This window comes from Dromiciops gliroides, chromosome 4 (genome assembly GCF_019393635.1).
Source record: "Dromiciops gliroides isolate mDroGli1 chromosome 4, mDroGli1.pri, whole genome shotgun sequence".
In the NCBI taxonomy this organism is placed as follows: domain Eukaryota; kingdom Metazoa; phylum Chordata; class Mammalia; order Microbiotheria; family Microbiotheriidae; genus Dromiciops; species Dromiciops gliroides.
Window position 1 is genome coordinate 410,467,371 of NC_057864.1, and position 144,179 is coordinate 410,611,549.

General features: G+C 37.4%; 1 protein-coding gene across 4 annotated transcripts; it reads left to right on the forward strand.

The window, feature by feature from the left end:
* The first annotated feature begins 52,758 nt into the window (after positions 1-52,758).
* Positions 52,759-110,153, forward strand: CEP43 (centrosomal protein 43). Of its 4 annotated transcripts, XM_043963463.1 has the most exons (14): positions 52,761-52,962; positions 54,223-54,276; positions 56,377-56,431; positions 57,000-57,088; positions 64,127-64,264; positions 76,148-76,231; positions 78,752-78,811; positions 90,552-90,772; positions 92,397-92,480; positions 92,701-92,813; positions 94,885-94,953; positions 99,025-99,064; positions 100,392-100,491; positions 107,643-110,153. In XM_043963463.1, exons 1-14 carry the CDS (start codon positions 52,837-52,839, stop codon positions 107,715-107,717), a joined length of 1,308 nt encoding a protein of 435 aa, XP_043819398.1. In that variant the 5' UTR covers positions 52,761-52,836; the 3' UTR covers positions 107,718-110,153. The 4 variants fall into 4 exon arrangements, with proteins under 4 accessions (XP_043819399.1, XP_043819401.1, XP_043819398.1 ...); XM_043963464.1 differs by lacking the exon at positions 78,752-78,811 and having other exon boundaries at positions 52,759-52,962; positions 107,643-110,152; XM_043963465.1 differs by lacking the exon at positions 92,397-92,480 and having other exon boundaries at positions 52,762-52,962; positions 107,643-110,152.
* Positions 110,154-144,179: the final 34,026 nt, after the last annotated feature.

The following is a 144,179-nucleotide window of genomic DNA, read 5'->3' on the forward strand; positions in this document are numbered from 1 at the left end:
TTTCTTACCCTCTGTCTACATACAAAGCTGAGCCTAACTGAAAGATACATTTTTGAACTTGTATAAGGTGATATTTCAGTATGCAATTCAGTGGATTTCAAAGAGTGGGAAGATCACATGCAAAATATGTCGATATATCATCAATGTCCGTCCATCTGTGGGCACTGTCTCTACTTGTAAGCCTCTGTTCTTGGTCATGTCCTCTTCAGCATTTTATTCAAAATCTTGAAAGTATAGATGGCATGCCTACTAAATTTGCATATGCTAATAAGCTGGAAGGAAAAACAATGGATATGCTACTATTGAGATTTTGGAGGATCAAATCTAACAAGATAATATAGAATAGTAATAAATGTAAAATCCCACAGTTATTTTGAATAAAATATTGCAGTCAGGAAGACCTGGGTTCAAATCCTTGCTCCAACACTTATTAGCTACATGACTGTGGATAACTCAGCTTCTCTAGGCATTAGTTTCCTCATTTGTACAATGAGAGGGTTAGACTCAATGAGCTCCAAGTTCTTAACCTATAGTACTATGATCCTTGTGGATACCACTTCATTTGTGGGGATTTAGGTGTCATGGTTGAATGAAAACAACAGAAATCAATGGCAAAATGTTATTGCATTCTTTGGCTACATTGATAAAAGAATAATGTCCAGAACAAATTCTGAATTCCATTGGTCAAGCAGCATCTGGAGTATTGTGTTTAGTACTGAGTACCACATTTTAGGAGGGATGTATGTATAGCTTAAAGTATATATGTGTGTGTGTGTGTGTGTGTGTGTATATATATATATATATATATATACACACACACATATATACATATACATACATATATATATGTGTGTGTGTGAACTATAATTAGAATGAATAAAAATTAGAACTGTCCCAAGACAAAATAGGCTGCCTTCAGTGATAAGTTCTCTGTTGTTGGAAATATTCCAGCAGAGAATGGCATGACTTCTTATATGGAATGTTATAGTGGAAATGGATTAGAGGATTTTTCTAGTTCCTTTCAATTTTAGGATTCTGTGATTCTAGAAGATGAGATTATAGAATCACAGGCTTAGAGTGTGAGAAATAACTCATTTGAATCCCTAGTCTATTCCAATCAGTATTAATCAGTTGGATGTGATTCCATAGGGATAGTAATTATAAATTCTGCATATTAGGCCCCAGAGCTGTGAACTGCAGGTTGAAAGTTCACTTACGTAATCATAGGAAGCTAACTAGAGGTCCTCCATCTTTGTTTTTCCTTGTCATGGTAACCAAGCCCAGCATGGCAGAGGTGACTCAATTACATGAAAAGTCCTCCAACTTATTTTTGTGTCCCTGGACCATTGTCTCTTATCCAACATGAACAGGTGACCATTTCATGACCACTTAGTCAGCAGAGATGCCCCATGCTTTGCCCAACCCAAGAGCCCTTGATGACATATGATTTCTAGCTGATATGCCATTTTTGGCCCGTGAAGCAAGATCTATCTGCTAATGGGATTCTGTACTTTGTATTGGCACTTTAGCATGTTCCAGTATCAAATCTGGTATGAAGCTTTATAAAGATAAGGTCCTGGAAGAAGGGGGCATCTCAGATCATAAGGAAGATCTGACGTCCTCTTCTTTAGAGGGGACCATGGACCCTTTAATAAAGTGCTATTGGTTCAGAGCTCTGCCTCAGTCTTTTATTGTAGGTTGAACAATTTTAATCCCTGCATTAATAGCACCCCAGGGGCAGCTAGATGTCAAAGTGGATAAAGCACCTGCCCTGGATTCAGGAGTACCTGAGTTCAAATCCGGCCTCAGACACTTGACATTTACTAGCTGTGTGACCCTGGGCAAGTCACTTAACCCCAATTGCCTCACCAAAAAAAAAAGAGCACCCCAGATGGGACTGCAATGCATATATCTCAACCTCTTTATTGGGACCCTGGAAGGAACCCAGAAAGGAAGTGTACAATGGGTTGAATTTTTGCCGATGGTTCCCCCATAGACACTGGTCCTGGGAGGTTGGACTCTCCTTTATGTCTGTACCAAAATTCTCTAAGTCTCTCTAAGCTGAAGGTTGATGAGTCTACCTTGATTTACCCTAATTCATTTTCTTTAAGAAGGTTCTTCAATTAGGCTAAGAGGGACTGTTTAAATGTGTGACTAATCTGTCTAAATGTATAAACTCTGGAGCATTTAAATAAATTTCTAATTTTATAAAAATTATATGCCCGTAATTGTAACTTTTTATACATAGGCTACTGTTCCCCACCCCACCCCAACCCTTTTTTTCTCCATTTTCTTTACCTTCATTTTGTTAGAGATTGTGATATTTAAAATCTAATGTGTGATTGCCTTACGAGAGAAAATAGCTAAGATTTACTGGTAAATCCAGCAACAATTTAAGTTTTTAAGTATTTATTAAAGGTATTAGAAGTTAGTGAAGAGAGAGAGGATGAGAACAGATCTCTTATAGAATAGAAAACCCTAGCTTAGATCTATGCGGGATAGACAGAGAGAAAACCTCGCCTTTACCCAGCAGACCACCCTTTCAAAGAGAACATGTGAAGTTCTGCCACCACAAGCCGGTTCCCAAACAAAGAGGGCGATCTTCAGCAGCTTCTCCCAGAAGACCCCTGTGGAACAGGAAGCAGGGCAGTCCCCAAACACAGTTCCAAGCTAATTGGCTGGTAGCATTGATTGACATGACTTACAGGAGATTCTATGAATAGTGAAGACTTCTTGATGCCAAGCTACATGTTTGCTAGGGGGTGGGGGCCCTGGTTCTCACAATGTCTTTCTCAGCAGGGGGTGGCACCCTGGTTCTCACAAGATAAAGCAGTAGAATTGCTAGTTCCTCATTTTCAGTCAGCTAGCCACCTAGTTAATTTTAAAATTTCCTGTTGGCAGAGTTAAAATATCTTTTTTGCCTTAAAATTGTTTTAACAAGGAGGAATTAAATAATTTTTGTCATCAGTAGAGAAATTGCTCAAATGAAGGGGAACACATTGCAGTGGCTCACAGCAGGGTGAGGAACCCATCTAGAGGACCCTATGACCAGTTCTTGGGTAGGTAAGATTTGAAGGGGTGATTCCCCACTGGACTGCTCTGACATCACCTTGAGAGAACAATAATTTGGGCTAGACCCAAGAGTCTTAGGGGAGAGATTCCCTACCTTAACAGTAAGCTGTCAAGGAATGTGACCATCTTGGAAACAATCCCAACCTCTTTTGACCTGAGAAGAATTTTAGTTTTTACAGAGATGAGGAAAGGAGAAGGCTTCCTTTCAGTTATTAAAATTATTTTCACTTATATTCCTTAGGATTGTCAGTTATTGACAATCAGAGCTAAATTTTTAGGAAGTTTTAAGGGAAAGTAGGTATATTTTTTGCTGAATATTCCCTTATAGAAAACCTTTAGGCTTGTGTTGACCAGTCTTAGGGTCCTAGAAGTTAAACCTAGAAATTAAGAATTGGAAGTATTGGAGAATTTTCCAAAATGAATCCCTGAATATTACAGTGTTAGCTGTGAGAAAGACTTCCATAAGGGTGGAACTCAGATGATTAGGGAGTAGTCAGGGGAATCGTCTCCAGCTTCTTCAGTGAGGAACTCCTCAGATGTAATAAGCCAAAAGTCAGGTCCAATTCTCTCAGGAGAAGTTCCTCCAAGGATTGCCACTCCTGGTTGGGGATGCCCTCAGGAGAGATGGGGTCAGGCAAAAGAGAAGAAATGCATTGTATAGGATCCCTGTTGGGACAAGGGTGGACTCCCTGCCTGGGAATGGCTAAAGAAAGAGCTATTAAGCTGTGTAAAGGTTGGTTTGAGAATATAATGGTTTAGGGAATTGTTTTGGCCAAAGTATAGAAATTTTGATTACTTAGAAAGTTATGGAATTTTATTGAACAATTTCCCCAAATTAGCTTAGAACAAATGAATATCGATTGCTAAATGCTTCATTATTCTCAGCTCTTCCTTTGATTATACTTTAGCAAAAAAGGCCAGAGCATTGGAGCTTTAACCATCTCTTCTATTTATCAGGGGACTTGTTCTCAATACAAAGTGCACTTTAAATGGGTGAACCCAATTGGCAAATTAGACTAGAGCCATTTTGTATTGAATTACATTTGGGGGGGGAGGGGGTAAGATTTTAAAAGCATTAACATAACTAGACAACAGAAGAATTATCTTAGGCTGACAGCAGGACCCCAGCCACAGGATAGTTAAAAGTTCTATACTTAACAGACAGGTAAGATCTCTTAGAGAAAAACTTAGGAGAATTTCAGGACTGATTTAATGACACATATTATTATTTGTTCTGTGGGTTTGTTTTGTAAATTATAAAACTAAGTCTAGGAATAGTGGGTTCCTTACTTCAGCTAGAAAGGGACCTGAAACAATTAGGAAAATCTTTAAGGGAATTGGACATGTGTCTGTTTTGTCTGCTATGCTATTTGTGATTTGTGCTAACCCATAGCTAACAGTTTTACCAATGCCTTTTCTTTTCGTGTGACCAACCAAAAGAAACAGGCTGGTTTTTTTTAAAAAAAAAACTTTCAAAAAAAGGCTTTAAAGAGAACAAATCCCTTTTTTCCCTCAGTTTCTAGCACTGAATATGTTGGAGATTGATGAGATGAGAGACAGATTACAGAAATTCATTGAAAACTAAGATACAAAAAAAAAGGACTGGAAACCAAATTCATGAAAAAGGAATAATCAAATTGTTTTCATTTCTAAATTATTATCTGGATATCTTTATAAAGTATAATGATGAGTTTATGGGGTATTAGCAAGCTCTGTAGAGCTTAATTAAAACAAAACAAAAATAAAAAAACCAACCCAGATCAGTTATTCCTTAAAGGAACCCTTTTAAATGACTAGGAATAGATTTAGAGCTGTATTTTGAATTTTAAGAACTGTCTTATTAGTCAGAGATATGTTCAGGAGAGATTAAGGGAAATAGGAATTCAGGGAAGTATTAAAATAAGAAAAATTTAGGAAATAGTCTAGGAGAAAACTAGATTAAATTAGATTAAAAAAGAGATGAAAACTCTTGTGAGCTTAAATAATTCTACAACTCAATTGAAAAAGAAACACATTTACTAAACCTGAAGAAGTGTCACTTAGCTAATGTCTAAGTATGAAGTTTTGGGGTATTGATCTGTGAAATGGGTTTTAATTTTAGTATAGGATGAAGATATGCTTTAAAACTGTACTTTAAGTTGGGGTAAGTTTATTGCAGGAAATAATGTTTATTATTAGAAGGTAGAATAAGGAAAATTTAGAAAAGAATTCAGAAAAAAATGTGTATAATTGGAGTTCATTTACCCCTTCTGTTGTTTAGTCTTGATTGGAACTCCTGTTCAAGGGTGAATCTCAAAACACTCCCCCCAAAAAAGAAAACTTATTTTGAAATCAGAAAACAACTGAAGGCAAATAAAGTTTGATAATTCTACTATAGTTTAAACCAATTGTTTATGTAAATTAGAAACACAGTAAATTGTGTTGCATTCAATTGATTAGGGAAAATAAGTTCAATTTGTATAAATAAGGCTATTGTAAGTTAGGGAAAGAATTATTGAAGGTAGAATTAAACAAGAATATTTTTAAAAGATAGATATAGGAATAAATTAAGTGCATGCACATCTAATAGAGGCTGCCACCAGTTAAGGCATCCTTGGGGATCTCTTAGTCTTATAAGCCTGGTCACCAAGTCTCTGACTGGATCTTAGGAAGCCTCTCATAAAGGCTAAAGGGGATTAAACCATGTGACTCTTCAGGACAGGGACCCCTATTTCCCAAATTCTAAAAATATGATAGTTTACATAAAAAAGGGAAAAGGTGGAAAGGGCAATACTGCTGGCAGCCACCCCTGTGACTGGAGGAACAGGGCACTGTGATTCCGGTTGCAGAGAGTGGGGGCTAGTGGTGGAGCCTTGTAACCCTTTAATAGGACAGAAAGGTCCTTAATAGGTTTCATGTTATTAGGGTTGATTATAGCCACTCCAAGTTCATTTTGAGCAGCTTACAGTGATAGCAGCTTTGAAAGTAAGGGTGACCAGTCTGAAAACCATAAAAAGTCATAAATGATCACAAGTCATAAATGATTAAGGGTGCTCAGATTACAAAAGATCAAATTAAAATGAGTATATGGCTTGTAAAAGTATAAAATACTGAAGTTTTGCGAGGAGAAAGCAGAACTAGCAAATTATTTTGAGACAAACTTTTATAAGATAAAATAAGGAAATTTACAATATAAAACAAATTTTTATCAGTTGGAAGCTTGTAAGGTCATAAAACAAACCACAGCATTTTGGTGTGAGAATAGCAGAGAACCTGTTAGGGTACCAATGTCTGTGACATTCCTATGCTATAATTGGGCTTTGGCCTATCCCCTTGGGCATTGTCAAAATAGCTGAGTAAATGCTTTTCCAAATGTAAGATATAATTGGCTAAATAAATAAATTAAATTAAAAAAAAAAGATATAATGGGCTTTTTGTCAATGCTCAAAGGCCCCAACCAGAGGAGATTAATTTAGACTGATTGAATTAAGTGAGACTGACTGAGATGGATTGACTTTGCTGATTAGCCTACTTAAAGTTAATTAAATTAAAACCACACCTGCCTGACTTCTAAGAGGGAGTGTTCTCAGAGGTTGTGGACTACTACATCAACAGGAGACCACCCTGAACCAATCAGCTTGAAGGACCGCCCCTTCCAGGGGAGGAGGACAAGAAGTAGGAAGTGAGACTGGTTCCTGCCTCTTTCTCTTTTCAGTCCAGGACCTGGAGTTGGTGGCTAAAGAAGAGGAGTCCAGTCTGAACCCTAGGATAGATGGGCTTTGCTATCTCTCTGAACTCCATATGTTCTCTCTTTACTAACCCCTAATATACTTTAATAAATGCTTAATGCCTAAACTGTTGCTGAAGCTTCTAATTTATAAGTAAACCCTAGCTAGGTTTCCCCCCACATGGGGGGCAGAAAAAGGCAACCACATACATTAGATTTTAAAGATCATAGTTGGTAAGCCACAGAGCTGAGTGCTGAACCCCTCAATCTTCTGATCTTCATGTTGGGTAAGATATTTTCTTCTATTTCCACGTCTATCCCTTTAAATTTTCAAATGGATCTCCTCAACCTCTTAAGTACTTTAGTCTGGCTATTCTGTTCACACAAGCAAAGGTTGAGATCATGTTTACACTTGGTCCATTTGAATTTGAATATTCTATTCCTATTTTTATTTTTACTTATCTTTGTGTTATAATGAAGAAATTTTTGAATTACAAAAAGGGGACTAAAAATACCAAAACCTACCATATAATACAGGGGTCTTCTCTATAAAGGATACTCACAGCATGGGATTCTTATAAACTACCCATTTAGCCAGGCATGAAAAAAAGCAAAGCCTATCAAACTGTTTTAAGTGGCATAAAAAATATTTTAGCTTATTAGAGAACCAATGGTCAGAGAATGGATCTTTTGATTCCCTAACATCGAAATATTTGCCATTAATCCAACACTTTAATTCCCCCAAATATTTAACTTATTGGGATCTCTGGAATATAGCGAGCAAGGAACTGACCCAAGGGGATGCAAGAGAAGGGGAATCCAAGCCCAAACTTGAATTCAGCCTGTCTCTCAGGCTGAAACACCAAATGACCCAACTCCTATTCCCTCTCCCTCTATTTCCTCTACACCAACCAAAAAAAGAAAAAAGAAAAAAAGAGAAAATTCACCTTTAGAGAACCCAACTCCTATTTCCTCTATGCCAACCAAAAAAAAGAAAAAGAAGATTCCCCTGTAGAGGAGACAGAGAAGATCAAAATTCTTCCACTTCAAGAAATCCTCATCCATGATAGAAATGGTGCTGTAAAGCTCAGACAATACACACCTTTTGGGCCCGAAGATCTGAGTTCATGGAAATGAGATATTCCTAAATTTGATGAGGATTCCACAGCAGCTATCAGCCAGTTTAGGACAATTTCCAGAGGATATCAGCCCACTTGGAATGATGTTACTGATCTCATGGAAATGATATTATCCCCAGGGGAAAGAGCGGATGTAATAGCCACAGCAAACTCCTTAGAAATATCAGGAAAAGTTGCTATTCAATTGCCTTTAGAAGCCCCTAACTGGGACCCCAATATCCCTGAGCATTTTATTTTATTTTATTTTTTTGGTGCATAAAGAGATATCTTTTATTAAAGATGTAGAAAAATCATAAATCCCTAGCATGAAAGCTCCTTGATGTATTGTTGTTCAACCTTTGTTTTTTTTTTCTTTCAACAAATTTTTTTTTTATTTTCCATTTACATGTAAGGATAGTTTTCAACATTCATTTTCATAAGATTTAGAGTTCCAAATTTTTCTCCCTCCTTCCCTCCCCCCTCCACAAGATCGCAATCAGGTTATATATGTACAATCCACAAGTGTTCTTTTTATCAGTTTTTTCTATAGGGGTGCATAGTAAGCTTCCTCATTAGTTCCTTGGGATTGTCTTGGATCATTGCACTGCTGAGAGTAGTTGTCATTCACAATTACTCATTGAATAATACTGCTGTCACTACGAACAATGTCCTCTCAGCTCTGCTCACTTCACTATACATTGATGTTCATTAGTCTTTCAAGGTTTTTTGGGGATCATCCTGTTTGTCATTTCCTGTAGCACAAGTCCATTCCACTACAATCATATAACATAGCTTTTTCCATTATTCCTCAGTTGATGGACATTTCCCTTGATTCCCAATTTTTAGCCTCCACCAAGAGTTGCTATAAATTTTTTTTTGTACAATTTTCCCCTTTTCTCTTTTTCATGATTACTATTGTTAACTGTTTCCCTTCCATCCTATTCCCTTACCCATGATATTTATTCTATTATCCATCTTCTTTTATCCTATCACTCTTCAAAAGGGATTTGCTTCTGTCTGTGCCCTCCCCCACTCTGCCCTTCCTTCTTTTGCCCCTCTCTCTTTATCCCTTTCCCCTCCTACTTTCCTGCAGGATTGTAGAGATTACTCCACCCAATTGAGTGTGTACATTATTCTCTGCTTGAGCCAATTCTAATGAGATTGAGGTCTTTGAGCCAATTTTGATGAGTGTTAGGCTCATTTACTGCCCAGATTAAATAGATTACTCCACCCAGTTGGGTGTGTCTATTAGTCCCTTCTTGAGGCAGCTCTGATGAGTTTAAGATCTCTGAGCCTTTTCTGATGAGTATAAAATTCATTTACTGCCCTGCTCCTCTTCCATCTCTTCCCCCACTCCATAAGCCTTTTCCTGTTACTTTCATGTAGGATTTCACTTCTGCCCTTCCCCCTCCCCCACAGAATTCCCTTCATCCCTCAATTTAACCCTAAAGATGTTATCATCTAGCTAAGTGACACAGTGGACAAATCATCACCCCTGGACCCAGGGGGATCCCAGCCAAAACCTGGCTTCAGACACAAGGGAGTTGCCCACAGTACGACCCCAGGTATGTCCCCCAGTTCCAATTTTTTTTTTTTATGGTTCTCTAGGGTCTTGTATTTGAAAGTCAAATTTGCCATTCAGTTCAGTTCTTTTCATCACAAATATCTGAAAGTCTTCTTTTTCATTAAAGTCCCATTTTTTTCTGCTGAAAGATAATGCTGAGTTTTGCTGGGTAGGTGATTCTTGGTTGTAATCTCATTTCCTTTGCCCTTTGGAATACCATATTCCATGCCCCCTCCGGTCCTTTAATGTAGAAGCTGCTAGATCTTGTGCTATCCTGACTGGGGCTCCACAGTACTTGAATTCTTTCTTTTTGGCAGCTTGCAATATTTTCTCCTTGACCTGATAGCTCTGGAATTTGGCTATAATATTCCTAGGAGTTTTCCTTTTGGGATCTCTTTCTGGAGGTGATCGGTGGATTCTTTCAATTTCTATTTTAGCTTCTTCTTCTAGAATTTCAGGGCAATTTTCCCTGAGAATATCTTGGAAGATGGTGTCTAAGCTCTTTCCCTGATCATGGTTTTCAGGTAGACCAATAATTTTCAAATGATCTCTCCTGGACCTATTTTCCAGGTTGGCAGTTTTTCCCCGAAGATATTTCACATTGCCCTCTATTTTTTTTATTCATTTGGATTTGCTTTATTGTGTCTTGGTTTCTCATAAAGTCACTGGCTTCCATTTGTTCAATTCTAATTCTTGGGCAATTATTTTCATCAGAGAGCTTTTGTACCTCCTTTTCCATTTGGCCAATTTGACTTTTCAAGCTGTTGACATTTTCCTCATGTCTTTCCTGCATCACCCTCATTTCTCTTTCCATTTTTTCCTCTACCTCTCTAATTTTATCTTCAAAGTCCTTTTTGAGCACCTCTTTGGCCTGAGACGAATTCGTATTTTTCTTGGAAGCTTTAGATACAGGGGTCCTGATGCTGAAGTCTTCTTCTGAGGTTGCCCCTTGGTCTTCCTTGTTACTGAAGAAACTTTCTATGGTCCTCACCTTTCTCTGTCAGCTCATCTTGCCTTAAGTGGGACACTGTTTCCAGGCTGCAGTATCCCAAGCTTAAGAAGTCCCAGGTGGTATGATTTAAGGAGAATCAGGTTCTTCCCTCGACCGGCCTGTTTCCTGGTCCTAGATGACCCCAGACCAACTTGCCAATCAACTAGCTTTGTGTGTTGTGGTTGTTAGCTCCGATGAGCCTGTGCCCCTCCCCTATCTGGGCCACTTCTACTCGAGCCTACCAACCTGGTTCTCAGTAGGGGTGTAAAATCCAAGTTCTGCCTTAGCACCAGCATAGATCCCTGTGGTCTCTCCCCTGCCCAGGGCTCAGCCCACTCACCAGACCGTGAGCTTAGTTCCAGACGACACTGGTGCTTCAGCTGATTTAGAGGCTCTGGGGGTCTCCTTGTCTGAGGACTTCCTGAGACTGGATCTGTGTCAGGGTGACTGTGGGGTTGGGCCTGACTCCTGTATCAGCATAGCAGCTCCCTCCTTCTGACCTTCCAAGCTGTTCTTGGTTAGAAGATGATTTCAGCAAATTCTTCTGTGAGTTTTGCTGCTCCAGGCATTTTCCTATGACCTTATTTGGATGTTTTTTGGAGCGATCGTGTCATGAGTTCGGGAGCTCACTGCCTTTCCTCTGCCATCTTGGCTCTGCCCCGGAAGTCCCATCCCTGAACATTTTAATAAGTTGCAGGAAGCAAGGGAAACATTGTTAAAGGCAATGTAATCCTGTGCTAGCAAGACTGATGACTGGCAAAAATTTATAGATACAGTTCAGGAAGCTAATGAAAGACCTAACAGATTCTATGACAGACAGTGTAAGAGTGCCAAATAATATACTAGCTTAAACCCACTAGATCCTAGAAATGCATATTTTATTGTTAGCCATTTTGTGCACCAATCCTTACCAGACATATGGAAATATTTTGAAAGGCAGTGCCAAGGTTGGAATGCCCTGAGTACTGACAGAATTAAAGAAACAGCAACATATATTTATGAAGGAAATGAGAGGGAAGAAAGGAGTAAATAGGGCATTTTAGCTCCACAGGAAACCATGAGGCAGTGAGGCCAGGCAGTTGAGAATTGCTATCAACCCCCTAAATTTTGTCATGATTGCAATAAACGGACACACGATACAGTACTGTACGATTAGGCAAAGAGAAGTCAGACAGATGATGACTGGTGAATTTACAAACCCCTTCAGGGGGCAGAATCAAAATAATTATAGATCCTATCACAGAGGTACAGAGTAGCAGAGTCAAAACAATTATAGACTCTCTCAGAGAGGTACAGAGAGATAGAATCAAAACAGTAATAGATCATCTCAGAAAGATACAGAGGACTGATGGTGTAGGGGAGGGGAAAGGACAGTGTAATCTGAAGACTACCTTTCCAGACCCCTGAAATTTTTAGCCCTGTTGTGCCAGTCCATTCACCTCCCCAAAGTAATGAACCCCATGTAATCCTTAGGGCTGGGGATACTTATTATGATTGTCTGTTAGATACAGGATCCTCAAGATCAGTTGTAGTGAGCAAACCTGACCCTGAATATACATATATTGGATCTCTAAATGCAGTCGGAGTTTCAGGGAAAACTCTAACAGTTGCAAAATTAACCCCTCACATGGTATCTATGGGCCCATTAACAGTAGAACATTCATTTCTACTTATGCCCAACTCTCCTGCAAATCTGTTAGGTTGTGACCTCCTTTGTAAACTTAGAGAAACCATATCTTGTTCTCCAGATGGTGGCAACTCCCAGAAGTGCCAGAGGATACTGTCCACTTACTGCCAATTTTGATCTCAGACACTCAGAAAACAGTGTGGGGTACATTTTAAATTCCTTCGATATTCCTGAGTCCCTATGGGCTTCTTCCTCTTCTAATGTAGGTCTCCTTAAATCTGCTATGCCTGTTAGTATTAAGAACAAATGCAGCCCACCACCATCCATTCCACAATATCCCTTATCTAGAGAAGCCATTGAGGGAATTACTCCTATAATTGAGGCTTTGACAAACCAAGACATCATTGTCCCATGCCATCAATTCCCCATGTAATAATCCCATTTTGCCAGTTAAGAAGCCCAAAGCCTGGGCCAGATGGCAAACCTGTTTACTGTTTTGTACAAGATCTGCAAGCAATTAACTCCTGTTATACCCAGACATCCAATAGTGCTCAACCCTGCTACTATCATTTCTTCAATCCCATGTAAGGCAACATGCTTCACAGTGGTATAGCTCTTTTCTGCTTTCTTTTCAATACCAGTACGTCAAGATTCCCAATACCTGTTTGCCTTCACCTGGAAAAATACACAGTGGACTTGGACCAGACTCCCACAGGGGTTTGTTGACAATCCCACACTATTCTCTCAAATTTTTAACAGGATTTAGCCTCCATTACCTTTAAAGGTTCTATTTTACTCCAATATGTAGATGACTTACTCCTGGCTGCACCTAAGTCTGAGATTTGCCAGGAAGACAGCCGACACCTGTTTTAGAGTTGCACAAATGAGGTCATAAGGTCTCTAAGTCTAAAGTGCAATGGTGTCTACCTCAGGCAGAATATTTGGGTTTGGGTTTGGCCACTGGCATTCAATTCATATCTCCTAAGCATGTCCAGACTATTCAACAACTTTCTGCTCCCTCTACTAATAGCTAAGGGCTATTCTAGAACAGCTGGATACTGCAGAAAATGGATACCCTCTTTTGGTGAAATTACTAAGCCTCATATCTCTGATCAAAAATTCTGTCCCAGAACCTTTACAACTAGATTCCCAGCATCTTTCAGCCATAACAGAATTAAAATGGGCCTTGTTATCAGCACCTGCACTAGGACTCCCAGACTACATTAAGTCTTTTACTCTTTTTGTACATGAACAGAGAGGAGTAGCTTCTGAGCTCCTGACTCAAAAATTAGGAACTGTCCAGCACCCAATAGCTTAGTATTCTACTCAACTTGACTCTGTAGCTGCTGGAGTGCCACTTTGCCTTTGGGCCATGGCAGCCACTGCTCTTTTGGTAGAAAAAGCCTCTGATCTGGTCTGAGGTAACCCTCTAATTATACAGTGCCCTCATGAAGTTGAGGCTCTCTTACTGCATCATAAGACACAGGCTTTTTAAGATCAAAGGCTCACTAGATATGAAGTAATCCTGCTAGGAAATGAATCACTTTAAAGTGTTATACAGTCTTTAACCCAGCAACACTGCTCCCTGACCTACCATTCTCAGGGAAGCCTTTACATGACTGCACCTCCCTAGTCAACATAGCTGAGAAACCTTGTGATGATCTTTTTGACACACCTTTAGAGAACCCTGATTTTATTTTCTATACTGATGGATCCTCTTTTATAAGTGAGGGAACCCACTATACAGGTTCTGCTGTAGTTTCTGATCATGATACTATCTGGGTAGCTTCTCTGCCCTCCAATCTTAGTGCACAGGCTGCCAAACTTGTGGCTCTCACACAAACCTGTTCTCTACCCGGAGGAAAAAGTGCTACTGTTTACACTGATTCCAGATACGTATTTAGTATCTTCCATGCTGTAGGAATGCTATTGCTGCAGAGAAGATTTTTAACTTCTGCTAGTAAAGTTCATTGCCAATGGACACAAATTAAAAGAGGTCAACTTTGAGAGGAGAGAGAGATGATTTCTTCTTCAGAGTCATCCTGCTTATTGAAATCTGACACCCTAAAATGAGGAACTTGTTATGTTGACTTGTTTTTGAGTGTATTTGCATATTGCCCAAAAGCCCTTAAAGAAACTGGTATGAACTGTGAATGTTAAAACCACTAAAGAGGAATTTAGTAGAAGAAATAAAGAGTAGTGTTGCATAAGGGAAATAGAAAACTTAAGAATAAGTCAAAATGTAAAGAAAGTTGGAGACTACACTGACGCATTATAAATTCAGAGTTTGAAAGTAAAGAATTTTGTAATTTTGAAAAGGAGATTTCAGAGAGGGTCTTAATCACACTGAAATAAAAAAAAAGATTTAGGAATTTTTTTAAAGCAATATCCTTTGATAGTTGCTACATGTAATCCTCCCCCAATCAATATAAACCTACAAAATAAGTTTGACAAAATGCATATTAATTAATTGATTGAGACAGAAAGGATTATATCTTTGCTCTGGTTTAAATAGCCATGCTAAAGGATTAGTAATTGATTTGGCTCTTTGGGTAATGGGATGTTGGGAAGGTCACCATGAATTTTTGAACACGAGATAACTAAAAATAATGGAATCTTGGGCAAAATGAAATTTAGTTACTACCAGTAGTCATTATAAATCAGGATTGATTGGGTTGAAAATATTATAATGGTAGTAAATTAGGTAATTTAATCAGTCCTTATATGTACAAAGGGGATAATAAATATTTACACCTATCTCCCAGGCTTTTGGAGAGAAACACATAGTTGTAAAGTGCTTAATGCAGTATCTTGCTGGTATAAATAATGAGCATTATAATATTCAGACCTTGTAGGAATACAATTAAACAAAATTCTATCCCATTTAAACATACTTTTTCTAATAGGCATGGAATGTTTAACAAATTGAGAAATTATGGACTAAACATTTTAAAGTATTACTAAAAGAAAGCTAAACAAATTTCAAGACATAGAAAAAGCCTGGCACATTATGGGCACTACATAAACTGCTATGATATGAAAATGCAAAGGGTAATAAGATAAATGATGTTCTATGAAGTGATAAGCTTGAAAGGTATTTAACCAAATTATTATCACCTGATTGGTGATGTTTTTAAAGACAATAAGGCTAAGAGAAGCTATTAAAACAAATTTATTCCTCTTTTTGATTTGAATATTATTATAAATATAGCTGTTATATGATTATTTGAGTATATTTTCTTTTTTAATAATAATAATGATAATGATAAAAAAAAGATAACTAACTGTTGGGAGAAAAGCATGGTAAAATCCTCTTAGAAGATCATTGTCTGTAAGGTTACTTGGGATCAACCCTGGTTCCAGGGTATTGTGAAATTCTACAGCACTGTCCTTTGAGGAACTAAGGTCACTGCCACCCAAAATGGAGAACTGAAACTTTTGAATAGTAAGTGGGTGTCATTGGAGATCATTTGGAAACTCATGTAATTGTGTCTTGTAATGCTATTATTTTGAACCAACTATTGACCGTATATGAACTTGTGGCGAAAAAGTGGAAACAGCAATAGAAGACTAAACAGTCTTTTGGGTCTGGGTTCCTGAGAAAGATAAGCCACTCCTTCCCAGAACTTCTATCACCAGTTATACTTTTTTAGTTCATAAGGGGGGGGGGTGAGTGTGGCACATAAGGGATAATAGATTCAATTGAACAAGAGTGGATTATTCCAGACGCTAACCCAATGCCAATTTGCATGACAGCCACTTGTCCAACTTGTGTAGCTTTCAATCAACTTGCCTTTCTAGTCATATCCATTGGTAGCCATCTGGTAACTTGAACCCCTCTTTGAGCACTTACAGAAAAAGATTATTATTGTGCCTGAGTCAGTCCTTGACCAAAGTTGAACTATTCCCTAGTTCTAAAGCCACAGTTCCTTCTGATACCATAGTTTTCACCAAGGAAATTGTAGCCAGACATGACCCACTTGTCCACATGGACTCTGATGGGAATTTCATTGTATTCTAGACAAATCCTGATGTTTTCCCTATGGCTTTATCTGCAGGGAGAGGGGCAGGGGGGGGGGATGGTTGTGAATAGTTTAAAAATTCTAGATGGAATTTTGAGCTAATATATGAGAAAAATAACAATTATCTAGGGTTAGCTGTAATTAGTGAAACTTTGCTGTTTGAGGAAGAGTATCTTGGGACTTGAATTTATTGCTATTCTAAGTCTTGAATCCAAGCATAAGCATCTGATCCCACATAAGGCTGCTGGTTCATCATTCCAGGGAAATGCTATGTGCCCCTGCAGTCTGAGAGGACTGCCATAGGTAGATATGTGTCCCGGGGAAAGTTGAGAGAACGACCTTGCAAAGGTGAAGGCAGGATTCTCTTGACCTAGCCCCATCTTGGTAAATAAGACATTTTCCCATCTGGTTAGTTCTGAGGCTGGCTGTGACATCCTGTCATACAATTGGCTGCCTCTGTCTAAAACCTAAAATCAAACAGAACTAATGTTGCTATGTCCCTGCCTTTCTCTTCATATAGCAAATTGCACTAATAAGGGCAAGTGTAAAAGAAGATGAACCTTATTGGTGACATGAGGGACCATTTTGAATTGTCATTTGAATCACAAATAATAGAGACCTTGAAGCCTTACAACTGGTGGGTTTAGTTTATGAGACCAGCCTATAACATTCTTTCATCATGATAATATGATTAGTGGAAGATGTAACACAATTTTCAAAATTGGATTGAGAGTTTTACATGTAAAAATTATTTGTAACATCTATATAATAATATTAAGAGAAACAAAGATTCATTTTCCAATTCAGGCCCTCATGATGCAACAATTAAAATTCAAGTTTCAGGCGAATTGTGTATTCTTAACATAATGATTTTTCTTGTAGCTACATTTTATGTTGAGTTTGTGTTGAGACACACAACTAGAAGGAAGAAGCCACTTCAGAGCTGACTTAAGAACATGGCTTGTTCTAGAAATAGAAAATTGTAGACATTGGACTTTTTTCATATACATTAAGGATATGTGATTCTTAATAACTGAATCCATCTAAAGCTATGAAGTCATGATTATTGGAACTTGCTGTTAGACCTTATGGGACTCTAATTGATATTTTTCTGAGTGTGATTCCAGGTATGATCATCAAGGAATCCCATTAGATCAATGATCCATGATGCCAGTAATACTATGGGGTTGACATTCATGAATTAAGCCCGGCCTAATTGGCTATCTATATGACTACCCTGGAATTGACATGAAGTTAGGGAAGCATGTTTCCCTTACTATATGATGTCCCTCTTTTCTTTCTATGAGAAATGTCTATATTCATTGCAAGTTATCAGTAGAATTACAATATTAAATCCTTATTTCACTGGTTAATACTGGAGCAACACATCTGAGCTCTTATAATAAGATACAGGTATAAGATGTGAGAATGTCTTGAAAGACAAACATGTTTTATTATAAATAAATTCTTTGATCTACACTGTCTTGAAATCGACTTCTCAATGTATTTATATATCCCATCTCAGAACTTTTTGTTACAATTGAAATTATTGTAGCAACTTTTAAATGAATTCAGTTGTATATCAGGTGTTCTTTTAACAGTTCCCTAGCAAAAGTTCATCCTCCAAAGCAGAGGAGTTGGGGAGCAGGGAGAACAGCTAAAAGAAAATAGCTAGAGTAAAATTTTTTCAGTTGGTTCTAATAAATAGTTTTTGCAAGATGAGGTAATTACATATGCCAAATATATAGTTTGGGTTCAGAATTTTAAAATTTTTCAGTTGTTATTTGAAATTGCCAAACTAAAAATGTAGATTTTATGCTCTATCAGTGCTATTAAAGAGTGGACTGGCTCTCACTACATGACCTAGTTATTGTGTATCAAGATCAGATATTTTGACAGAGAAGGTTTCTGCAAGTAATCTGAACTGGAGAAGCAAATCTATTAGAAGATGCTCAGAAGTTTCATTCATTCCAGTATTCCTAAGAGGAGAGATCTCCAGAAGACCACAGGACAGTATCAGAAGATGTCTCAGAGATGGGAATTTTGAAAACTCCTTTACAGTGTCCTACTTCTGCTTTTGTACCACAGCTGACAGCAATGACTGACAAGTCCTTTGTTCATGGAACTCAACCCTATTCCTTACAATTGTCTAGATTTGTTTGTGTTGTCTGCAGGGATCTTGCCTCCTATCAACATAATGAGAGGCTTTTTGTCAAAATTGCTTGAATTGTTTTCATAAACTCAAAAGATTTCCAGAACTTTTATGTGGAACAAACAACGCTTGAATTGCTGCATGTGAGCAAATGCCCTATGTTCTCCTGATTTATATATCTTGTAGGGCATATTTTACTGGAAGATACCTGTCCCTTATGGGTCTTGGTCAGTGAGAGAGTCACCTTGGACATTTAGTGTATATTTAGTGTATATTATGAGTTATTGTTCAATCAAATGGAACATAATCAGTATGTTATAAGTTGTGCCCATTTCCTTCTTCCCTAATGTCACCTTTGAGTCTCAGTAAGGGGACCGCCTCCTTCTGATTTTGTCACCCATGGAGGACTGCCTTCCATGCATTTAGGTTGTAATGCTCCAAAGAAAGACAGGGGTATTTCTGTGGATTGGAGTGTATGTGTGTGTGAGAAAAATAACTCATTTGAACTCCTAATGTATTCCAATCAGTATTAATCAGTTGGATATGATTCCATAGGGGTAATAATTATAAGTTCTGTATAATAGGCCCCAGGGCCTCCCCCCTTGTTTTCCTTGTCATGGTGACCAAGCCTACCATGGCAGAGGTGACTCAATTGCATGAAAAGTCCTTCAACTTATTTTTGTGCCCCTAGACCATTCTCTCTTGTCCATCATGAATAGGTGACCATTTCATGACCACTTAGTGGAGATGCCCCATACTTTGCCCAATCCAAGGGCCCCCTGCTGACATACAATTTCTAGCTGATGTATCGTTTTTGGCCCATGAAGCAAGATCTATCAACTAATGGGATTCTGTACTTTGGAAAGCGTCTTTAGAATGTTCAAGTATCAAATCTGGTATGAAACCTTATAAACATAAGGACCTGGGAGAAGGGGCCATCTTAGGTCATGAGGAAGATCTGAGGTCCTCTTCATTAGAGGGGATCATGGACCCTTTAATAAAGTGCTATTGGTTCAGAGCTATGCCTCAGTATCTTTTATTGTAGGTTGGACAATTTTTAATAACCACAAGAGGTGTAAGGGACCTTAGAGGTCATCCTGTTCAATTCCTTCATTTTACAGTTAGAGAAATTGAGGCTCATAGATGTTAAATGACTTGCCCTAGGTATCATAGCTAAGCGTTGGAAATGAGATATGAAGCAACAGTTTTGCTTCAAGTCAGCACTATATCCACTCCACTTCACACTGCCCCTCAATTAACTAGCTAATTGAAGAAGCATATAAGTATTCATATAACATAGTACTGTATTCACTTGTTAAAATATTTGCAATTTAACAATTAAAATCTAATAAACAGCAAAAAATCCTTTATAAGGAACGGAATGGAAAATATAATGGAAAAATAAATATGTATGTATATATACATACACACATACATACATATATAATGGACTAGATTATATAATGAAAAAATGGAGAAAGTGGCATATTTCAAGTATGCTTATGTGTTTTCACGGATTTTAATCAGTGCTTTTTTGACTGGCATATACAAACCTTGCCACAGTCTAAAATGCTCCTATGAAAACTGCACCTCCAGAGATTGTTTTTATCTGAATTATGGCTTTGCCTGAAATGGGCCAGGAAGGGAGCTCAAAAGAACAGTCAAGTGTTTTCTTGCAATGTGATTGTTTTTCAGAAAGATGTCACATTTCATATTTGGAATCACAAGGAAGAATCTTTTTGAAACACAGAACAAAAATAAAACAAACAGCATGGAATTCCAAAGTGTTCAATAAAACACCAGATTCACTTTACTCCTTGGTGAGATCTCGTGTAATGTGGGACTTATAAATCAGCTCATTTGAGCTTCATACATAGAAGGCTTTGTGGGTTTTTTTTTTGTTTTGTTTTGTTTTTAGTGAGGCAATTGGGGTTAAGTGACTTGCCCAGGGTCACACAGCTAGTAAGTGTTAAGTGTCTGAGGCCGGATTTGAACTCAGGTACTCCTGACTCCAGGGCTGGTGCTCTATCCACTGCACCACCTAGCTGCCCCGAAGGCTTTGTTTTAAAGCCCGAAAGAACTTCTTATCAAATAAAATCTAGTGTGTATATCCCAGTTAGGATCAGCTTTGTGCACAGACAGAGAGTGAGAAGCCAACTATGTCATACGGTTTTAGAAGTGGCAGGAAAGACTTCATTATCTAAAAAGTTTTTTTCCCAAATAGTCTGTCTTGGTTTCTGAAATTTTATATTTAAAAAAGTCTTCAACCTAGTATTCCATTATTCTAATACTTCTGCCTACTTCTAGGAAGAAAGCTGACTTCTTCAAATTCTAAATTATTGTTTCCTTACTTTTTTTTTAGAGGGGGTTGAAAGCATTTGTGTTTTTGAAATAAAAAGCAAATTCACCAATGGTTAATATTACCAAAGGGGTGCATGGCCTTTTTTTCGGGCCAACAGTTTCACGCTATAGATGATAATTTACAGTTTCTAGTGCAGTTCTTTGTACATAGTGGGCACTTAATGAACAAACATTTATCAATCCCTTATTATGTGCCAAATACTGTTCCAGATTCTGACAATACAAAGACAGAACCTGCTCTATTTTTTCACTGAGGGCATGTTGACAATCACACATAGAAAACTAATAAATAACCCAAAATACTGAATAGCTCATTAACAGTCATTATTCTTTAATATTTCTTTTTTTTTTTGTTTTGTTTTGTTTTTGGTTTTTTTAGTGAGGCAATTGGGGTTAAGTGACTTGCCCAGGGTCACACAGCTAGTAAGTGTTATGTGTCTGAGGCCAGATTTGAACTCCGGTACTCCTGACTCCAGAGCCAGTGCTCTATCCACTGCGCCACCTAGCTGCCCCTTATTCTTTAATATTCCAATGGATCATATCTCATTGGAGTAAATACTGCTCCACCAATTTTCTAAACCACTCTATACATTCTTAAGCTGAGCCATTACTAATAGCAGCTAGCAGTTTTATTTGTTTGTTTGCAGGGCAATGGGGGTTAAGTGACTTGCCCAGGGTCACACAGCTAATAAGTGTCAAGTGTCTGAGGCTGGATTTGAACTCAGGTCCTCCTGATTCCAGGGCCAGTGCTTTTTCTACTCCACCACCTAGCTGCCCCTATAGCTAGCAGTTTCATAGCATTTTAAGGTTTGCAAAGCACTTTTGCAAAAATCTCATTTAATCCTCATAACTACCCCCATTTATCACTATTATCCCCATTTTACAGATGAAAAATATAAGACAGACCAATTAAATGACTTGTCCAAGGTCACACAGCTAATAAGTTATCTGAGGATCTTCCTAACTCCAGGTCCAGAGCTCTATCCATGATGCAACCTCTAAAGGTCCACTCAGTACAATGGAGGCCTTCTTCTAGTTCTTTTCATGTCAGGGATAACAGAGGAACCATTGGCCTCTGTCTTTTATCCCTCATTCTAATAGCAAAACAGATCACTTCATTTTCTAATCATAAATGTCCTTGATGGTATCTTGGATATCTCTTCTCAAGTCATTAGTGAGAATGTGCCACGGGGTTACAAAATTGCAAATATAGTTTTGCCAAGTGAAATGGTGAGTTTTGAGCCTACATTACAGAGAAAGGGAAGCTTCCTGGTATAGGAAGCAGGTGGTGCTGTCAAAGGAGGTGCTTGGCTGCCTGTGGGCTGATCAGGAAGGGGGAGTAGAAGAAAATGGCCTCTCCTTTGTTAGGGGCCTGTTATTTTTTCTGCTCTGCTCCTTCAGGGAAATGACTTTCCTTGTTCAAACCCAACCCACCAGAATAGCAGTCAGTGGTTTAAAAATGAAAATAAGTTATCCATGTTTTTTATTTATACTGACATTTCACTGGCTCCTCACCTATTTCTAAAAGTAGGTGAATTCCCAATTCATAAGATAGAATTCAACACTCTAGTACTGCTCTCTCACTTTGTCCTTAGCAGCTCAAAGTTCCCAAAGTAGGCCCTGCTGATCAAATGTTTAGTTTCTCTAGAACAAGGAATGGTTTCCCTCGTCCTCTCTATCTGTAAAGCTTAAATAAAATACCCACTGAAATGAGCATTGATCTACAGGGTTTTCTAGTGGGTAAATAAGAGATAAGTTTAAATCAACAGATAAAGAATAAGCACATTTGTCTACCCAACTCGTTGGGAAACAACGTTGCTAAGGGAAAGAAAGCGTACCCAGATGCATCCCATCCCCTGGGCCTTGTGGTATGAGTAATGTCTCCTAGAACTCTGCCATGGAGGCTCTTCCTATAGAGCCCTACCCTTTACAGGTAAGGTGAATTTTTCCTTAAAAAATATCAAAACCATCATTGAGTCTTAATTGGCCTAGGGAACTCAGGCTCTAACCACTGATAAGACTTTCTAGTGGCCCAAGCACAAAATACAGGGCATAAGGAGTCAGGAACTTCTCCCTTGGACTGACCAGAGCATTATTATGACTTATACAGAGAGGCAGGAAAACTACCCAATCAACACTGTCTCCTTGCTGAATATCCTTTCCATACTATGGGTAAGACTTTTTGTTAATTGCTAAATGGTCTGTTTCTCATTTCATTCTAATACTGAACCTGATCTACCATCCTACTATATAGTCCAGCTCTCATACCCAGAAGTTGTTGATCCCTGATGGGCTTGCTTCCACTATACTGGAATATCAGATGAATCTCTGTTAATTTCTCATGTCATATCTCTTGGCTGTAGTCTAATTCCTTATACCAATAACTCCATCCACCTATCTATTTATCTATGTTTCTATCATTTCTTTATTTGTTCAACTATCCATCCATAATTCATTCATTTGTTCATCTATCTTTATATTCATTTGTTTATTTGTCCATCCATCCATCCATTTATCTATCTATCTAGTAGGTAGACTCAAGGTCTGTTCCTTCTTCAAGTCTTTCTATCCAAAAGGCAGTCTACCCTGAGAAAAGAAAGATTACATTTTCTAAGGTCACCCTTTTTATTTGACATAGATCATAGAGGCATATTAAATTCTGACCAGACAAATGAGAAGAAGCATCAAGAAGCTGGCCTTGAAGCCAGGAAGAACAGCATTCGTCTACTGTCTCAGTCACACACTGGATGTGTGACCCTGGACAAATTGCTAAATGTCTCAGATGTCTAGGACTAAAAGTAGCCAAGAAGGTGCCAACCTATATTGGGAGCAAGAGTTTCCTCAACAGGGAGATTCCTTTAGCCCATAAAATCACAAGTCAATCTCTATTTCCTATGTTAGACAAAAGATGACAAAATTATTGTGTTTTATTTCAGACTCCCTGATATTATTTAGTTTTTAAATGACTTGTACCCAGATCTCCAGAAATCTCCCTAATGCCTTTTGGACTTCTTGAAATCTCAGTCAGGGAGGTAGGGCATTTGAATTATAGGTACAAGAAGCCAACAGAAGCTACTAGTACCAGCCTTATGAGAGCACCAATGTCTTTCCAAGGTTGATTGCCTGATGTCAGTGTATAAAAGTCAAGTATAATCAGTACTTCTGGACTGGTGTTTATTATAGGGTAGGTAATTATACCCTTCCAGGTTAACTGCCTTGTAATGGTGGAGGGGCTTGTGTGGCTCAATGAAACCATGAGCTATGCCATGCAGGGTTACCCAAGTGGAGAGTTCTGACAAAAGGTGATCTGCTGGAGAAGGAGGTGGTACACCAGTACCTTTACCATGAAACCTCCACAGACATGAGCTTGGACAAACTTCAGGAGATAGTGAAAGAAAGGAGAGTCTAGCTTGCTATGGTCCATAGAGTCACAAAGAGTCAGAAACCAGCGAACAACAGCAAGGTAATTCTAATGTATTTGAAAAAGGAGAGAAGGGGACAACCAAGTGGTACAGTAGATAGAACACTGACTCTGGAGTCAGAAGTTCAAATGTGGCTTTAGACACTTAACTAGTTGTGTGACCCTGAACAAGTCATTTAACTTCACCTCAAAAAAAAAGAAATAAGAAAAAGGAGAGAGGGAGGGAGGAAGACAGAGAGATTAAGAGAGAGATTCAGAGAGAGAAAGAGACAGAGACAGGGAGAGACACACACAGACAGGGAGAGACAGAGAGAGAGAGAGAGAGAGAAACACACCTCGTGGTAGTTATATATAGATGTCTAGAATTCTTGGGTGGTTTTCCTTTGTTTTTGCTTGTCTGTTGTGCAAATCTGTTCCTCAAAGCTATGCTGTGAGGTTTTTAAGGTTTGGGACACAGAAACCACTAAGGAAATGATGACTGTCCCAAGGTCAGCAGGAGCTAACCCCTTGAGCTCTCTCAAGTATGCCTCAGTTAGAGATAATTACAGTTTCATGACACTTCTGGTCCCTTATAATCCAAATGCTTCTTTTAAAAGGATTAGTACTCCTGGAGAAAGGAACCTTACTGGTTTTATGCAAACCACCTTACCATCCAAGGACTGTCAACAAAAGATGTTAGACTCTAAATCTAGAAGAAGAGGTGGCACTTTTCCTCTCATTAAGGGCAAACTACAAATTGGGACTGGGAATGATTGGTTAGACCTAATCTATGACTATAGAATGTAAAACTGGAAGGTACTTTAGAGAAAATCTAATTACCCCCTCTTGCTCAACTCCATTTTATAGAGAAATAGAAGCACAAAGAAGCTAAATGCCTCTCACTCAGTTGCCAGATAGGCAGCAAATAACAAAACCAAGACTCTGACATTGGCAAATTTTTCTGTCAGAATTTACACTTCAGAAATCTGTTACAAATCAGGGCTTGATTGATTGTTTTGTTGACTGTCTAGATTTAAGAAAGTGATGGAGAAAATGTTAATGATGCACATTAAACTAAATAGTGCGTTCTGGGTACATTTGCCCCATCTTTTCAGAGATCTGGTTGTTAAACATTTACCAGCCTATCCATGAGCCCAGACCTAGGTCTTCAGAATCCAAATCCAACGTTCTTTTTATTACATGCTGACTACCCTTGCCTTGACTTCCTGGAAGGCTAGGTAGATTAGATTTCACCCTACTCCCAGGGTTCTCTGGTACCTTTCAGGGGTTTGTCCCCTCAAATGTGGGAGAGATTCTTGGCACCCCAGTTCTATTGGCCACCAATGGATTAGTTTTTACACAGAAATATTTATTAAAGAAGATATGATCACAAATATACAAATTTATTCCTTAACACATGGGAGACACAATCCTCTCCCCCACTGCTTTTATACCAGCTCAGTCTCAGGGCAGGGGAAAGAGATTAGGTTCATAATTTAGCTCAGTTCTTGTAAAGCAAGATCTAAGTGGCAGCACCATCTGCACAAGCTTTCAATACTGCCTCCAAGGTCACCACAGTTTGAACTTTCTGTTACCCCAGGATTGCCTCCCACACCTGAAACTGAGGAAGATAACTAACACAGAACAGAACAGAAACAAATTCATTTGTTTGGAATCATTTCATACCCATTTCTTGAAGTGGAAGCAAAAGAAGGGGAGCAAGGGAAGGAAAGTCCTTTCTTTCTCATTGGTTCGGTTCATAATGCCTGTGCTGGGGGTGAACTCTGATCTTTACCCCCCATGTGATAGGATATGAGGAGAGTCTCCACGTTGGGCTATCTAGACACAATTCAAAGGCTCTGATTGAGATGGCTTTTGTTTCTCTGGCCAAGATTGCTAGAGGCAACTGGGTCTCATAAAGCAACTAGTATTGCTTAAGTGTTAGAGAGGAGCATGGTCAGCCACATCTGGCCAGTCCACTTTCCTAAGCTGCACACTATTTTAATTACCTAAGAGTTAGTCCTCCTTTTTCTCCTTCCCCCTCCCTCAGTGATCATGTAATAGGGAAGAGTTGAGAACCTACCTCCTCATTAAAGTCTACCAGTTGGAATTGCCTTGCTTTGCTAAGGTAGGTCTAAATGATGGGCTGTCGGGTCAATCAGGAGGACACACCTAGATTTAAATGGCCCTGTCCACCCTCATTCAGGTTTTTGGTCATTAAGAGGTCACTGATCCAACTTATTGATTACTGCTAGCCTAATTAATACATTGATCACGCCCAGGTCCCTGGGTTTTGCAGAGGTGCCAGCTTGGCCCATTTTCCTGTTTATGCATTTCTATTATTAAATTATTTAAATGATATCTTGTCCTGGAGAAAACTGCCTTTATTGCCATTGTGTTGGCTACAAAAGTACCCTCTTGGTATCTTGATTGGTATAGTACTAAATCAAAAAAATAATTTCAGTAGCCATTTATATTATATTCAAATGGACAGCACTCCACATTGGTCTACTTGTTCTTTCTTATACACAATTTTCCATTTCTGTCTTTATGCCTTTACATTGGCCGTTCCTCATGCCTGGATTGCTCTTCATCTTCAACCTCTATCTCTTACAGTCCCGGCTTTCTTAAAAATTTAGGTTGAATCCAGCCTTCTGTAGGAGGCCTTTCCTGATCCCCCCACTTGCTTATAGTGCCCTGTCTTCTAAGGTTACCCTCTATCTACTCTGAATGTATCTTTTATGTATCTATGTATATGTTGTGTCTAAGCTCCTTGAGGACAAGAACTGTTTTTGTTTTTTTCTCTGAATCCCTAAAACTTAAGGATTTAATATATTCTTTTTTTGTTTGTTTGTATTTGCAGGGCAATGGGAGTTAAGTGACTTGCCCAGGGTCACACAGCTAATAAGTGTCAAATGTCTGAGGCCAGATTTGAACTCAGGTCCTCCTGAATCCAGTGACAGTGCTTTATCCACTGCACCGCCTAGCTGACCCTGATTTAATATATTCTTGATATGATTTTATTTAAAATGTTTGGACCATTGTTCATTTATAGTATTGACTTATGTTGCTGTTTCTTTGCTTTATCCTTCCTTATTTTAGGTATTAGGAATCTATTTGGCAGTAAAAGAAACTTGGTAAAGTATTTTCTTTTTCAGTTTTTTGAAGGTAATTTGTTTAATAGAGGTACTAATTGGTATTTTAAAGCTGGATAGAATTCTTCTGTAAGTCTATTTGGGCCTGTTTCCCACCCACCCCCTTCTGTTTGGTAGTTCTTTTCTAGCTAGTTTAATTTCCTATTCTGTATTTGTATTATTTAAAGTCTCCATTTGGTATTCTGTTAATTTGGGCATTTGATATTTTTGTATTTAATTCTCTATTTTGAATTCTGTTTTGGCATTTAACTTTTTGCAGTAGAATCTGATAATTATTTTTATTTCTTTCATGTTGGTTGTGATTTTACCTTGTTCACTTTTATTTTGTTAATTTGAATTTTCTCCCTCTCCTTTTTAAATAGGTCAGATGATTTTAGTTTTGTCTGTCATTCAAAGAACCAGTTTCATCTCTATAGTCTTTTTTGTCTTCCAGTTTATCTTGTTTCTCCACTAATTTTTAGGATTTCTTCTTTTGTGCTCATTTAGTGTTTGTTATTGTATGTCAGTGGCCTTACAATTCATTTGATTTTCTTTTTCCTTTTGAATGTTCTGCCATTTAGAGCATATATGTTTAATACTTACATTGACTCATTGCTCAATCCCTTCAAGTGTAATGTCATTTTTTATCTCTATTGATATTGTAAATCTGACAGCATTGTTGAAATTTTGGGGTTTTGGCATTCATTTGATGCATGATAAATTGTTTCCAAGCCTCTCTTTTTGATCTTGTTTTTGGATAAAATGAGATTAACACGTGAAAAGTGCTTTGTAAACTTTAAAGTGTTGCATGAATGCTAGTTATTATTCCTATTAATATTATGAGACATTTTTCATAAACATCAGATAGTAGGATGTTTTCTCATCCATTCTGCCACTCTCATTTTGTTGGATTGTTTATTCCAGTCACACTTAAATATACTAGTTAAGTTTGTGTCTTCCTTTATTTGCTCTTTGAGTTTGTTTTTGGTGGGGAGGTTGTTGTTTTTTTTAAACCCCCGTCCTCTTTTAAGTCAATCCTTTTGTCCCTGGAATTAGTTTTGTATCAAGTACTTTGATGCAATTCTGTTTCTCAAAGGTCTCTTCCCCACCCCGCCATCCCCAGTCCTATTTACCTATTTTACCTTAATTATTTTTCTTGTTTCTATTTCTTTCTTTCCTTCCTTTGCTCTGCTTCTTTAACTTCTCAGTTATTTTATAATCCAGACTCCTTTCCAACTTCTTATATTTGTTCATTTTCTTTTTCCTCTTCCTTTTTTGAAGATTGATTTTTGCTTTCTTCTCTTTATTACCTTCCTTCTTTTCTACTCTGAAAGTATATTTTGTTATTTATGGCCTATATCCCATTTATTTCCTTCTCTAATTTCTGCCTTACTAGGTTTGAGTTTCCTCTTCTCACCAATTTCTATGTGATTGCCTTTATAGATCTTACCTCTTTCATTTATTATTCTCAGCATTTATTATTATAATTTATTCTATTCTCTATTTTATCTATTTATCCCTTTAATTTTCTGCTCTGCTTGAGTCTTAGAATTCTTAATTCATAAGGGAAACATGCTTAGAAAATTTCATTGCTGCAAATTGTACACTCCAATTCTACCCCCTACCATCCCTATGACTTTTTCTTTCCCAAAGGTTGTGCCATTTCATCTCTTATATGCTAGCAGCCCCTAAGAATTGATACTTCTTTCTCCTGGGTCAGGTTTGTTGGTCTGTGAAGGTCTTCTCCCAATAGACCAGCTGGACCCAGGTTCAACCCATCAAAAAGTCTCCTCTCAATTCCTCTTCCTCCATGGAGTGCTCTTCAGGGAGAAAATCCTACTTTTTAGTCCTCTGGACTACTATTTTCCTGTATCCTTCTTCCACCCTGCATCATTGCCATTCACCTATGGACTTGTTAGGGGTGCACAGTCCTTTTACCCTCTGTTCCTCTTCTCCCCTCTCTCCATCTATGCATCCTCCTACTTTGTAATTCCCTACCACAAAATGCAGGTTCACTAATAGAAGGAATCAGGTGCTTCATCAATGGCAATTCTCCTGCTCCTCCATTTTCTCCTCCATTTTCACCTCCTTCACTTGTATCTTTTACTCCTTAATGATTCTGTTTAAACGTCACAGGTCAGAGTGTTTGTATGTCTGTCTGATAACTTCTACTTATGAGGGCAATTGATTTGCTTACTTTTTTTCTATGATAATTGTACTTATTTACCTTTTTGTTTCTGTCATTTGGTGTGTTTGTAAGTTGAATATTCTGCTGAAGTACTTTTTCAGCTCAGGAGCTAATTCCTACATGAGCGTCAGCCTTTCCTCATCCTTCCCATGAACTCATATTCTAACTGGAGAGACATTACATATGGAAACTTTCAGTTGCAAGTGAGAGAAATGATTATGAATAACAAATTATTTGGGGAGATCCAAAGTTTCCCCTTTTGCTAGCTAGAGTCCTCATTTCAAAGTTCAGTCTCTTGAAGGACATTAATGATGATGAGATTGAATTAACTCTCCTCAATCTTGGTCAGACCATGGGGCAGCTAGGTGGTACAGTGGATAGAGCACAAGCCCCAGATTCAGGAGGACCTGAGTTCAAATCCGGCCTCAGGCACTTAACACTTATTAGCTGTGTGACCCTGGGCAAATCACTTAACCCCAATTGCCTCACAAAAAAAACAAACCAAAACAAACAACAAAAATATCTTGGTCAGACCCTACCCAACCTTGCTGCTTCTATTCTTTTTTTTTTTAGTGAGGCAATGTAGGAGTTTACAGCTAGTAAGTGTTAAGTGTCTGAGGCTGGATTTGAACTCAGGATTGCTGCTTCTATTCTTGGGCTTACCTGCCTGTTGGCAATAATTGTCAGCAGTCAAGTGATTTGGATTTTTTTTTTGCTTGGGGCAATGAGGGTTAAGTGACTTGTCCAGGGTCACCCAGCTGTCAAGTGTCTGAGGTCAGATTTGAACTCAGATCCTCCTGACTCCAGGGCCAGTGCTCTATCCACTGCACCACCTAGCTGCCCCCCTCAACATTTGTTTTTATAGGATTTTAGGTTCTAGATTTTTCTCCCACCCTCCCTTCCCTCCACCCCCCCCAAATGGAAAGCAATCTGATTATAGGTTATATATGTACAGTCACATTAAACATATTTCTGAATTAGTCATATTGTGAAAGAAGCAGCAAAACACAAGAAAAAACCTCATAAAAGAGAAAAAAACTGGCCAAGGAATAGAAACAGTATGATTCAATCTGCATTCATAATTCACAGTTCTTTTTTCTGGATGTTGAGAACATTTTCTATCATAATGAGTTCTTTGAAATTGTTTTGGATCATTGCACTGCTGAGAAGAGCCAAGTATATCACAGTTGATCATCATACAATGTTGCTGTTTCTGTGTTCTGGTTCTGCTCATCTCACTCAGCATCAGTTCATATAAATGCTTCCAGGTTTCTCTGAAATCCTCATGCTCATCCTCAAGTTGCTTACATTGGAATGAGGAAAGACAACACACAAAAGGGAGCTGAAAGCAGGGATGGGGAATACCTGCACCAGGGGCTTGGGGTCAAAATCTGGAAAAGGAGAAGCAGAGCCCAGAGGGGAATGAAGGTTGGCTGGCCTGGGACCCTCCCCAGAGTGGAGGCCCGAGGAGGAACTTCCCATTGGGGAAGGAGGATTGGTCCAGGATGAGATGGGGCAGATGGATATTCCAGAGTGAAGAGGACCTAGACACTGAGGGAAATTCCATGTGAGAGAGCAGCTGAGGCAAGGTGCAGAAGACCAGAAAGTTAGAAGGAAAGCTGCCAGGGCTTTAGATTGGATATAAGGAAAAATGCCTTGATAATAATGGTCACCAGATACTAAAGCTAAGAAAAGTTGTACCACTGACATTCATAGATTGCCAAGAAGAGAATAAGCAACTATATTAATGGGAAGTAATGCAGTCTGCCTAGACTAGGCCCTGTCCCCTAAGAAGGAGGTGGGGAGGATACAGACAGGCACATCCAGGATGAATGAAATATCAACACTACCAGAAGCCATCAGGAAAGACAAGAGTTGAACCCCCTAAGCCAATCAAGTCTTGGGGGGGGGGTCATTTCTTTGCCTTCTGGGTAAAGTAGGGAAAATGTACATGGGTAGGGGGGATGGGAGGGAAGGAGGGGTTTTTCAGGAGAGGAGGAAGGAACGCGTAAGTAAATTCAGTATATTACAGTTGTCACTTTGGGCCAAAGTTCTCATGTATATTTTTACCTGTTCACTAAGCAGGGTAGGAAATTTTTTTTTAAACACGGGATGATTTATGGCAATTTTGTGTAATTTAAACGACTGCTTCCCACACTTGTAATTAGGGATCTGAAGCTTGCATAAGGCCACTATTTCAAAGAGAATTGCTTCATAGATTTTGTAGGATGATACAGTCAGTGGTACTGGGATGCTGATTCTGTCAAAAGCTACTGCTGTCTTTTAATCACAGTGCTTCTCATCAGGACTGGCAGAATTCCCGCACTAAATTATAGTATAACAGTAGCTTCTTGAAATTATATAAAAAATAATGTAAGGAAAATAAGAAGGGCCGGTCTTATTGGGTACATACTGCCCTCTAAATGACTGATTTCTTTGAAGCAGGTTAGTGTATCATATAGTAGGATTATTTTACTGAAGCATGTGGGGTATATATTTTCGAGGTTTTTTTTCAGGGCAATGAAGGATAAGTGACTTGCCCAGGATCACACAACTAGTAAGTGTCAAGTGTCTGAAGCCAGATTTGAACTCAGGTCCTCCTGAATCCAGGGTTGGTGCTTTATCCACTGTGCCACTTAGCTGCCCCAGGAGTATATATTTTCAAAAAAATAAAGCTTTTGTCCTTCCAGAATTTATGGTCATTGTTTCCTTTAGCAGCCAAAATCTTTTTCCTTTTAGATTCAGTATTGCTGAACTTTCCCACGACAGTAATATTCAGGTAGTTGGAACCCAACTGGCGATTGCATTAAATAATGTGCAGATAAAATGCTTTTGTGGAAAGAGTGCTGAATTTGGAATCAAGGTGACCTGTCTCTGCATCCTGGTTCTGTTACTTACTAACTGTCTGATCTTGGGATGTTGATTTAGTCTTCATGGATCTTTTTCCTGTAAAATGAGTGGAAGTCATGGATAGAGTCCTGGACATGGAACAAAACGTGCTAATGGGAGAGTTTATACCCAAAATAAATAGTAAGAAAGAACTCTGATGAATTCAAGACAACTGGCTAGATGAACTAGATCTCTGTATGTTGAAAGAACTGGCAGGTATGAAAGCACAAGTCAGTGATATCTGAAAGATCATGGAAAATGGAGAAGTATTGAAGCCCTGGAGAAGGGCAAGTGTTATCCTGATTTTCTTTTTTGTTTCTTTTGATATTTTTAAAATTATTTTTTCTACCTAACAAGCATTTCTTTTCTCTTCTCCCCCTTTTTTTTGAGGGATTGGGGGAGCCCTAAAACAAATGTGCATAGTTAAACAAAGCAAACTCCTACATTGGTCATGTTGGGAAATGTGCACCTCATTCTGCATACCTGGTCCATCACTTCTCTGGGAGGAGACAGTTGCCATGCTCCCTCGGTCTTCTGGAACCATGGTTGGTCATTTGTACAATAGAGATACTCATTTTTTACAAAGTTGTAGTAGTTGTACTTGTTCTCCTGCTTGTGTTCACTTCAGTGCACATCTCAACAATGCATACCTTCTGACTCTAGTTTTCAAATAAGGAAAAAAAAGAGAGAGTCTGAAAATCATCTGCCACTGAACTTGACTTTGATGTCTAGGAAACAGATCATTAGAGAGGGATTAAGTTAACATCTCTAAAGGGAAGTAGTGAGCACAAAGGGCTAGCATGGCTTCATCAAGAACAGATCGTGGGCAAGATCTCAAACTAAGTGATAAGGCAGTAATGATGAAAACCATTTGGTGCTGATGAGCAAATAGAAAGTTAGGTAACTATGGCCCATGATGAAATATGCTACCCACTTCCTGATGGAGAAGGTGATGGACTCAGGATGCAGAATGAGATATATACATTTTTTTGTACGTGGCCAATGTGAGGATTTGTTTTGCTTGATTATACATACTGGCTGCAAGGGGTTTTTCTCTCTTTTGCCACACACACCCCCGGCCCCCCCCCCCCGTGTCTGTGGGTGAGGTTGGGGAGTGGGAGGGAGAAATAATAATGCTTGTTAATTAAAAACTTGTTCTTTTTGCTGGTATTTGAATCTCCAGTGCTTAGCACACAATACCTTCCACCCCCAAAACGTGGAGTAGCAAGGAGGAAGGGAGACTTTCAGTAGACAAGGCTGCCTCCAAAAACAGTATTTTCTGGAGCTATAGCAGCTGTTACCCTGAAGGCACAAGGCAGGAAGGCGGAGTAGCACTCTGCCTTACTGTCAATAAAACATTCCAGAGCTGCAGCAGCTCCAGAGGGTCCTTAATGGACTTTACAATCTTTACTTCATGATTGGCCTCCTGGGCTTAGAGGAGCATGTAGTAAGATCAAAGAAGAGGCCTGAGATGTGCTTCAGCCAGTAAGTTAAAGAGCCATGATGACCATGATGCACCATGATAACCAAAGCTGTGTTGTCACCATTAGGATTCAACCTGTAATTACAGAGCCCACCAGTACAATGTACATTAGGGAAGTTACATAATTCTGAAGACCACTGAATAACTTTTAAAATCCTGATTACTTTTGAAATTTCATAAAATCAAATAGGGTTTGGATTTAAAAAATCATTATTTTGATTTATTAAATCATTGAACAATCATTTAGGACCTATGCCTTTAATCTTTTAATTCTTAAATTAACAGGAATTCATTTTTCCCTTTCCCATTTCATCCCATCACCAGGGGGAAAAAAATGAGAATCCAAACTCTAGTAACAAATATGTATAATTAAGTGAAACAATTTCCTAATTGGCAATGTCTAAAATATCCATCTTATTTTGTATATTTAGTTCATTTTTTTGGTCAAGGGATGAGTATCTTGCTTTGGTCCTCGGGAATTGTTGGTCATCATACTGATTAGAGTTCTTATTGTCTTTCAGAGTTGTTTGTCTCTAAAATACTGTTGTTATATAAATTGTTCCCCTGGTTCTTCTTTGAAACCATATCTTTTGCCATTTCTTATAGCACAATAGTATTCTATTATATTCATCTATCATAATTTGTTCAGTCATTCCCCAACTGATAGGCACTCCCAGACTTTTCAGTTATTTGTCTTCACAAAAAGAGTTGCTATAAATGTGTTTGTACATATGTATCTCTCCTTTTTGAGTCATGGTATTGATCGACTATAGAATTTAGTGGCTTGGGACACAGTTCCAAATTGCTTTGTAGAATGCCTCTACTAATTTGTAGTTCCATCAAGTCACTAATGTGACTACTTTCTTAAAGCCCCTCTAACATCGATCATTTTCGCTTTTTTTGGTCATCTTTGTTAATTTGATGGGTGAGTACAACCCCAGAGTTGATTTAATTTGCATTTTCCTCATCAGTGTGATTCACAAAGTTTTCCAAAAATAATTTGTTTTCATATAACTGTCCCTAGCTTGGGTTTCTTCCTTTTAAAGGGGAAATGAGGAGAATAAACATTTATATAGCACCTAATATGTGCCCCATACTGTGCTAGATGCTTTACAAATATGATCGAATTTCATCCTCACAACAACCCGATGAGTATGTGGTATTATCTTCATTTTACAGATGAAGAAAATGAAGCAAACAGATTAAGTGACTTGCTCTGGGTCACACAGCTTAGTACTCTAAACCACTATGCCACTTAGCTGCCTCTTCATGCCCTGTTCATATCATTTGATCATATATTAAAATGGGGAATGGCTCGTAGTTTGCAATCAATTCGTTATCAGAGAAACTTGGAATAAAGATTTTATCCCAGTTAACTATGTGATGCTCTGCATCTCAAAATATCTGGACTAAAGTTTGAGGAAAAAAAGTAAGGTTTGCTGTTTTGGTAATTTGGTGTTACTACCAAAAAAGGGCGACTGAGGTTCTTTCTCAGAAAGAAGAGAGGTAGTCTGAAGACAGACAAAAAGCTGAGATTGGTAAATCCTCAGGACACTAGGACCTAAAAATGTTCCAGTGGTAGGCAATATCTGCCTCATTGTCTCTGGTCTACTGTTGCCGCTCCCCACAAATACAGAGTGGTGTATCCATTACAGGGAATGCACTCAGCAGCAGGCTACAATCTTTGCATGTCTGAGACTCTAGATGTGATCTCTGGCATCTCTATTCATCTTGTGGGACGAAGCCTGGTTTAAATCAAACCTGCTGGATTTCAAGTCTGAGGACCTGGCTTTGAATTTTGCCTCTACCACTTACTTTTCTTTACCTTTAGGAGACTTCCTTAGCCTGGGTCTCATTTTCCTCATCCATAAAACAAAGGACCCCTAAAATCCCTTCCAGCTCTAAATCAATTACCCTATGAATAACTCCTGACCCATATGCCTACTTTCCTATTTCTAGAACATCTTTACAAGAATGTTCTATACTCATCAAGGGCATCTTTGAAGAATACGTGAGATGGGAACACATTCTAAAGCAGACATTTTGACCATCACACAATTGACCAAAATGTAAAAGAAGAAAGGAAAAAAAAAAAACAGGGCAAGAAACAGGTCTTTGCAAGCACAGTGAACACTATGAACCATACGTCCAGCGCTGAAGCATGGAGTATGTGAAAGGGAACAGTATGAGGTAAGGCAGAAAGATATGGCGGTGTAGGGTTTTGAGCAAAGGAATGATATCACTTGATACATGAATGAAGACTAGTCTAAGAGAAGCATGAAGGATAAATTTGGGGAGGGGAAAAAGGCAGGAAGAGTTGTTAGGAAGCTACTCTAAATTAATATGAGCTTGTGCTACATTAAAAGAGGCAGAACCTTCAGGAATAAAGACACACTAGTCTTGTACAGACCAAACAGAGAAGTATTAGATTCAATTCAAACATAACAAATTAAGAAGGACATTGATAAGCTGGAAATTGTCCAGAGAAAGTTAAGCAGGATAATAAAGGACTTTGAGTTCATGTCGTATGAGGGCTGGTTAAAGGAACTGGACATATTTATTCCAGAGTAGAGATACTCTTGGGATACACAAATAACTGGCTTCAACTGTCTGAAGGGCTGTTATGTGGAAGGGGTAATTATATTGGTTCTGTTCGACCCCAGAGGGAGCCATAAATGGAAGTTGAAGAGGCACATTTTGGCTTGATTTAACGAAAAACATCCTACAAATGGAACAATCCAAAAGTAGAACGGTCTGCCTTGGAAGATAATAGGTTTCTCCTCATTGGAGATCTTTCAGGCAGAGGCTGCATTACCACTTGTGTATGCTACAATGGAGGATTCCTTTTAGGTAGATGTTATACCAAATTCTGTGATCTTGTAGTAATAGTACACGTTGCCCGTGGCAGTGAGAATAAAGGATAGGATGGATGTGAGATATTTTGTAGGTAAAATTGACAAAATTTGGTATTTGAATGGATGAGAGAAAAGGGAGGAGTATTCAAGGAAAACTCCAAGGTTTCAGTTATGGTAGACTGAATGAATGGTGATGCCACTGATTTTTTTCTTTGTATCCTTCACACAACACATGGTACATAGTAGGTGCTTAATAAATGCTTGTTGATTTGACAAATACGGAAAAGATTATAACTTCAGTTTTGGAAATGTCGACTTTGAGGTGCTGGTGGGACATACAGGTGGAGATCCCTGGTAAGATATCTGGAGATGTGGCTCTTAAGTTCAGAAGAGAGGTGGACTGAAGATCGTCTGCACAGAATGACTGACATTGCTGAGGGAGAGCGTATATATATATATATAGAGAGAGAGAGAGAGAGAGACAGATGAGGATGGAGGATGAGAACAAGGACGACTGCAGTGAGATAAACAATGAACCATCTGAGATGTAAAAGGAAAACTTGGGGAGAGAGTATGGTATCTTTGAAGCCAAAGGAGGAGGTTATGAACAGTAGCAGATGCTATAGACAGGTCATGGGGGAATGAAGGCTTAAAAACACCCGTGCCATTTAATTTAGAAATTAAGCGTGACCTCTGAGGGAGCAGTTTCAGTAGTTCTGGTACAGAAGGCAGACTGTAAGAAGCTGAGGAAAGTGGGTGGTTAGGAAATGGAAACATTCGGTGCATCATTTACAGTTTTATTTTGTGAATTTTTGTGTTTCATGTCTTCAAAACAATTGCTGTTGTGTTTTTCATTGGTTTTTAGAATACACATGGTTTGGTTTGTTAATTCTCATTTAGATTTCTGATGGGAAAGTAACATAACACCTTTAAATCCCCAAAGCATTTAATAGGGATCAGACAAGGTGAAAACCAAGCATACATAATATATAGATGTAAATGTGATATAGATGTAAACATATATGATTATATATTTGCTATATATCACAATATATTTATGATGTTTTATATGGAAATATATTATAAAGATATGATATAGATGTATACCTAAGTATATATGTGGAGATATATCTATATCTATATCTAAGCTTACAATAAAATAAGAAGTGTATAGACCATGTGGTATTGGAAAAAATACTTCTCAACTAGCACTGTAAGGTAACTACTCTTCTGTCTGGGATGATGGTGTCTCTCTCTCAAAAAGTCCTTAAATGGAAATACTTTTTTGTATAGCCATCCTGGGCTCCTTCATACCTGTCCCAGGAGGTGCCATCAGCTTTCCTTCAGCTAGGCTTCCAAGTCCAGGTATCACATATGCCAGATCACCGGTACAAAGCTCAATTTTATAGTTTTCTTTTTTTAAGAGACAATGGCAAGCTCCAATTGGTCTTTTTAAATTCTAAAGTACACTCATTGGCTGACATATTCCAACCTTGTAGAATAACTTTATTTGGACAATTGGTCTGTCGAGTCAGTGAAATCTCAGATGCTAGACCCCTCCCAGTTAGCTGGGAGCAACTAAGGCAAATGCCTTGGTGGAATTTTTCCATTGGTCAAAAACAATATTGGAAAGTTCTAAGTGCTGTAACCATAGAATGTACATGGCAGACCTGTTTACTCGACCTGTTCAGTATAACGCACTACTGATTCCTTTCCCCTGTTAGATCTCATGATCTCAAAGCCTTTTTAGGACTGAAACAAAAAGGTTAGAAGCCACCAGGCAAGGTGAGGGGGGGTGGGGGGGCAGGTGAACTGGAAGAAAATGCTGAGGAGCAGCTGGCCCAGGATGAAAAATTCAACTAGTAACCACAATACATAACTTGCATTTACATAAACAAGATTGAACTGTGCAACACTAACACAGCAAAGGGCCGCTCCCCCTTCTTCTGTAAGGGGTTTTTAAAAAGATCACCCAGGTTCGTTAAGCCCCTACAGGCCACCAATCTGTAAGGGCCAAATTTAATATGGGAAGAGTTAATTGGGAGGCTGGCTGCAATACTGGGACTCAGAAAACAACTGGGGACCTCTAGGTCCCGAGCCTCCTTTTCCACACTGTCCCCTCCCCAATTGTTTCTCCTAGCCGGATAAGAAACCAGATTAAAAAGCCTCTTTTCTAAAAAACAAACAAAAAAATAGGGTTTATTGATGGGAAAAAATAAGGACAAAGAAAATCAGGAAATACGACCTGTAAACTCCGACCACTGGACTCAGCTGCTCCATGTTTAACTCTATTCCCTGTGCGCATTCTTGTTTAACTATCTCCTGCTGCGAACTCTTCTCTCTCTTTCCCTCTTCTCATATCCTCTCCTTCCCTTTCTTTTCGTCTCCTTTCCCTCCTCTTCTCTACCCCTAACAATAAAAAACCAAACCAAACCAAACCAAACCAAAAAAACCCCTTCTCTCACAGGAAACCCGGGCCGACCACCCACACACCCCAAGCTAATTCGTTGGCACCCCTAGGGGTGGCGCCCAAGGCTGGCTGGGGCACGGGGTTTCCTTGTGTACCCCCGCTGGGCGGAGAGAGCCGGGGTGTGCCCGTGGTGGAGGGAGCCGTGAGGGGTGCGTCTGAGGCTTTCTAATTTTACCCAAAGATGGGGTCCCCAAATCGCAATCAATTCTTACACATCTCTGCTGGGAGCAGCTGGCCAATCACCGACCCTTCCTGTCTTTTCTTCTTTTGGGGGGAGGGACGGGGCAATGACGGTTAAGTGACTTTCCCAGGGTCACACAGCTAGTGTCAAGTGTCTGAGACCGAATTTGAACTCAGGTCCTCCTGAATCCAGGGCTGGTGCTCTATCCACTGCGCCACCTAGCTGCCCCCCCTTCCTGTCTTTTCTTCCAGGGCAGCCAGTTCTAGTCTGTTCTGTGCAGCCTGGCATAGCCCAGCCATCTGGGAGGAATATGGGGAACAAGAATTCAGGTGAGGTGAAGGATCAGCAAAGCCCCTTTGAACCCTTAGGTTCAGTGGTCGATACACCTGACAGTGAGCAAGAGGATCTCCAGGAGTGGGAGAGAAGGAGCATGTCGGGTTGACTCATTTCAACTGAGAGAGAAGTAGAAAATGGAAACAGTGGAACAGGGCAAGGGAAAGGAAGGTTGTCATAAAACTTGAAGAGCTTCTTTGTAGGGTGGGACAACAGGACTAGTTAAAAGGAGAGGAGTCCACAGCCAGCAATCAATCAGCCTCAGCCATGAAATAGCTGCAAAAGATCTGTGTGATACTATGAGCACCAGGTGCTCAGTACCAGCATCCTGATGCTTGATGGCTAGCACCATCTCCTGGGGAGAAGGAGCAACTGTCAGAGAGTTAAGTGTGACTGAAGTACAACCGGATGGCGGCTACAGGGGGAAGATACTTTATGAAAAGGGAAAACAGCTACCAGGAGGTGAGGCCACCACTGTGACTGGGAGGCAAGGCCACCAACGCAGTGAACAGGGAGTTAACTGTGCCCTGGCTTAGGGGACAGACTTTGAGTAAGAAAGCTCTGGGTTATAATCCAATTTCATGCACTTACTAGATAGATGCATGACCATAAGCAAGTCATTGAAACTCTCTGATCTTCAGTTTCCTTATCCACAAAATGGGTATAATAATATCTACTTTACTTTAGTATGTGAGCTTCTTGAGGGCAAGGACTATTTTTGCCTTATCATCTCCAGTGTCTGGCACTTAGTAAGGGCTCAATAAATACTCCGATGGTTGATTATAAAAATCAAGTAAGATAACAGAAATTAAGTACTTTGTAAACCTCAATACACAACATAAATGTGAGCTAATATGAACTTAATTGTTTAGAATAGGTATTCATTTTCTCAGAAACAATGCAACTCAGGCAAGCAAACTGGATCTCAGATACAAAGACAATCAAGGAGCTGGAAGGGAGCTCAGGGATCCAGATGGTCAATCCATCCTGAGCAAAGGTCTCTTCTACAACATCCTAAACAAGTGGTCATTCAACCTCTGATTAAAGATTTCCTAACAGGGGAAATCAATCGCTTCCCAATCCACTGACTCCTTGAACTTTGGACAGTTCTAATTGTTGTCTCTTTTCAAAACCCCAGCACATAGTAGGTGCTTAATAACTATTTGTTGACTGTTGTTGTTGTTCAGTCATATCTGACTCTTCATGACCCTATTTGGTTTTTTTTTTTATAAAAATACTGGAGTCCTTTGCCATTTCCTTCACCAACTGATTGATTCCATAAGATCAAAGTTTGGCTCTCTGCATCTTCCATCCAAGTGCTCTTAGTTCTGTCCACTGAGGCAAAGTAGAATAATAAAAATCCATCTTCTGGGCATCAGTCCTTCAAATATCCGAAGACAGCTATCACAACTCCTCCCTTAGCTCTCCCTGTCCCCAAGCCTCTTCTCCAGGACAAGCATCTCCAGGTACTTCAATACATTCCCTCATGCTATCTTCTGTAGACCTCTCAATATCCTGGTAGCCTTTTTGTTAAACATTCCAAATTGTCTATACCTTTCTTAAGATCAGTATGGAAGAGGGAAGCTAGGTGGTACAGTAGATAAAGCACTGGCCCTGGATTCAGGACGACCTGAATTCAAATCTGGTCTCAGACCCTTGACACTTACTAGCTGTGTGACCCTGGGAAAGTCACTTGATCCTCATTGCCCTGCCCCCCCCCAAGATGCGGTATGGAAATGAATGCAGTAATCCAGAAATCATCCATAAAAATAAGGCAAAGAATGGAGTCACTGCATTTCTCTTCAGGTACATTATGCTTCTCAATGAAGATCAGTATTAGGAGATTTCTGCCTGCCATGTGCTACTATTGACTCTGAGCTTGCAGGCCACAAAATCCCTAGATCTTTTTCTGCAGAAAATCTTGTCTTGTCATTTATCCCTAATTCTATGCTTGTGAGGTTGAGTTTATGATCCTATGTTTAGAACTTGGCAATTGACTTTATTAAAGTTCATTATATGTGACTTGGCTCATTATTCTAGCATGTCAATATCTTTCTGGATACAGACAGTGTCATTCAGCAAGTTAATTACCCATCTAAACTTTGTGACAACTGAAAACTTGACAAGCGTGTTAACTATGCCTTCATCCGAGTAACTGATTAATAGAATATATAGCCCAAAGTCCAGGGACAGATCTCTGGGGTACTCTAGCGGGACCTCTCTCTAGGATGACAATGATTCATTAATGAGTAGGCTCATGGGCTCAATTATTTAACTATTTCCATAGTACCCATAACAATACTATCACCTAATCTTTCTCCATCTGGGTCACAATAAGCATACAACAGACTGTCATTGGCTTTGCTGAATTTTAAGTAAACACTGTCTGCAATTTTCCCTTGATCTAAATTGATTTAGTTACCCTGTCAAGAATAAAATGGAAATGAGGTTATCGTCAGTAGTTCTCAATAGTATGTTTTGGTCTGTATTCAGACTCCATCAGTGCTTTCTCTGCGGGTGGATAACATTTTTCATCATGAATCCTTGGGGCTGTCCTGGATTGCTGAATTGCTGAGAATAGCTAAGTCTTAAGTGACTTGCCCGGGGTCACATAGTTAACAAGTGTCTGAGTTAGGATTCAAATGAAATCTTCCTGTTTTTGTATAGCACGTACTACATTATCTACCTAAATGAAAAAACAATGCCAAGTACAAATAAAGACTTTCAGAGAGAGGCACCTGGCAGCTAGAGGGTTTGCTACTGAGTCTTCTCCAGTGGGATGGAGATTTCTTGAAGTGGGAAGAACAGAGACAATACCAGTTTAAAAAAAAAAACAAATAAAAACCCATTTAACTGTTGATACAATTTTTAAAAAGCTTATCAATGCACAAAACAATACAAAAATGAAAGCACCAAATATTGGGAGGAAAAGGTCATTTTCACTGATGAAACTCACCTTTTTCATTCAAGGTTATATCAAAGCTATTGTCAGAAGTCCAGCTGAGTCTGTAAGATCTGGGCATCTTCATTAGACCAAAAAATATCCACCACCAAAAAATCTTTGGAGGATGTTTGAGTTCTAGTGGGTCTGAAAGTTGAAGGAATGATGAACACACACAAATACATGACACATATGCTGAAATACTGAGAATTGTTTCAGTATGACAGAAATTCCCAAAAGGAGATAGAATACTGCAACATGGCCTTGCTTTACGCTATGTGTCATCATTTAGAAATGTATCCAAAAGAGAGAGATAAATATGTTTCAATGTCCTGGGAACTCATCTGATTTCAGTCCTACTGAAAACCTCAACTGTGAGCTCAATGCCAAATTATGCAAAACAAGTGTTTAAAGCAAAAGGAATATGTAATTTATAGTATACCTTTTTGAAGATTTATGCACTTATTTTACTTTGTCCCAAATAATTCTCACACAACTATATATCCATCTTATGGGGAAAGCTATGTTGATGCTAAATCGTACATCATTGGTCACAAAGATCTGAAATAAGATATATATGGTGTCCCAAGTATCAGTAGTTTTAAGCTATCCATAGCTTAATAAGCTATCCATATCCATAGCTATGGATATCTTAAAACTGCATTAAAACATTTGGGACACTATGTATCTATATGTATCTCATTTTAGTCCTTTTGTGGACAAAGATGGATTAGCATCTCAGGCTATCTAAGGTACTTCACTACTGGATCTGGAGTAGGGGCAAGGAGTCTAGGTAAAGAATCAGACTAGTCTCTTGCACAGAAAAGGGAGATAGGATGAAGATAAAAACAGGACTGTGAACACTGCTACAGCAAGTGAGCATTTGCCCTCCTAGTCTCTTTCTTTATTCTCTGTGCTCTTGGGTCTATGTATCTGGTCCCAAACTCGTTCCAGGGCAGGTTCTTAACTTGGCATCTATGAACTTTCTTTTTAATATGGATAACTCAATTTCAATATAATTTGTCATCCTACATATTTTATGCATTTAAAAAAATTATTCTGAGGAGTCTAGTAGTCAGTAAACAGCTGAAGGGCTCCACAACACAGAAATGGTTAAGAAGCCATGTTTTGGAGTGAGATGAGGGTGGGGGAAAGGGAGGGAATGAGGAAAGGAGGGAATTTTGAAGAGCAGCTGTTCTAAGTGGCTTTTCTTGGTTAAAAAAAGGCCATACATTAATCTGTACTATTATGGGAAGCATAATACTTCTAAACTATGCACATGAGTTACTGTGTGAACAATAACTAAAAATACCAGCAGTTTTTACTTTCTAGGTTTCCTAGTCTGCTGTTGTAGCTGTTGGGTTGCTATGTTTCTGTAACTTAGAAATGAGCCTAGCAACAAGGAGAATAAGTGTAGTAGCAAAGGGCTGGCAGTGTAATGGGAAGTACTTGAATGTTGGAGTAAGAGGCCCCAAGATTGTTCTGGCTCTGCTCCATGTGCCCCGAGTGGCTTTGAGCAAGCCCTTAGTTCCTCTGGGGCAGGGGTGGGAGAGGTGGGGGGAAAGGGGAAGGATTTGACGATTTCAAAAGCCAAAAATAGTTTTAAGTCGTCTTATTCTATAATCAAAGGAGAAGAAAAGAAGTTATTATATCTATCTCTAGATTTTGGAATTTTTATCTTAAAGGCATAAATTGAGTGTTGATCTAAATTCTCAGGCAATTTGATAGTTTGTCACTTCTTTATCTTTTGAAGCAAAAGGAAAAGCTGATGCAGGTCTGTTTCAGTGAATACTGCTCTCTGTTAGTGTCTGTACCAACCTGTCTACAACTACCTTTTCTCTTGTTTTAAGCCCTCAACTTCCTTCATTCTTCTTTTTTTCCTTTTTTTTTTTCTGGCAGGGAAATTAAGTGACTTGCCTGGGGTCACACAGCTAGTAAGTGTCAAGTGTCTGAGGCCGGATTTGGACTCAGGTCCTCTGGACTCCAGGGCGGGAGCTCTATCCACTGCGCTACCTAGCTGCCCTCATCTTTCTTCACTCTTGACCACTGGTAGCTTGGACCGTATACTTCTCTGCCCTAACTCTCCTTCCCTCAAACTGCTGCTGAGTTAAGGAGAGCAGGGGAGCTTGGTAGATTCCTCTTCAAAGAAATATGAGGGACTGAAGGATTCTTTCATATATTCCAAATGATGGGGGATGGGGCAAAGCCCCAAAGATTCCTATTCAAAAAAAATGTGAGGGACTGAAGGATTGTTTATTAATTGCAGATGATAAGGGGATGAAGCAAAGGTGAGGATATAGATATATAGACACATACACACATATATACATCTATATATAAATAACAATGAAAGGTTTACCTTTTATTCAATATAATAAACAAATTCTGAGCTCCCAAGTAAAGGATTTCTTACCCTTTGTTACTAACAAAATACATCTCAATGAAATAAAAATTCAACAAAAGCTTAACAAGGGCCAACTATGTACAAGGAACTGTGCTGGGTAATGGAAACAAAAAGATGAAAGTGACACAATCCTTGCCCTCAAAGAGCTTACATTCAATTGGATGGATATGATATTTGCAGTTTAAGTACGATACAAAGTGGTAAATGAAAGAGGTAAAGGTGAGATCCAGACAAAGTGGTCTAGGGATACCACAGGGAGAAAAACACCTAGCTTTGGGGATCCAGGGAGATTACAGGGAGAAGGTAGCACCTGAGCCAAATCTTTTTTTGGGGGGGGGCGGGGCAATGAGGGTTAAGTGACTTGCCCAGGGTCACACAGCTAGTAAGTGTCAAGTGTCTGAGGCCTGATTTGAACTCAGGTCCTCCTGAATCCAGTGCCAGTACTTTATCCACTGTGCCACCCAGCTGCCCTCTGAGCTGAATCTTGGAGGAGGAGAAGAGATCCCAGGGGTAGAAATGAGGACAGAGGCCACTCCAGGTACCCTAGGGGGATGGCTTGTGAGAATGCACGAAATAGGAGCTGGAATGTTGAGTTCAAAGAACGAGTGGTTCAGTTTGGTGGGTGTACAGTGAGTACTGAATGAGGAATAAAGGGAAATGCAGGTGGAATGGAAGGTCAGAGACAAACTGTGGAAGATCTTGTAGGAAGCCAGTACTGTTGAGTGACAGGGTGAGATCTGTGCTGTCAGAAGATTGAAAAGGGGAATTTTGGAAGGTCAGAAGACTAAACAGGAGGTTATTCAAACAATTCAGATAAGAAGGAAGAAGAGAAACAAGCATTTCTTAAATACTTGCTCTGTGCCAAGCAGTGAGGCTTTACAAATATAATCTTCTTTCATCCTGACAACAACCCTGTGAGGTGGAAGCTATTATTACTCCCATTTTACATTACATTTTACATTGGAGGAAACTGAGTCAGGCAGGGGTTAAGTGACATAGCTAGTAAATATGTGAGGCTGTCTTTGAACTCAGGACTTCCTGACTCCAGGTCCAGAGCCCTATCCACTGTGTCACAAGTATCTGTTTGGTATTTAAAGAACTAAGGAGAATCTGAATTTTTGTTGTGGCATACAAGAAGAGAGAAGGACATGAGAGATAGTGTAGCAAGAGACCTCAAAGGGCTTGGCACTTGATGGGATACATGCGGACTAGGAAAGGGGAAGAATCTAAGAAGACTAAGCTAAATTCTTGGGGTCCTCCTCTTACTCTTCCCCTCTTCAAGGAGCACAGCAGCCCAATTTGCATAATTGGGCTCAGCTGTCTGAGACAGAAAAAGCAAATTTTTAAAAAGTGCTTTTCTATCACCACCACCATTATCTTCCCTCACCATTCCCATGTTGGGTGAGCTCCTTTTAAGGACAGGCATGGAAAAGTATTGCATGTGGATCAATTCTAATCTGCAGTGTTGGCACACAGATCCAAGGAGGTATTCAAGTTTGGTAGAGTATGTTCCATTATATTCAAATAACATAATTTGATCTGCCATTCCCAAATTGTTGGATACATGAACTGTTTCCAGGGTGGTTATTTTTGGGGGGGGGGGGAGGAAGGGAGAGTGTTATTATGAATTATGCTGTTATACCTATTTTTGTAAAGTTTATTACCCTTTGTTCCTGGGATCACAAATTTAAAGCTGGAAGGGACCCAAACCACCTCATTTTACAAAAGTGGAAAAATGTAAAACAATTTTGCAATTTTAAATTGCTGACATATTTGACTTATGACAAAATAAGGCTTGTTTGCCATTTTGTTAAAATGGGTTGGAAATGAAAAGACCTCCAAATGTACCAATAAATAGTCATCTGGTATTGTGTATTTTACTGACACCATCCATGTATTAATTTTCTTTGATCTTTTGTTTCCGCATCACTTTTACTTCAAAATACATCCTTCCTTATCTCCTACCTAAAGAGCCATCTCTTATACAACAAAGAACAAGAAGAAAATGAAATGTTCAGCAAAACAAACCAACATATTAACCTTCAAGCCTGAAAGTTTGTATCACATTCTATGTCCACAGCTCTACACCTATGGAAAGGAAGGAGAGGAGCACTTTCTCATCTCTTTTTCAGGACCAAGCTCAGTCATTATAAGAAAACATTCAGTTCTGTTTTATTTTGGTTTGTTTTTTTTTGTTCTTCCCATTAACATTGTTGTACTCATCATGTCCATTACCTTCCTGATCCTGTTTGTTTCACTTTGAACAAGTTCATAGATGTCTTTCCATTCATCATTTCTTACATTAATATTCAATTACATATATATGCCAAAATTTGTTTAGCAATTCCCAAATTGAGAGGCATTTATTTTGTTTCCATTTCTTTGTCACTTTAAAAGTGTTGCTATGGATATTTTGGCATACATGAGGGCCTTTCTTGCTGTATTTTATCTTCTTGGGGCATATGCCTAGCAATGACAATTCTAGTTTAAAGAGTATGGGCATTTTAAATCACTTTCTTAGTATAATTCCAAATTCTTTTTCAGAGTGGTTACACCAGTTTGCAACTGCTACAATGCATTTGTGTACCTGGCTTTTTAAAATGCCTTCAAAATCAACTCTTTCCCCTTTTTTTCCTTCCTTTTTGCCAATTAGAAGGACGTGAGGTAAAACTATAGTCATTTCCATGTGCATTTCTCTAGTTGGTAGTGCTTTATAGGAATCTCTCATGTGGTTGCCAACAGTTTGCAATTCTTTTTTTAAATAACCGTTGATGGGGGCAGCTAGGTGGTGTAGTGTGGATAAAGCACCAACCCTGGATTCAGGAGGACCTGAGTTCAAATCTGGCCTCAGACACTTGACACTTACTAGCCGTGTGACCCTAGGCAAGTCACTTAACCCTCCCTCATTGCCTTGAAAAAAAAAAGGAAAAACAAAAGCATAGAATTAGAGCATGTTAAAATGTTTCCCTGGAAGATGGCATGCTTTCTAAAACCTGTTCATGGCTCTTGGTCTTAATGTATGTGGTAGTCTCCTATATGTCTGAGGTATTTTATTGTTATCAGAGTTACCTGACAGAAAGATTCCCCCAATGACAATTCCCACTATCCTAGTTTTAATGCATAATTTGTATAATTTGAAGAAAACTCAGAAGTAGTGAGCTTTATGTGGGATTTAAATCCATGCTCATGCTTCTAGGTATTATCAGAGAACCATAGAATACAAAGTATAGAAGGGACTGGAAAAAGAATTTAGTCCAACCCCTTCATTTTACAGATGAAATTCAGTTCAAACATTTATTAAATGCCTAATATGTGCAAAGTAATATAAAAATAATCCCGGCTCTTAAGAAATTTACATTCTTCTGGGGAAGGAGACTAGGAAGGTAGAGTACCACATTTAAACAGTTAGTAAATACAAATCAATTTCAAAAGTCAGCAGGCATTAACAACTGCTAGACCAACAAAGGTCCTAATAGCAATGGTGTCCATGAGAGCTAGAGATTCTAAAAGACAGAGAGGAAGGGTTGCATTCCAGGCAGAGGGCACGGCCTGGCTTGTTGTTAGCAGATGGAATAGAAAATGTGTGAGAGAGACTATATGAAATATGACTAGAGAGGTGGCTGGGAACCTGCCCTTCCTAGTCTTAGAGTCCAGCTCTAACAGTTTAGGAGTCTTGGGCTGGGAGTGAGAATCCTGGGGAGACTAAGTTGAGGCTGGAGGGTTTCTAGGATTTGTTGTTTTTTTTGGGGGGGGGGGGTTGGCGCAGACAATCAGGGTTAAGTCACTTGCCCAGGGTCACACAGCTAGTATCTGAGGCTGGATTTGAATTCAGGTCATCTTGACTCCAAGGCTGGTGCTTTATCCACTGTACTACCCAGCTGCCCCTAGATTCTTAATGACAATGGGAATTCACATTTATAGTCTCACAACCATGACTATCAAGCATTACTCTTACCATTACTGGCATGCAGAAAGGTTGATCGACTTGATCAATGTCATACAGCTCCCAAATAGTAGAGCTGGGATGATTACTGATCTTTTAAGTACATAGCCAAGTATTGCACCTCTGTACTTTGAAATGATGTTCAGTGTGGTCTGGTTTAGTCCAGGAGCTCCAAACACTGCTTTGAATCTGCCAGAGTAAAGGATCAGGAGCTAGAATTGAGAATTCAATTGAATAGACACTGACCTTCTCTTCTCCCTTACCCTTAGACTGCCATATAAATCATTCCAGGTGCTAAACCCAATGGGTACCAGTTAGAATGTGTCAGATTATCAAGCAACAAATCAGCAGGCATTTATTAAGTACTTACTACATGCCTGACACTGTAGTATGCACTGGGAATACAAAGAAAAAGCAATGGGGGGAGCAGCTAGGTGGATTCAGGAGGACCTGAGTTCAAATTCGGCCTTAGATACTTGACACTTACTAGCTGTGTGACCCTGAGCTAGTCACTTAACCCCAAATGCCTTCAAAACAAAACAAAACAAAAGCAATGGGAGAGAAAGATGTATAGGAAGTGGCACAACCAAGATGAATAATAATAATAACTAAGATTTATATGATGCTTACAAGGTGCCAGATGCTTTACAATTAACTATCTCATTTGTTTCTTAAAATGACCCTGGGAGGTAGGCCCTATTTATTATTCCCATTTTACTGATGAGGAAACTGAGGCAAACAGAAGTTAAGTAACTTGCCTGAGTCACAGAGCTAGTAAATGTCTAACACTGAATTTGGACTCAGGTCTTCCTAAATATAGACAGGTAGAAGGTAGCCTTAATGGGGAAGGCACTAGCACCTGGGAGAGAAGGGGGAGAGGCAGGCTGGCTGCAGGAAAGACTTTCTGGAGGAGGTGGCATTAAAGAAAGCTTAGGGGTTCTCACAGGTTGAGGTTAGAAGAGAGGTTGTTCTACATATGGGGGACAGCCAGTACAAAGGAATGGAGATTGGAGATGGGGCTTTATGTGTAAGAAATGACAAACAGGACAGTATGTTTGGACCATAGAATGAAGTCATGTGTTGAAACCAAAACAAAGCAAAATGAAACCTAGAAAGACAGAAAGAGGCCAGGTTAGGAGCCATTGCAGTTTAATGAGGGGGAGAGGTAACAAGGTAAGCTCAATGCTTTAGGAAAATCACTCTAGCAACTGTTTGGATAGATCAGTTTGGGGAAAGACTTGAGGCCAGGGTCCAATTAGAAAGCTATTTATTCCCATACTCCCCACCCTCCTTCATCTAAGAACTGCAGAAAACCACACTTTCACTATACTTCACAAGGCACCAGTGAGGAAAGCTTTGTAACAATGTTTAGGTGCTATTGGAAACTTGGGTTCATAAGATCATTATAACTAAAATCACTACTCTCTCAGTAGTCTGTAGACAAAGCTCTGTGTCCATAACCCATCAGTTCTATTATGGTTAGACAGGGGCAAAACTCTCCCCACTGCAGGCCTGAGTTTCCTTATCTGTTTGTTGAATGGGGGTAGGATGGGGCAGGGCTGGACAAGATGATATATCTAAGCTAACCAAAGCTCTAACATGCAACATTCCAATATTTTGGAAGGCTTTATAATAATGTAATTTGTAATAAGCAGTACTATTACAAATTATGTATTACATTATAAAACAATAATTTATAACAATATAATAAACCTAAAACCATAGCTTTGGAGTCCTGGCTCTCCCACATATGATGAGACTGGCTTGAGTGGCTCAATTATACTCTCTGTTTTATTTTCTTCATTTGTTAAGAGGGGTGAGGGTTAGAGTAGGTTAGAGATTGTCAAATTGGGGTACAGGCCCTTTCAGGAGGTCCATGATGTCAAAACTATTTTAATAATGATACTACGATTTAAAAAAATTTCTACTATGATACTTACAGAGATTTTGTTGCTGTTCAGTGTTGTCTGACTCTGTGACCCCATTTGGGGTTTTCTTGGCAGAGATAATGAGATGGTTTGCCATTTTTCTTCAGTTCATTTTTACAGATGAGAAAACTGAGGCAAACTGGGTTAAGTGACTTGCCCTGGGTCACACAGCTGGTATGTGTCTGAGGCCAGATTTAAACTCACAAAGGGGAGTCTTCCATTGCCACATTTAGCTTCTCCCCATCAGTAAGAGATAATCCAGGTAAACAAAAATTCTTTATGATTTATAGAATTATAATTTATACAACTACACATTACACATATCATTTTATTGTTTTTGTAATATATGGTATATACGAATATTTTTTTTTGTCCAGGCAATGGGGGTTAAGTGACTTGCCCAGGGTCACACAGTGACCCTGTGTCAAGTGTCTGAGGCTGGATTTGAACTCAGGTCCTCCTGAATCCAGGGCCAGTGCTTTATCCACTATGCCACCTAGCTGCCCCTAGTGCATACTATATTTACACAATGTAACTTTACATATCTACATACACATATGATTGTACACACTATATATAATTCTATGATATGATTGTATATTAAAATGCATTAAAGAAATCATAGAAATACATATAGAAATCATGCATAATTTATATATAATTTTGCAATGATGAATGATTTTATATAATTTTGTTATCTATAAATCATGCATATTTTACATAAAATTTTGTTATCTAATTTGATATCTATATCCAACAGATAATATAATATCTATATTCATAATGTATATCTATATTCAAATAGATAATAAATAGATGCTTTATGCAATGTAGCATGTTATATACAATATAGTACATAATAATATAGCACATTAAAGAACAGAAGTAATGTATATATTTATGTAAGTTATCTATGGTATAATTTGTAAATCTAATCACATGTATTTTATATATAATACACATCTTTGTTGTACTTAATTTATACATAATTAAAATTATATAATTATAATGAATACAATTAATAGTTTTTAATAGTGCAAAGGGGTCCTGAAACCAAAAAGTTTGAAACTTCCTCTAAGATTCTTTATAGTTCTAAATTCTACTATGGCTAAAATAAAAAGGTTGGACTAGACGATTTATAAAGTCACTTCTAACTCAGCAATCCTAAAATCCTATTATTCTAACATTTGGTAGCTATCCTAAAATCCTATTACTCTAACATTTGGTAGCTAAGCGGCAGTAAAGAGACCTCTGCAACTTGTTTTTATCTGAAAAAATAGAAATCATGAGACTTAAAAAATATATTTTAAAGGGGAAAAAAACCCTAGTGAAATAATGTATATTCCTTTACAAATGCATGACCTAGAAAATAAAGTTTTGGTCTAAGTTTTCCAGAATTAATTAATTCATTCATCAAATCACTTTTAAAAGGTGATATGCCATTTAAGGCACCTTGCTAATTACTAAACTAAAGCAAAACAACAAGAACCACCCAAAACCCCCCACAAAAATGCAGGCTTGAAAGTGCACTTGGAATCTTCGCGGGGAGACAAGGAAGCAAGAGCATGAAACTGAACATCTGTCAAGTCGGAGTAACGCACGCGCACTACAAGGAGAGGGCGAGCGCGGGCAGAGCCGGGCTGGGGAGACGTCGAGGTTCCCCGCAGGTGTTCATTCCCTCGTGCCAGCGGGTCCCGGGACCATTCAGAGCCTCCTGCCTTGCGCCTGCGCGATGAGGGGCGAGCGCCTCGTCGCCTCCCCTGCCCCCTCCCGCCACCTTCTTCAAAACTCCCGCCTCCACTTACTGGGGGTGATGGGGTCGGTCTAATTCCGGCCCGCACATTCCGCACCGACCCCCAGCCTGGAGACCCGCCGCCTCCGGAAACACGGGACCCCGCCCCGCCCCACCCCGGGTCACCGGGCGACGTGAGCGACAGCGAGAGAGGCGCGTCGCGGCACCTCGGGGGCGGGGCCGAGGCCCGTCCAGCGTCTCCCTCTCCCGCCGCCCCCTGTCGAATCTGCGGCGGCCGTTGGGCTGTTAGCGCAGTTTGGGCGGTTGTCTTGGAGAAGCAAAATGGCTGCGGCGACGGCGGCCGCGGCGGCGGCGGCGGTGGTGGCGGCGGCGGCGGAGGAGGACACGGAGCTGCGAGACCTGCTGGTGCAGACGCTAGAGAACAGCGGAGTCCTCAATAGGATCAAAGTAAGGCGGGAGGGGCGGGGCGGGGCGGGGAGGGGCCGGCCTCGCCGGGGCCTGGACGCCCGCGCCGGCGCGGCCCCCGAGCCGGAGCTCCCCTCGCGGGATCCCTCGGGGGGCGGGGGAGGATGGCTCGGGCCCGGTGGGGGAGGGGAGCGCGGGCCGGGGGCCGCCGCCGAGCCTGGAGGGAGCCATGTGCGGGGAGCGGGGCTTGGGGGTCGCCGGGGGCCGGGGCCTGAGCTCATAATGGAGGCTCTTCCACCCGCCCCCGTCGGTCTCTAGTCCTCTCTAGTCCTCGCTCGCCGTCGCGGCGGATCCTCCTCCTTCCCCGCCCCCTTCCTCGCCCGGGGGTGAAGCTGGGGCCGGGGGAGGGGGGCACCCCTGGGGAGAAGGCCGGATTCAGCCCCGCGGGGCCGCTTTGGGGAGGGGCGGCTTGGGAAGCTTGGGTTTGGCAGGTGACTCCCCTCTCCCGGGGGGAAATAGGTACGGAGTCGGGGGAGGGGGGGAGAGGGCTTAGCCATCTGGGGCCACGTCTCTTCGTTCTCTTTGCCAGTTGTATTAAACCTTCTCCAATAGACTGGGAGAGAATGGGGGAAGGGGACCCTCACCCTTCTCTAAAGGGAAGTAACTTTGACCCAGCGTTTGCAGGAGTCGGGCTGAAGTTTATAGGAAACGCCTAAAAGAGACGGGATAACAGCATCCTGGCATTTACTGTGAGGAGGAACCTGAAAAGTCATCCGTGTAGTTAAAAAAAAAAAAAGGGAAACCGCTGGTCGGTGGGTGCCGCGTGGATATCACCTGCAAAAGTTCGTGCCGAAGTCCCTGGACTTGGCAGTGGGTAGAGTAGGGAGAAAAAGCATCGGCTTCCTTCTCCAGCGCCGGGGCCGCTGTGATATCCATAGAACATGCTTGGATGCGAACTTTCCCACCGTGAAGGCTTTTCACCAGACAGTGAGATCTTGAACAGGTCCTGTGGGTCCCTTGAGTGGCAGAGCTGGGATGGGGGCCGAGGTGGTTGTACTCATTTTTGCCGTGCTGCTGTGAAGACGTTCCGTCTTGTTATTTGCACTTTCTCCTTGAGCGTTCATGCTTTCCTATTCTGGAAAGACAGTGCTCGATAAAGTGGTATCTATAGAATAGGCATTTTGGCTGAGTCATCTACCTGGTTTATATATTTTTAATTACTGAACAATATGGCAACATCTTAAATTGTCAGAAAAAAATTTTTTTTGAACACCCTTTCCCCCTTGTAAAATTTTTTTCTAGGCTGAACTTCGGGCAGCTGTATTTTTAGCACTTGAAGAACAAGAAAAAGTAGAGGTATGCAAATAGAATTATTTGATCTTTATTGTGCCTTTTTAATATTCAGCTCAAACTATTTAGGAAAAAACTCACGTAATTTTCCTCTTTTTTATATTGGGGTGTAGCCAAAGTAGTTTTTGAATAATTAATCACTGAATACATATTATAGGGGGAAAACCTAACATTCCTTTTGAGAGAGATTTCAGTACTTTGAAGTCAACAAAATAGAGGCATTTAGGTTGGATTCCTAGAGTCCAACATCCTAGAGTTCCTAGAGGGCCAGCATCTCTTAGAGTCAGATCTGAATTCGAATCTTTCGAATCAAAGACTCTGTAAAATGGGGGTGACAGCACCTGCCTCTCAGTAAGCACTTACTGTAGTGCTAGAGTGCAAGTAGACCAGGAAAGTTAAGAAGTAAAGATTTTCATTTTATTTTATATTATTTGATCTCAGGGTAAGTTGATCTAGAATTTGAAAGTAATAACATAACACAAGAACATGATGTCTGAGCCCTGATGTCCTCCACAGGCCTTTTTTTTTTTTTTTTAGTGAGGCAATTGGGGTTAAGTGACTTGCCCAGGGTCACACAGCTAGTAAGTGTTAAGTGTCTGAGGCCGGATTTGAACTCAGGTACTCCTGACTCCAGGGCCGGTGCTCTATCCACTGCGCCACCTAGCTGCCCCATCCACAGGCCTTTTTACAAGCTGTCTCCCCTGCTTGGAATGTACTTAATCCTTACTTCCACCTAACAGTTTTGCCACATAGTAGGCAATTTAATAAATGACCTGTTGGTGGTATTATTGCTTAGGATCAGGTTTTGTTTTTTTGTTGTTTGTTTTTTTTAAATAGATTCCAAATCTGTTTCTAAAGCAAAAGTTGTTTCTGCAGAAAATATATGGTAATGTTTTTTTTTCTCCTGCTAACTTCATGGCAGTCATTAAGAATCATGGGGTTCTTAACCTTTTTTTCTGTCATGAAACCCTTTGATAATCTGGTGTAACCTGTGAACTCCTTTGGATGCCTTCTTGGAATTATTTGCGGGGGGGGGGGGGGGTGAGGCAGTTGGGGTTAAGTGACTTGCCCAGGGTCACACAGCTAGTAAGTGTTAAGTGTCTGAGTTCAAATTTGAACTCAGGTCCTCCTGAATCCAAGGCTGGTGCTTTATCCACTGTGCCACCTAGCTGCCCTGAAATGATTTTTTTAATGCACAAAATAAAACACACAGAATTATAGAGGAAACCAAGTTTGAGATACAACTATAAAAATATTTTTTAAAAGTTTACAGACCCGGGGCGGCTAGGTGGCGCAGTGGATAAAGCACCGGCCCTGGATTCAGGAGTACCTGAGTTCAAATCCGGCCTCAGACACTTGACACTAGCTGTGTGACCCTGGGCAAGTCACTTAACCCCCATTGCCCTGCAAAAAAAACAAAAAAAAGTTTACAGACCTCAGGTTGAGTCCTGCTTTAAATGACATGATTGATAAAGCTAAAACAAATTTATGTTGTGTTAAATCCTCTCAGACTAGTGAATTTTAAAGTTGGATAGCTAGCACAAAAGACTCAAGTTTCTGACAGCATTTGAAAAATACGACTGTACAAAGGCTGTTTATAATAAAGTAAGTTTGCTGATTTAGTTTCAAACAAAAAAATCATGAAACTTCCCAAAATCCTTAAATACTTTCAAACACCCTAATCTTTTAAAATTAATTTATAATTTTACTTTAAAAAACAAAACATATGGGGCAGCTAGATGGCGCAGTGGATATAGCACCGGCCCTGAATTCAGGAGTACCTGAGTTCAAATCCAGCCTCAGACACTTGACACTTACTAGCTGTGTGACCCTGGGCAAGTCACTTAACCCCAATTGCCTCACTTAAAAAAAAAACCAAAACATAACTATGAAAATCTATAAATTAATGATGAACAGGATACAATTTTGGATCCTAATAGCAGAATTCTTCTGTTGATAAAGTTTTAATTGTAATGTTAAAAATGTCAGGCAGTGTATTACTTTGTGACCATAGCATAGAAATAAAATTATACAGTTTTTGAAATAGAACAGTTTTTTAGGACTAATATATTATTTTTAAACTTTTATAATTTTCTTTTTTAATAGAACAAAACACCTTTAGTGAATGAAAGCCTGAAAAAATTTTTAAATACTAAAGATGGTAAGCATCTTTTTGTCTACTGTTGTTTTTTGTTTGCTTAAACTAAATTTTCAAATCAAAACTTAGGGGAAATCAAGAATTCTATTGATATTGTAGTTTAAAATTATTCTCTTTCCCTCTTTTCTTTAAAGATAATGTAAGAACTTCATTATAGAATCAAATATCTACTAATTGTGTCAGATAATGGAGTATTGTAGACAGTATCATCTAGATTGGCTCAATCCAAACTTCCTGGCACAAGGAAACTTGCCAGAGAAATAAATTTACTCTGACATCAGGATGGAAAATCCTGTATGGGTAATTTTAATGTAATTCAGAGTCAACTGTAATTTCTTAGTGACTCGTTCTTGAAGGGACCATCTCTTCTGTTTTTCACATTTTAATTTTAAGTATATTACTGGAAAATCTTTTCAGAATTTTTCCTATAAGCTTTGTTTTTTAAAATTCAGAAACTTTATTCTCCTATAGTATGGTACCATTTCACAAAATACAGGAAAAAAGTTTTGCAAAATGCTAAATGTTTATGTTAACAGGTATTTATTTTGTCTTTGTGTATTTACTTTTGCAGGTCGTTTAGTGGCAAGTCTTGTTGCAGAATTCCTTCAGTTTTTCAATCTTGACTTCACCTTGGCCGTCTTTCAGCCTGAAACTAGTACAGTAAGAATGTGAACTTAACCATCTCCTCTTGTGTCTTTTTGTGACTTAAAATATGAAATTAACTAAATATAGTTAGATCCCACTTATATATGTATTTATCCTTATTTTGAATTGTTTTTGCAACTCAAGAGGCAATCTGAATGTCCCTGTTTCCAAGATGGCTGTGTCCCTGCTTTCAGAAGACAGCAACTGGCCAGAAAGATTGTTTTTTGTAGGGCCAAATCATCTAGCAGTCAAAAAAAGTGGACTGACAAAAAATGGCCCTATTCCTTTTTATTTTGGTTACAAGAAATAAACTGATGCCCTAAATCAGATGACCCCAACTTTTTTTTTTTTTTTTGGTGAAAAGAAACTACTTTGTTTTATTGTGGTCATCATGTGAGGGGGGTCTTCTGTAGATGAATGCTTCATTTGTACATATTTAAAGACTTGGTGACTGTGGGTGGGTCTGCTGTTTGATTTTTGGCTATATTTTAATCTCACCAGATTTTAGACACAAATGTTAATCTTTTTTAATGTTGTCTTTGTATATTTATCGAGTACCCCATAATTAAAATATAACTTACTTAAGGGAACTTTTAGCTCCAAGAAAATTCAGGCTGCCTTAGAAATTAGGGTTGTAAGTTTAATGATTCAATTGCCTTGAACAGAGAATTTAGTGCTAATAAAACTTTAAGCTAATTCCCATAGTGCAATCTCAAAAGAGGAGGCATGTAATGTACTCTGCCATGCCCCTCAACTCCCAATGAATGTAAGTTTGTTGAGCACGGATTATTTCTTCATTACTTTGCACATATTAGGCAATTAATAAATGGTATATAAGGCAAGTGAGATAGCTTGGGGCTGGATTGCAGAGGTCATGAAGTCCTTCAGTAAAGACATTTTAGTTAAGTAGTATGCAAAGAATGAATTAAGAAACACTTATTAGGCATTTACTATATGTTGACACCTTGTTAAATGAGTCAGTTCCTACCCTTACATTCTAATAGGGAACTTAAATTCTGATAGGAAGAGACAATTCCTGTGGAGGAGTGATAGCCAAGGTGGAGAGATTTTGTCTGAGAGAGCCACAGAAATGGTGAGTTGATGCAAAGGATAGTCATTTAACATCCCTTCCAGAAGTAGTGGTAGTATTGAGTTGATAACTGTGCCCAAAGCAAGAGGTAGAGAGTTGTGGTGGCAGCGGCACATAAACCATTATGGTTTCTGAAGATCTTGATGGGGAGAACAAAGGCAGTAGTAAGAAAATGACAAGATACCTGGGTAGATAGTCATAAGATATAAAACTTGATCTCATCTGGGGCCAGCTAGATCCAGTGGGGTAGGTGAGTTTACACTCAGCAATCACAGTAATTCATTATAGACAGTATGGCTAGAAATCAGTGTAAGGCACTGAAGATCAAGTGAGTGGAGATGAAATGGAGGCACTAAACAGAAAACATCTTTACAGAAGCTTGCAGTGAGCTAGGGGTGGTGAGTGGGGAGGATGGTAGAATGGGGTGGGAAGGGGCTTGGGAAGAAGCCTAACTGAAAAGAAGATTGGAAGGCAGTGGTTAGAGGTTTCAGAGCCACTAGATCATGTGTAGGGTTCAAAATGGAGGCACTGGAGATAAAGACTTTACTTTCATGCAAGACAAATTGTTACTCCTTTCCAGAACATCCTGTCGTTTTAGTTGATAGAATAGTTGAGCTCCTTCAGAATAAATAGTAATTTTAAAAAATGGACTTTAACTTTCACAGTTAAGAAAAGCAAAGATAGGATAAAATTAAAAGGGAAGAGGACCAGCATTTATTAAGTGCTTGTTATGTCCCAGGTATTGCTAAGGTAAGTATTGTTTAATGTGATCCTCACAGCAGCTCTGTGAAGTAGGTGAGATTTCGATTGGCATTTTACAGTTAAGGAACTGAGGTAGACAAGGTGAGTGACTTGCCCAGATCACACAGCTTATCAAGTTATCTTCATCTGGATTCGAACTCCTGTCTTTCAGACTCTAGGTCTAGTGCTCTATTCATCGTGCCATCTAACTGCCTCTGTATAGTAATAAAGTATCTTTCCAGACTCCTGATGGAATACCTAGAGTGGGAAAAATAATTTGGGGTACGTTGAAATTCCTGGTTAGGCAAATAGAAAAGAGCGGGCAGCTGGAAGAAAAAATCCTAAGAAACCCTGAGAAGAACTTCCAGAGAGGGGGATGGAAACCCTTGGGTAAAGCATCAAAGGAAGAGTGACTAGGCCAGCTACGTTTTTTGGATACTGTAGCTTTTACTGAGTGCTTCAACAGCAAGTAAAGTGATGCTGAAATTTGTTATTTTTGGTTTGTGTGCTTTAATTTTTTTGGCTAGAGGTAAGAGGGTTTGTTATTTCATGTGTCATACATGAATTTCCTGTAATTCAATTTTTATTAACTGTTTCCCACACTGAAATAATTACTAGAAAACTAGCTTATAGTTATGTCAAGTTATGAAATACACAAAAACTTGTACCCATTGACTTTTTTGGTAATACTTGAGGGCAGAAAAAGAAGTTGAATTTTTCTTGCTTTGATTTGGTGTTTTCTCTAGATTTTGTTTTTGTTGGGGCTAGTTCTGCTGCCACAAATACAATGAATCTAAAGCAAGGTAGATATCCACAGGTCTCTTCCTCAGCTTAATTTCAGCAAGTACTAAGAGGTGATAGTATTATAAAAACACAGCATATTAACCAATAGGTTTGGTATGTTTAAATTAGGTCCTCCTGAAACTACAACACACACACACACACACACACACACACACACACACACACACACACACACACACGAGAGTTACAGAAGTCAGTTAATGGCAGCACATGACCCAAAATACTGCTTTGACCGCATTATATTGTAGGAAGAAATTTACTCCCTGGTGGCCTTCTGATTTTAGACTAGAATGGAGCATTTGAGGGTTTAAAAAAAAATTAGAATAATAAAAATAGGAAAAATACTTTTCCCTATTTTCCTAATTGTCACTTGATTTTTTTTTCTTGTGGTCTTTCCTCCACATTCTTAACTTTAAAGATCTTTTATTTCATTGATGTGGATTGACCTGCTGAAGGGAGAAAGGGAGATTGCAGCTTCTCTATGCCTTAGTAGACTTAGATCTTTATGATTCTGGCAGGGAAAAAAATGTCATTTGCCAGTCAAATTTTTGGTGACCGGTGTCTTTAAACTTTTTAAAACTAGTCTTATTACTAACATAGGCTGTTACCGGATCTTTATTTGAAACTTTTTCAACTTGATAGGATATATCCAAGCTTGGGTTCTGTTGGCATTGCCTTTGAGAATCCATGTTCACCTACCTGCCATTGAGGGGTCATCAATCAGGATAATTTTAAGAGAGGTAGCCATCCATATTATAGGATTTCTGGTTATTTGGTAATAGATTAAGTTGTTAATAATGAAACCATAGGGCTGAAAGAGATTTTGAAGTGACCATCTTTAAACAAATTAACTCGGGAAATTACTCTTTTTCTATTTGATTGTTTTGATATACTCCTGATTCAGCTGGTTCTTCTAATTTTTATTTTATTTGTTTTTCTTCTTAGGTTCCTCATTTCCTCAATCCCTTTCCAAATTATCTATGTTTCCATAAATTACAAATCAATACTAGTTAAAATTTATTGTATTTGCTATGAGAGGAGTGTCGAACTCTGCTACTTTTTATGACTTTGAGTTAATTATCTTGCCTCATTAGGCTTTTAATTCTTCATTTGTAAAATGAAAAGGGTTCATCTTCACCTAGATTGGGAAGTCTTAACTTTGGGGTGGGGAGTCATGGGTCCATGGGTTCCTTTGGCAGTCTGGAAACCTTGTGGACCTCTTCTTAGAATAATGTTTATTGTCTACATTCATAATTGAAGGAAATGCTAAGTTTCAGTTAGAGGTTAGTGAAAATTATATATTTTTTCACCATCTAGTTTCACAGATCTCTTGAAATTAGGGTTCTGTGGACTCCAGTTTAAGAATGCCAGATGCTCTTAAAATTTTCTTCCAACTCATACCATTCTTTTTCAAGGATGGCTTCATGGTTCCTGTATCGTATATTGCATTGATGCTAAATTATGTTATAACATTTGAATATAAAATGTTAATTGATGGAAGATGGTTCTTGAATCAACTTTTATTAATTAAGAAAGAAAAAAAATCCTTTTTATGAGAGTATCATAAGATAGGCCTCATCCAATGAACTAGTTTGCTTTTGTTGTTGTTGATAGGAATGTCTCCATGTTTAGCCTTGTTCTTGAGCTTCAACATTCCTGATACAGTTTTACAGAACTTTGGAAATTCTTTTTTATTTGTTACCTGTACTTCCAAGTTCTGCATGTATTATTTAAAAAATAAATTTATAATCTTATATACATTTTTAATATGCCCTTCCATCTCTTCTTCCTATTCCTTTCTCCTTTTTTACTTCCTCCCAAACTCAATTAAAAAAAAATAACCCCAGACCCTTCATCCTAAACATGCATAATCTAGGAAAACAAATTCTCACATTGGCCTGCATCTTTCTCTCTGCATTTTTAGTTGATCATCTCTCTGGCAGGAGGTTAGTAGTATGATTCATCTTCAGTCTTCTGGTCTCATAGTTTATCATCATGTTGATCAAAATTCTAAGTTATTTTTCTCTACAACGTTGTTATTATATAAATCCTCCTAGTTCTTAGTTTTTTCTGTATCAATTCTTAGAGGTCTTCTCAGTTTCTTTTGAAACTTCATTTTGTCATTTTTTATGCTACAACAATATTTCGTTCCATTCATATACCATGATTTATAGCCACATTCCTAAAAAAGAGGACAGAGTCGTAGTTCTAATTTTTGACTATTATTAAAAGAGCTGTTATAGATATTTTTGTACATATAGGTCCTTTTTTAAGAAAATCACTTTGGCATGTAGGCTAGATGGTACAGCTGGGTCAAAGCTTATGTACAGTTTATTAACTTTTGGGGCAGAGTTCCAAATTGCTTTCTAGAATGGTTGGACCAATTCACAGCTCCATGAACAGTATATCAAAAGAATACTGGTGAGTAGTTCTTCTAGTTTCACCATTTTTTAGATACCTTCCCAATTTCTATTTTTTTTTCTACCTGTGGAAGCAATTTGGTTTAAGTGACTTGCCCAGGGTCACACAGCTAGTAAGTATCTGAGGCTGGATTTGAGCTCAGGTCCTCTTAACTGTAGGGTCAGTGCTGTATCTACTGCACCAGCTAGCTGCCCCACCTTCCCCATTTCTTACTACTGAAGTCTTTTGTGATTACATTAGATTTTTTTTGGGGGGGGGGGGCTTTAAAGCTTACAAGTTCAAGTTCAGGAGAATGTAATTCCCTCTTTTTTTTTCTTTTTATCCATGGTACCTTGCCCATGGTAGGTACTTTGTATTTTATGGAATTGATATTTATTTATGGAATATTTATGGAATTGATCCCTCTTTTAGGGTCAGAGAATCTTACCTTTTTCAGATTTCCTAATATTTTTGGTAATTGTCATATTATGTGTGGCATTCTTTCACCATCTCTCTTTAATTCTTTTTTTTTTAGTGAGGCAATTGGGGTTAAGTGACTTGCCCAGGTTCATACAGCTAGTAAGTGTTAAGTGTCTGAGGCCAGATTTGAACTCAGGTACTCCTGACTCCAGGGCCGGTGCTCTATCCACTGCGCCACCTAGCTGCCCTTCTCTTTGATTCTTAATATAACATCCATAATTTTTTTCTAGTTTCTCTCCATTTCAGCTTCTCTAGAATGATGTACATGGTCCTGGCTGTCTGTCCTGCATACCTGGAATTCTCTTCAGCTTTCTAATTGTCTTGGCTTCCTTCAGGTTATAAATCCCAACTTCTATAGGAAGTTTTCATTGATTTATCTTTAATTCTCATACTTTCCCTCTGTTGATTATCTCCAGTTTACCTTCTGTATATCTTATTTGTAGATAGTTGTCTTCTTGTTGTTTTCCTCCATTAAATTGTGAGCTCCTTGAGAGCAGGGTCTGTCTTTTGCCTTTTTTTCATCCCCAGTGCTTATCACAGTGCCTGGCAGGTAATGGATGCTTAACAAACACTTATTTACTAATTGTAGCATAGAAATACCGAATGTTTAGCACTTAAAGGGACTTTAAAGTTTGCCTAGTTCTCTCTTTTTACAGATATGAATCAGAAGCCCCACATTTGGAGTGACTTGTGCACAGTCACAAAGCTAGCAAGTGGCAGAGACATGATTGATTTAATGTGTTTTAACTCTAATTCGAGAGTTCTCTCTATTGTATCGCACTACCTACTTCATATCAATGTTCAGGGTATCCTAAGAGGCTTTATGTAATTTCTGAGCTATTTTTTAAAGCTATTAAAGCTTAAGCATGAAGATTTTTTGGACACCTTGTATGTAGCATGTGTGTGTGCATACCATTTTGTATCTTTATCATATGTGAGTCACAATAACACAGTACTTTAAGGTTTACAAAAATAAAAATGCCTTTCTCAATAGCTCTGAAAAGTAGGTAGTGTAAGTTATTCTTTTTTTAACAGGTAAGAAAACTGAGGCTCATATTTTAAGAATAGTTTTGGAATTTTTCACTTATTCAGATATATACATGGTACATTCATGGTTATTAATGGTTAACTAGACCATCTGTTACTCAGTTATCAATGTTCCCATTTAGAGAAAAAGCTACTTTCAAAAAACAACTTCTGAAAACTGCCAAGAAAAATTGAATTAAAAATCTTAATCTGGATAAATTATTATGAATTATCTTTCTTTGTTTTTTAGACTGTCTGTTGGATAATTGGCAGTTGAATAGGTTCCTGCCAAATGAATTCCATCCACTATTTAGTTTTTGTCTTACTAGGTGATTTAAACTTTGTACAGTTTTTGAAACAATATACATAACATTTTAAGCATATATAACATATACCAGAAAGAAAAGTTCATTTTATTGTTAGGCCAAACTATTCTTTTTTGTTCTTTTTTCCTTTATGATACAAGCATTATTTTTACTATATTATAAGGCATTTTAATTTTTTTTTTTCAGGTTCATGGGCTTGAAGCTCGAGAAAATTTAGCCCGAGACTTAGGAATTATTGAAGCAGAAGGCACTGTAGGTGGGCCATTACTATTAGAGGTAATAAGACGATGTCAGCAGAAAGAAAAAGGTTCACTTAGTGGGGAGGTAAGTATGATTTTCATTTTAGGCATTTTTATTTTTGGTGGCAGAAATTTATTACTGAATTTCTCAGCTTCTACCTTAATTATAAGTTAGGTGAATCATGTAAGTTACCACAGACTCCTAGGACCAGAGTTCAAAAGAATTAGATGATGTGTAATTAAGAGTTCTGATGATATTTGAAAATACATTGACAATGTCCTTGGGGATCTGAGAAGATAAAAGAGTGAGATATTCCTAGGAATCTATCTCTTCATTATTACTCCCGGAAAACAGCAATAAATGTATAAAAAAGAAGCAAGAACTAGCAGAAATTCTCAAAAGTAATTTTAAAAGAAATAACAATAATGAAAAAACAAAAGAATATATTCAACATGATGAAAAGCTGTTTTGTCTTAAAAGAAACTAAGGTGCAAAAACAGCTCTTAAAATGGATACCAACAGTAACATCAGGAAAAAACTATAATTTTTTCAAGTCACAATGCAGGAAACACAGTTCAGTGAATTAAAGGAAGTCATAAAATTGACATTAGTTGAAGGAAATGAGTTCAAGTATTTGAGAGGCTGTAACGTGTAATATTCTGTTTGTCCTTAGAAGGTAGGAAATACACAGAAATTGCCAAGAGACCAATTTAGGCTTGATGTCAAGGAAAAATCTTAAAATAATTGGAGTTGTCCAAAAGTAGAAAGTTTTGCCCCCAGAGGTGGAAGATTCTCTCTCCTTAGAGGTATTTACACAGATGCTAGATGACAACTTGTGGGGATTTCTTCTTATATGGGTTAGACTAGATGGCCATTGAGGTCCCTCCTATCTAGCAAATCTATTTCTATAACAGAAATATTATGTGGAAAACTAAAGAAGGAACTGATTGTGACAGGATAAGATGATAATGAAGTATAACATTATGACCATTTAGAAATCTATGGAAAGAATAAATGAAATATATTCGATGGAGACAACTATTTTATTTGAGTACAGAATGTAACAAACAACATAAGCTGAAACCCCTCCCCCAACACACACTTGGCCAAAAATAATTAATCATTTTGTACAATAATGGTAAATTGGACAGACTGAGCAGGGAGATGAAAAATATTCAAAATTATTAGTCTCCCTTAAAACTTTATTACATTTCAATAAGCCATTCAAAATTTCCCAAAAAGGTTGAAAAGAAGAACTATGGTGTCCTTATCTCACAGGGTTGTTGTGAGGCTTAAATGAGATCACTCAATCAACAAGCATTTTTATTAGCACCTTCTCAATACTAGTGATATATAATAAAGCTAGAAAGGTAAGTTGGAGCCAGGTCATGAAGGCCTTTAAATGTATGTAAAAATGTAAAGAACTTTAGAAACTTCAAAATACTATGCAAATAGTGTTGTCTTGGTCGTCGTCGTCATCATCATCAACAACAATTGGTAGACTTTTGGGGAAATTACAAAGGTAGACTCTAATTATTCCACAAACATCTTTTGCCAGCCTTCATAAGTATAATGTCAAGGAGATGATTTTGCAAGTAGCCAAGAAAATAGATTAGAAACATTCCTTTGAATTGTATAAGACTCCTACCAAAAAAAATGACAACAGATGCTAGAATATGATGTAAAAATTAGGAAATGAGTGACATCTCCAGATTATTTTCTTTGCAACATTTAAGCATGCTTTTCAAAGAGGAAAAAAAATCATTAAAGAAACTACATGAAATTGAGAATTTTATTCAAGGAAAGCCAACATTAAAGAAGCTTTTGATATGCTAAACCAATAAGAACACAGAGCCTTCAGATCAGCACTTTGATTAAGATATTTATAACTGTTTCCATAGCTGGCAGTTTTCTCAATGCAATAACCACTGTGGCACTAACAATAACAGGAATATTATTTTGGTTAAATACTGAATGAGAGGCTTGAGGGACAATGGAAGAATTCATTTAGGGCATACCAGATAAAGAAAATGAGAAAAAAAATCTTGATAATGATATATTTCTCCAAGACTGTGTCCTAGAACCTTTTCTTCTATACTCTCTTGCTTGGTAATCTCATCTGACATGGAGTTCTAGGCTTGAGTTACCAATTTCTTGGAGGTCTCAAATTGGAAAACCCTTATACATCTTAAACTTGATAAATTTAATATTTTTTCCTAACATCCTTCCCTGTTTAGAACAGAATCCTTATTACTGTGGAAGACTGCCATCCTCTTATCATCCTCAATTTTTTACCGTGATATATTCCATATGGCCAGTTGCAGACATGTCTTGTCATTTCTTCCTTTACAATCTCTTTCATATCACATAGCTATCATCTTGGTGCAGGTTTTCATCACGTTATGCTTGGAATATCATAGTAGACTTTTAAGTGGTCTCCCTGCATCAAGTCTCTCCTTAGTCATGATTTTCTCTCTCTTGTTTCTGCTTTTTCATTGGCAGTCCCCTGTACCTGGGATGCCTTCTATCTTCATCTCCACTTCCTGGTTTCCTCCAAGATACAACTCATATCCTACCTCCTGCAAGAAGTCTTGCCAGCTGCTAATATCTTCCCTTCTTTGAAAGATCTTCCATTTGCCATGTGTATGTGTGTGTCTTTGTGTGTGCACACATGCATGCACGTGCATAAACATACATTCATAGATATACATATATACTTCTATAATAGCACCTACATCAAAGGGTGATATTTATGTTATAGTTTCTGGCATAAATTAGATAGATGCTTAATAAATGCTTGTTTCCATTCCCACCTGTATGTTATATGTATACTTTTACCCATATTGTTTTCCCCATTAGAATGTGAACTCTTGAGGGCAGGGACTGCATTTATTTGTTGTATACTAAGAACTTAATAAATGCTTTTGTAACGATTGGAATAACGCCACCTGCTGGAGACTTACTGTAGAAGAATTCTGCCCATGAAGCGAAGGTCTTTGAGGGCAAGACCAGGAGTCTTCTTTGGTGTCAGGAAGTGACGTGGGCTAGTGGGAGGAGGAAGGAAGAGATTGGTGCTAGCTCTGGGGCTCTCTTTCCTCTGGACTCTGGTGGAGAAGGGAGCTAGAAATGTGCTCTCCCTTTAATAGATAGGAATCTAGGCCTTTCTCTCTCTTTACCAAATTCTTATTCTCCTTAATAAATGCTTAAAAGTCTAACTTTTGCTGAAGCTTATAATTTATTGGCGACCACTCATTAGATATTTTAGACAGTTTAGCTAGAATTTTAGCCCTTAACACTACTATGGGGCAGCTGGGTGGCACAGTGGATAGAGCACCGGCCCTGGAGTCAGGAGGACCTGAGTTCAAATGTGGCCTCAGACACTACACTTACTAGCTATGTGACCTTGGGCAAGTCACTTAACCCTCATTGCCCTTCAAAAAAAAAAAGAAAAGAAAAAATACTTTACTGACTGACTAATGATAATAGAGAATCAAAGGGAGCTATTGAAGAGTGAACCTGAGGGAACAAAATTGGGGAAGTTCAGGGTGTTTTGTTTTTGGTTTTAAAAAATTCAATATTTAGTATGTAAAATATAAAAACTTTGTTTAGAGCAGGGGTTTTTAACCTGGAGTTCACAGATTCCGAAATGGGGTGTGGTCTGTGTTTCCATGACCTATTGACATTGAGAGAATAACAGTATTAAACATCTTTCATTTAATGATGTCATTGTGGAAATACTGTCTGTGTTATGAATCAGATCTATTTGGTCACATTTTAATTAGATTTCATATAATTTTAAGGAGAGTTATCAAGTTGGCATGGTATCTTTATACATTTCTAATAACTGAATAACAGATTTGATCAAGTAGCATTTATAAATTCTCAAGTAATTTTAGCAGTTATTTCTGGTTTTATATATACATGTAAAATGTTACAGATCAGGATAGAATCATTTACCTCAGTGAAGCCAAGTCAAAGACCATTTTTGTAGTTATGAAGACAGGACATAGGATATAAATTCAGGTGCCCTGCACTCATATGTGAGTAAATTTGTTAAGTGTCTTTAGTTTCTCATTACATTTTCAGAACAAACATCTTTTGATTTTTGCTTAATTATCTCTGCCTCCCCCTTTACTAGCACAAATTTTAATGGAACTTGACTTCAATTTCAGGTCCTTATATCTTAACTTCTACAATGGCCTAACAACTCAATTTATAAAGAAAAGGTTGAGTTGCAAAAATAATTAGATCAATCTATAATAATCAAATTTCAGTACTCCAATAACGGAATGCAGTAACTCAGGCAAAAATATAAATAAGTTGCACACTTGAATAGCATGCTGATTGAATTATTTGATAGCTTATATGGAGGGAAATAAATAGATAAGGTAGGAAATTTTCTTTCCCCTACTGTATAGTACTTTAAGGTTTCCAAAATGCTTTACAAATGCTATCTCATTATCTTTATAACAGTCCTAGAAGGTAGGTGCTGTTATGATCCAGGTTTTATAGATGAGGAAACTGAGGCAGATAGGTTAAGTGATTTGTTCAAGATCACAGAGACAGTAAGTAGCTGAGGTTGAATTCTGAACTGAGATCTTTCTCACTCTGTTCACCATTTCGCTGTCCATATACATAATTATATTTTTATTGCATTATGACTCATAAATGTGTACAAAAAATTAATTATTAATAACTATAACCTGGAAAAATATATACTTGGATTTATGAAAAATTATGATTATATGAAAAATGATAAATTTAGAAAAATTATAATTGGGCCGTAAATCCCTTCGTGGTCACCATTAAAATGTAAAATTTTTTTTTAACTAGGGCTAATTTTGGGGGGCTAAACTATGGAGGACTAATCTTTCTGAGTGCAGGACTAATCTGGGGACTTTTGATTGTTTGGCTATCTGACTTCGTTAATTTAATGTGGGCCGTTTATAAAAGTTCCACCACACTGCTCCACTCCCAAATTGATAAACTAAAGATTAAGAAGCCTCTTAACCAAATAATCAAAGCAGAGTTTATTTATGAGATACTGTTGAAAATTAAGAATACAGGGAAATAAAATGTACAACCTGACTGCTTTCCTGCAGTCTCTTTCCACTGAGTCTCTTTCCCACCTGCTGCGCTTCGATCTTCTTGAATACAATAAGGGCCTTAGCGACCTCCGGCCTCAGGGCAGTTACACTTTCCCTGGTTTGTAATAAGGCCTGTAACCTTGTCGGCCCTCTGGCCCTCCTAGTCCTGCATTACTGTTTGTCTTGTCCCCCATCACTCCTTTATTCTAATCTCCTCAGCCGCCCTCTTGACCTCTTCTCAGCCCCCTGTCTCCTTGTCCAAACGAACTCTCCTCCGGCCTTGTCCTCGCTCCCCTCTAGTCTTGTCTATCTAGTCATCCTCCTCTAGTTAGCCCCCCTCCTTAATCTTGTCTCTCTATCTAGTCCGTCCTCGCTCCTTTTTTTTTCCTGTCTAACTCCCAGGTCTATATATACCTTTTCTTCTCTCCACTCAAATCTTGGGGCTTCCTTCGCTAATCCACCAGCCAGGGCTGCGGCTGGTTTGGGGGGGGGTGCACTCCCACTAAACGTGCCTCATGAGGCACAGGCTATTCGCAATCTTTCTGATAGCTCCGCTCAGGGCTCAGGTCGGAGGGAGCTGGGGACTTTTTTTTCCCCCAGCTGTCTGACCTGGCGTCTTGTATAGCCCACGGGGCTTTTTCCGCTCAGCTGAAGCTGAGGAGGAGGGGGAGAGACCCTGAGGGCCTAAGGCTTTCTAATCTCAGCCTAAAGGTAGGGTCCCCAAATCAAAATAAATTTCCACAAATGTATTCACACATGTAAAAAACCATATACATGAATCACACATGGACCATTTACAAAAATTATGTTCTAGGACTCAAAGAAATAAATTTAAAGGTAGAAATTTCAATGCATTTTTTTAGTCATAATGCAATAAAATTATGATAAAACAAGGTGAATGTGCAAACATTTAAAATAAAATAAGTGGAAAAGAGAATATGGCAATGTTTTCCCCAAATTATTCCTTATGACCAGTAGGATTTATATAAGAAATGTTAAGTTGGTTCAACTTTGGGAAACAGTCAGCATAATCATATGGATAAGAAAAATGGGTTTAGGTCTCTGTCACATGACATTCTACAATAAAATCCAACTAGAGTAATGATGTGTATATTTTAAATGAATTTTTAAAAAATGGTTGAACTATAACTTATAGGGAAGAAAACTCTTATCCAAGAAATATAATTATAAAAAGCGAGATATATTCATTTGATTTTCTAAAAGCAGCTTCAGCAGTGCAAAAATCAATGCACAGGGGCAGCTAGGTGGTGTAGTGAATAGAGCACTGGCCCTTGAGTCAGGAGGACCTGAGTTCAAATCCGTCCTCAGACACTTAACACTTACTAGCTGTGTGACCCTAGGCAAGTCACTTAACCCCAATTGCCTCACCAAAAAAAAAAAAAAAAAGCAATGTACAGCAATTGGTGAAAAGTTGACCAAATTAAGGTACATGAATGTACCATATGACAGACATGAAGACCTTTAAAACCTTTATGTACATTGTTATGCAGAGTGAAGAAATCAGAAAAATCCATAAAAGAAAGTTCAAAAAGGAATGCAAAAGCATACAGCTGTTTTTAGGTAGCTAATTCACCCATTGGAGAGAGGGCAGGTCCTAGAGTCAAGAAGACCTGAGTTCAAATTCAGTGTCAGACATGTACTGGTTGTGTCCTTGGACAAGTTGCTTAACCTCTATTTGCTTCATTTTCCTTCTCTATAAAATAGGCATAATAATAGTACCTGCCTTCCAGAGTTGTTGTGAGGATCAAATGAGATAATAAGTATAAAGTGCTTAGTACTTTACTATTGTTATAAAATATTAGCTATTATTTTTAAAAACTATTTTAAAGTTTCAATATATGTATATAACTTGTTTTGGTATCATGTTTTATGTTCTTGATGATGATTACTAAGTTTAAAACATATAAAACCATGAAAAAAGAAACTAACATATAATCTCAAATAAACTTAGTCATGTCACTGGCATTCACTTCCATAACATGTACCAACATTTTTACTTTTAGTTAGTATAGGAGGAAAGGCAACGTAGCCTGGGGGATCAAAAGCCAGTTTTGGTGTCAGTTTTGTCCCTTAACACATTCTTGGTAGGGGTCTGTGAGAAAGTCATTTGGCCTCTCAGCATCTCAGACACTCCCTGGACTATAAGTTATTGATATGCTTGTCAATTTCTGTTTCAAGGAATTTCTACAGTAGGAATTCTACACTAACATGCTCAGTGGTATGACTCCTAATGCCTCCTTTAAAAAAGGAATATAGGTGATACCATTATCAAATTAGAAGAGCATGGAGTTTACCTGTCAGATCTATGGATAAGGGAAGAATTTATGACCAAACAATAGATAGCCTTATAAGATAAAAAATGGATAATTTTGACCACTTTAACAAGTTTTTGCACAATCCAATGCAGCTAAGAAGGAAAGCAGAAAATGGGAAAATCTTAGTAGCAAGTTTTTCTTATAAAGGCCTCGTTTCTCAAATACATAGAGAACTGAGTCAGAAATTTATAAGAATAGAAGTCATTGTCCAGTTGATAAATGGTCAAAGTATATGAACAGGCAGTTTTCAGAAAAAAGAAATCAAAACCATCTATAGTCATGAAAAAAATGCCCTAAATCACTTTTGATTAGAGAAATGGAGGTTGAGACAACTCTGAGGTACCACCTCATTCCGGAAAATGATAAATGTTGGAGGAAATGTGAGAAAATTTTGGGCACTAAAGCAATGTTGGTGGAGTTGTAAACTGATCCAACTTTTTGGAGAGCAATTTGGAACTATGTCCAAAGGGCTATAAATCTTTTTCATATCCTTTGATTCAGCAATACCACTACTAGGTCTGTATCCCAAAGAGATTTAAAGGAAAAAGACCTAAATGTACCAAAATATTTATAGTAACTCCTTGTGGTGGCAAAGAATTAGAAATTGAGGGAATGCCCATCAATTGGGAAATGGCTGAATAAGTTGTGATATGTGATTGTGATGGAATACTATTGTGCTATAAGAAATGATAAGCAGAATGTTTTCAGAAAAACCTGGAAAAACTTATGAGCAGATACAAAGTGAAGTACACAGAACCAGGAGAACTTTGTACATACTAACAGTAATATTGTATGATGATCAACTGGAAATGATTTAGCTTTTCTCAGCAATACCAATTGCAAGACAGTCCCAAAGGACTCATGATGAAAAATGTTGTCCACCTCCAGGGAAAGAAGTGATGGACTCTGAATAAAGATTGGAGCATACTATTTTTCACTGTCTTTATTTTTTTCAGTGGGATTTTTTGGTGGTCTGTTTTTTTCAAAACATATAACATATAGAAATTTGTTTTCCATGATTACACATATATAACCTCTCATCAAATTGCTTGCCATCTAGGGGTGGGTAGGACACGGTAGAGAAGGAAAGAATTTGGAACTTGAAATTTTTGAATGTTAAAAATTGTTTTTACATGTAATTGGGAAAAATACATTTTTAAAGGAATATAAAAGGACTGATATATTTTTGATGTTGGAAAGTATATTTGTGAACTTAGGTGGTGTTTTTAATTTTCCTCAAGGTTTTAAATTGCCATGGTTCTTATTAGTCCTGCTAATTTCACTTGCCCTATGTTTTCAGAGTTGAATATTTACTAAAGCAACCCACCAAAATAATTTTTTGTCTAATCTCTTAGTTCATTTGGCCGGAGATGTTAATAATGAAGCCAAGGTTCCATATTGGATCACCACATATACCATTTAGCTTAATGTAAAGAAAATCTATCTCATAACCAAAGATAGTATCTGTAACCCATACCGGATGGCTTGGAAATGTGTGGTTAATCACAGCTGTTATTAGATAAGATTGTGCATCTCACAAAACCATGTTAACACTTTTGGAAATATCTTCGTGTGCATTTCCTGCTGGTGGTGTGTTGGTAGCTTTGTAAATCAAATTGTTAAATGTTGATTACTTAATACTGCAGTGCACAGTGTTTTGGGGACGTGAAGATGAATAACACAAAAAGACCCTGTTCCCACAGAGCTTAGTAATTTAGCCAGAGGTAGGTGGGTGGCACAGTGGATAGGATATTGAATTTGGTGTCAGGAATGCCCAAATTTAAATCTTCCTCTTTGACCCTGGTCATTTAACCTCTTGACCTCAGTTTTCTCATCTGTAAAATGGGAATATTAGTGACATCTACCTCACAGGTGAGACTGAAATGAGATAATATACATTAAGCACTTAACAAATCTTAAAAGTGCTTTATAAATGCTAGTTGATATTTTAGATAAAAGTTTTAGATAGTGGAAAACAATATTGTACATGATTAATTGCCATATGAATTATACATCCAATAATTACCACAAGATTTGAGTCAAGGTAGAGAGTTCATTACTATTGGCCAGGGTTTTCAGGGACAGTTTTGAGGGGGAAGTTGAACCTGAGTTGAATCTTTGAATGTTGGCTAGGATTTTGATGGTTGGTGATGATACATCTAGGGTGAACAGTGAAAAAGCAGAATCTAGAAAGTGCTAGGTGTATTTTGGGAACTTGCCCATATACCTGTTGACTTTTAATATTTGTTTCCCCTGGTTTCTAGAAAACCAAATTAAGTTAGTTTGGTTTGAGTAAGGAGTTTAGGAACATGAGTAAGTTATGAGGAAACTAATGATATGGTGAGATCAGATGATGTGGAATGCCTTGAGTTAGTACTCCAAAAAGTCTAGTGCAAGGAACCTCTCAGGTTTGTGTTTCAGGATCTGGCTGGGAGAGTCCCTGATAAATAATTCTACCCATGGTATCTAGGTGGTGTGCTAGTGGATTTGGAGCCAGGAAGACCCACGTTCTAATGCTGCCCCAGATACTTACTAGCTTTGTGATCTTGGGCAAGTCACTTAAACTATCTGCCTCAGTTTCCTTATCTGTAAGATAGGGATAATAATAAAACCATGACTGAGGGAAGAGAGGAATGTTAGTTCTTTCCCCATAGGGTATCATGGAAAGGACTAGCTCTAGAGTGCTAGATGTTCAAACTCAGCTTCTGATGCTTCCAACCTTTTTGGCTTTAAGCAAATCAATTGACCTCCCAAGGTTTTGGTTTTCTCATCTATAAAATTAAGGGGGTTAAACTTGGTTGGCATCTGATGTTCCATCTGCCTCTAAATAAGTTGTGCTATGATTGTAGAAAGTTAGCATGGAAATGATAGTGATTAGAGAGCTGGCTTTAGAGTCAGGAAGACTTGGGTTTTAACTGTCTTTGGATGTGTATGTGGTTGAGGGGTTGAGATTGAAGAGCAATGACTGAGTCATTTAATTTTAACCTTTTAAGTGCTTCAGGCTTGCCACTTTGCCTTGATATTTTCTCAAACAGTACAATTACATGTCTGGTCACCAAAAAAAAAAAATGGTGATCCCATTTTATTAAGGATCCACCTAGGCCCCCAAAAGAATGCATGGCACTGAGTGTGTGTGGCAATTCGAGGGGTACTTGCCAAAAGAGTGAGAAGGGAAGATAGAGACAAGATGCCAGCAATATAAAAGAAAAGGCTGAAAAAACCCAAAGAATTCAAGACAGAGTCTGACTATAAGCTGGCCTTGCTTCCAATATGATAAAACAAACATTGAGACTCAAAGACAGAAGAAAAAAAAGAATAAAACATTTTTTTAAAAGCACATTGAGGGGGCAGCTAGGTGACGCAGTGGATAAAGCACCGGCCCTGGATTCAGGAGTACCTGAGTTCAAATCCGGCCTTAAGCACTTGATACTTACTAGCGGTGTGACCCTGGGCAAGTCACTTAACCCCCATTGCCCTGCAAAAAAAAAAAAAAAAAAAAAAGCACATTGAACAGGTATTTAATACAAAAATTCTCTCTCCAGAGAACAGCAAGAAATTCCAGAATGTTTCCAGAGAGTAAAACATTTAAAAGAATTCAGACAATGCGATGAAAATATCACCACTAATAAAAATAGAAAAGTTAATGAGAGTATTATAGATGGATGATAGATTTTCATTTTGTTTTCCTGTATGAAAAGTCACTGAAGCATTTTCATGATGGGTAATTAATTTGTACTCTGGTAACAAGTGAATTGTGCTTTGTAATATTCAAATTATTGAATTCTTCCAGTGTGATATTCCTAAAAGACAGGTGTGACTTTTTAAACTATGGTGATCAAAAATGTCTGGTCTTTTCCTATTGTCTATTTAAACAATTCTTCGTGACATTTAATACTGTTTGTAATAATTTCCAGCCTACCATTCTGGGCTGCTCATGCATTACTCCCTTTGAACACACTATATTCCCACTAGATTGGCCTGCTTGTTCTTCCTTGGCCACTGTTCCATCTCCTATTTTTGAACCTCTGTACAGACTATATATATCCTATATTTGAAATATAGTCCTTTATCCCCTCCCCCTAAGCTTTCAGAGCCCATCACAGGTGTTGCTTCTTTTCTATAAGGCCTTTCCTGATTTCCTCACTCATCTTTTAGTTAAAGCCCTAATTTCCCCAATCTTCTCCAGGTTATTTTTGTATCATTTTCACATATACTTATCTGTGTGCACATTATTTATTTCTCCATACCAAGTGTCAGTTCTTTGAGGGCAAGGAGTTTCATTTTTTGTCTTTGTATCTTTAGTGCCTTCCACAAAATAGAAATTTAATAAAGACTTGTTGATTCATTTATGAGATGATTAACAATGTTAAAGTTAAAGCCTTTTAGTTACTATTGGAGAGGAAACGAATATTTGCATCAAAATTAATTCAGATATCAAGATTGCCTCTTATTTTAAATATACAACAGCTATGCAAATTACGAGTTTTAAATATGCTTTTATCTTCATAAAACACGTGTTTTAAATGGTGTATTTATGTTAATAGGGAGTACTGGATTTATCTGATATACATTCTCCACCAAAATCCCCAGAAGGAAAGATGACAGGCTCTCATACAGTACCAAGTAAGGTAAGTCATTTACATTGCCAAAATGAAAACCATTTCTGGGATTAAGATGTTATGTAGAAACCGCTTTTGATTTTCCATATTTATTGAAATGGTAGTGTCAGATATAGCTGTGTTTTGTAGTTGGCTGAAAAAGTATATCTTTCTTTTATCAAATATGAAGGCATCTTCTGTCTTTTTCTGTGATTTGTCACTAATACTTTAAATTCTGTTTTGTGAATGTGAATTTGTTGTGATAGCTACAAGTAGATTTGTTAAGTATATTTGTATGTTTTCACTTGGTGCAGTTTACAGTGCTATTTTTTTTTCCCTTCAAAAGAAAATTTACATGGTTTTTTATCTTAAAGATTCTGCCTGGGAATAATAGTCTGACTTTATAATGCAGTGTTATATACTAAATACTGTTAGTGTGGGTTTCTTTCAGCTTTCATTACAATGAAATTCTTCGATTTGGAGTTAAGAACAAAATTTGATCTGTTGTCTTGTTGAGGCTTGTTTTGCATTTTGCTTTTAAAATCACTGGCTGTCTGTTTTCTGATTATGTTCTCCTGTATTTTTTATGTTGTACTTAAAAAAATAAACTCAGGGAGGCTAAGTGATTTGTTCAAGTCTCACAGTCAATGTCAGAAGCTACATTTTAACCCACAACCAGTGTTCTTTCTACTACACCCTGTGGGGAGAGGATAGCTTAAAATGGTTTTTTGCTAATAGAAGAAAACAATTCAGGTGAACACTGGAGTTTAAATTTAGGGCGCCATCTGTTAAGGTTATGGTTGGTTGAGTGACTTGATTGATCTTAGTACTTAGGTTTCAGCTTACAGTAAAGGGAAGTATCACATGATCATATCCATGATAATTTGTATCAACTTTCTACTTTGTGTGTATTTCTTTATTTTCTTTTCAGTTTTTCTTGGTAGAGTTAATCTCAATGAGAAAAATAAAATGATGTCATGATGAAAGTGTCACTAAACATGTATCTTATCAATCAGATGAAAGTAGTCATTGCTTGACTATTCTATGCGCAGAAATTTGGAGAGAGAAAAAAACCCATTACTTTGGGGTGAATTGTTAGTTTAGTGGGGGTTTTTTGAGGTGGGGAGAATGGAAATCTTGAAATGTAATTTATTTACATTTTATTTCTAAATAGGCAAAAACCCCACTCTTTGACTATTTTATTTCTAGTTCTCTATACCAGTGAAGCAGGAAATAGCAGGATGAGAAATTCTTTTTGTTAGATTTCTTATCTATTAGACTTTTAAACTTAATTTTTCATATTAATTAAAATTTTAGAGAACCAGAATCCCAAGTATAAATCTCCCTTTTACTTCAATATTTCAAGGGTCTGTGATGCCATCTATATGAGCTATTCTTCCTCAAATTCAGATTGCAACCCTTCTGCAACTTAATAGGATGATCTTTAAGAGTTGCTGTGGCCACAAAAGCCATCATCTTGCAGCCAACCTAGTGAGCCTCTCCTGGTTGGTCCTTGAATGACAGATATAACATCTATCAGTGAGCCAACTTTTTTGGAAGCCTATTCAGTTTGGGTAAGACTTGCCAAAGCTCATGCTTCACAAGCATAACCTTTGAGACTCATGATTATCTCTATCCTGCAAATGAGGCATGTGAGAATTTTGTAGAATATAGTCTTTAAACCTTCCAGATTTATTATATCATTAAAATGAAGTAATGGTTTTCTTTATCTTTGTTTCTTGAATCATAAGGAATCAAGGCACTTATATAGTCACCTAGGAAATATGTCTGAAAAATATTTTCATAGAAATAATATTGTCTCAGCTCAATTATCGATAAATCTGTAGGTTGTACTCTCAGGAGTGTTATATTTTCCCTTCCCCTATTTTGTTTTCCAAGGGGAGGTTATACTTCTGTTTTACTCTTTATCTCTGGGATATAGGGGCTTTTAAATATGTATCAGATATCTAATAGTCCTCTGGTAATCCTAGAAATCTCTAACGAATTTACTCTAATCTCAAGCCCACCCTCATTTCAATTCTAGCCTGTTCTTTGAGGATGTCGGTTTATGACTTTCTTGCTTTCACTTTTTTGTCTTCCCCCAACTTTAAGGCTATTCAGATAACTAGATAGCTCTGAAAGTATTTGGGTAGTTTCCTCCCTGTAGACAGAAGTGGGCCCCAAATCAGACTCCTTGAACCAAATAACTTACCTTCTTAAATGAAATTAAAAGGGTAATGATTATCCAGCTTATCTTTGAATTGCCCTGGAGAAGTATGGCTATATCTGTGTCATCACAAATTATAGTTCTATATTATCCATATCTGGCTAAGCAACTATTGGAAAACAATTGCTAAGAATATGATTTATACCACAACGTGAACAGAAAGGAAGACAAGAAATTACCTTCAAGTAGAGATTTTCCATTTATTTAGAAATTGCCATTAGTCTTCATAAGAGTAGTTTATGAGCAATCCATTATTTCTTGATATTATACATAGAAGGATATGTATTTTGTGGTAAAAGATGTCATTTTATTCTCATGCTCAGATACCAAGGTATAAAGGACAAGGTAAAAAGAAGAAAAGCGGGGAGAAGGCTGGTGAAAAGGTAAAATGCATGAGAGCAAAAAGGCTGGCAAGTGCTTTTAGATCTATTAGGGAAAAGCAGCCTATGCTGAAGCATCCTAGTAAGTGGGTTTGTATTGGCATCATGATGTGCTTTTGATTATGAGTTTAAACACAAACTTCTTGTTTTATTTGGAAACATGAGTCATTCATTTGTGATGTAAAGAATATAAGAACTTACATGGTGCTTTTTATAAAACGAAACAAGTTTACTATAGTTGGCATAAGCATTTTAAAGTTCAGTTTTTACTGAAAGGAAAAATCACAAGGGTGTAGGTTAAAGATAAACTATAAATGTTCCTGTTTTAAGGTTTTTGTTGGGTAAATATAGATTTAGAATTTTTCCTGTTTTTTAAATGGATATATACCATTTACCTTCTATTATGCAGATATTTAGGATATTTGTATATCAATTTTAAAATTGAAAATTTTCTTAATTTTTAATCAATTTATATCTCACTGTGGCCTTTCTTCTTTCCCCAAAGCAGTTCCATATAATAAAAAATGAATATATATATATATATATGTGTGTGTGTATATATATTTACACACACATACATACTTATATATAAACATGTAATTTGTTCTCTTCAAGAACATACTGCTTAGTTGCAGTAATTTAAAATTTAGTTTTGTTTAGTTTCTTTATCACAGACCTCTTTACACCTATGTTATTTATTCATAAATCCTCTGATTAGTAAACTAGGGGGTAGCATGTGATTAGAAATGAGTTGATGATATAAGTAACAATTGCCATATTCTAATCCCCTTAAATCACAGATACTGATTAGACTTTAGATTAGCTACCTGGTTGTTTGGTGGTGGTTGTTTTTTTTCTTTTTTTTTAATTTAAAAACTAGGAGTCTAAAAGAAGCATCGTAAATAGATTTTTAAAAATTATTTAAAATGTATACATTTATTTAATGTTGCAAAATTCATCTTCTCTGTATTATGCTCTTATTGACTCTGAATATTTTTCTAGTGATTTACAAACTTTTTTTTCAAGATAAACTAATAGTTTCCAGGATCAAAGTCTCTTAGTCAAATTTGTTTTACAAGTATGGAAAAAAGGAAATAACTTCTTGAATCAGTTGGCAAATATTAACCCAGAGGATACTAAGAGGTTAACGTCCTTAACATTTAAAAAAAAGAACAAAAAACCCCTAAAACCTTTTTGTGGGGGTGTATTTTATGAATATATCTTTTAAGAATCATGTTAGGGTTATCACTGTGCTTTTGGATAAGATGGATACGACAGCTAAACAGTCACATTTGATTTTTGTCAAATTAACCCACATAGCATTGAGCATGATAACTAATTGATAGTGGTTGTTTGGCTCTTTGCTCTGTTATTTCAGTATTTTTGAACATGAACTATATCTACCACCAGCTTCTGAATTCCATTTTTTGTACACATTACCTCTCCTATAATGATAATTAGTACTCAGTGTTGTCTGCCTTTGGAACCATAGGTGATTTAATTGTTTGGACATATTGATGACCACTTATCAGACTGCTTGTTTTCTGAATATACAGCTCTATGTTCCCAAGGTGTTCCTGTAAGATATAGGAAATGTAACAGGAAAAGTCGGGAGACTAGGACCCATTTCAGAATCATATAGTTCCTTGGTTAAGTGTTTAAAACTTCACAACCTTATTCCAGCTCACCTTTACAGGCTTATATTGTACATTATGAGTTCATCACTTAACTGAAGTTACTCTCTCCAAAGTTACTAATGATCTCTTTTTAAAAAATAAATTTTTATCGATGTCTTTTACCTTTCCTACATTATCCATCCCCCTATCCCTTCCTTGCCTAATAATAATAATAATAATAATGCCTTATAATAAAATAATTTTTTTAAACGATGAAAATAAAGTTTTATCAGAACTAACCAACTTATTAAAACAGTCATTATGTTGAGTTTTCCACAGCCATATCCACACCTTTACAGAAATGTAGGGGCAGGTGTCTTCTCATTTCTTGGGTCCAGCCTTGATCATTATAACTTTTAAACTATTTCCTTTTGCTTTTCTGTCAGCTTTCACCACTTAAGTATTTTGTATTGCAAATCTATTGATTACTCTTTCCTTTCTTTATTGAAATTCTCTGCTCTTGGGTAATTTTTTCTAACCTGCTAATTGAGTTTTTTAGTGCATTGAGAGCTATAACTTCTGACATAAAATCATTCTTAATTTCTTCTATTAATTTATTACTCTTTGACTGAAATTTATTTTTCAGGTACACTTCATATTTTCATATCTCACTGATCCATTTTCCTTTGTCTTTTGATAATATTGAAGAGATCTTTGTAATATCTTTGCAGATTTTGTACTAATTCTTCTAGTTTTGAAATCTGTTAATTTACCTTCTTCTACTCTGGATTTTTATTGAGTTTTCTTTTTGAAATCTTTGGTGTTTCAATTCTTTCCCCCCAATGCTTCCTTTGTTAGTGAGTAACCTCACCAGAGTTAGACTGCCTAGTGACCTCAGTTTCCTCCTACTTTGGGGGATTTGTTATTCATAGGCCTACTGGTTGCCCTGAGTAATATTTGCAGGGAAAGGATTGATTCCTGGTGGATTTTCAGGCTCCTTCAGGTGTGTCGCACTAATGGGAATTGGTCTCCTGCCCTGCCTTGGTTTTCCTTTCTTTTCTAGTTGGGTTTAAATCATCACCTGCCACATTTTATAGGGTTGAGAGAGAGCAGGAAGGGTGTTTCTAATGGTTTCTACAGTCTTTGGGGTGGGGTGTATCCTCTAATCTAGGGGGCTACCCCAGATAGAGAACAGCATATTAACTTTTCCCACAGTCACTTTCTGATTGTTATAGGCTAAGGGGAGAGGAGGAGGACAGGTGTATTAACAAAGTCTTGGCAGCAGGAGAGGATTCAAACAAGGCAATAGGGGATTATGGCATGGGCTCTAGGCCTTGGGTCCTGCTGAAAATTTCAAGCCTGTGTGGCAAAGGTACTGAGTGATTTTTTTTTTCTTTTTAAAGGATTAGAGATTTCTGGTGTTAATTCATAAAGATTTTACCTTGGCATTGTTCTTTCTTTTTATATGTGTATCCTACAGTAATTGTTCTACTTCTGGCCCTTAATTCCCCTTTTGGGGTATTGGGGGGGGGGGTTTGGTGGGTTTTTTTGAGTGTTAGTAGGGCTTGGGGTTTTTTTTTGTTTGGTTTTTTTTGCCGGGCAATGGGGGTTAAGTGACTTGCCCAGGGTCACACAGCTAGTAAGTCAAGTATCTGAGGCCGGATTTGAACTCAGGTACTCCTGAATCCAAGGCTGGTGCTTTATCCACTGTGCCACCTAGCCGCCCCAGGGCTTGGGTTTTAACCCTCCCAGCCAGTGATATCTTAATTGACAAATCTGATGGCCTTTTTTTTCATCCTGTTAGAAACATAGCTAACCATTCTAAGTGTTGCACAGCTCAGTGTTAGCAGCTCTAGTGTTGGCAGCCCTAGTGTTGCTAGCACATTGATGTTCAAAAATCCCAAGCAGGCAGCATTTGGTGAGTGAAGGCTTTATTCATCTTCTAGAAGATGGGCACTCTTCTGAATGTGCCAGAGAGTGCACTGAAGTGAGGTCCCTCACCTCTATTTTTACCCCTCAAGGGGTCCCCTCTGACCAGTGACATTAAGGCCTTTTGATACCCCTCATTTACATTTCAGTTATTACTGTTGCTATTTATACAGAATAACAGTAACAGTCTAAGAACCCATCAGGTGATACCAGTTAACCAATCAGATTTTGCAAACTATGATACCAGGCCTTAGCCTATTCCAGTCAAGAGTGTAGGTGCCCCCTCAGAACAATACTGTGTTAACATACATAACTCTTTAAGAGAGAAAACCTGTCTTGGGTTTTGACCAATCAGATTGTGGTCTTAGGCCCCAACCTTATGATGGAGTAAAAATGTCCCCATTCCCCACTAAACAGTGCTTGTGTAAATACTTTTCAAAACAAAACTCAAGTCAGGGCTTGAGCTCTGAGTCATGTGGGGATCACCTCGGGCGCCTCAAGGTGAACCCCCAGCCCAACTCCCACAAAACCCTGGCCCTTCCTCAGGCCCTGCTCAAGCCTAAGGCTCAGGAGCCTCAGCTTGAAGCCTCGTGTTCTGAGTGGCCCCCTGCTGGGAGGTTGGGGGAGGGGGGAGCTGTTGGCCTGAAACCAGACTTACTCTCTGCCTTTAGGGCTCTGAGAAGAGTCCAAATATAGTCTTTTCTCTCAATCCTTATCCATATTGATCTCAGCATCTTTTTCATACTCCTTCCTTTGGGGCGTCTTGTAATGCTGTTCTCCCCTGATTCTCTTCTTACCTGTCTGACCTCATCTTCTCATTCTCTTTTTTTTGAATCATCATCACATGCACTGCTTTCTAACTGGTTTTACTCTAAGGCTCTGCCCTCTTTCTATTTGCTCTTTTGGTGACCTTCTCATTTCCCATGGGTTCAGTTATCTTCATACAGATCCATATATCCTGCTTTGTTCTCTCTTGAGCTCCTTTTTTTTGGGGGGGGGGCAGGGCAATGAGGGTTAAGTGACTTGCCCAGTGTCACACAGCTAGTAAGTGTCAAGTGTCTGAGGTGGGATTTGAACTCAGGTCCTCCTGAATCCAGGGCCAGTGCTTTATCCACTGAGCCATCTAGCTGCCCCTCTTGAGCTCCTTTTTAAGAAAAAAATAATAAAATTCAAATTTTAATCTCCCAGGAAAGGGAATAAGTTCCTTGAGGTCAAAGACTCACCTTTTTGTCTTTGTATCCTCAGAGCTTCACATAGTGCCAGGAACATAGTAGGTACTTAATACATACTTATTGATTGTAAGAATGTTAGGAATTATAAGGATAAATTGAAGAGAGTAATGAATATGAATGAAGAAAAGGTAAAAGTTGGAGACCTAGCACTGTATCTAGGGAGATAGTTTTGTTTACTTTGGAAACAGTTCATTTCAAATTAAAATTGTACATGTATTAATTGTATGTATTGATCATTAATGATAACAGATGGCACTTTGCATAACTTTACTGTAGATTGTCTGATATAGCAAAAAAGGGGCACATTTTCTTGTATTTGCTAGGGGAACCTTTTGGGATATTCCTGATAGTTCTGACCTAAAGTAGACAAGACCTAATTTTTGGAGCGTTGCAGCCATTAGGGAGATAATCATTCAGTGAGAAAATTGACAGTTTGTTAATACTTTGAGCTTATTGAATAACCTTAGCTTTTGATTAAGTTAAACACTCTGAAAGGTGCATTACCTCTTAAAGACCATAGAAGTTTCTTTTGGAGTAAGTTTTTCTATGACATCCTAACATTCTAAAAAAGTTAACGCATATAGCAGAACTATTGATTTGCATCAGATTCCCTTGCCCCCTTTAGTTTAAGAAAAAATTTAAGTGGGTTACTTTAATTGTTGTTTATTTTTGTATTTAGAGCAAGATGTTTCCTGAGAATTTTGTCATTTTTTCTCTTTTGTAATGGATTTTCACATTTAAATTTTTTGTCACTTGTGTTGTTCTTTTTAGGTACTTTCAGCTAAGACTTTCAGATAATTAATCTTAAAACAAGAAATAGTTTACCTTATGAAGATTAAGAATAAGAATACCTTTGCATGTGATGGTCAAGAAGTAGATTTTTTTACTCCAGTTGAAAAAGTAAAAAAAGATGTCATAAATACTACATGATTTTCACTAACAATACTATTGTTTCTTTAGTCTGAAACTCCTTTGTTATAGTGCAGATTAAGAAATTAAGTTAGAAAACAAAACTTGGTTTACTTGATTTTAAGCTAATTCTAATTCTAGCCACAGTAATAGTTTCCTACAGGAAGATGAAATGCACATTAGTGCTGATGGCAGGTAAGATAGTGCCAGTCAAAATTCACTAATAGTACTGTTGATTAAATCAGTGGTTATATTATTTATTTGTGTAAATATATATCTTGGAGTACTGATGATGCTGTATTATTTACTTGGGATTGATAATCAAAATAAGGTTTTTTGGATCCCATCTGAGGGGGTTTATTTACTGAAGTATGTATCTAATTATATTATTTTGCCAAAGGTCTAGCGTTAGGGCATAAGTCCTAATAAAGTCTTAAAGTAAAACCTAATATGCATAATGACCAATTATTTGTTAAAATCGATCATTGTAATGAAATATCTTGAAATGTCACTGTGAGTCTTACTCCCCAACAACTGGGAATCTAACCCTTTCTTCTCTGCCCCCCAAAAGGGAAGTTTTTCCTTTCTCATTGCTTTGATGAGAATAAATAACAAATAAGCAAATGTCCATTTATTTTAAAAGGCAGTTTCTAGGGAATATCATAAAATCAATATGGATCTAGCATAATTGCTTCACATTATATATCAGTACTAGTGTTTTCTTCCAGTATTTTTTTAAAATGTGTTTTTTTCCCCCCAGTCTAGGTATTCTCTTTACTTAGAGTGCCTTCCACAGCTTAATGGATAATGGTCATAAATCTGTCTTTTGGCAAGCCTGTGGTTGAAGCCTTTCCAAATTATGTTGGTTCTGTCAGAGTTTGTGCTCTGTTGGTATAACCTTCAAGAACCCAGGGTCATCGCCACACCATGTACATAACTTGCTTTTAGGACTATTGCTATTACCATGAATGGATAAAATCAGAATGATGACCCTGATGCACTACAGAATCCCAAAATATGTCATGTCTACCAGCATTAAAGAAATACTAACGTATAGTTAAAATATTTTTGGTTTTTTGAATCATATTTGGATTCTTTAAAAGACTGGCAGTCTTTGGCATATGAGGAGTGACTAAAGTAGTTGTCAAAGGTTGTCAAAGATGGAAAAGTTTTGGGGGAATCATTCAAGGTCTGTAATTGAGTTTTTTAAAAACATACCGTAAGTTATTGATTCAAATAAGTGGTAATCATTTCAAAATTAAAGCAGTTATCTTAGAATGCATTTATTCCAATGGGATAACATTCTACTAAATATTTTTTAGAACTCTACTCATGGGATTGCCTTTTGAGCCCTATGGCATAATCTTTTGAATATGTTATCATTAGGGACAAATCTTTATTCATTGGGGAGCGATTCCGTTTTTTGCAAATAGCCTAAAATTATTGATTGCTAAGGTTGGTGAGTGATTGGGGTGGGTAGTTTCATTTTTGGTTAACTCTAACAAATATGTGTTGTCAAAGCTGACAATCAACAGGGGGTTTCTTTTAACTTCTAGAAAAAGTTGTTTATATATCTTTATAGCCTACCCACTTAACCCTTCACAGTCTAACTGCTGATCTTATTAGTGAGCCTAAACTGTTTTCTTTGAGGTTACTGCAAATCTTTTAATCACTAAATCCTGTGTCCCCTTTTTAGGCCTCTTATCATTCTTTACCTCTCTGCAGTGTATGATGCTCTTTTCCTCCTGGATACTCTTTCCTCCCTGGCTTTTCTTAACATTGTTCTCAATCAACAAACCTATTAAGTACCTATTATGTGCTGGGTACTGTGCTAGGCACTGGAGATGGGAGTATAAAGAGTAAAACAATTCCTACTAGCAAGGAGCTTATATTCTAATGGGAAAGATGGCACAGACATCTATAAATTCATACAGCATAAATATATATTGAATAAATTCAAGTGTATGCAAAGTAGTTAAATGCAAGGTAGTTTGGAGGGAAAGGGCAGTATCATTTGGGGGAATGTGGAAAGGCATCTTCATTCAGAAGAGAATGCTTCTTAAATGAGATAGACTGAAGAGAAGAATCAAAGAGGAAGGAGGACATTTTAGGAGTGTGGGACCTTTTACCCTTTTGGTCCTCTCACTTCATGATTTTATCAGTTCCCACTACTCAGCTTATCAGTTCTGCTCAGATGAGTCCCCATATCAATCAATTTATCTCTCTCTCTCATATCTATCATCTATCTATCTACAATCCTCATTTTCCTCCTAAGCTCCAGTCTCACAGCAGCAACTGCCTGCTGGACATTTGTTTGGTGCTGTCATAAGGATCTTAAACTAAATATGTTCATAATGGAATTAATTATCTTCCTTCCAAAACCTACCCCTCTTTTTAATTGTTGTGTACCACCATCTTTCCATTCATTCTGTTTTGCTACTCTGGAGTGATCAAGCAGCATTTATTCTTTTTTTTTTTTTTAGTGAGGTTAAGTGACTTGCCCAGGGTCACACAGCTAGGAAGTGTTAAGTGTCTGCGGCCGGATTTGAACTCAGGTCCTCCTGACTATCCAATGCGCCACCTAGCTGCCCAAGCAGCATTTATTCTTAATCTTTTTTGTATCATAGACTCACCCTTTGGGCAGTCTGATGAAGCTTTATGGACCTGTTCTCAGAATGTTTTTAAGTGCACAAAATCAATTGGGAATAAACATTTATATAGTGCCTACTATGTGTTAGTCACTGCGTTTAAGCACTTTTACTAATATCTCATTTGATCTTCTTGAGAACCCTCCTAGTATTATCTTCATTTTACAGTTGAGTAAACTGAGGCAAACAGAAGTTGAGTAACCTGGCTACAGTCACATAGCTAGTGTCTGAGGCTAGATTTGAACTCAGGTCTTCCTGACTTCGGGCCTAGTGCTCTATCTACTGTGCCACCAGTTGTCTATTATTACCAAAAAACCTAATTATATTAAAATATAGATGGTTCCCCCCACCATCCAAGTCAGGAACCCTTTGAAATATATATATATACCACAGTTTTAGAATCTCCTATTCTATATTCTTCTTAACCTCCTTATCTAAGTCACTTTCCAAGTCTTAAAATTCTATCTCCACAATGTTTACTTCTCTATAGTCACTAACCCAGTTTAGGATTTCCTGTCCTCTGTGTTGCACTATTGCTTCTAATTGGTTTCCCTTGTCTCTCTCTTCTCCATTCTATCTACACCCCCCCCCCTTTACAATTAACAAACTGATATTCATACTAAAACACAGTTCTGACAATGTCACTCCCTTATTTGCCACTAGGATCTCATACAAATTCTAGCCTACCTTTTAAGACATTTATCATTCCTATTCACAGGGTTACTCTTTCAGCCAGATTAGCCTATTTTTCTCACATGCAACATTCAGTTGTCTATTTCTACTTTTGCACAGGCTGTCCTCCATGATTTGAATGCATTTCATCCTATCCTTGACTATGTAGAATCCCTACCTATAGGAAGCCTTTCCTGATCCCTCTAGCCTTTAAATGCCTTTCCCACCCTCATAATACTTTGTGTTTGCCTTGCACTTTATATATATATATATTTTTTTTATATACACTTCTCTTTATATATGTTACAATGTTCTTTTCACTCTACATTTCAACATTTGTTGAATTGGATGAATGAATTGCATGTGATCATAGATCATCAAAGTATTGAGGTATCAACATGGTTCCTTTGAAATGTACTGTATACATTTTGGTGTATTAAGTTCTGTATGCATGTTTTTAACCACTCATTTTTTTATAGTTGGACTTGGTGTAACTTTTTTTGGAATATTTACATAACCATTATAAACAAATATTAATTACATTAATGGTAAATAACATTCATTTTTGAGGAATTTTTTTTCAGCCCAAGAGGATGCTATTTAGTAAAATATTATTTCAATACAGTATATTATATGTTTTTAATCTGAGTTTCTATACCACAGAATGGGAAATTTTTGTTTTCTTCTCATGTGGATAAGATTTAGAATACTAGAAGATTAAAATTGACTTAATGATAGATTGCCATTAAAAATATTTCATGTGTTTTTGTCCCCTCCTTCCCCCCCCCCCCGGGGGCAATGAGGGTTAAGTGACTTGCCCAGGGTCACACAGCTAGTAAGTGTCAAGTGTCTGAGGCCAGATTTTAACTTGGGTCCTCCTGAATCCAGGGCCAGTGCTTTATCCACTGCTCTACCTAGCTGCCCCTCGTGTATTATAATACAAAATATCTGCAGTATTATTAGACTTTATTTTTTATTCTGTTACTGAAATACTGTCAACATATATCCTCTTCCCCATTAAAACAAAACAAAACACTTATTGTTTTTGCCGAGTATTAACTTCACATCATTTATTAAGTTAGTTACATGATTTATTGCTTTTACTATTTCTTTACATCAGAAACTTTGCTCTTTTTCTTTAATTGTTTTTATCTTATTGTTTTGGGATCTGCTGTTTCCAATGGTCTATCACCTCATTAGCTGTTCAGTTGCCTTCTGTTTTATGAAACTAATGTACTTTACAGTTTAAATTTTACAAAGAATTCAAGTTTAATTTGAAAGGTTCACTTTGAAATTTATGGAAAAAAGTCTTACATATTCTACTCTTATAAAGGTTGGTGAGGAATCAAGCATTCTTTTAGCATTTAAGTATGCTGTTAAAAATAGCAACTTGAGGGGGCAGCTAGGTGGCACAGTGGATAAAGGACCAGCCCTGGATTCAAGAGGACCTGAGTTCAAATACGGCCTCAGAAACTTGATACTTACTACCTGTGTGACCCTGGGCAAGTCACTTAACCCTCATTGCCCCGCAAAAAAAAAAATAGCAACTTGACATGAATTTCTCTTCAGTTATGGAAATACTTTTTTCAGTGCCAGCTGTATGTTATAATGAAAGATGTTATGAAATGAGTTTAAATTTTTTGGAAAACATTTTGTGATGAAAAAACTACCATTTCATTGAGTTTTATCCCATTCTATCTGTTATTATATCTGATTTTAATATGTATATATATATATATATATATATATATATATATATGGCTGCCTGTAGTTAGGGCTTTAAATAATAATTGAGAATAAACTCCATAGCATTGGTACTATACTTTATCAATCTTCTGTTACTTTGTGCCAACCATAAAATTATCCTAGCTAGTATTCGGAAGTATGAGAAGGAATGTTCAAATAAATGGGAAGGGAGAAACCTACTTAAAAGGCATCATTAAGGTAGATCCCCCCCCCCCAATTTTAATCAGTTGTTTTAGTAGTGAGGTGGTAGGACAAATGCAACTAATGTTCTCCTCAGTGATATGTTATACAAGATGTCCTAAAAGTTATAGTGCAATTTCAAGCTTTTGAAGCTTCAAAGCTTGAAACTACACTAAAGACTTCTGGATTCTGTATTGTGGTATTTGGATAGTGTATGAAAACCACTATATATGCTTATGAAGAATTCTTTTGTTTGTATTTAAGTGGAGGAGCTTGCTTTTTCTGTGTTTATTATTTATTGCATCTAATGTTTTATAAGTAGAACTAAAATTTATTTAGGAAGTTTTAAGATGAAGTCACAAAATATATGTATATATTTTATATATTTATTTATATAAATGTGTTTTTATGTATATATATGTGTGTGTGTGTATATATATATATATATATATATATATATATATATATATATACACCAAGGAATTATGATGAATTTCTTTCATTGCAAATCTTGCAAATATTTGAGAAAAGTCTTTTTGTCCTGTATTATAAGTAGTCCTATCTAGAAGCAAGAAGAAATAGATTAAATATTTTAAAATCCTGTTCAGTGCTTTGCTTGCTGTTGGTTCAAATAAGCAGTTATTAAACACCTGTTATATAAAAGGCATTGGCTAAATAGAAATACATATGTGTGTGTATATGCATATATATAAATCATCACTCTTAACTGAATTTAAAATATCTGAAAATGCGTGATTTTTCCAAGGAGGAAGATGTATGTCAATGTTTTCTTTTTTAAATTTCATTTTAGAAGACCACTGAAACAAATCAGAGTGATACAAGTATCTCCTCATCAGAAATAAAGTCCAAAAGCCTTCATCTCTTAACCAGTGAAACAAAACTTGGTTCTTCCTTAAACAATAGAGCTTTGGATGGCAAAGACAAAGCTGGTCGAGGTTCCCATGAAGATGACGTAGATGGAGATTCTTTCTTTGATGATCCCCTTCTTAAGCCTGAAAAAAGTTATGGTTGGTGAGTGAATCTTGCCTTGCATATAAAGTATCACATTTCTTGATGATTTCAAAGTATGCCTTCTAAATATTTAGATTTATAGTTTAAGGACATTCCTTAACTATTTTCAGAGTTGTAGACTAATTTATCACATAAATCTTAGACTTTTAGAAAATGACTTTAATGAAGGAAAAATGCCTACAAATAGAAATTAATTTTTTATGTTAATATCAGACCAAGAATTGACATATATATGTGTGTGTGTGTGTGTGTATACATATATATGTATATATATTTAGCATAACTTCTCACTTTTCATTATGTTCCATAACTTCTTTACTCTTTCACTCATACTGTTTATAGGACAATAGTTAGTCACAGAACAGACTAGTATATAATATTAATGCTGTAAGAGTATTATTGACAGCATCCCTCATGCCTTTTTCTACATTTTAAATCATTTCTGAGGGACAATGCCAAAATTTTCAGGCCTTGGCCACTTTAGATCAGGAGTTGGCAACCCACTGTGTATGAAGGATACAGGTTGGTTAGTACTTTCACACACACTAACCTTTGAGACTGTGCAAAGGAATGGCTGCACTATCCAAACTCTATTATTCCCTAGATAAAGAGAATGGGTAAAAAGGTTGCTACCCTTTCCCATTTCCCATATAAGTACTACCAAAAATTGTGTTACTATAAGAGTGACCTATATTCTCACCTTTGTTAACAGTAAGCAAAAAAAAGAAAAAAAGAAAAAAGATTATTCCTGATAGGCCATGAGAAATGGGGGCCCTCCAACCTGACATGTGACTTTTTTCAGATTGCTTACTCTTTTAGGTAATACTTTTCATAGATTGTATTGGCATGGCATATTTTTGTTTTGAAATAATGATCTTTTAAGGACTTCATTAGAAATTTGTAAAATTGGGGTAACTAGGTGGGGAAGTAGATAAAGCACCAGCCCTGTATTCAGAAGGACCTGAGTTCAAATCACGCCACAGACACTTGACACATACTAGCTGTGTCACCGTGGGCAAGTCACTTAACCCTCTTTGCCCCACAAAAAGACAAACAAACAAAAAGAAATTTGGAAAATTGAAGTTGGAAAGAAGACTGAATTCTTATTCCATTCACTTCTTTATAGGTATTACAGCATTTAAGGAACAATCCATCCATCCACCCATCTATCTATCTAATATGTATCTTATATATCACTTGTCTGTCTGTCTATCTATCTATCTATAATTATTTTCCTTGTCTAGACTCTGGATAACATTCACTTGAACTTTCTATCAGTGTAAAGAAATGTTTTTCTCTTTTTACTTAATGTTTAGGTAGGTATAAAGATTATAATATTCGCTGACGTTTTTATTTAGTGCTACACCACAGGAAAAAGATATGTAGGCTTTTAGTGCTAGCGATGACACTGAGAAGCAAAACAGTTCTAAGAAAACAAAATTCTAATGAATTAGAAAAATATATTAGACCACTTCCCTCATGTTTAATTCTTCAGTATCTCTTGTTTGTTCCTTTGCAGACAGTACTGTTCACTTTATTCTGTTAGCTATTTGCCAGTAGGTACACTTATTCATATGTAAATCTTTTTCTCCTGGCTGCCATTTCTTAATGTGGGGTGAAAAAGGGCTTCCGATAAAAACAGTGACACTGAAGATGACATTGAAGATTTGTTTGATATAACAGATCTCAAACAAAACTCTAAAAAGAGGTGAGGAGGTAATTTCTTATTAAATGTCTTGGTGCATGAATTTTTTGATATTTCCTTCTTCCTATTTTCCTAGTAGGCACACCAAAAACTTTTGAATCTGTGATTTGCATAGTAAAGGTTCTATATTTTCTGTATATAAACATGCTTTGAGTAGCTTAGGTTATGAACGGTAAAAGAATATATTAGAAACTATAAGTTATATATTTGTTTTCCTAATTAGGAAAAGTGAATCAAGCAAGCAAGTTGGAAGCCTTGCATCACTTTCTGATGCACCACCATTAAAAAGTGGACTTAGCTCCCTGACTGGAACACGTTTACTAAAAGAATCTGAAAGTAAGTACTCCAAAAGTTACCAAACCCCACATGTTCCTGTGATGTGACTTTGGTTTGGTTTGACAGTGGAAAGAGTACTAGATTGAGAGTCCAAAGATCTGGGTTGTGTCCATAAGCAAGAGAACTAAACTTTGAATGTCATTTGTAATACAAGGATGAAAATATTCTCATTGCTTGTCTCATTGGGATATTATGAAGATCAAATGAGGTCATAATTGTAAGGTTATTTGGAAACTTTAAAAATGTTATAGATTATTGTTATTATTTGGACCTAGAATTATTTTTTATATATTTTTTTCTATTGTGATTGAGTCTTTGTTAGGTTTAGATTACAATGCTTTTTCAGGGTTTGTGAAGTCTATATAGTCCTAGTTTCTAATCACTATAGGAAGATTATTAATAGCTAGCATTTATATAGTGCTTTAAGGTTTGCAATGCATTTTACAGACATCTCATTTGACCTTCACAAGCATCCTGGGAGGTGTTATTATTAGTCTCCATTTTACAGATGAGGACACTGAGGCAGACAAAAATTAATCATATTGTCCATGGTTATACAGCTACTACATGGATCCTCCAGGAACTTAGATTTAAGGACAGATGACTGTACAGAGAGTGCATTAATATATTGTTTATGCACAAGTGATAGTTGTAAAGAAAGAACCTGCATATGTCAAGAATGCATGATATACTTTTTAAATATTCTCAGTATGTAAGAAAGAATAGGGTATAGAGAACTAAGCTGTGATTTCATTGGTACAGGGAACTCATGGATGAGGAAATATCTTTGTACCAATGCTGTTTGGTACCTTCTCTACAACTTTGAGTCCTAGAGAGTTGCCTGGAAATATCAAACTCAGGTCTGGCAGGCAAAACTCTCTAGTGCACAGAATCAGATTAAAATGTAATTGGGAGGGGAAGCTAGGTGGCGCAGTGGATAGAGCACTGGCCCTGGATTCAGGAGGACCTGAGTTCAAATCCGGCCTCAGACACTTGACACTTACTAGCTGTGTGACCGTGGGCAAGTCACTTAACCCCAGTTGCTTCACCAAAAAAAAAATGTAATTGGGAAATGTTTCACAGAATAAAAAAAATACAGTGCAACATCTATAATGTTCATTTGTTTAAGTGTGTGTGTGTGTGTGTGTGTGTGTACACACACATATTATATATATGCATATTACACACACACACACATTTATTCTGCTGGTCTAGAAAACTGAGGAATTCAGTGACTTAGCCAGGTTACAAAGCTAGTTGGTGTCAGAAGTGACACTTGAACCCTGGTCTTCTCAGATATAAGGTTAAGGTTTTCTCTACTGCACCATATTTCCTCAAGAGTGAGGGAGAATAACATATCATTCAACTTGAAGTATAAATTGCAAGTAATCTATTACAGTGTTTCCTAACTCCCAGTTAATTACTCAGCTTATGAACTTAGTATGCACACTATTAGGCTCAGTCATATATATATCAAGCCATCTATAGATGTTTCCCCACCCACCCCCCTCCACCCAATCACATCAACCTCCTATCCCTTTCCTATCTTGATTATCATCATAGCTTTGGAAGTGGTGATCTCTAGTATACTAAAGGTAGATTGTTTGGGGTGAGGGGCATTTGGTCACTGAAGACAAATACATGAGAAATAAAGACTGTGCATACTAGTGAGCAAGTATGGAATAAGGGAGCCAAATTATAGAAAGAAACGAGAAGGACAGAGGGAAGAAAATGGGAGTAAAGTGGATTTTTGGAATGTTTGTGCACTTTGTGTCCAGTAAAAAGTTGCTGCAGTGTTTTATGAAAGAGGTTAATGTAGTTTTTGAGGACAAAACATTTCATTGATGTCATTTAAGCCATTGAAAAGGAATGCCATATAATATAATCAGACAGTTGATAACCAGGGCCTATTGATCTTTAACCAGTCTTTTTTATACCATTATATTTGTATCATGTAAACAACCTCCATGCAATTTTAAAAAGAGAAATTTTAAAGATCATGTCCTAGTAGTTAATAGTATTACAAAAAGATAATTATGTTTGCTAATTAATTGTTGTTTTTTTCCCTCAGATACAAGGGGAAGCTCAGTATTAAGAGATCTGAAAATGGTCAGTGATAAAATTGGATCACTTGGATTAGGTAACTAAATTCTCCATTTTAATATGTTGTTAAATTATTTTTGGCATGGTATCTTCTAAAAAAGAATCGAAAGTCATAATCATCAGTTTGCCACTAGTTAAACTGCACTGGCAATTTGCTTTTAGAGGTAGATTAATATAGGTGTAAGGGTAGCCTATTTTTTTGGCACCTGAATGGAGGTATTTAGTATTACTACTTTGTGCAGAGCATGTATACTATATAGTATGGAAACACTGATACTTCAAGGATCTGTTATTTTATTAGTGTAATTACTCTTGTTTTTGTTTTTTGTTTAAATTTTTTATTCATTTTAAACTTAAATACAAAAGACTGTGTGACTCTGGGCAAGTCACTTAACCCTCATTGCCCCACAAAACAAAACAACAAAAGAAAAAAACAATTCTAGGTACATAGCAGAACATAGGAGAGGATTCAATATAAAACAATAAATTTCCATTTCAAGAAAACCTATATAATAAATACTACACATTATTTTAAAATTTTCAAAGCTACCCAGCTTTTCTTTGCTTCCTTCTAGGTTTTCTTTTGTTCTCTGCTGTACCTTCTTCCCCCTCCCCCCCCTCCCCAGGCTACACTTATATGTGGATATCCGTGGATATCTATAAATATATACACATATGCTTATATATACACATACATTATACATACATATACAAATGCATATATATAAAACTGTAATGCATATTCTACTTTTCATCTCATTTTCTGGAGGTCTACAACATCTTCTTTCATTGGTACAAATCTTTTTATGTTTTTCTAGATTAACCAGTTCATCAATTCATACACCACAGCAGTATTCGAACATAATCACATCCTATCTGAGAGATTGTCTATGAAAGTTTCTTTCCAGTTTTCTGCATTCATCTATTCTTGACTACATTGATTTTATTTATACAAGAAAATTTTAATTTAAGATAATCAAAGTTATTCATTTTATACTTCAACAATGCTCTCACTGTATTTAAGTTTAAAGTCTCACACTGCTGAATCTCCTTCCTTTACATCTTTTTTTCCCTTGGTTTCTTTGAAATTCCTGACCTTTTGTTCTTTCCAAATGAACTTTGTTAGTCACGCATGGTCTTCAGACAGGGTGGGCCCATTCTTGATGCCTTTTCAGTTTAATATGACCTGTTGGAACTTGTGTACTACTGATATGGCCTTCAGGAACCCAGGATAATCTCCATATTATGATTAGGCCTTAGAGTGGGCCTTTTAGATGAGGTTAAGGAAAATAAAAATGTCGAATAAGACAGATCACTGTTTTCATTATATTCTTAATTTAGAGGAGAATCAAACACATCCACAAGTAACTAACATAGTTTAATGTATGATAAACAATTTATAGAAGTGAAAATAAAGTGTAGTGTGAGAGAGGTATCAAGAGAGGCTTCTGGGGAGTGTGCCAAGAATATGAGTTCCCTAAGAACAAGGTTTTTATTTTTGCTTTTCTTTGAATCCCCAGCACTTCATATATTGCCTGGAATAAAGTAAGCACTTAATAAATGCTTATTGACTACTGACTGACTGAAGGAGGAGAGATACCTTTTACTTACCAAAACCTCAACTGATGTGAAAATTCAATTAAAGGCACTGAATCATTATTTCTCCTTAATGGAAATCCTAAAAAAAAAAAACTTTGAGTGATAAGCATCACAATGAATAGGTCATTTCTCACAGTCTAGCAATAGATATTAATTTACTGGTTGAGAACCCAGATCCAAGGCAAATGGAGCTAATAATAACCCAGGAAACTTTCTGGTTGATGTCTGCTACCTCAATAAATAGTCATTTTTTCTTAATTTATTTCATTATTACTGAATTATCTTACCATCCTTTTTCATTGCAAATACATACTGTTTCTTTGAGAAAATGTCTTTGGAGGGCCAAAAGACTGACATTGGCTTTTTCTTCCTTTCCTGACTCTCCCTCTTTTCACTGGCTGTCTCCTAAACCTGGAATGTTCTCACTCTTCCTGGCTTCCTTGAATTCCTATATAAAATCTCAGCCTTCTACAACAAACCTTTCTTTCTCTTTTGTTTTTTGTTTTTTTCTTTTAGTGAGGCAATTGGGGTTAAGTGACTTGCCCAGGGTCACACAGCTAGTAAGTGTTAAGTGTCTGAGGTTGGATTTGAACTCAGGTACTCCTGACTCCAGGGCCGGTGCTCTATCCACTGCACCACCTAGCTGCCCCCAAACCTTTCTTAATCCTCCTTAATGCTAGTACCTTCGTTCTATTTATTTCCAATTTATTCTGCATATATCTTGTTTGCATATAGTTGTTTTCCCCATTAGACTGTGAACTCCTTGAGAATAAGGACTATCATTTGCCTTTCTTTGTACTTTCAGTGTTTACCACATAGTAGGTGCTTAATAAATGCTTGTTGATTGACCTTTGGAATAGCTTTGTGATTTATGAATTGACTTGTCTATATAAAAAATATTTTAATAAACCTCAGATCTAGTGGTTAGTTATAACCAGTTATTTCGTGTGTGTGTGTGTGTGTGTGTGTGTGTGTGTGTGTGTGTGTGTGTGTGTGTGTGTGTGTGTGAGAGAGAGAGAGAGAGTTGGGGTTAAGTGACTTGCCCAAGGTCACACAGCTAGTAAGTGTCAAGCCTGAGGCCATATTTGAACTCAGGCCCTTCTGAATCCAAGGCCGGTGCTTTATCCACTGAGCCGCCTAGCTGCCCAATTTATTTCATTAATTTAAATGACTGTGTTACCATATTGGCTTAAATATATACTCCCTGATTCCTCTGTGTTCCTCACACCCCAGCACACACACAGAACTAACTTTAACAATAAGAAAAATAGATAAATATACACTGAAAAATCAATTAATTAGTCCATGTTTAGGCAGACTTCAAGCCAGAATTTGGCAGGAGTGGAAGAGGGAGAAAGATCACTTATATTGCAACCAATACATTATATATAAATATGTAATATATGTAAATACTTATTCCACTGGTATGATTACTTTGAGTTCTTAATTCACAGTCAATTTACATCCTATTACCAGTAAGTTGGAGTGGAATTTCCTTTCACTAGCTGATTCATACTGAATAAGGTTGCAGTTTCTGACAAAAGGCTGTACCTATGTGTGCTGCAAATGACCCCATATGTCTTAGCCAAAAGTTTCCAAAAATTTGTGCTAAGGAGGGCAGCAAGGTATGATAAGGATGGGGCAGTTGTGACTGTGAGACTTTAACAATCTAACTTCACTTTCAATAGCTGTCAAGATGGTTATTGTTTATCTTTAAGAGGGCATAATATGGCTCTCACTGTTTCCTGTTGTCTGTATCACCATCCATTAGAAAACTGCTAACCCTCACTATTAGCCATGTTATAACTATGGCAGCCAATCGCTTCCTTTCTGTGTCTGCATAATACTCTACATAATATGTATTTGGTAGTAAGGTGAAGTCTTTTAGTTTGTGAGAAAGCAAGGCCTGTGTTTCACTGTGATAATAGTTATTGCTGCAGATTGGAATGTGGCCCTATTGTGCAGCAACAGCTGAAGCTTTATTGGACAACCACTGAATATAGTTCATGAGAGTCTTGGTCCTGGGCTCTTGAAGCGGCAAGAATTTTGGTTGTGGATGTAACATGAAATCAAATACAAAACTTGGCTTTCTCCATTCCAGTAATTGTATTTTTAATTGAAAGTTTTCACTTCATATTCTCCCCAATTTATCTTTTATTAGAAGTTTCATTATAATTTTCGTTATTGGCAGATTGTGTTAGTAACATAATTGTTCTTTTCTGATAAGAGAATGTGTTTAAGGTTTATAAGGAAATGAATTAATTTAGATGTACTTCTGAAATGAAAGTTTTTTCTAGTGTGAAATATTAGCTAACAACTTTTTATTTTCATGCTATAAACATTTTTTATTGAAATGACTGTTATTTACTTTTATTAAATGATTCTACAAAATCCAATAATATTTTAAAGGGAACATTTACTTTAGAATGATATATCTCTAGATAAAGAATTGTGTGTATTTGAATATGTGTGTATATATGTATATTAAATTAATTTTTTTTAAATTCAGGAACTGGAGATGAAGAGGAGTACATGGATGATTTTAATAGGTAAGAAAGACATTTTCCCAGTAGACAAATATATTCAAGTAAACATACTTGTAAATAATTTCTGAAGACATTTTCAAAAATGGGAAATAAACCCTATTTAGAATTTATCATTATACTCAACTTCTATTTATTTTCCCATCAACATAGATGCCAACAGAGGAGTAGTTAATCCAAAAATTATTTACATTTAACTTCAGGGAATGTCCAAAAAAGATTTATAGGGGTAGCATAGAAATTCACTAAAATAGAATAACTTAAGATTGTGGTGACTGTGAAGACCTAACACATGAACAAACTCAAAGCTGTTAAACTACTCCTTGATATCTATTTTAATTCTCCCTCCAATTTAGTAGGCAACTGTCTTAACACCAACCGAGGTATAGACACCTGCTCTACCATAACACCCTATGGACCTCTGACCCATGCCATCAAATCTACCCTGAAGCTGAACTCTTTTATTTGGGTTTCTTTCCCAGTTAGAATTTGAGCTCTTTGACAGCAAAGACTGCCTCTTTTTTCTTCTAGCTCAGTGCTTTGACATATAGTCAGTGCTTTAGAAATGCTTTTGCATTTCTGACTCAAACCTTCCTTAAAGAAGGTATAGTCAGTTTGGGGGTTTTCAGAAGGCTTTTGTCACACACAAAGTAGATGTGAATAATATAACATTAACATGCTTGACATGTTAAAGAAGTATACAGGCAGGTACTTATGTTGAGTTGCCAAATTTGAAAACAAGATTTGCTACAAATAAATTTAAATATAATCTTAACCTTCCGTGCTTATCACCTAAACGTATAATCCATATAGTTTAATTATAAAACAAATCTAGTTATTATAGAAACTTATTAGATAAAAAATATAGTTTAAGAAACTATATCAAGGATTTGGGCTATTGATCCATCCACAATGTATATATAAATACTTGAGAATAATGGATAAATTTTTTGGTCTTAGGCTGAATGATGAGGAAACTCCCACTAATAATGTAGATCAACAGCTCTTGTAATTTATAGTTTTAGAGGGGTGCAGGGTGGGTCCCTGAGAAGTTAGCAACTTGTCCAGTGTCTCATATCTTGTATATCAGAGGTAAGACTTGAACTCATCATCCATACTCTCACATCAACCTTCTGTCTGTTATGCCACTCTGCTTTTCAAAGGATATTTAACATCTTTAATTAAGCATTGTTTAGTGTATGTTGCTCTGATTCTTGATTTAAGTGGTTAACATAGGGTAATTATTACAAATGATTTCTCATCCTCACAGTTCTTTTTTCTCTAATGATTTCTCATCCTCACAATCCTTTTTCTCTTCCCTTTCTACAAATAGTACCATAAGTCATCGCTCAGAGAAAAGTGAAATAAGTATTGGTGAAGAGATAGAAGAAGACATTTCTGTGGAAATAGATGACATCAACATCCATGATAAAGTATGCTTTTATACATGCATGTTTTCATTGAATGATCTCTTTTTCAAGAAATGCTTTATTGAATTTGTAGAGTAGAGAAGCTTTATATACAGTTGAGGTTTGTTAATTTATACTCTTGGGATACTGTAAGTATGAAGGAACAGAAAAGGAAAAATAACTGAACATAGTTTGGTAGGTACACTACATTTTTAGAAAGCAGATTTTGGATTATGAGAAATGGAGAGGTAGGATCTCATGACTTAAAATGCTTCAGGGGATGTCAGCCTAAGGTAAATTAGAGGTACTCTAGAATAAAATTCCAATGAGACAAAAGAAAACAATTCCAATAAGGAGGAAAAAATTTGTTTTGTCTGAGGAGACTGATATAATTATACAGTTAAAAACACCAGCCAACTTAAGAAATTTTTAAGACTGTACAGAAAATGAAAGCGGAGCAATCAGTTTAAGAGTGTCACACTTATAATGAGCTGAAGCCAGCAAGGGGAAGGGCAACCTAAAAGGGCTTTTTTACTTATAACGGGGAAAAAAGGAGAATCAAAGAAGGGATCAGACCCTTTGCTTGGTGTAGATGAGATGATAATAACTGACAATAGAGAGAAGATATAGTTACTGAATTTTTATTTTATTTCTGTTTTCTATGCAAAGGAGAATGACCTTTATACCGGAAATGACAGAACAAAAATGACTAACAGAGTTGATGCCTAAGATAAGTAAGGAGATAGTAGGAGAGTACTTAGCTGTCCTTGATGAATTCAAGTCACCTTTCCTAGAAGAGCTGTATCTACAGGTCTGAAAGAACTGGCATGTGATTGCGAAGTCACTGTCAGTGATAATGGAAAGATCATCGAAAATAGGAGATATATCACAAGATTAGAAAGGGTCAGAAGTACCAATTTTCAAAGAAGGGAAGAGAATTGAGTCTTTAAAATGTAGGCTAGTAAACTTGACTTAGAGTTTTAAAAAATTCTAGAAGGGCGTATTAAAGAGATAGTTGGCATATAACTAGGAACCAAAGTAGTGATTACAAAGAGCCAGCATGGCTTCATCAAGTCATGCCTGGTTAGTCTCATTTTTCTTTTTTGACAGGATTACTAAATTAATAGATAAGGGGACTGCTGTGGATATAGTTTACCTAGAGCTTAGCAAAGCTGCTGGTAAAATATCTCATGCTCTTTTTGTGGAGAGATAGAAAGCTAAGGATTATACAATAATATAGATAGATTCAGAAGTGATTGGATAGTCGGACTTGAAGAGTACTTACTAATACTTTGATGCTGTCATGGCAGGTATTCTGTAGTAGAGTAACCCAGGAATTTGTTTTGACCCTGTACTGTTAAACAATGTTTTTATAAATGACTTGGATAAAGGTAGAGAACGATATGCTTATCTAGTTTTCTGATGACAGTGGAAATGATAGTAAATGCATTGGATGACTGAGTCAGGGTACATAAGGATCAATCCTTGTGGATTTATATTGACGTAATTGTAAAATGTAATTTCTTTTTTTCATTCTGTTTTTATTAGATGTTTCCCAATTACATTTTAATTTGGTTTGGGTCACATTCCAGAGTATTATGGACCATGTCTCATGTTTAGATGTTTCCCAATTACATTTTAATTTGGTTTGGGTCACATTCCAGAGTATTACGGACCATGTCTCATGTCCTCTCCTCCTGGATGTTCTCTCTTCCCTGGATTTTCATGGCACTGCTCTGTTATTGTTCTCTTCTTGCCATATGAACCAATTCTTTTTGGTTGTCTTTGTAGGTTCATCTTCCATATCATAGCATCTGTGTGTGGGCTTTTCCCTTAACCCCATTTTTTTTTTGCATATTCTCTGTTGGTGATCTCATCAATTACTATGGGTTTGCCATCTCTATCCAGATATATATCCAGCTTTCATCTGTTTCCTGGGCTCCTGTCCTGAATCTCCAGTTATTGTAGGCTACTTCTACATGAATATCCCCAAAGTATCTCAAACTCAACATATCTCCTAAACCCACCCCTCCTTCTAACATTCCCATTTCTACTGAGACCACCACCTTTCTTCCAGGCACTCATATTTATAATCTAAGAGTTATTCTTGATTTTTTCCCTCTCATCCTTTGTATACAATCTGTTGCCAAGTTTCAGTTTGCAAAGTGCTTTACATATATTATCTTGTTTGATCCTAAAAACAACCCTGTAAGCTAGATGCTGTTATTATCCTTACTTTATAGTGAGGAAACTGAGGTTGAGAAAGGTTCAGTGACTTGCCTAGAGTCATACATCTGGGAAGTGTCAAGGATGGGTTTTGAACTCAGGTCTTTCTAAAGATTCCAAATCCTGACACCTTCCACTACATCATATGACTTCCTAGTTTTGTCAGTTGCACTTCCTTGGTATCTTCTACATTAATTCCTTTTTCTTTGTTCACATGGCAACCACTCCAGTCCAGACTACTTCCCCCCTTACATACTTTGTGTTCTAGGCAACTGCTTTATTATCTGTAATTTGTCCATGACATTTGTTCTTCCATATCTATTCCTGTAATAGGCTTTCCCCCATTCTTGGCATGCTCCTTCTCATTTCTACCTTTTTTAAACTATTCAATGCTCAGCTTAAATGCTACCTCTTTCAAGAACCCTTTTGTGATTCCCACAGTTATTAGTGTGCCCCTCCTCCTTCACTGTGAATTTGTTTTTTGTACATATACATATTTTTGTGTGTTTCTTGTATTTACTTGCTAGAATATGTCCTATTTCTCTAATAGAATTAAGGTTATTGTGAGTAGTAATTTTCTTACTTTTTTTAAATGTGTCCTCAGAGCCTGCCACAGTGCCTAGCATATAGTAGAAGCTTAGTAAATGCATATTGATTGATTTTTTGGGGGTGGGGTGGGGTGGGGTAATGAGGGTTAAGTGACTTGCCCAGGGTCACAGAGTATTGATTGATATTTTGAGGTCATGGATGACAATTGTCGTAATTGCCACTCTCATTACACTTGAAAGTTTACAAAACACAGCCCCACAGCAAAGCTGTGAGGTAAACAGTACTAGTTATTAACATATTACAGCTCAAGGTGAATTGCCCATGAACACAGCTGGTAAGCTCTGGCACTTGAATTTGAACCCAGTCTAATGGTCTTTCTAGGGTGCCCTGCGCCTCTGTAGTTGCTCAAGGTAGACCAGCAAGAATTAGAGCCAGAGCCATGCTATTTTATTTTGCATATAGTACAAAATGCAGGGAAATGTCACTATTGGGGTGAGTTAAGAACAATAGCATCACAGAGTGGATAGAGAGCTGGCCTTGAAGCCTCTGATACATACTGTTTTTGTGACCCTAAGGCAAGTCATTTATCTCACAGCAGGGCTCTAGACAATACTACTCAGACTAAAGTTAAAGAGAAGGTGTCAGGTTGCATTGGTAAAAGATTTCCTTATCTAGAGAGCTCCTTAGACCAGTAAAATCATGAGTCCAGTCTGTTCCTTTCACCCCTCTAGGTTAGAAAGGTATGTGGTATTGAGGTACTTTGCAGAGTGACGTAGAGTGTCAAGCCACATCCAAGAAGCACATAAAGGGTGAAATCTAAATAGGCAGTTTGAGGTCAATGTACAGAAATCCATACTGGGTAGGAAAGCCCATTAAAAGTCTAAATATATGCACAGTTTTCAGAATTCGGAGACTTAGACCTGGCAGAGAGTAAAGTCTAGAGAAAGCAGGAACTCAAAATCTGGTGTAGATGGAGGATTCTCTCTACCAGTTCAACCTTAGGGAATGACTGTTGATTCTAAAACATGGATATGCTGGTTTGGGAAATTTTGTCTGTTTTTTGAATCTGAACTAGACCAGTAAGAACTGACAGGTATGTGTTCTTTTCCAGAATTAGGGAAAATGTTTGCAACTGGTGATTAGTTAGATCGATTTCTATCATTGGATCTCTTTTGGCAGAGAATAAATGAACACTTGCTGGGCTTGTAGAGGGCATTTCTTTTTTAAAATACATTTTGTAACATGAACCGTAAGGGTTTTTCTAACTCTTAGGAATTGTAGAAGAATCTCAGAATAAAATTAACAAGAGTGCTTTAAAATAAGATTATGTAGAAAATGATTAAAGGAAATAGACTATTTCCTTAGTAAACTCATTCTTCATAAATGGTACTAAGGTCATCTTTAGCCTACCCTCAGTTCGGGTTACCACAAATTTCAAATATTAGGGAGAGTGTGTGTATGTGTGTGTATACACACACTTGCATACATTATATAATACACTCTTTTGGTTGTCAAAAACCCATATTTTAAGATATAGCACAACTAAATGTCCTTCCTAAAACTTACCGATGCCACTAAAAATTAATTTGGAACCTAATATTTGAAATCTGTGGTAATATATGTGCAGAATATGTGTGTGTGTGTGTGTGTGTGTGTGTACATACACACAAAAAAATGCTTCTCAATACACTATCTTTTCAAACTTGTAGAGTTCTCTGCACTCCAGGTGAGTTCATGTAAAAGTACAATTTGAAGGATACAGGTTCAGGCAAGGAGAGATGATTTTGGGATAAGAAAATCCTGGAAACCCTCATAGAAAAGGTGTCATTTGAGCTGGGCCTTGATTGATAGACCTCTATTCTTATCATGTTTGTTTTTTGGCATATTTGAGAACCATGATTACCTCCATTTCACATTGCAGTCCTATCAGAGTTAGACTTTAATGGAGAGAGAAATGCCACATAAATACTTTAATCCAATGTTTGTCCTATACTGTCTATCAGTCTTTTATTTAGAAGGCATGTTAGAGGGTCATATAATCTGGCAACATTTTTCAGGGTCAGATTTGTGAAGCATACATTAGTTATTGAAGGGCAAAATAAACAAAATAGATTAATGCCTCTGTCATGGAGATTATATAATGTAGTTGAGAAGATAGGATTTACAGAAGTTAAACAATTATGGAATACTTTAAAAGTGATGTTAGTTAAATTTAGCAATATAATACAAACTAACTATATGTGTTACCAAGTCCAAACCTCTTATATATTCAGGATGCAAACATACTCATTCTTTTTTTTTTTTTCCTGACGCTAGATTGACTGATTTTATGTTGTCTTTTTGCAGTCCGCCTTAAAACTACATGCTTCTGACTAATCTCAGTTTAAAGAATACACTTTGAATTCTAATTCAAAAAGTGTCCTGTTAAGCACCTCAACAAATGTCCATTTATTATTAACATTTATTGAGCCTTTCAGGTTTTTTTATTTTGTTTTGTTTTTTGGTGAGGCAATTGGGGTTAAGTGACTTTGCCCAGGGTCACACAGCTAGTAAGTGTTAAGTGTCTGAGGCTGAATTTGAACTCAGGTCCTCCTGACTCCAGGGCTGGTGCTCTATCCACTTCACCACCTAGCTGCCCCACCTATCAGTTTTCTAAACTTCACCCAGCATTCCTTGATGCCAACAACTCATTTGTTATCAACTATTCTCTCTACTCTCTTCCCTAAATTTTTTGTATTGTTGCCTTATTCTCTTTTTGGATGGTTGTTTTCTGCCTTTATAACAGCATAATTCTTTATTCTTTAGATCACACAAAATAATTTTTTAAACAAATTTCGCTATTATCTTCATTGATTTGATTCTGTGGCTTATGTACCATTCCCTGTAGATGTAAGACTTGGGTAAATTATTCTACCTATTTGAAAAAATATAATATTAACATTAGCTTATTATCAAATGATTTTTGAGGAAAAAGTCATTCATGATGAAATCTAAAAGTTATGTTGACAAATCTTAAATAAATGAATGATCATTATTATATGCCAGGGACTCGGTTAGCACTGGGTATACAAATATAAGCAAACAAGATGACCCCTGCCCTCTACGAACTTAAATTCTAATGGAGAAAGATAATATACAAAGGGGAGCTATAAAGTGGGTATAGGGGCATACCTTTAGAAGGGGCAGAATTTGGGTTTTGATAGAAGGGAAATAGGAAGGATGACCAGATTTCAGGTTTGACTTGGCTTGAAAATGACCAAGAAGTGGCCTAATGTCATGGTTCCAGAAAAGATGAGGTTAAAATTCACTTACCAGAACCCTGGGTCTCGGAGGCAAAATCTGAGTACCCTTAGGAAGGCAATGTCGAGAATGGCCAGAGTACAGACAGCATGATTTGGAAATGGAGGGAAGGTAGAAAGTTCCGTTTCAACTAGACTAAATATATGTGATTTCTCTAGTTTATGACATTAGATTTAACTTGATTTTGACCCTTATTTGATAACTACTAAAGAGTTTCAAGATATACCTTAGGTTCAATTTTTACTTCAGTCTTTCTCTCACTGGAGGCTTTTCACACAAAGTCTGGATGCCCACTGACTGATGATTAAGCTTTACAGTTTAGAATGGTAGAAGACCAGAAGATTTTGAGTGTGAAGGGGTTTTTTTAGATGCATGTATAAAGGGGATTCATGTTAAGGTATGGATTGTACCATTTCACAAAGTAAACACTTAATTTTTATTGACTGACCAACTTGATAATTTCATAGGTCCCTTAATTCTGAGATTCCTTGATCTTAAAAATCATTAGTAGAAGTTTTAAAATGTCCTTTTTTTCTCCTGATTATGGGTAGAGGTTCAGAGAGATCTTTGTACTGAATGAAGTCTACTTAACAGTGATACTTTGGGGCCATTTTCTCATTTTGTTGGTCTTAGTAATGTTTAGCCAAAATTTCCTAAACTTTTCACTTGTAGGTTATTTGAGATTCTGATCAGTGTTTGAATCTGAGCTCTGCCTCTTAGGAACCGTGTAAATCAGAACCAAGTCTTTTTTCTTTGTGGGGCAATGAGGGTTAAGTGACTTGCCCAGGGTCATACCGCTAGTAAGTGTCAAGTGTCTGAGGCCAGATTTGAACTCAGGTCCTCCTGAATCCAGGGCTGGTGCTTTATCCACTGCATCACCTAGCTGTCCCCTGAACCAAGTCTTTGAAGTATCAAATTTTCTCATCTGTCAGATGGCTAATCCTGTTAATCCCACAGAATTATTGTAAAAACCAAATAACGTAATGGATTTGATGTACTTTGTTAAAGAAGTACTTTTACAACGATAATTTAAAATTTTATTTTCATGATTGTTATTTTAGAGAACTGATGAAATGTGTTTTCTCTTTTTTTACAAAAAGCTTGAAGATCTCACACAGGACCTTACTGTGTCTCAACTTAGTGATGTTGCAGATTACCTAGAAGATGTTGCATAGACATGAAAGAAGGAGGTATTCTAATAAAATGGACTAAGGACTCTGAACAGTTACATTTCTTTCAGACAATCACTCTTTGGAATGTCTGCTTCCTGGTTGTGCCTTGTGTTTCAAAAAGACTGCATATAAAAAACAACAACAACAAAAATAGTGATAATTTCACAGCATATACTAAATGAAATAGTTACAATTTGGGAGGATTTACTATTCTTCATTTGGTTAAAATATGCCTTTCACTGTGTAAATTGGATTTCCTCAGCACTTGTCCATTGCAGGCAATGGATACATGGAATTACCAGTGTTATGGAGAGTATAATGGAAGAAATAAGCAAAACTATACCTTCACACAAAATTGTGTATGAATGAGCGTGTTGTATTATATTTTTCAAATAATGGTTTTAGGCCTCAAAAGCAAGGACATCTGGAGTTAAGGCTTATCCACTCAATTATTATACTTCGTTATTGGTAAAGTCATTCTGATATTAGTTAAGAGTTATGTGATAAATCTTTAGTACTGAGATACATCAGTATAAGTTAAGTTTGGTATATCAGCTTTAACTTTATATTTCCTTCCTTTTGGAAGGTTTGTTAGACCATTAAGGTTATCTTAAATTACTCTTCTGTCTGCTAATTAATTTTATTTTATGAACATCTAATTAAGTGGCGGAGGCTTTGAGTTCCTAGAGATGGACAGTATCACAGTCAAGTTACTGTTGATGAGTCCTTGTCATGTGAGAATTTTTGATTTACAAGCAGAAAAATGTTCACTACAATTGCATTTAAAAAAAAAATTGCCTTCTAACATACCCAAACAAGTCTGAAACCACTAAACAGATCTTTCTTTTTTGCTTCAGACCTGTAAGTTGACATCTAAGTTTAAATCCAAATTGGAAAACAAAATTAGTGATGGCCTAAGACCACATGAATATTCAGTTTCAGACAGAAGCTTATACTGTGCATGTTTTCATTATAACTCTATAAAAACAGGGTCAATAATGGAAATGCTGACAGTTTTGTTTATGCTGTCATGCATAATGCTGCTATTTATAGGTCATTGACATTTGTAATACTAAAGCCTTTTAAATTGCACTTGAGCATTGTTAAAAATAATTGGAAATGATAAATACAGGTGAATATAAGCAGCTACATTTATGTTAGATTTTTATACTTTTTTATTTCAATTAAATTATGTTTTTTGTCACCTTAATAGAAGCAGCATGCTAAACCAAATACATTAATGTAATGAAGAGAGATAATACATAGTTTACATAAAACCAGTTGGTACTCTCACATTGCCCCAAGTATTTCAAAGTAATCATTTGTTGGGGTTTTGGTATAAAAGGTGAGAAAATACTTACAGATTTTTCACTTGATGGTAATTACAATATTAAAATCTGGAATTAATTATTTTTTGTTTATTGAAAATAACGCCAAGGAAGAATATCAAGGAGAAATTAAAAGGGAAAAATAAGCAGAACACTGATAATGTTCAGGTCTGCCCTAGATTTATAAAGCAGTATCTCAAGGTAGTTATGGCCTTTATATTTTTGTGTATTTGAACCCTATCAAGAAGACCTTTTAAATGGTAACATCTTGTATGGAGAAGTACTTTACTGCAAAAAAAAAAACTTTCCAAATTACTTATGGTAAAATACCTTTCATGCTTTGTGTAACATCCATGAAACAATGTGAAATTTAAATGGCTGTTGTAAAGTGTAATGTTTTTGTTCTGCCCACCTGTGAATTGTATCAAATGTATTTTTTAAAATTCTGATTGAAGATATTGAGATTTCAATGAAATGTTCTAAAACTTTGTTACAAAATGTGACCTTTATAAAAAAATTAGAAAACCAATTATAAATTGTTGAATAGTAGCATTTCCCTACCCATTATAGAATCTGAATTTCAGATGGTATTTGGGAAAATGTGGGAGAAAAATACCAAATATGAGATCATTTTATGATGCTAGTACTGTATGCATTTTGAGTAATTTTTAGTAACTTAAAATTCAAGTATAAAATAAGGTTATGGTGCTAGATGGAGTCATTCACCCTGTTTGAAATAGATTTACCTATCTAATAACGATTAAGCTTTACGGTTTAGAATGGTAGAAAGCCAGAAGATTTTGAGTGTGAAGGGTTTTTTTAGATGCATGTATATGGAAATATCCCAGGTAACATACTTTTTGGAATATATTTTTATGGGGTGAAACCAGTATTCTGCAGTGGAAGTTTTCATATTTCAGGTCCTTCATTAATTGACAAAAAAATAAAAGTGCTTTTTTCTTCTTTCCATCATGTTCTCTCATCTTTATATATTACTGTTACGTCACTAATTGGGTATTAACAAATATATCAAAAGGCCCATCAGGCAAAGGTAGATAATGTATATAGCATATCTGTCCTTAATATTAAACAATTTTGTAAGAACTGAATTAAAGAATTTATTTCACATATTTCTCTCATTTCCTGAACACTTACCACTCCAAAATTTCCAGATCCATTTTAGGTCTATCCCTATCTTAGTCAGATTCATGTCTTTACATGAAACTAAAAGCTAACTATACTAGGCAAACTACATGGCTTCCTGCATTCATAGTAACTGTTTATATATGTGAGATTATTCTGTCATGCTGCCACATACTATTTTACTTTAGGAAGAATGAAAAAGAAACATTTTATGTCTTTTTTCCCTTCTGCATCTTTTGTGTAAAGCATTCTTCTGGGTCCTGAGTAGGATTCTGGGAATAGCATTGTTATGCTTATTTTGTGTGTTGTGTACTTCCATCATATGATCGAGACAGAAAGCCAGAAAGGGACCTTAGAGGTCATCTATCTAGTCCAATCTCAACATTTTACATTTGAAGAAACTGCTTCAAAAAAAAAAAAAAGTGACTTTGAGTTTCTTACTTGGATGCTCTGTGCTCAGCGTGTTTTTCCCTATATCCTGATGTCTGAGATACCAATATACCTTCCCTTCATCCCCTCACCCCATTCTGTTTTTCTTTCTTGTAGTACTGTACTTTTTAGGTCAGAAGAGTATTAAACACTGTCTTTTTCATTTCCTGATCATGGCTTCCATCTTACCTCAGTTGATTGGCAAAGACAACTTGCTCCTAGGGCAAGTGCTGGGACAAGTTGGTGTTGTTTATCATCAAACTCCATGCCACATGCTGTCCTTGCATGTCTGAGGATCTATCAAAGGCTGATGCTAGCAAGAATGGCATAGAGAGAACATTGCTATTGCCTGAGAAAGGGCGTGGAGGTTCAGAGGACTTGGCAGCCAATAGACTAGAACCATATATTACCAGTACTCCTGTCACTTTCCAGGAGACTGGCATCATGTTTCTGTGATCAGTAACAATGTCCTTAGATGTTCTGTTTCTTTTCCTTTGACACCACCTTCAGCAGTAAAAGCACTACACTGAAATTATGATAAAATCTCGCCCCACTCCATGTTTTGATTTTCTTAGGAGCAAAAAGGAATCCATATGAGAAACATTGGAGATAGGGCTGGGAGATGATGAAAAGAAGAATTGCTTGGAAGCTGGAACTTCAGGGCTGGAGCACTAGGGAGGAAAGAAGACAGATTGAATAAGGTGTCTACGTGCACAAAGATAACCCATACAAAAGATGTAACTGGTAGGTACTCCTTCCTGGCTCCAGCTAAAACTCTGCCTTTGCTAGTTGGTATGCTTTTCTCATTCTACTTGGGCTATGGTGCATGTCCAGCCTTTCCGCCATCTATATGTTGACATTGACCTATAACATTTCCATTTACAGATGCTAATATTTTAAGATATTACCAAATATTTGTATTTTATGAGATAATTTTTCCTGCAAATGTATTAATTTTTAAATGTTCTTTGCATTCTCTAGTAATTTTACTTTTTCAGATCCATTTCCATTTCGTGGATTTAAATCTGTGTGAGAGAATTTAAGAGGTCATTTACTCTAATAGAATAGGCCCCTGGTGGTGCAGTGGATAGGCACTATACCGGGAGTCAGGAAGACTTGAGTTCAAATTCAACCTTATTAGGACACAATAAGTCACTTAACCACCATCTGCCTCAGTTTCCTCATCTGTAAAGTGGGGATAATAATAGCACTTCCCTCCCAGGGTTGTGAGGATAAGATGAGATAATATTTGTGAAAAAACATTTAGTATAGTGCCGTGTGCTAAAGCACATAGTGCTTTATGCTTATTTCCTTCCCTTCATTTTACAGATGAGGAAACTGAGATCCACAGAGGTCACATTTGAGAGTTGGAAGGGACTTCAGAGGCTAGATATGTATTCATACCATATCCTGGAGGAATCCTTACTATAACATACCTGACAAGGGGTCATCCAGCCTCCTCTTTAAAAAATTTCCCCTCCAATTACATGTAGAAACAATTTTCAACATTTGTTTTTTAAATTTTTGAGTTTTAAACTCTGTCCCTCTCTCATCTATCCCATCCCCGAGATGGTAAACAATTTGATATAGGTTATACATGTGCAATAATATAAAACACATTAGTCATTTTGTGGAAGAAACCTCAAACCAAGAAAAAAAGTGAAAAGTAGTATGCTTTGGACTGCATTCAGGCTCATTTGGTTCTTTCTTTGTAGGTAGATAGCATTTTTCATCATGAGACCTTTAGAATTGCCTTGGATCATTGTATTGCTGAGAATGGCTAAGTCATTCATAGTTCTTCATCAAACAGTATTGCTGTCACTGTACACCATGTTCTCTTGGTTTTGCTTGCTTCACTATACTTCAATTCATACAAGTCTTTTGAGGCCTTTCTGAAATCCTGCTTGTCATTTCTTATACAGAGTAATATTCCATCACTATCATATGCCACAGCTTGTTTAGCCATTCCCCAGTGGATGGGCATTCCTTTGATTTCCAGTTCTTAGCCACCACAAAAATACCTGCTATAAATATTTTTGTACAAATGAGTCTTTTTCTCTTTTTGGGGAATGTCTGAGATATAAGCCTAGCAGTGGTATTGCTGGATCAAAGGGTATGGACAGTTCTATAGCCCTTTGGCCTTAGTTCCAAATTGTTCTCCAGAATGGTTGACTCTTTGCAACTCCACCAACAGTGGATTAGCATCCCAGTTTTCCAATATCCCCTCCAATGTCCAATATTTTCCTTTTTTGTTATATTTGCCACTCTGATCTCTGTGAAGTGATACCTCAGACTTGTTTTAATTTGTATTTCTCTGATCAGTAGTGATCTAGCAGCTTTTCCTTTCTTATAGCACTACATTATTCTATTACGATCATATACCACAACTTATTCAGCCATTTCCCAGTTGATGGACATCCCCTTATTTTCCAATTCTTTGCCACCACAAAAAGCTGATACAAATATTTTTGTAAAAATAAGTCCTTTCCCCCCTTTTTTGATTACTTTGGGATATAGACCTAGTAGTGGTACTGTTGGGTCAGAGTATGCAGTTTTATAGCCCTTTGGGCATACGTTCCATGTTCTCTCCAGAATGGTTAGATCAGTTCACAACTCTAACAGTGGAGTAATGTCCTGATTTTCCCACAATCCCTTCAACGTTTATCATTTTCCTTTTCTGTCATGTTAGCCAGTCTGATAGGTGTGAGGTGGTACCTCAAAGTTGTTTTAATTTATACTCTCTAATCAATATGATTTAAAACATTTTTTCATATAACTTTGATTTTTTTTTCTGAAAACTACTATTTATATCCTTTGACCGTTTATCAATTAGGGAATTGTATTTTTATAAATTTGGTTCAGTTTTCTATATATTTGAGAAATGAGGCCTTTGTCAGAGAAACTGTAAATTTTGTTTTCCCATTTCCTGCTTTTCTTCTAATTTTGGCTGCATTGGTTTTGTTTATGCAGAACGTTGTTGGGGCAGCTAGGTGGTGCAGTGGCTAGAGCACTGGCCCTGGGGTCAGGCGGACCTGAGTTCAAATCCAGACTCAGACATTTGCCACTTACTAGCTCTGTGACCCTGGGCAAGTCAATTAAAACCAGTTGCATCACCAACCCCCCCACTCGTCCCTGCAGGAAAAAAAAACAACAAAATTCCTTTTAAATGTCATATAATCAAATTTATCCTTTTTTACTTCCCATGATCCTCTTTATTTCTTGCTTGGTTATAATCTCTCATCCGTATGTCTGACAGGTAAATTTTTCCATGTGCCCCTAATTAATTTATCACCATTTATATCTCTTTTGGGGGGGGCATTGGGGGTTAAATGATTTGCCCAGGGTCCCACAGCTAGTGTCAAGTGTCTGAGGCTGGATTTGAACTCAGGTACTCCTGAATCCAGGGTCAGTGCTTTAGCCACTGCGGCACCTAGCTGCCCCACCATTTATGTCTAAATAATATACCCATTTTGACCATATTTTGGTCTATGCCTAGTTTCTACTAAACTGCTTTCCAGTTTTCACAGTAAGTTTTGTCAAATGGTGAGTTCTTGCCCCCAAAAGCTTAAACCAAGCCAATATAATAAAAATAATTCTGCCTAAACTTAATTTACTTACTCAGAGCCATATTAATCAAACTACTAAAGAATTGTTTTATTGAGGTTAAAAAAAATAACAATTCATCTGGAAGAACAAAAGATCAAGGAAATCAATAAAAAATGTGAAAGAAGATGGCTTTGGAGGACTAAACCACATTACAAAGTAGTCATCAAAACAATTTGGTATAGGGGGCAGCTAGATGGCACAGTGGATAGAGCACCAGCCCTGGAGTCAGGAGTACCTGAGTTCAAATCTGGCCTCAGACACTTAACACTTACTTACTAGCTGTGTGACCCTGGGCAAGTCACTTAACCCCAATTGCCTCACCAAAAAAAAACCCCCAAAAATTTGGTATTGGCTAAGAAATAGAGTGGTGCAGTAACAGCAACATTGTATGGTGATCAACTGATAGACTTAACTCTTCTCAGCAATACAATGATCCAAGACAATTCCAAAGGACTTATGATAAAAAATGTTCTCCACCTCCAGAAAAAAAGAAATCTGGAACCTGGATGCAAGTTGAACAATGCTGTTTCTACTTTTTTGGTTTTTGTTTTTTATGTTTTTCCCTTTTGTTCTGATTCTTCTTTAACAGCATGACTCATTAATGCAGAAATAGGTTTAATGTGATGGCACATATATGACCTATCTCAGATTGCTTTCTGTCTTGGGAAGGAGGAAGGGGCTTGGGGAGGGAAGAAAAATGTGGAACTAGAAATCTTATAAAAACAATTTTGAAAACTATCTTTACATGTAACCAGAAAACATTAAAATACTCATAGGACGAAAAAAAAAGAAATAAAATGTGTGGTAGTGTGCGTGGTAGATTAGGCACAGAATATACAGTAGTAAAAAAAACACAACATAGTAATTTAGTGTGTGAGAAACCTAAAGAGCTAAGTCAAATAAGAGTGGTAGAGGAAAAATTGGGAAAAGAAATGAGAACAGTGGGGAAAAATTATGGAAATGGTCATAAAAGTAAAGGGGGGAGGTAAAGAAGGCACAAAGAAATACTAAAGAAAATAACATCTTAAGAACAGTATAGACCAAATAGTAAAAGAGGCACAAAAATCCACTGAAGAAAACTACTTTAAAAGCATAATTGGCCAAAATAGAAAACTAGAGACAAAAGCTCACTGAAGAAAATAATTCCTTAAAAATTAGAATTGCTTAAGTGCTGCTATAAATATTTTGGTGTATATGAGAACATTCTTCTCATCAGCACCTTTGTTAGAGTCTAATAATGGGGTCTCTGGTTCAATCCACTATGCTAGAAATTGAATACTCTTTAATCCCCATCCCCCCAATAAAGTGCCCCAAGTCTCCTGGTAATGAACCCAGACTCTAGTTTTTTTCACAACAAATCTTAGGAAGGAATCTGGCAGCTCTCACTGCCTTTAGCATCATATGATCGATCGGTCTCATGCTTGACCTTATACTTGGCTGTTGGAATGGACTGTACCCTCTTAGTATTTGGGACACATCGTTTTCACAGGCCTTCTTCTTATGTAGGAGCTCAATCAGAACCCACGTGTGACTGCCCATTAGAGAAATTACACACAGTCTAGGTCAAAGGCCTCTTGTGTCCAGGCTTGTTCAGAGGGCTATTGACTGGTTCTGTGTCAGCGGAGACCATAAAATTATTTTCTGTGTTCTAGGCCTAGGATAATCTTAGCAACTTGGAATCAGACATATTTCAGGCTCTTCAACTACACTGATGGGACAGAGGGTATTACAGGTCTAGTTAGTCAACTGAGCTTTTCAGGAATGTGGAAAGCATCTATGGAGTTTGAGATACTGTAGGACTTAGGAGGGAAAGGAGACTTAGGTATTGTTATTCCTCATAGCATTTCCCTGTCTCTTGCCAATCATGCTTGTAATTGTGAGTAGCAATGTTTGCAGGTCCTTGGAAGATCATTTAGGGGCATTGGGAAATAGTAAAGACCTGATATATGTTGCTTTAAAGAGGTTGGATGATATGTCCTTGCTATGAAACATGACAGTGGTTATAATTCTGTATTTCAAGTGCGCATTGGGCGTGAGAACAACAGAAAGAGTAAAAAAGGTTACTGTGAAGTGTGATCTATGATAGTATGCTTGAGAATGATCTACAGGTGAAAGACCAAGTCAGTACAGAGGCTGAGAAACCCATAGCATGATGGGGCTTGATATATGAAGCATCTTCTCTTCTATGAATATCATATAGGTTTGTGGCTCGGAGGCTAGTGTTCCCCATACAGTGTAAACCACTACCAAACAAGCAGTGATAAAAGCTGAAAGATCAGATTTTATATTGTATACTTTATTTGAATCACTGGCATTTGAACTTTCTTCCTGGTTTTTGTTTTAGAAAGAGAAATTTCAGGGGGGCATCAAGCACATAACATCAGTGTAGATAAGAGACAACATGGTCTCCTCTCAGGTTATGTCTCCCTCTGTTTCATCTTGATGTTATTCTTATCAATAGGCTTCAGTTATACCCTTCCTGTGACAACTTTCCAGTATCAGTAGACTTTGCTAAAGATAAAATATCAAATACAGCAGTATCACTGAAGTCATTTGTGGTCACGTGAATGTTGAGCTTCATGTTCTCCCACTGTCAAAATCAAGTCAAATCAACAAGCATTTTTAACGCATCTATGTGCCCGGCACTGCTAAGCCAGAGATGACAAAGAAAAACAAAGATTATAAGAAATCACAAAGTAAAAAATCCTCTGCTCTCAAGGAGCTCACAGTCTCTGGGGGAAAACATGTACAACAAACTATAAACAAAACAGGATAAATTGGAGATAATCTTAGAGGAAAGACACCAGCATTAAAAGGATCAGAAAGGCATCTTGCAGAAGGTAGGATTTTTGCTGAGACTTAAAGGAAGTCAGGGAAAACTAGTAAAAAGAACATAAGGAAGAAGAGCATCCAGGCATGAGGAACAGCCAATGAAAATGCTTGGAGTTAGGAAATAGAGTATCTTGTGTGAGGATTAGAAGGACCCCAGTGTTTCCTGGGTGACAATGTGTGGAGGGAAGAAGGTATAAGAAAACTGGAAAGAGAGAAAGAGTCCAAGTTACGATGAGCTTTAAAAACCAAACAGGGTTTTATATTTGATCCTAGAGATAAGTTGGACCAATTGAATTTATTTAATTGGGAAGAGGGTGACATGGTCAGAGTATGCTTTAGGAAAATCACTTTGATATGTGATTAAAAGATGGATTTGACTGGGGAGATCCACACTTAAGGCGGGGTAGCCAGAGTAAAGGCTTGCAGTAGTTAGACATGAGGTGATGCCCAAGGAATTAGCATCGTGGTATAGAAAGGGGCTATGATGTGAGAATGTATTAAAGAAGGTAGAAACTACAGGACTTAACATCTGCTTGGGTATAGGTATGTGAGTTTGGCTTTAGAGTCTTGGTAGATCACTAAATAATTTTATATGTGTTTCAGGCCTCATGATCACTGACAGTGAAAATTTTTCATTCTCAATGAATTTCAGGAATTTGATGGCACTGAGAATAAGTCAGACTAGGCCAACATCACCTTCATAACATTAGGTTTAAAAATCTATCCTTTTCTTGACTGAAATTATGGTCCTGTGGAAAAACTTCCTTATGGGGATTCCACCTGGGGCTTGGCATCATTTGAAGTTGAATTTAATTCACTGAAGATTTAAAAAGTATATCATTTTTATTTAGTTCATGTCACTAGTTTATATATTTTTTTTTATTTTGAATACAGGGATGAAGTAATTCAGGCATTTTTCTTCTATAAATCTTAGTTAAAGCTGTTTTATTTTTTTTGGAGCTGTTGTTATGGTTGTCACTATGTTGGTTTCCTAATCTAGAGTCAAAATAGCAAAATTGTAGCTTTGAGACTTCACTAAAGAACCAGTTAGATAGATAGACCATGTTTACAGAGCTTTATTTTTAAAGCTAGAAACTGATAAGTAATATAATTTTACTCTCTCTCAAATACTCAAATGGATTTTTTTTAATCTCATTGATTCAGGAGTTCCTTCCAGCGATGCAGATTGCAACCCAACTATGCCTGGCCAACCTGTGTGACTCTCTTCTATGCCCTCCCAAGAGTTCAACACAAGGGGTCCATCCATCATGCTGGAAGCATTCCTCACTTTTTTCCAACATCAAGATGGTACCAGTGGAGAACTCTGCCTATCCATGGATCCTCCATTACTCTCATCATGTGACTAATCTATCTTCTCTTTTGGTCATAAAATACCTTTTTGACATCCTTTACTTCCTGTTTCTCTTTGGAATTCTTTTGGTTGTATGATGCAGCCTGTTCATTCACCATATACATTACCCATCTTTTCTGTATGATCAGTCAGTCAGCAAGCATTTATTAAACATTTATTATGTACCATCAGGAGCTGTGCTAAGTACTGGGGATACAGAAGCAAAAACATGGTCCCTGACTGCAAGGATCTCACATTCTAATGGTGGACAGAACATGCAGACAGCATTCTATGTACCTGATATATGCAGTATAAAATATATGCAGTATAAATGGGAGGTCATCTCAGAAGGAAGGCACTACTGTATAGAGAAGGTTAGGGATCAATAAAGTCCTCTTATAGAACGTAGGATTTGAATTCAGTCTTGACAGAAGCCAGGAGGTAAAGGTGAGGATGGAAAATATTCCAGGCATGGGACATAGCCAGTAAAAATTCAGGGAGTCAGGAGCAAGAAGTCATTGGAGACAGATTGAGGTGGTGAACTGTGAATTGTCCATCATGGGACGAGGCTGATAAATCCAGCCCCCAGGGAAACCACACTCAAAAGAGAAGGAAGTTGTCATGAGATTAAAAAAAGAAAAAAACCCTAAATTATCAAAGGTATTAGAAGTTAGAAAATCAGAACTTCTATGTACTACCAACAAAATCCAGAAGAAAGAGAAATTCCATTTTAAAAAACTGAAGACAATATAAAATATTTGGGAATCTACCTGCCAAGACAAACCCAGGATTGCTCGTGGATTTGCAGAACTAATATAATAAAAATGGTAATTCTACCTAAGTTAATTTACTTACTTAGTCCCACATGAATCAAACATGGAGAAAGAAATAACAAACCACTCCAGTATCTTTGCCAAGAGAACCCCAAAAGAGTTAACAAAGAAATGGATACGACTGAAATGACTCCACCACCACCACCAATCAGATTACCAAAGAATTATTTTATAGAGCTAGCTAAAGCAGTAACAGAATTAATCTTTTTTTTTTTTTTTTTTAGTGAGGCAATTGGGGTTAAGTGACTTGCCCAGGGTCACACAGCTAGTAAGTGTTAAGTGTCTGAGGCCGGATTTGAACTCAGGTACTCCTGACTTTAGGGCCGGTGCTCTATCCACTGCGCCATCTAGCTGCCCCAGAATTAATCTTTAAGAACAAAAAGTAAAAAACATCAAGGGAATCAATGAAAAAAATGTTAAGGAAGGCTGCCTAGTAGTTTGAGATTTCAAACTATATTGCAAAATGATTTGGTACTGGCTAAGAAATAGAATGGCAGATCAGTGGAATAGATTATGTACACAATAATAAAAGACCATAGTAATCTAGTGTTTCATAAACCCAAAGATCCAAGCTTATGGGGTAAGAACTCAATATATGACAAAAATTACTGGGGAAATTGAAAAGCAATTTAACAGAAACTATACATAGATCAACATCTCATATCACATACCAAGATTGGTTGTCCTTCATTCTCTAAGAGGACCAAAATGACATCACTATGTTATAGTAGAAGGTCAAAATGGATTAATAATTTAGACATAAAGTGATATAAGTAAATTAGGACAGCATGGAAAATTTTACCTGTCAGAACTATAGACAAAGGAATAGTTTATGACCAAATGAGATGGAGGGGATAATGCAAAGTAAAAGAAATTTTGATTCAATGAAATAAATCTTTTCTACAAACAAAACTAAGGTAGCCAAAATTAGAAAGAAAACTGGAAACTAAGAAAATTTTTTGCAGCAAGTTTCTCTGATAAAGACCTCATTTCTCAAAATATGTAGGGAATTGAGCCAAATTTATAAAAAGAGCCATTTTCCAGTTGATAAATGGTCAAATATGAACAGGTAGTTTTCAGAAGAAATCAAAACTATAGTTGCATTAAAAAAATGTTTTAAATCATATTAATTAGAGAAATGCAGGTTAAAACATTGTTTGGGATGTCAACATGCCTCTTTCAAACCTTGATAAAACCAACAAAGAATTCTATAAGCACTTAAGTAACTTTTTTTTTTTTTTGGAAGATTTAATCTCCCTATCTCTCCCTGTCTCAAAGGGTAGGGGCTACTCACCGGCCTGATTCTACTACTGATTAAGCCAGTTTGCCCCTTATTAGGCAGCCTGGTGGCTCCCTGCTCCCAGGAGCTTATGGTATTGATGCTGGACTGTGCAGCCCTCTAGCTCAGAAGTACTGAGCTCAAGATACCTTCCAGCCTCAGCCTTCCCAGCAGCAAGGATTGAAGGTTTGTGCCATACTGTAAGCAACTCATCAAATACCTTCTTTTTGCAGAGGTTGGTGCTATGGTTGGTATGATGTCAAGCTTGGTTGATAGTTTTTCTAAAGTAGATTTTTCCCCCCTCTATTTTTTTGTATAAGGGTTTATTCTGTGTCGGGGAAGAGGGGAAGGATACTTTGGAAGATGAAGGTAATATTAAAAATAAAAATCTATGTATATATGTGTATGTACATGTATATAAAATACATATGTATATGCTATATGCATATACATACTGCACAAATATATATATATATACACACACATATATGTGTGTATACATACATTCATACCTATATATCTGTAGATATAGCTATAGATCTGTCTATAAAATACCATGACAGATTAGACACCCATTGATTGGGAAATGGTTAAACAGATAGTGGTACATGAATATAATGGAATATTACAGCACTTTACTGTAAGAAACAAATATGATGACTACAGGAAGTAGTCTTAAAGTCCTTGGAAGGACTTACATGAACTGATATGCAACAAAGAGAAAATGATAATTACAATAACTACAACAATGTAAAAGGAAATCAGTTACCATCAAACCATTAAAAGTGAACGTCAAAAGTAAAATGACAAAGAACAAACATGTCCCCCAAAGGAGAGCTATGAAAAGATACTTCTCCTTTCTTTGCAGAAGTGGGAGACCCATGAGCATAGACTATTATATATATTTTCAGACTTTTTTAATGTGTTGATCAATTTTATTGATTTTTTAAAATCTTCCTCTTTTTCTTATTTTTTTCCTTTACAATATTATTTGTTCTATAAGATAACTTTCTCAGAAGAGGGAGGTGGGATGTGAAAAGAAAGTCAATGTAAAAACTCAAAATTTTAAAATTTAATTATTAAATAATAAATTAGTACAATTAATTTTTATTTTTAAAAGAATACTGATTTACTATAAAATTGTATATTACTAAAAGGTTTTTGAAAAGGTATTAAAATGTCAACATAGTCAAATGTCCTTTTCCAGTACTATTCTCATTCACTCTGAGCACTTTCATTACCAAAACAATGTTGATTAAGACTTTCATGATATTTTTCATTTGTTTTCTCTTCCTCACTAAAAACTTAACTTTCAGAATAAAAGGTAGCTAAAAGGGGAAGAGTGGGTAGAGTGCCAGTCCTAGAGTCAGGAAGACCTACACAAATTGGTTGGTTGACATGACTTAGGCAGTGGTCAAGGTCCATTTCCTCCCCTGGCTAATCAGAAAGGTCAGTCTGCATTCTTTTTGTTAAGCTGCAGGCTCTTCACAGGATGGGGAGGGAGAGAGAGCAGCTTCTGGGTTTCTCCTAGAAATTCATTATTAATAATTATTTTCTCACAATTTGTAAAGCACTTAGCACAGTGCCTGACACATAATAAAATGGAAATAAATCCTTGTTTCCTTCCTTCTTGCTTCTCTGCTCCCCACCCCCACCCCCCACTCCATATCAGCCCAAAGTAGGAAAAAGGGTAGTTTGTATGGCTATGTTACATGTTCTTGGAGATGCTTGAAGGTCACCTATGCATTGAATGTGTTCTGCTACATTTGAAATTGAACTTCTTGTTGGTCTCACATTCATATCTGTTTCATCAGTTAAAAGGGCCTGGTCTTTTGTCCTTTGTTACTGAAAAGTGGTTTGCATTAATCTTTCCTTGGACAAAATCTGAGAATCATTTCCCACTGTTTTGTTGGGTACTTTGGGACTTTCCATCCTACATCACCTCATCTCTCCAGACATCTGATCTAAGAATCTTTTCTATAAATATAATCCTTGTGGTTCTATAAGTATTCTAACTTCCTTATGTTTCTATGTCAACTTGGTCTTTACCTTGGGTGTTGCTTCATCCAAACCACATATTCTGTATTTCAGCTGAGTTTTCTCTCTAACTTTACTTTTTCCTGTTTGTTTTTAAGTAGATTGTATCATAGGTAGAGCCATAGCTGAACTACCAGTCCCAAGGTAGATCCTTAGAACTCAGAAATATCAAACGTCTTTTGAGTGCACCCACCTCTACCCAGTCCATGTGCTTAGCTGATGATTCATTTGTCTTCAGCTTTCTTCAGTGTTATTCTCAGATCCCTTCACTGAAACCCCTCTCTAATACCTTATTTTAGTATGGAAGTGGCCCTGGGTTTTGGAAGGCTGTACCAGCAAGGTACAAAACTTGGAAAGATCTTACGAAACTGGAAGAGCTTCTTGTATGATCTCTTCAACAAGGTGTCTATCTTTTGCCAGCTTGTCTAAGTTCATGATTTTTTGGTTGTAGCAGCTCATGAAACTATCTGTGAAGCTATGAAAGGGTTCCATTTTCATCCATGAAATAACTGCCCACTTCAGTGAAATAACCAATCTTGTGAATTATTGAAGTTTTTTTCATATCAGCATATCTTCAGAGTTCAATTAGACTCCATTATTACTCCTTTTCAAAAATATTCTGAGATTTCTCTGCCTTTACTCCTATCATTGGTAGTTCTCATAATAATCCCATCTTCCCTAACCTTGCCTCTCTCACAGACACAGAAACAGATACACACACACACACGCACACACACACACACACACATCTCAGCATTAATGGTTATTCTATGATGAGACAAAGTTCAGATGTCATGATGACTTACAGAGTTCAATACATTTATGTAGCCAAGACATCAGAAATATGGTTACTTTATCCATAGATAAATAGATGTAGAGGTACATAGATGGAGCATTTATGGAATGCTTACTATTTGCCAGGTATTGTACAGTAAGATATTAATACCAACTGGGGATCATAATTCATACCATTTGGGTATACAAATAGCAGCAACAAGCACCACAGGTCCTATTCTCAAGGAGCTTACATTCTAAGGGGTGGGGGGGACAGCAGGGACCTATAACAGTGTAGTGGAGGCGCAAACAGCATGACATGGTAAAGAGGCTGCTGTGAAGTGGCTTGGAGGCTCAGGTCCTGTCAGGGTCAGAGGACTCAGAAGAGTATACCAGGTTCTGATGAGACAATCTGATGGCCCAAGAGTAGGTGGCATAATGTGGAGAGAGCAAAACATGTGTCTTCTTATTCTCATCTATTCTTGACCCGAGTCCTTCATGATAGACCCAAAGTTCTAGAAGCCTCCTTCTAGGTCAACACAGGCTGTCCATCAGTCCTCCCTCATTCTTGCTTTATCAATAAATCACTAACAAGCATTTATTAAGCCCTCCCTATGAGCCAGGCATTGTGCTTAGTGCTGAGTATTACACAACAGAAGTGAGACAGTTCTGGCTCACCTCCTTTATTGATCATACATGATGGTTGATATAACTTTGGTAATATGTGGCAGCCTACTTATGCCTACCAAGAGATTCTCAAAAACTGGCTCTCCATCCACTTCATCAGAATTGGCAGACTTCCAACCTATTTTGGCCAGGGGATGCAGTGTACTATACAAAAGTCAATGTTGGGGCAGCTAGGTGGTACAGTGGATAGAGCACCAGCCCTGGATTCAGGAGGACCTGAGTTCAAATCCAGCCTCAGACACCTGACACTTACTAGCTTGTGTGGCCCTGGGCAAGTCACTTAACCCTCATTTCCTCACCAATATATATATATATATCTTTAGGTCAGAACCAGATTAAAATATAATTGGGAAATATTTAACCAAATAAAAATACACTACAACATAGATAATGTTAATTTTCAGTTTTCTAAGTCAATATGTGGCCTGCTGGTATCCTGTTTTTATTTGAATTTGACACCTTTGTTCCATACACTGTGACTGTTTCTCTATTCACTAAGAGAGTTTGGTGGTTATTCAGCCCTTTTCAATCATGTCCAACTTTTTGTGACCCCATTTGTAGTTTTCTTGTCAAAGATATGAGTGGTTTGCCATTTCCTTCTCCGGATCATTTTATGGATGAGGAAACTGAGGCAAACAGTTAAGTGACTTTCCCAGGGTCACACAGCTAGTAAGTGCCCGAGACCAGATTTGAACACAGGAAGATGAGTCTTCCTGACTCTAGGCCCAGTACTCTAGCCACTGATCCACCTAGCTGTCCGGACTGAGAATACAGATGCTAAAACATTTTTTAAAATTTTATTTAAGGGGAGGACAGCTAGGTGGATCAGTGGATAAAGCACTGACCCTGGATTCAGGAGGACCTGAGTTCAAATCCGGCCTCAGACACTTGACACTTACTAGCTGTGTGACCCTGGGCAAGTCACTTAACCCTCATTGTCCCACCAAAAAAATATATATATATTTAAGGGAGCCACTTGAGATTATTGAAATCACTGTATGATTTCCCAAATTTAGTCTAGCCCATTCACCGATTCAATTCTGGACCTAGCTTATTGTCCATTAGCAGTGCTTGTCAAACCTTTGTATGGTAGTGAACTAACCCAGTGGGCAATTTATCTGACTACATACATTTGAGCAATATTAATGTGATAGAATACTATAGCATATGAAATGTAATAGAACAGGGGTGCTTAATTTGGGAGTCAATTACCTTGTTTCTTTGTGTGTGTATGTGCATATATATTATATATAATATTTCAGTAAGCACATTTCAACATAATTGGTTTCCTTTGTAATTCTGTTATTTTATTTTGTGCACTTAAAAACATTGTTTTGAGAAGGGGTTCATAGGCTTTCCAGTATTGCCATAGACACAAAGTTAAGAACTCCTGTTCTAGAAGTCTAACATGATAGTTTGAGGGGATACTAGGGCCAAGTGAGAGAGGATTTGGTTTTGTTTTGTTTTTTAAGGGTGGAGGTGCCCTGAGTGTGTTTATAGGCAGCAAGCAATGAACTAGGAGATAGGGAGAGATTGAAGATTAGAGAGAAGAGGTATGGTGTTGGAGACAATCTGCTGGAGAAGACAAGAAAGGATAGGAGTAAATCAAGGATACAGGTAGAGAGGGATTAGCCTTGATGAGGAGAAGGACCACTCCATCAGAGACTGTGGTAATGGTGAAGAAACAGGGAGATAACATAAAGGAGTTTGAAGATGAAGAGAAGGGGAGCAAAAGGAGGGACTTAAATCAAATAACCTCTATTTTCTCAGTAAAGTGAGTACTTAGTAATGTACTTAGAAAAGGGGATGAGCATAGTATAGGAAGTTTGAGAAGAGAAGCAGCTTTCCTAATCTTCAAAAAGCCTAAAATTTAAGGGTAATATTAAAATGATATTCAAAAAAAAAGTTGTTACTGAAAACAATAAAGATCAGAAATGAAGATGTCTTGGCATGTTCTAATCTAGAATGTCAAAAGTTTGGTGGCACAGTGAATAGAGGGCCACGTCTGGAGCAGGAAGGTCTGAGTTCAAATCCAACCTCTAGTTGTGTGACCCTAGGCAAGTCACTTAACCCTGTTTGCCTCAGTTTCCTCATCACTAAAATAACTGCAGGAGGAAATGTCAAACCACTACACTATCATTGCTAAGAAAACCCCAAATAGGGTCACAAAGAGACACAAATGAAAATGACTGAACAGTGAAGGTGGGAGAGAGACATATTGTGAAAGATTTTGAATGCCAAACAGAGGATTTAAGATTTGATCCTGGATTATATTTCCATTTATTCACTCACCAATTAGGGCAGTCTGGCCCCAGAGTGGCAGTTAAAAAATTTAGTGGATGAAGTCCCTCCAGACTATATGGTCTCTCAGCAGATAAGTGGGAATCTTCACTGATGAAATACTGATCTTCCTAAAACTATACTTTCCTCAAATCACTCCCCTGTTCACAAACCATCAATGACTCTTAGGATCCACGTCTGGCACTCTGACCATTGTGCCAGCTAGCTGCCCTGTGTACCAATAGAAGTAACACAAAGAATTGTGGATCCTGGGTTAGGAGATTTGGCTTCTAGTCCTAACTCTGATGGTAACTACTTGGAGATGCAAACAAAGCTGTGTAAGGCTGGGGGACTGAACCTTCCAAGCTGACCGCTGAAATGCTCTCAAGAAAGCCTCGGTTCCTGAACTTTTAGGGTAAAGAATCCAGCGAAACAGGAAGGCACACAAATGGTTGTCGGCCAGGGTGCGGGCAGTCACTTTTCAAGAAGTTACTGAAAATTCAGAGCTTGGATTCTTTCAAGCTTTAGAAACAGCAAAATGCTTAAAGCTGATTTTTTATCAAAACAATGGTGGCTTCTTTGCTTTTTGTGATTTGAATAACAACATTTCCTAACAAAGAATATGCTAGAGAGATAGCAACAGATGAAATTAGGTCATTTAGTCATTTCAGCTTTTTAAAAGATGTACCACACAAGTAATGGGGACAGTTTATCTGCTGCTGTTGCCACTTAAAAAAACACACCATAATTGTCTTGGGTTTATAAAACATTTGATAATGTATCTTTGGAGACACAGGTAGGGATTATTTTTTTCCTAACAAAAGCCATTGTTATATATGGTTATGGTCAAATAAAGACGAGTTTTGGGTTTGTTTTTGTTTTTTTTATAAAGAGGAAAACATGTTCAACTTTTTTAAAAAAGGAACGGGACATAAAACTTTATTTAAGAAATATAACAGTAATAAAAATACATTAACTATATAATCATTAGACCCAAAAAAAAGGTGGGGGAAAGGAAAAGATAGAGAGGAAAGTGAAAGAAAGGGGAAAGTGAGTGAATAGAAAAAAAGATGCAAGAAAGAGAAAAGAAAGAGGAAGACGGATTATGAGATGGATCTGTAAATGAAGTTAAATTGTTTTATTCAATAAACAAAAACATTAACCATCTGAAGTCTATAGAGGAGCACTGTGCTAATAAGTATTAGAAGAGATATAAAGGGTAGATAAAGCATCGTATGTAACCTCATGCAGACTACAGTCTAGTGAGCATATAAAACAAATGTAGAGACAATAAAGTTTTTGTATTGATTAAAGTTCAGTTGGTCCCCGTTCGTCAGAATCAGTTTTCACTGGTTATAATTTCCCTTTCAAATTCAATTCAATTCAACAAGTCTTGATTTAGTCCCTGCTACATTCAAAGAACATGGCGGGGGACTGGGAATATAAAGATAAAAGTGAAAGTTTGTGCTCTCAAAGACCTGGAAACAAAGTAATCTAAGGTTGGGTGGGGTGAGTAACAGCACACAGGAGGTGCACCTTGCAGGAAGCTGAGGATTTCAGGAGGTGGGAGTGAGGAAGGCCATTTTTCCAAAGATAAGCACAGAATCCTTATGAAGATATGAAGGCAGGAGATGGCGTGGCATGTATAGGGAACAAAAAACAGGTTGCTGTAATTTGGAATGTAGAGCACGTGAGAGGGGATAAATGTGAATTCAGTCTAGAAAGATAGGCTTGAACCAGATTGTGGAAGGATTTACATGGTAAAGGGATTTGTATTATTTTGAAGAGGGGAGAACCTGGGAGCTGTTATTGCAGTGGTCAAGGTGAGAGGTGATAATGGCTCTGAACTAGGGGAGTCGCCATGTGAATAGAGAAAAGGGGTTGGATGCAAGAGAGGTTATCTAGGTAGAATCCACAAGACTTGGGAATTAAGTAATTATGGATGAAGGAAGAGAGAGAATAAAGAGCTTAATATGACTGAAGATTGCACACCTCTATTGAAGGGGATAGTGGAGGCTTTGACTTTGAAATTGCTAATCTGCTCTCTCTTTAAGCATGTTATGCACAAATCTTCAATGATTTACTCTTAGGAAAACCTCAAGGTCTGCTCTAACAAATTCAGTCATAGCAGTTCCTAGAGAAGAAATTATTTTTGGAGCTTCAGTGCTATGGACTGATAAGCATCCGTGGGGGGGTAGGAGTGGTTACAATCAGTTTCCCTATTCATACTTGAAGAAATAATATAATTGATCGTTTAACATAAACTTTTGACAGATTATTTTGCAGGTGACATTCCAAACCATTCTCAGATATGGCACATACTTCAGGATTCTTAGTGAATATTCACAAACTGAAAAATACAACAAAATCAGACGTATTACATTCTTAGAATCTATTTTCTTTCTGCAGCTAAAGTGCTACATCATTGTGTCATTATGGTGTAGTAGTGTCGAACCATAAGTTTTCACAGGGCTTCAAGTATCAGCCTCTTGTCAGAGGACCAACCTAGCCAAGTTCTAGAAAGCTTATCATGTGTGAAATTCCCATCATTATCAAGAAAAGATTTATGTGTGAAACTGAAGAAAGATTAAAATGTACAATTTTATTCCACAAGATCAAACGGTTCCCTTTATAGTCAGCATAACGTATGCAGTGATCTATACATAAGAGATCCAAAGTCTTAAGCAGATACTAACAGATCCAAGATTCAAATTGAGATCCTTATTTGAGATGTCAACATTTCCCACCATACATTATCACAAATATTCTTTACTGCCCCTTTTTCCTTAGGGCATGATGCTAGCCCACTTTTACCTGAAGAATGAGCTTCTCTTTCATAACTTTAGACCTTGAAAAAAGGTATTAAAAATATAGGCCACTTGAGCATGCATAGCAGAATAGGAAACCTTGCAGAATATTATCATACCAATTCTCTCCCTTCTAGCTGAATTTTCCACTGTGGTTTCTTAGTTGTGGTTTTAGAAATAACGTTTATCCTGGCAGAGTGTGCAGTTATGTAATTGTGAGCACTACTGACCGTACATGTTTGTCTTGTCTTGTCACTTTTACCTCAGGCCAAGTTCTAGAGTAAAATTTCAGTTAACCAGAACACATGAGCAGTGGGATTTTTAAGTAATTTATTTTTCTTTGCATATGATAGTTTTGAAAACACCCCCCTCCTTTTTAACTTCAATCCCTTGGGTTTTTTTTAATGGCTCATGATTTTATGGTTCTTCAGCACCATAGAATCGTAGAATTTTTCATCATTCTTAGGATTTATTATATAGTTAAAGATGCAGAAAACACAGGAAATTGGGCTGAAGATGCACGAGCTACAGACAAATGTTGGAAGTTGCTTTTTAAAAAACTCGGCTCCTATTAGTTATTTTCTTGTTCTTTGTTAAATACTTTCTCCTCAGGTGAAATTCAGACAAAAATATCCAGTGACTTGATCTAGGTTCCAGTTATCCAGTTTCAAGTAAATCATGGTTGTATTGTAACAATTTAAGGGAGGAAAAACTGCACAATGTAGGAGAATGATAAGAATAAACAGCTCTTCACAGGGTGGGAAAATGAAATTTAAAAAATTCAGTGATCTCCTATCAGTAGTGAAATTATTCCAACATTATTCCTGTGTCAATTAAAAATAATGCTTCAGGGGCAGCTAGGTGGTGCAGTGGATAGAGCACTGGCCTTGGAGTCAGGTGTACCTGAGTTCAAATCCGGCCTCAGACACTTAACCCCAACTGCCTCACTAAAATAATAATAATAATAATAATAATAATAATAATAATGATGATGATGATGATGATGCTTCCTCACTCTAAGAACCTAAGGGATTCCATTTTGAAATCAAGTGATCCTATCACAGCTTTGTGTGTAAGTCTTACAAAGATCAGCCATATCAGGGGACGCCAATCCAAGTTGCACAAACCTTATGATAGAGACAATTTCCTTTACCCCATTCATAGTGTCTGACAATATTATCACTTGTTCTCCAATATTAATTTATTAGTTTCACCTCACCAAGGGCTTGGGGGAATAAGGAGTCTTATGTGTCATCTGTAAATATTGTGAAAACCTTCAGATAGAAAAGAAGAGAAAATCAGATTGAATTTTGATGAGACATAAAGCGAGTATTTCTTGATTATATGAGTAACTGAATACTAAAAACAGATGACCAAGGGAGTATCTATCTATGGCAGAGGATCATAGATTTAGAACAAAAGAAACAACATAAATAATTTAATCCAACCCTCCATTTTACAGATGAAGAAACTGTTCCCCAAAGAGGTTCAAGGTCTCACATAGTAATAGATTTAAGATCCAAATCCAGTTCCTGCCTCAAGAGCTAGCTTTCTCTCCACAGTGCCATATTGTTTCATCAAAGATTGTTGAAATAACTCCCTTGTAGAGTTTAGGTCTACATGGACTCAGAGTACTGAGGTCTCTTCATTACCTATGCAATCATAGGTAGAACAACTGTAAATTTGAATCTTTGGGACATTGCAGAGGTCTTTAGGAATTATGCTGCAGAACACTAAATTGATATTTGGTGGCAACAATGATAAATTGGGCTATGAACCCACTCTGAATTTGTAGATTGCTGTGAGATCAATCCTCAGTCTTCTTTTACTAATCAAGCCCAACCCCTAGAGCTTTTCAAAAAGTAGAAGACATTCAATCAGGGTACAGTGGTTTCTCTCTCACTACAGGTCTTCAAGGTATGACTGGATAACCATTTGCCAAGTACGTCTGAAAGCTGTTTCTTGTTTACTATATGCTAGATTGGTTAACCTTTGAGGTCATTTCCACCTCTGAGATTCTGTGATTCCTTGATTTCTTCTTTGACCTTTTTTAAAAGACCTATTAGAGCTACCTATGCTTTAGTTTCTTCATCTTTTAAAAATATTAATAATAAAATTACCACAAAATATTAGCTTAATAAATAATAAAATGGAACATATCATCCAACAAAATTCTAAAAATTACTATTTAAGGGAATAAGAAGCAGTAGTTATGAAGAGTTTTTCATGATAGATTAACCTTATTTCATTTTTGATAGGCTTGTTAAACTGGTCTATAAGGAAAATAAAGTATAACAGCTAAATTTTTGTGAAATATTTGGTAAAATTATTCATACTATTCTTGTGGGGAAAATTGGGACTACCTTTTGGTAGAATCAGAGTAATTCAGAATGACTGGACTCAAAGTGTGGTCATTAATGATTATATCAATCAATTGCAACTTCTCTTCAAAGTTACTAATAATATCTCTTTTTTGCAGAGCAATGAGGGTTAAGTGACTTGCCCAGGGTCACACAGCTAGTAAGTGTCAAGTGTCTGAGGTCAGATTTGAACTCAGGTCCTCCTCAACCCAGGACAGGTGCTTTATCCACTAGCTGCCCACTAATGATGTCTTAATTGACAAATCTAATGGATTTTTCTCTTTTTAAAAAAGAATTCAATTTTATTTTATTTTTGGTTTTGAATTTTCTTCCTATGTTCTCTCCTGCTACAATGCATTGAAAAGGCAAGAAAAACAAAACCTATTACAAATATGTATAGTCATGGAAAATAAATTCCTGCATTAGCCATCCAAAGAAAAGTAAAGAAAGAGAAAATATGCTATAATTTGCACTCTGAGTCTATCAGCTGAGTCTATAAATGATTTGCAGGTGGATAGCAAGATTTATTATGAATCCCCTTTAATTGTAGTTGGTTATTGTGTTGATCAGAATTACCAAGTCTTTCAAAGTTGATTATCCTTACAATATTGCTGTTATTTTATATTGTATAAATTGTTCTCCTGGTTCTGCTTAATTTATTTTTGCTTCAACTCATACAAGTCTTTCCAGGTTTTTCTGGAACCATCCATAACAACATTTCTTATAGCACAATAGTATTCCATCTAGAACAGCTAGGTGGCACAGTGGATAAAGCACCGGCCCTGGAGTCAGGAGGACCTGAGTTCAAATTTGACCCCAGACATTTGACACTAGCTGTGTGACCCTGGGCAAGTCACTTAATCCTCATTGCAGGGGGGGGGGTGTCGAGGGGGGAGAGACAGGAAGGAAGGAAGAAAAAAATAAAAGAATAAGCAACGAGGAAAACAATAGTATTCCATCACCTTCATATACTATAACTTGTTCAGCCATTCCCCAATTGATGGGAAATTCCCCAATTGAATCCCTTGAGTTTCCAGTTCTTTGATGTCACAATAAGAGTTGCTATAAATATTTTTGTATATGTGGACTTTTCTCAGTACTCATCCTTGTGATGTTTGAAATCTAAATGTGTGGTCGCCTTAAATTAGAAGCTTACCAGTCTTTGGGCATTAAGCATTTATTAAAGCATACTAGGTATTAGTAAAAAGGAAAACACATGGAGTTCAGACAGTTAAGAAAAGGCCTATATAGTCTAGAGTTCCAGCCTAGTTTGGTTCTTCCTCAAGTCGTCCACCAAGAGACCACCTTCAACCATGAACTGCCGGAGCAAACTGAGTTTGGAAGCTTTTTATAGGTCTGGAGGAGAGTCGGTCCTTTCACACTGCTTCAAGATGATTGGTTAGTGTCACCAAAACCATTGGTTCACTGGACTTGAAGGTGGTTTCCTGTTGAGTTCAAAGTCCTTAGCTTCTGAGAACAATAACTACTTAAGGGCTGGCCAAGTGTGGTTACAATCTAATTAACTTTTAAGTAGGCTAATCAGCAAAGTCAATCACTCTCACTTAATTCAATCTGTTTGGATTAATCTCCAGGTATCTTTGAGTATCTGAAAAATCCCATTATTTTCTTACATCCTTCTCATCCCTGTCACAGATCTACTTAAAAACTGATGGTTTCTCATCACTTCTGGGATCCAATAGAAACTCCTGTTTGTCACGTGACTTTCCTCACAGTCTTGCCTCATCTTAACTTTGCAGCCTCATTACATGTTTTCTATCCATGTTGTACCAATTTTTGTGCTGTTCCTCAGCAATATTATCTGCCTCTTCTTTGTGCTTTCCTTCATGCCTGAAATGCTCAGTCTCTTTAGAACGTAACATCAGAGTATACCCACATTTAATGGAAGAGCACAGATTATCATCCAGGCAAAGAAAACTGAGGAGTGGTCAAGCAGGTAAAAGAGTGTAACGATTGGAATGACGCCACCTGCTGGAGACTTACTGTAGAAGAGTTCTGCCCATGAAGCGAAGGTCTTTGAGGGCAAGACCAGGAGTCTTTTCTTTAGCATCAGGAAGTGACGCGGGCTAGTGGGAGGAGGAAGGAAGAGACTGGCGCTCAGTCTCGCTCTCTTTCCTCTGGACTCGGGTGGAGAGCGGAGCTAGAAATGTGCTCTCCCTTTAATAGATAGGAATCTAGGCCTTTCTCTCTCTTTACCAAATTCTTATTCTCCTTAATAAATGCTTAAAAGTCTAACTCTTGCTAAAGCTTATAATTTATTGGCGACCACTCATTAGATATTTTAGACAGACTAGCTAGAATTTTAGCCCTTAACAAGAGAGATAGGCTACACAAGGATAGTAGAGATGAAAAGAAGCTGGGCAATAAGTCATCTGACAAGGAACGTGGAAATTCTAGTGGACTGTGCATGGTTAAGAGGACACACTCCAAAAAGCTAGCATGATTTTAACCAGATTAAAAGAAGTATAGTGTCTGGGACTAGGGAGATCTGCCCCGCTCAGACTGTGTTCAGTTCTGGTGCCACATTTTAGAAAGAACATGAGGAAGAAATTCCACTTCATGCTATCTTCGTATAAGTTGAGTGAGCTAGAGACATTTAGCCTAAAAAAAAGGCTTAGGGAGACATGTTAGCTGCTTTCTAATATTTGAAGGGCTGTCCTTTTAGACCCTTAGGGCAGAATTAGGAGCAATGGGTAGAAATTGGGAAAGGATAAATTTAGGCTTGGCATAATCCCTAAAATGTTATCTATAACCAGGAGTATCTTGAAGGCCTCAGAATCTATATGGAGTCTTGCTTTCATTTTGATTGTTAAGGGCTAAAATTCTAGCTAAACTGTCTAAAATATCTAATGAGTGGTCGCCAATAAATTATAAGCTTTAGCAAGAGTTAGACTTTTAAGCATTTATTAAGGAGAATAAGAATTTGGTAGAGAGAAAGGCCTACATTCATCTATCTATTAAAGGGAGAGCACATTTCTAGCTCCGCTCTCCACCAGAGTCCAAAGGAAAGAGAGTGAGACCAAGTGCCAGTCTCTTCCTTCCTCCTCCCACTAGCCCGCGTCACTTCCGGACGCCAAAGAAAAGACTCCTGGTCTTGCCCTCAAAGACCTTCGCTTCATGGGCCGAACTCTTCTACAGTAAGTCTCCAGCAGGTGGCGTCATTCCAATCATTACAGATTTTGCACCAAGCAACCCAGAAAATTAAAATAATGGTTTAAGTCTTAGTCCCCTGGTCCAGTTGAATATTGGTTTCATTGCCTTTTAGATTAAAAACTAGACTGTCTGGGGGTAAATATTGCTTACTGCTGTGAGAGTTGGAATAGCGCCCCCTGCTGGGAGGGACATTGTGAGCTCTGGCCTGAGGGGAGAACAAGTAGCTTTAACGTCTGGAAGTGACCTTTTCTGGGGCTTTGATGGTCACTTGTTCAGCGTCAGGAAGTGATGTTTGCTTGTGGGTCCTGTCGATCAAAGTTGCCAGCCAATTAGCTTGGGGCTGTGTGTGTGTGTGTAGACGGTCCTGTTTCCTGTTGGAGAGAAGGCTTCTGGGAGGAGGAAGGAAATGTTGGGGTCTGTTGGGTTCCTGACCTTGGTTTGGAGAGGTCAGATGATGGGGTTTCTTAGAGATAGTTAGATCTATTACCTCTCTCTCCCCTCACCTACCTCTGATTGCTAAAGCTTCCAATTTGGGGCGACCACTCATTAGATTTTAGACATTCTAGCTAGAATTTTAGCCCCTTACACTGCCTCAGGGAGAGGGCAGGAGAGGAAGGGAAGGAAGGATAGAATTTAGAACTCAAAACTTTAAATAAAAATGTTTATTATTATATTAAAAAGAATAAAATTCTGAAAAACCAGATAAAAGCAATGTATCAGAGGCAAGAATTGAACCCAGATCCTCTGACTCTAAAGTGATGTCTCCATGTACCCCACACTGCCTCTCGCCTAACTTCCCTTGATGAGTTCAAGTCACTGGAGCACTTCAATCACTCATTTGATCAATTAGCATTTATTAAGTGCCTTGTATGTGCTAGGCTTTGTGTTAGGTTTTAGAGATACAGATATAAAATTGAGAAAATCTCCATTCTTAATAAACTTAGAGCCCATTAAGAAGAGACGACAAATTCTATTCACAAATAAGGAAATGTGAGATATAAAATAAATACATGCTGGTGGGAGGAGGGAAATGACATTTGGGGAATTGGGAATGGCCTTTTGGAGAAGGTGGAACTTGAGCTAACCCTTGCAGGAATCCAGGGGTTGGTTCTAAGAGACAAAGGCAAATAGAGAGAACCACACATACGGAATTGTTTGTGCAAAGGGAGAGGTAGAAGATGAAATTTTACGTGCAAGAAAGCACATTTTGCTGAAACAATTTGGTTGGAAGCAAGGGCACTTTGACAAAAATATATCTCCTTCCTGTAGCAATTGGTAACAGCAAATGCTAAAACTCAGAATGAGAAGGTACTCCAATGAATGCTAAGAAAAAAAGAAAGTACTTTTAAAAGCTTTGTTGGGAACAAGAGAATTAAGAAAAGTACAGGTCACAGCTCAAAGCGGATGCGATTGTAATAATCTACAGCAGTGAGAAGGAACAACTACTTAATTCTTCTCTGTCAAGGAGAACAATCCCTTTAATTTCAACCAATAATTTTATTTTTTTTGTCAAGGAGAAGAATCCCTTTAATTTCAATAAATACATTTATTTTTCTGTCAAGGAGAACAATCCATTTAATTTCAATAAATACATTTATTTTTTGTCAAGGAGAATAATCCCTTTAATTTCAACAAATGATTTTTTCTGTCAAGAAGAACAATCCCTTTTAATTTCAATAATAATTTTTTCTCTGTCAAGAACAATCACTTTAATAAATAATTTTATTTTCTTTGTCAAAGAGAACAGTCTCTTTAATTTCTTTTTTTTTTTTTAGATTTCAATAAATAATTTTATTTTCTATGTCAAGGAGAAGAATCCTTTTAATTTCAATAATACCAAGTGCAATGCTGGGAAGAACTGAACAAAAGTAGTCAATAGGAAGCTGAAATAGAGAAATTTAAGATCACAGAAGCAGAGTTTTAAGGGACCTCAAAAATCATCTAATCCAGGGCTTCTTAAAGTTTTTCCACTCATGACCCCTTTTTGCCTGAGAAATTTTTACGTGACCCCAGATATTATAGGTATATAAAATAGGTATACATAACCTTTTACTGTTGCCAAGTTTTCCTCGACCCCCACATTCAGTTACAGTTGTGACCCACAGTTTAAGAAGCTTTGATCTAATCCAATCTCCTTTTTTTTACAGGAGGAAATTGAAGCCTAAAAAATGGTAAAATACTGTTCCCAAGAGTCTTGATACAAACCGAGAGCCTCTGATGCCATATATAGGATTTTCCACGTTCATTACACCTCCTTTTGTCTCCCTCCACCTTGCTTCCATTGATGAATTTGACTCCCTCACCCATATCCTAGCCTTATAGGAACCCCCCTCCCACTGAAAAAAAAAAAACACATAAAAATTCAAAACACAGATGTGATTGCTGAGATTATCCATGATCTTTGAAAGATTGTTGATAAAGGGAAGGACAAAAGTAGCCAACGTTCTAAAAAGGAAAGACAATGTAGTCTGCCAACTATAGGCTGGGAAACTTAATTTAGATTCCTTACAAATTTAGAGAATGTTGAGCATGTCATATTCCTTCTGTTCAGGCCTTGGGCAGATTAAATTGCATGATATTAATGACTTAAAACCTATATGTAGCCCTTGATCATGGAGACCCCTGAATGAGATAGGCTGAAGGCACTGTCCCACTTTTTTTGGAATCTTATATAAAGATGTCAAGCTTTATCTTATATAAACCAGTATTAAGAAGGAATATTCAGCAAACTTTATTTCCCTTAAGGCTGTTGTTATTGACCTGGGTCAATTGATCATGGGAGGGTCCTCCTGGGCAGAGACCTGGAGAACTGCACCTGTATATACTTGGCAAATGCATGCTTATATCTTTCTTGTGTGCTTGTTTGTATTTATTTTTTAGCAAATATATGTATTTTTATATTTATTACTTATTATATATGTATATATATTTAGCAAAAGGGTTTTTAAGAATTATCATTAGTTGCTTCATTGACTCAGTCTTTCCAGATTGTAAACTTGAATTTGGGGTCAGCATATACCTGGACTAAGACATCAAATTGCAACCAAGATATTACCTCCACTGACTTGTGTACAAGGATTGGCATAATAGATATTAAAAAGAAATAATTTCTTGGAAAAGGAGGTGGGCTTACCATATAGAGAGATCAGGGAATGACAGGACAGCCTGAATGATGCAATGGTACCTATGATATGTTAAGACCTAGAACAGGAATTCTTAGCCTGGGGTCCATGAACTTTTTTTTTTTAATTGATAACTGTATTTCAATAAAATTAGTTTCCTTTGTAGCTGTGTATTTTTTTATCATAAAAGTATTTTATTATTTTCTAGTTACATTTAGAGATAGTTTTCAAGATTTGTTTTTATAAGATTTCTAGTTTCAAATTTTTCTCCCTCCCTCCCTCCCCTCTCCCCGACCCAAGACAGCCAGCAATCTGATATAGGTTATATATGTATGCGTGTATTTTATTTTTATGCTTAAAAACCTCTTTCTGAGAAGGGATCCATAGGCTTCACCAGACTACCTAAGGATCCATGACACAAAACAGGTTAAGAACCCTTGACCTAAAGGAAGACCTCTAACATATTAGTTTATTCCTTTATCAAGGATTGATGGGGGGAAGGAAAAATAGATTAAAAATAACACTGGAAGGTCAATAGTCATTATTAAGCATCTACTGTGTGTCAGGCACTGTACGAAGTGATGGAGATTCCAAGAAAGGCAAAAAGGATTTCACATCACCAGATGAGAACATACAGGTGGGTTGCAATCTGTACCAGCAGAAGGAGTGACACACATTTCCAGTTTCACAGACCCAGTAAGTATGCCGTGCTGTTGAATCACCTTGAGTTTGCTGTTCACTAAAAGTTCAAGATTTTTTTCACATGAACTATTGGCTAAGACTTTGCCCTTATGTATATTAAATTTTAGCTTATTAGATTTGGACAGCTTTCTAACCTATTGAGATGATTTTAGATCCTGATTATATTTATTATCCAATGTATTAGCTATACCTCCTAGCTCTGTGTCAGACTCAGATTCATCAAACATACCATTCATGTTGTTTGAGTCCTCAATTAAAATGAACAGAACTAGGCTTTCACCAGGCATTCCTCTCCAACTTGACATTAATTGTCTAGACTTTGGGTCTAAACTTTCAGTTAATTCCAAATCCATCTATTATTATTCAGTCTATAGCTCTATCTTATCTATAGTGCTATTATGGGACACTATCAAATACTTTGCTAGAATTCAAAGTCATCCCTTGTCATTCCTTACTCCATCTGTCTGATGCACTAGCACATAAGGGATCTCTATCCACCAGTGCAGAGCACAGTGTCTTATTACTTTGCAGATCATTGTAAAGAGTTCAATGAAATTCAGAGTGACTTGCCCATAGTCACACAGCTAGTGAGTGGCAGAAGCAGACTTTTTAACCCACACCCTCCTGATTCCCAAGTCCAGTGCTAGTGATCATACTCTTTGCATCTCATCATCAAGCTTAATTACTCTACCAGAAGAGAAAATTAACACTTTTGCCATTTTCTTTCTCTATCATTCTCTCATTGTTCAGTCATGTCCAACTCTTCATGACCCCATTTGGGGTTTTCTTGGTAGAAATGCTGGAGTGGTTTGCCATTTCCTTCTCCAGCTCATTTTACAAATGAAGAAACTGAGACAAACAGGTTGAAGCTGCTTGCCCTGGATCACACAGCTAGTAAGTGTCTGTGGCCAGATATAAACTCAGGAAGATGAGCCTTCCTCAATTCAGGCCTCACTCTATCTGATGTGCCACCTAGCCACCCAATCCTCTTGTTACTGGTCAGATACTTATTTGCCTTTTTCTTTCAAGCTTCGTGGTCCCAGTGTATTCATCTGCCCATGAAGCAACTGTCTAGCATTGATAAAAGGAAGTAAAAACCTCACTATATGTTGTGGTGCCACTGCCTTAGGAATATGGTTGTGGGGGGTTTGGAGAAACCTTTAAAAAGAATAGTAGGTGGTGGGGAGAATGTGGAAAAATTCTGTTGTCTACTAGATAATTTTCGAGGGGACAAAAATAAGCAATAGAACTATAAAATGAGAAAAATCAAATTACAATAGTAAAGTTATTTAGGATAAATATGATTAATTACCAAAACTGGAAATGGGGACTAGAACTATCCATGAAAGCAGACATCCATCCACCAGAGTTATTTCCATTTTGATTTCATATGGAGTTGTTACATCTACTTTTCTACATTTTGGTATGTCTGGAAACATGGGGAAATCCCAGTCTTCCTCTATACAGTGAGACCTAAAGGTCAGAGTTTCATGTCCTCTTTGGGTTGTAGCATCTTTTTTAGTCAGCTCATAAAGTTTCCAGTTGTGGGCTCTCATTTCTGTAGGTGTCGCCTTAGATAGAATATGTTTCCTGGAGAGACATCTACCCCTATAGATGCCAGGACACCAACATGTTTCCAGTCACACAGGCTCATACCCTGGCTATCACCCTCAGCTCCTCACTCTCTTTCATTCCCTATAACCAATCTGTTGCTATGGCTTGTTGTTTCCACTTTGGTCACATCTTTCATATGCTCCTCCTTTCTGTCCCCTGACATTGCCACTACCCTGGAGCCTGTCCTTAACATCTCACACCTGGACTATTCCCATAGTCTTTTCCAGTTGGTCTTCCTATTTCTTTCCACACCAGTCCACCCTCTATTCAGACTTCAAATTGATCTTCCTAAAGCACAGATCTGAACATGTCACCCACCCCAATCAAGAAACTCCAAGGGCTCTCTATTACCTCCAGGATCAAATATAAACCCTCTATTTGGAATTATAAAACCTTCATAATCTGACCCCTTCCTACCATTGCATTTTTCTTACATGTTCCTCCCTTCCTCTACATATTCTGTGATCCAGTGACCCTGGTCTCCTTGCTGTTCCTCCCACAAGATACTCCATCTCAAGACTCCAAGAATTTTCACTACCTGGTCTCCATGCCTGAAATTCTCACCCTCCTCATCTCCCCCGCTGGATTCCCTGACTTCTTTCAACTCCCAGCTCTCTTTCTCTCTCTCTCTCTCTCTCTCTCTCTCTCTCTCTCTCTCTCTCTCTCTCTCTCTCTCTCTCTCTCTCTCTCTCTCTCTCTCCCTCTTCTCTCTCTGTATCTCTATGTATATATACATGTATATATGTATGTATGTATACATATATTATTCATACATGGTTTGCATAGAGTTCTTCTACTCCATTAGAATGTGAGCTCCCTGACAGCCTGGGACTGGTTTTTGCCTTTCTTTGTATCTCTAGTACTTATCATAATGCCGGACATATTCTTGTTTACTTGTAGACTTGTTGAGGGAACTGTTCAGTTGTTTGTTTCTTTACATGAATAATGAGAATAGTTAGCAGTTATATTGCAAAGTACTTTATAAATACTAACTCATTTGTTCCTCACAATAACCCTGGGAGGTAGATACTACTTTTAAGCTTGAGAGACATTAAGTGACTCGTCCAAGATCATGTAGCTAATAAGTTTCTGAGACAGGATTTGAACTCAGGTCTTTCTCACTTCATGTATAACATTGAATTCAGATCTCCCATTTTTGTTCCAGAGGTATCATCTTACAGTATCTCTCCCAAGACACAAGAATGCTGCTTGACTTTGGAAACTGTCAAAGAATTTAGGAATTTAACATGTGCTAGTGAAGAGCGCTTCACAAGAATGAAACTAAAAAAGCAGTGTTTATTTGAGGGAACTTATTTGTCTTTTTCTTTCAAGCTTTGTGGTCCCAGTGTAACCATCTGCCATGGAGCAACTGCCAAGCACAGACAAAAGGAAGTAAAAACCTCACTGTATGTACTAGTCTCTTTTCTTTTAATATAGTTAATCAGTTTACTATTAAAAGAAAGATCATGAAAATATCAATGAAAAAAGTATAAATTAAAAGTAGCCCTGTAACTTAAAAAAAATGCCTTTTATTATAAGTTTTAAGTCATCAACTCACAATAGAATATAGTCAGAATCCAAACAGATCATGATAGGCTAGTACTGGACTGAATCTACTATCATGAAATCCAGGAAGGATAAATGTAAAGTTATACTTGGGAATTAGACTCACAAGTGTAGGACAAAGAAGGCATTGTTAGACATCAGTTGAAGAATCTGGGGCTTTTAGTGAAGGTTCAATGAATCAGTAGTAGGATGTGGCAACTGAGAAAGGTAATGTTATCTTGGTTTGTACTGAGAGAGATGTATCTTCCGGGAATGGAAGCCTACTGTACAGTGCCCTAGATAGGACTCCTCTGAAGTGCCATCTTCCATTCTGGGGATCGCAGCTTAGGGACGCTGATAAACTGGAGAAACGTTGAGAGGAGGGCAACCATAAGGGTGAATGGGATTGAGTCCATGTTAGATGAAGATTGTTTGAAGGGAATGGGCTTTGTTAGCCTGGAAGAAAGAAGCCTGGGACTGGAGATGGGGAACGATAGACTTGTTCAGTTAACAATAGAGGGCAAAACCTAGAACAAGGAGTGAAAGTTGCAATGAACCAAATCTAAATTCAACCTTGGGGAAAAGTTCCTAACAACTGGAGCTATCCAAGAAGAGGATGGGGGAAAGGAATAATCATTTATGTAACACTGTGCCAGGCACTGTGCTAAGCACTCTTCCAACAACTCTGTGAGGTGGGTGCTATTATTATCCCTATCTTACAGTTGGAGAAACTGAGGCAAACAGTCACAAAGCTAGTAAGTGTCTGAGGCCAGATCTGAGCTCGGGTCTCCTTGACTCCATGTCTAGTGCTCTATCTACTGAACCACTAGTTCCTAAGAGTCAAACTGGACTTCATCTTGAGGTGGCAGATTCCCTCCTCCTTAGATGTTACAAAACAGGTTTGTTAGATACGTAATAGTTGGATTAGATGGTTGCTGAGGTCACTCAAATTCTATGATTCATTAAACATGAACATTTCAATATGCCATAGAAAAAGGGATTGTCTATTAATCTTTGAAATTTTGTAACCTAGTATCTCAGTCCTGAATCTCCTGATCATACAAACATCATTTTCACATAGTTGCAACCAACACTTATTTCAAATTCAAATGTAATCACATTTCAGTAAGTTGAACATACATTTCCATACTTCTGTACAACCATCCAGTTTGTCATTCTTCCCTCCACCCTCACCCCCCCCCCACCCCTGCCCAGGGCAGGACAATGAGGGTTAAGTGACTTGCCCAGGGTCACACAGCTAGTAAGTGTCAAGTGTCTGAGGCTGATTTTAATTCAGGACCTCCTGAATCCAGGGCCGGTGCTTTATCCACTCCCTGCCTCCCCCCCCCCCCTCAGTTTGCCATTCTTAACGGCAACACAGTAACTGCCATACTAATTTGTGAGACCTATGCTAACTCTGAGTGTCCTTCTATGTCTTTTTCTCATATGGAGAAAACGCAGAAGAGCTCTGCTGCTCAGAGGATCTGGATTCTGCCAGGACTTTCTCACCTTTGTGAGAGGGAAGCACTAGGATCCATCAATCTTATACTCCACTTTGCTGGCTAGATGTAGAAAGGGGGGTTGCCTCCACAAGCTGCTTTAATCTTCTGTGCCCTCACTGATGAAGACTCACTTTATTTTTTAAAATAATAATACACATTTTTATTTAAAGTTTTGAGTTCCAAACGCTATCCCTCCTTCCCTCCCACCTCTTTCCCTTCCCTGAGGCAATAAGGAATCAGATGTGGGCTATATGTGTACAATTATGTAAAACATCACCACATGATGCATTTTGTACAAGAAAACTTGAACAAAAGAGAAAAAAATGAATGAAAGTGAACAATAGCATGCTTCGGTCTATGTTCAACCAATATTGGTTCTTTCTTTGGAGGTAGAGAGTATGTTTCATCAGTAGTCCTTTGGGATTGTCTTGGATCACTGTATTGCTGAGAATAGTTGTCATTCAGTTTGAAGAATACTTTAACAGTAAACCCAATCTTCTAGGGATCTGCAACCAGGCTCACCCCTAAAACTACTGAAGATTTGCATGCAACACCCCATAAACTACCTAGCAACCTATACCTGAAAAACATATATAGTGACATTCTCTGGGGGTTTCCAATTACATTATTATCCAACCATACTTTCTAGAACTTTAACTCTGCACACGTTCTGTTTTCTGCACACCACACGTTATACTTTCCCAAGAGCCAGTTTAGGTACACTCATGTCACAAATTATCAGTGTGACAGTGGTGCAGGTTACATGTGCCTGTGGCCAAAGTGTCTCAGATGTCACTTGAGGAACTTCAGGGTCAGTAATAATGCACTCCTCTAGTGCATTATTACTGTCTGTCTCACACTCACAGGAAGACAGGATGACCCTTTACAATGAATTCACTAGAGAGGAAGTGTAATATATAATTTTCCCACCAGGTGGGGATGTATTCAAGTCACCAGCCCAATGGTACCATCTTTGGTCACCTTTTGTTACCTTAGCAAAAGAACTTGTGTATATGTATAGTACATGTATACTTTTGTGTGTGTTCAAACCACCAACTTCACC

What these genes read in the sequence shown, in the direction of transcription:
- CEP43 (XM_043963463.1), top strand. Translation starts at nt 52,837, where the DNA reads ATGGCTGCGGCGACGGCGGCCGCGGCGGCGGCGGCGGTGGTGGCGGCG. An exon ending in CTCATACAGTACCAAGTAAG is followed by an intron (nt 76,232 to 78,751) that starts GTAAGTCATTTA and finishes TCTCATGCTCAG; the next exon opens with ATACCAAGGTATAAAGGACA. An exon ending in CCTGAAAAAAGTTATGGTTG is followed by an intron (nt 90,773 to 92,396) that starts GTGAGTGAATCT and finishes GGGGTGAAAAAG; the next exon opens with GGCTTCCGATAAAAACAGTG.